Source organism: Ctenopharyngodon idella, chromosome 19 (genome assembly GCF_019924925.1).
Source record: "Ctenopharyngodon idella isolate HZGC_01 chromosome 19, HZGC01, whole genome shotgun sequence".
Taxonomy (NCBI): Eukaryota; Metazoa; Chordata; class Actinopteri; order Cypriniformes; family Xenocyprididae; genus Ctenopharyngodon; species Ctenopharyngodon idella.
The window spans coordinates 24,947,509-25,091,687 of record NC_067238.1 but is presented as its reverse complement, the minus strand read 5'-3'; the positions used below and the strand labels follow the sequence as shown (position 1 = coordinate 25,091,687).

The 144,179-nt window shown below is 36.4% G+C and overlaps 5 protein-coding genes and 1 long non-coding RNA gene across 7 annotated transcripts in view; 2 read left to right on the top strand and 4 right to left on the bottom strand.

Annotated features, from left to right (window-relative positions):
- The window catches only part of gabbr2 (gamma-aminobutyric acid (GABA) B receptor, 2), a 208,568-nt gene extending 189,188 nt beyond the window's left edge, over nt 1–19,380 (bottom strand). The window contains exon 1 of the mRNA XM_051871938.1: nt 18,276–19,380. Within this exon, the coding sequence (XP_051727898.1) occupies nt 18,276–18,587 (312 nt within the window). The 5' untranslated portion in view covers nt 18,588–19,380. The remainder of the gene's footprint in view (nt 1–18,275) is intronic.
- Nucleotides 19,381–45,068: 25,688 nt separating this feature from the next.
- Nucleotides 45,069–62,174, bottom strand: galnt12 (UDP-N-acetyl-alpha-D-galactosamine:polypeptide N-acetylgalactosaminyltransferase 12). Its single transcript, XM_051872196.1, has 10 exons — nt 61,555–62,174; nt 59,853–60,022; nt 58,560–58,749; nt 58,179–58,364; nt 57,637–57,754; nt 55,895–56,071; nt 53,599–53,730; nt 53,125–53,238; nt 50,469–50,624; nt 45,069–49,282 (listed from the first exon to the last, which is right to left on the bottom strand). Exons 1-10 carry the CDS (start codon nt 61,911–61,913, stop codon nt 49,145–49,147), a joined length of 1,740 nt encoding a protein of 579 aa, XP_051728156.1. The 5' UTR covers nt 61,914–62,174; the 3' UTR covers nt 45,069–49,144.
- Nucleotides 62,175–68,436: 6,262 nt separating this feature from the next.
- On the bottom strand, nt 68,437–97,034 carry poc1bl (POC1 centriolar protein homolog B (Chlamydomonas), like). 2 transcript variants are annotated; one of them, XM_051872195.1, is made up of 11 exons: nt 97,016–97,034; nt 84,864–85,301; nt 79,098–79,267; nt 77,399–77,588; nt 77,099–77,284; nt 76,479–76,596; nt 75,365–75,541; nt 74,106–74,237; nt 73,886–73,996; nt 70,056–70,208; nt 68,437–69,887 (listed from the first exon to the last, which is right to left on the bottom strand). In XM_051872195.1, the coding sequence occupies exons 2-11, from the start codon at nt 85,241–85,243 to the stop codon at nt 69,759–69,761; spliced, it is 1,746 nt and encodes a 581-aa protein (XP_051728155.1). In that variant the 5' UTR covers nt 85,244–85,301; nt 97,016–97,034; the 3' UTR covers nt 68,437–69,758. The 2 variants fall into 2 exon arrangements, with proteins under 2 accessions (XP_051728155.1, XP_051728154.1); XM_051872194.1 differs by lacking the exon at nt 97,016–97,034 and adding an exon at nt 89,178–89,445.
- A 10,067-nt stretch (nt 97,035–107,101) lies between these two features.
- On the bottom strand, nt 107,102–115,397 carry LOC127501130 (uncharacterized). Its single transcript, XR_007926527.1, has 3 exons — nt 114,251–115,397; nt 113,640–113,719; nt 107,102–108,230 (listed from the first exon to the last, which is right to left on the bottom strand). It is a non-coding gene; the product is annotated as an uncharacterized LOC127501130 (long non-coding RNA).
- A 121-nt stretch (nt 115,398–115,518) lies between these two features.
- Nucleotides 115,519–133,291, top strand: c19h18orf21 (chromosome 19 C18orf21 homolog). Its single transcript, XM_051872911.1, has 5 exons — nt 115,519–115,764; nt 120,777–120,802; nt 121,175–121,374; nt 132,327–132,505; nt 132,596–133,291. Exons 1-5 carry the CDS (start codon nt 115,670–115,672, stop codon nt 132,738–132,740), a joined length of 645 nt encoding a protein of 214 aa, XP_051728871.1. The 5' UTR covers nt 115,519–115,669; the 3' UTR covers nt 132,741–133,291.
- A 512-nt stretch (nt 133,292–133,803) lies between these two features.
- Nucleotides 133,804–140,904, top strand: rp9 (RP9 pre-mRNA splicing factor). The gene is made up of 6 exons (XM_051872910.1): nt 133,804–134,085; nt 134,221–134,251; nt 134,560–134,689; nt 135,522–135,613; nt 137,614–137,675; nt 139,732–140,904. Exons 1-6 carry the CDS (start codon nt 133,937–133,939, stop codon nt 139,925–139,927), a joined length of 660 nt encoding a protein of 219 aa, XP_051728870.1. The 5' UTR covers nt 133,804–133,936; the 3' UTR covers nt 139,928–140,904.
- The last annotated feature ends 3,275 nt before the right edge of the window (nt 140,905–144,179 follow it).

Below are 144,179 nucleotides of genomic sequence, written 5' to 3'. Positions count from 1 at the left end.
GTGCTCATCAAGGCTGCATTTACTTGATTAAAAAAAAAAAAAAAAAAAACAGTAAAAACTGTAATTGTTAAGGGCCAGATTTACTAAAGGCTTGCGCCAGCACAAACCCTCTTTTGGTGTTAAAAAACTGCTGTAGGGATTTACTAAAGACACGCTGTGCAAAATTAGCACTGAAAAGGCGTGGACTGAGTTGTTTTTGTGGCTGACCTTATAGCATATGCATTTGTAGGAGTTTCCAGCAAAATTTATGGGAGGAGAGTATATAAATGAATCATGCAACATGATTTACTAATGTTTGCGCTAGTCAATTTACTGGTGTTTGCACCATTATTTAACGCCCAAAAAAGGCATGTCTTAACCCGTTTTGTGACATGGCTACAATTGTTGCTGCTAGGAGGAGACACCGCAGAGAATAGAGAGCGCGTGGTAGAAGGGAGAAAATGTTTTCCACTCGTATTAATTTCTTTGGAATGCCAGAAGAAGACGTTATCCGTATATTATATGTAACAAGTTGCGCCTGTTTCGACCCGCACCTGATGAGCATCAGCTCTGCTTATTTGCGACCCAGGGCTAATTTGCACTGCTCTTGGTAGATTGCATTGGTCATTATGTAAATGATTTGACTGCGTCTGTTCTTTAATTTGTACGTTAGCAGTTAGCAGCAAAACTTGCCACTCCCATCGGCGCATTTGTGGAATTGCGCTCTTACGCTAATTTGCCCTGTTTAGTAAATCTGGCCCGTCTTTAATAATAATTCCAAAGGTTAATCACACACTGTAAAAAATATTTTCATGATTTGTTATCACAACATTTTTTCTTTTGTTAAATCAACTTAGATAATTAATGTAGTTCAGATAACATAACATTTGGAGTTTCTGTTGATTAAACCAATCACCTTCATTGTATCAACTCAAATTTTTAATTTCAATGAACTCAAAATTTTAAGGCAACCAGGTAACATACTTTAAGTTAAACCAACAATTCTTTTTTACAGTGTAATAATATACACAACCACATAAACTGAAACAAGACCGGACAATAGAACACAGGAAACTGAGGGCTTAAATACACAGGGAAAGATTAATTGAAACTGAACAGGTGTTCCCTAATTAAGAACCATGGAAACTAACTTGCAAAACCAAGAACAGAACACAGAGAAAATGAAACCAAAACAGGCTACACATGACAATAGTATTACAAATATTATTACAATTTAAAATAACTGTCTTCTATGTTAATATATTTTAAAATTGTATTTATTCCTGTGATGCAAAGCTGAATTTTCAGCATCATTACTCCAGTCTTCAGTGTCACATGATCCTTCAGAAATCATTCTAATTTTAGTATTCTTTGATGAATACAAAGTTCAAAAGAACAGCATTTACTTTAAATAGAAATTATAACATTATAAATGTCTTTATTGTCACTTAAATGCATACAATAAAAAAGTATTTATTTCTTTAAAAAAAAAAAAAAAAAATAAAAAAACATACTGACTTATTGAACGCTAGTGTATGTTGGCCTTAAATGTCAATAGGCAGCTCACTAGGTTTTGGAACAGATTTAATAACTGAGCATAAAAGCTGAACTGCCGAACACTTTTGGGGTGCACATGATGTTCTTGTGTATTTGCGTTCCTTGTCTGAATTTTCAGGCCCTCCTCTGCTGTCAGAACTCATTTAGCAGTTTCTCCCAGGCTTCTAGACCTTTCCGCTGCCTGACATAACTGACATTTACATTTGCCCTCTATCAAAGAAAGAGAAACAAGGGTTTAGATCTCTCCACTCCCATAACAATCTCTCTCAAAAGGGCAGCAGAAAAATGACCATCCTCACAGCAATCTTATCAAGCGCTATTTAATCACGGCGGTAAGAGCGAGAGAATCCATTTTCCAGGTTGTCAGCGTCACAATAGGCCAAACTGTCCATTCTCAGTGGAAGAAATGACACAGCACTGGTTTGAATGAACTCTACATTTCACTCGTCACAGCTTTTCCTTCATTGTCGTCGCATAATTGTTTTCTTTGTGCGCACCTTAACGGAATAACACAAAACGTGACCATTTATTGATGTTGCATTTATTGGTGCTTCTTGTCCTTGGGGTATTTCCACTTCAAAGCGGTGTGTGCAGATAAAACAGAGAGTGGAGGAGAAATGCTAATTCATACAGTTCAAAATGCAGGAATAAAGGACAGGCAGAAATCAATAGAGCTCCCCTGCGCGAGGGAAAGTCAACAGAGCAGAAGAGTCCAGTGCCCGAGCACATAAATAATATTTATGTAGACGGCAGATCCAAACAACCACAGGGGAGCATGTATAATTCTGATTCATACATCTGAGAAGCAATGATCTAGGAAATTTGAGACTCGCTCATTTATTTCACACGAAGAGGCTCAGGGGCAACAGGTCGCCACCAGTGATTGTTAAGCCTTATCTGCGTGATAACCGTGGTTAAACGTAAAAGCACTGTTGTGATGTTTGCGGACAAAAAGGGGCTCTGAACACAGTTTGTTTGTGTCTGTGGGACAAGGGCAGAATCTGTAATAATGCTGAGGTGAAAGAGAGCTCATTTGTTAGACATTCCAGTGTTATTCTAGCTTACTAATTGCTGCTCTCTCACCTATTGTCTTCAGTCTACCTGATAGGACACGGAGTACATTTTGCAAACTGAGGGAGAAACTACAGAGCCCAACTAACTGCTGCAGTTTCTGAGAAAAAGGATTTATCAATATAGTAATCTCGTTAGTGATTTAAAATGTGAACGTATTAATATTCCAGGTTCAACACAATTTTATCTTTTGCCAATCTACCTAGAAAAGTATTCCAATCTCAAAGGGTGATTTAGACAACAGTTTAAAGCTTAAATAACACAGTTTTTGTCCAATCAAATGCTTTTAGAACCAGAACGACCAGTAACACTTTATATTGATAGTCAACTTTAGACATTCTACTAACTTTAAGTAACTTTGCAACTACCAGTCATTAGAGGATTAGTAGTTAATGTTTAATTACTTCAGTACTAATTTCTCACTAGAAATGAAATCAAAAGTTGAAAAAATGGTTCAAAAACATTTACACACAAACTGACCACCAACCTCAACTTTCAGATGTCATTTTTACTTTTTAGCTTAACTGTCAACGAATCAAATGCACAGAATGGCCACATACACATTGCAGCTAAATTCGGTTGTCAGTTCACCTTTTAGTGCTTAATCGCATTCTGTACACACACAGTTCAGTAAAATACGGGAGTGACAACCGCTTTCTACAACCGCATTTACAGAAATTCTGTCATTTTTACATGTCTAACACTGTACATTTAACTTAAAATATTTAATTTTGTACAAGAAAACAGCCCTTATTAATGAATTATTAGTAGCCTATTGTAGTGTCTCGGGAGATTGTGCTCATTGTTACATAGCTCTGTGGCTATACTGCACTGAAGCAGCAGTTTAAGATTTAAACCCAGAATTCAGCGTCAACGTCAATTAACTTTTGTCTGGTTAATAAATACCTTTAAAGACAATTTTCCTTGGCCATAATGAAAATAAAGTAACTACACTCCCCGCTGTGCTGAAGACCCGCTCTGATGGAGTACTGGTAGCACATATGCACAGATATTTCCATGCTAATCTAATACGTGCAACCTATTTGAAAGCCCGGATGAGCCATTAGTTGGGAAATAAATTAATAAGGTAATAAAGTAAAATAACGAATAATAATTATATAATAACGAAAAATTTGTCTTAAAGCATATTAAAAACAACACACAGACATATAAACAACATTAAAAACTTGATTTTCACCACACGGGGACATTAAAGATGACATGAAATGGAATGTTACCCTTTTTCTAAACGAATGTTAATGATCTTATTGTGCATTATTCATTCATGCCTTTTTTAATTTTTAAAATTTGTTTTGACCATACCTTTAAGTCAAAATATCATAACTTGAAAATGACAGACATCTCTTTGGTGACATGTGCAGGATTTCTCCAATCCTTTAGTCACCTTAAACCCTGCTCCTTTCTTACAATCGGCTACAAGCTTGCATTTAGATCTGCCTCCATCCAATCAACAACCGATGGATAGAACCAAGTCCCACCCTTCTTTTTTTCTTTTTTCACAATCCAGTTCACCTGAAGGTACGTCACAATACAGAAGAAAGTTCTGCTGCTACTTTCGTTTCAATGCAACACAGAATATGCTTTCTCATGGAGACCAACTATCAATGTAATACTTTGTTTCTTTGATCAGATGAAGATTATTGTATTATAATTGCTTTAGATACTGCAGTAACCTTGAATAGAACATGCATAGAGCAAAATATGCTCTGCAATTGTTCTAATGGGTCACTGATGGCTCCAGGAAGTTGCCATTACAGTTAATCTTATCTAAAGTGTTCTCACTGATGAAGAAAACAAGGCAAACCATAACACCATATAATTGCCATGCAGGCATCTGGAATATGAAGGAGAATTAATATGAAGTATGCACCCAATTTCTTTGTGAAGCATCTTACGGTCTGGAATGATCCAGCACACATAGAGTAATGAAATAACAATCACTTCTATTAGATTACAGAAACTGACAACCTTCATCCTCCATCTACCAGCAGAACCACAGTCTGTTTCATTTCAGATATCAATCATGCTAAACTGAAGAAAATCTGTTCATGTGGGGCAAAATCTGGCCAAAAACTTGATCCATGTCAGTAATAATAAAGGGTAAGAGGTTCTCAGCCTCGAACGCACCCTCGGGACTTTACTCCTCCGTTTAATACAGCCTGTTCACATAAGGACTACATTGAACCAGCCTGTCCGCCCTTTTCAGGACTTTGTTAAATGTTGTCAGAAGCCCATCTACAAGGCGTCTCTGCAATTATTCATCCCACCATTTTGTGTAATTATAGACTGTGAGACAGGCGATATGTTTAGCTTATGGTTCAGTGCTTTTGCTCAGAACTTCTCCCTCCCAGTTGTGCGATGCAGTATGCCGAGAGCTTTGTGATGATGAACTTGCCAAAACTGTTGGTGTTCTGTGTCCTTGGCCAAAGCCCAAGAAACTGCAGGCATACTGCCATTACTTTATCTGTAGTCATCAAATCAATATGAGCAGAAGGGGCATTTGAATGGCAGACCATTTCTCAAGGCAGAAGAGGAGGAGACGTTAAGACTAACATCAGAATTCACCTGAATCTAATCCCAGTGGTCTCTAATCTCATTTGTACTATGAGGGTGACTGAAAAAAGTGGAAAATGAAAAGTCTGACCCACAAGACATACTTAATGTCTCTGAAAAGAATTATAACTTGCAATTAATTAAGTGATTCAGTGAGTTCATTCAGTGAAGGATTCTGCAACTTGCTAGTTTGTGTTTCTTTTTGAATGATTCATTAGAAGATTCAGTTCTTAAGGGTCATTTGTTCTTGAAACGGAGTACACTGGTCAAGTTGTATGTTTTTGAATCACCAAAAAGAACTGGCTCAAAAGAGTCATGAATGTTCATGAATTGAATGCTGGCCACGCTGTTTGTTCTGACTAAAAATATCCGGCTCAAAAGAGTCATTAGTTTGTGAATCAGACTTCACCGGTCACTCTGTATGTTTTTGACTGACTAAAAAGAATTATTATTATTATTATTATTATAGCTCATAAGAGTCATTCTTTCAGGAGTCAGACTACACTGGTCAAACTGTATGTTTGGATTTACATGCTGCTTGTGAGGATAACTGAATAGAAAGACGTGTTTTCTAGACATTATTTTGCAGTAAACTGACTTTTTATCCCATTGCATTCAATTCAGACTATAAGCTCACAGCATTTCTTTTGCTGTGCTGCTGTAGATTCAGCAGCAGTGGAGCATCACTGACTGAAGTGCAGGAAACACTGAGGACCTAAACTGTAGAGGACCTAAATTTGGATTCAAGTTGCCCTTTCGAGTGTATGTGAACAACACACACATGATTCAATCTCAAAATTTAAGAGGCACAAATAAAATTGCATGTAACTCTACCAGTTGAGTTTGCCCTGCACTAAACAGTACAACTTACTAAATTAGCTCAGCTATCCACTGCAGCCATACCTGGGTATGGAGGGTTGACATGTTAAGCCCTTGAGTAATTTTAGGCAAGAGAATTTTGGGGTTTAATAAATGAGCAAACTGCACCATTACCACTGAGGCCTGTGGATAGCAGCTTTCCAGTAATACTTCATTAGATAGAGACTGGCCTTCTTTTTCTCTAGAAGCCACCCCCATCCATCAGGCACCACACACCGCTCTGTGCTCAATGGCCTATGAGATTGTCCATTTAAGGATGAACCCACTAAAGACATACTATGGCTGGAGAAAAAGACCGCGGCAACTTACACTCAGACTTTGCATTTCTTTGCAATAATATAATGTGAATGGATGTGATAATGAAAGATATAAAAAAAAAAAAAAACGATACTACAAAACTAGTCAGTAGATTCAAAATCAACTAGTCACCTGAACAACTAGTCAACTAATGAGGTCTTAAGTACAAATAAGATGGTTTTGGTAGGACTGGGTTAAAAATATTGAATTCTCAATTTTAATTGATTTTCATTTTGAAGAACCAATATCTATTCTTAAATCCCAAGAATCAATCTTTCAGTCTATGCTGCTTTCAGTTGATGAATTAACAGAACATTGTAGCATACCTCCCATCCATTAAATCGAAATACGCTTTGTGCTTTGTTACTTCTGATATGAAACAAAGTCTCAGCTTTCAAATTCTGTCAATTTTATTAAGAAATTTAAATAATAAATACTGGCGCTCTTTAATGTGGCATGACAGATCGCTGGCGCCTCAGTTCAAACAGAACACTTCCACTTTACTACTAGTTACAGCACGAAATAAACATGAATGAATATTAGAAGGTATGTTGAAAGATACAGTACAACTACTGAAATCCATATCATGTCACATGTAAGTGCTAAATCAGTGTTTCCACCGAAAGATGTTGAAAAACAGCCTGTAAACAATGTCACATTACATTTACCTCAGAAAAACCATTTAAAACTCATTAGACAGTGAGAAAAATTAACTAATGAGGAGAGTTTTGCTAAATATATGCACTATATTGCATATTCATTGTATTTTTACTTGACCCATCATGTTTTCAACAGCCACCACCATTTAAATGTTGTTTTTTTTTTAAAGTAGAAACATAATTATGTAATGAGTTAAAAAGGTATTATTATAACGTTTATATTTTAAAAACTTACAATTTAAATGTAAGCAGCCTACAAAATCGGTTCATTTTAACCTTTAACCTTTTGAGCAGTACGGTCCCACATATGGGATTTTTATTTCTGTGCCCCTGGGCGTACAGTCCCACATATGGGATTTAGAACATTCAGTGACGTCACATAACTGCCAGATTTAAACTGTGCTTTCACGCTTTGGCTGCAAGACGGATGCGCTCAGCGCTTGTCATATATCACAACTATGCAGTGTTTTCAGCCACATAATGTTTTTTTTAAGGTTTCAGATATTTAAATACACATAAACACCAGTAAAACAATACATTTAGAGTTTGTAAAATACATACTGATGTCAGACATTAGCGGAAACAGCAATAACAATCCATTCAAATATAATTTACCGACGTTTATTCATATCAGACACACATAGTGGGCTTAAGTAACTATAAAGTTTACTCTATTATTCTTCCAGTTCACCAGCCACTTACTTGCATGTATTTTGGAAGAAACTGATGTACTCACGTGCTGTGAATCTGACTGACAGGTCTCTGCGAACTGCTTGGCAAACTAACATGGCGACAATATCACATTAAAAAGCTTATATAAGTAACTGTATACAAATTTTGTCAAATTATAGTTTAAATGTATAAATAAATAAAATATTATTATATTGTACTGTATTTAGAGAATAAATATATATATATATAATTATTAATAAATATTTCTAACATAAAAATTATATATATAATATAAATTATAATACTTTTTAATTTACATTTTTAAAATCGCTCTTTGAGGAAAAACTTGAGGAATCAGCACAGTTCACAGTGTACTAAAAGTGTGAGTAAGAGTGACTGGATGAATGTGTGAGCAGTGGATTTGTAGTGGTACTTGCCAGCATCTGCCTGTGGACCACCACATTGCACAGCTGTGACCAGACCATCCGCCCATCCCAAGAGACACACATCCCATGGGCTTGCTTACACCATTTATGCACATACACAGACAGACACACATTTTGTCTGTGCATCAGTGGCTCCTTCTTTGCTGTCCAGGAATTACACAGGATTTAATGTAATTAGAGGACTGACAAGGGCAAACTTTACGCTTATTACTCAGCGCTCGCCCCTGGAGAAAGACAGCATTCACATGGCATTTGGCCAATCTCTAAAGACAAAACCTAAATCCTCTCTTTCAGTTTGTTTACAGTTAGAAACATACATTATGTGTCAAATTAATATAGAGGTGTTTTTCATACTATCCATTTATTTGCATGTAATATCGTTATGAAAAAACACAGATCAATGCTTGTATCTATCATGAAATCACAGAAACACACAAACGCTAGTATACAGTTTATAGTCTACAAATAATAAAATGAAGAACGCTCACTAATCAGGTTTCCTAATATGAATCTCATCCGTTCAGACGTGCTCTTAGACAAACCACACTCAAAATAACTGTGTGGGAGGGTCGAGGTCTGACGTTCATCAGTTCAGTTTCAACCAGAAGCCAGACTCAAGCTGTGTCCATTTTTCCCACAGCGTTTTGGAGGGCACTGAGAGAAATCAGCTTGGAAACGTCCCCACCCCCAGTTCTCCTCTTCTGGCATCCAATCAGTCCCTCTCCTCACTGCCTTCAGCAGCAGAAACAATCACTGGGCAAACATTTGTTTTGCATTTTTGGTACAAGCCAGTCCAGTACCTTTTGAAACGCTTGCAAATTTAGCCAGCCAGATAATCAAAGAAACGGATGCCACCTCTAAAAACAGCTGCGGAATGTGTTGGATGAGCATGTCCATGTGTACCGATACTAAATACTGGTGCATTTTGTACTTTTCTAACCAAAAATAAAGCATCTGTCAAACACAACACAACTCAGGTAATCTCCATCACTAAAATATGTCATTTAGCAAAAACACAGTCAATAATGCTAGGATTACAGCTCCAAAATAATCCATAACACCTGCCAACATGCTACAGTTAGAGAAACCATAAAATATGCTTTGACATTTACAGTTAAACATAGTTTTTGCATTATTTACACTTGCATTATTTATTCCCATTCAAGAAAGTTAGCATAAAGTCAATATCTGATGCATTCACAAGCCATTTACTTTTGGAATACATCACTTCTGAGCAAAACGGGATATTCATCGTGGAAAAAAACGTAGGTTGGGACTTTTATCCATCAGAAATTGACTGTTGAGAAGGCTTTTTGACTGGAACATGTAAAGATGAAGGTCAAGTTCACTCACACGAGCATCTTGATGCATCTTAATAGTAATTTGTCTTTTTACATTTTAAATAAAAGAGTGGTTAATGGGCTTGAAACGAACCTGGCTGCCTGACCTGCCTACTTGGACAGCAAATAACATGTTATTGTGCTTAAAAACCTTTTCAGCATCATACTGCATGATGACCTGAGTCCTTGAAATGTGACCGATTAGGTCAAGGAGCAGCAGAAAAGAATAAGACTAGAATAACTGCTGGCTATGAGTGTGACTCACTAAAAGGTCAGCAATTAGAGACCCGTTTCACAATCCAACAACAAACATTGACTATTAGTTAAACAACAAAAAATGACACTTTATAAGTGAAGTAAGCCTAAATGCATTAAATTATACAGCAGGTCAACCCACACGAGTCAACAGACACATGGCCTCCTGACCTCTGAAGTATAAAGCCCTCTGTTTATCAGAATGCAAAAAAAAAAAAAAAAAAAACACAGCTGCAGCAGTTTTAACCCATATAATCACAGCACGAGCTTCACAAAATACTGAATTCAGCCTCCAAAGTCTCTGTTATTCTCCCTCACTGTCTGATAAATGAAGGCCTCTATAGGGATATGATCACTTTAAACCTGTTAGTGCTCATTTTCTACACTGTACTTCATAAAAGTCAGTAGAGCAGTCGCAGGGACCCAGTTGATGTCCACATAGTCTCATTACACACAAACGGTGACAAAGAGTGCAGGATGACAGGACTACAGGGCTCATAAATGCTGTAATGTATCCCTGAATGGAATGAAATCACAGCAGGATCCAATGGAAGTCTTTTAGGTGTGAAAATAAATAAATAAATATTATTATGTCATATTTAGAATTTTATATATATATATATATATATATATATATATATATATATATATATATATATATATACACTAACTAAATTACAATCCAGTAATATTATGGTTGTGATGGTTATCAAAGCAGCTCTAAACTTGAAATATCATTGATCATCTCCTAACAAGGTCACATAGGCCACGTACACACTATAAGTTTCAGGAGTGACAACCGCATTTAAATGCGGAAGTGAATCCCCTAAATTATCGTTACATGTGTGTACGGAACACGACTCACTCAGCTTGGAAACCATAGCGACGTTCTGGCGTCTCTCGTGTTTTGTAACCAAAGTAATATTACAGTGACAAAACACTCGTTATTTTCAGCAATTTAACTAAACACATTAACACAGTCGACGGAGGCGTCGTGTTGTGTTTATGCTTGTACAGCCTGTTTCACACAGAACGTGCTCTTTCTGTGTTGCCATGGTCACTCATTATAAGCGTTTTGGGCTTGTTGTTTAAGCTCATCTCATATAAAGCGAACGGGTTTATGGAGTTATTAAAGTGAGCAGACATGAATCGCGATATTTGGTCTTATTTTAGCATAAAGCATTTGGATTTATTTCAGTTTATTATGGGCTTATTCTTGCTGATTTTTCTAGCAAGATCTGGCAACACGAATGAGTCAAGGCTCGTGCGTTCCCTGTGATTCACCGTGCATACAGAAGAGAAACAAGTGTCCGATGAACGTTAAAAAACGTCATTAACAACTAGTTGTTCAGTTCACTTCCGTACACACTGCACAAAATTTCTGTAAATGCGGTTGTCACTACCTGTATTTTTCTGGAGTTAATTCGGTTGTAGAAAGCGGTTGTCACTCCCGTATTTTACTGAACTGTGTGTGTACAGAATGCAATTAAGCACTAAAAGGTGAACTGACAACCGAATTTAGCTGCAGTGTGTACATGGCCATATTAAGGTCTGGGTTGGTTCGATAGTAAGCAAACAATCAGTTCTCGTTAATCAGTGTGTTGGATGCAGGAGAAATGGGCAGGAATAAAGATCTGAATGACTTTGACAAGGGAAAAATTGTTATGGCAGGGTGACTGGGTCAGAGTATCTCTGAAATGGTAATTCTTGTGGGTTGCTCCTGGTCAGCATGGTGAGAATTTACCAACAGTGGTCCGAGAAGGAACAAACCACAAACCAGAGACAGATGAGTACCGTTGGTCTGATAAGTACTGTTTTCTTTTACATCAAGCAGACGACTGTGTACGTGTATGCCATTTACCTGGGCAAGTGATGGCACCAGGATGCACTGTGGGACAAAAACAAGCCAGTGGAGGGAGTGTGATGCTCTAGGCAATGTTCTGCTGGGAAACCCTGGGTCCGGCCATTCATGTGGACATAAATTTGACATATGTCACCATTTTAGACCAGGTACACCCTTTCAGTGGTATTCCCTGGTGGAAGTGGCCTATTTCAGCAGTGTAATGCGCCCTGCCACACTGCACACATTGTTCAGGAATGGTTTGAGGAACAAGATGAAGAGTTCAAGGTGTTGCTCTGTGAGATGTTGAGCAACTGTGAGATGCTGGACCAACAAGTTCGATCCACGATGACTCCAACTCGCAACCTTCAGGACTTGAAAACTCTGCTGCTTACATCTTGATGCCAGATACCACAGGACACCTTCAGAAGTCTTATAGAGTCCATGCCTCGGCAGGTCAGCGCTGTTTTGGCAGCATACGGAGGACCAACAGCGTATTAGGCAGGTGGTCATAATGTTTTGGCTCATTGGTGTATAATTTAACCAAATTTCAAATAATTACTCCCTTTAACCAATGTTATTTTGCTAGATAAATTGAGGTATAGATGTTCAAACACACATATACTATGTCATCTTAAGACACATTATAGTTTAATTGAATTTGAGCTATTATGGCAATGCTTTTTAGAAAAAGTGTAACTCGTTGCGACAACACGACAAGATGCTTTACATAAGCTTGAGGCTCTTGGTATTTTGAGAATAACAGAAATGTATGGCAAGGGCTCAGAGCTCTGCAAGGGTCCCTGCACTCTGTGTGCAAATCTGACAAGATGCATTTGCTCCTCCGTGAGGCGTAAGCTCCAGTGATATCTGAACGCATGACACCAGGGTGGTAGTATGAGCTGGGCTCAAGGAGGTCAAGAGTATCACTTCAATAGAGTCAAGCCCACTTGTCAAGCCCATATCAAAGCCCGTGCCTAATCCATATGAATCGAGCGGTTCAGTCCAAATTTTTTGAAAAGGCTTGTTCGCTTTATATGATGAGCAGATTTTAGGCTTTTATGAACATATAAATATGTCACCTGACTTTTGCAACTATTCTTACATTGAACAGGCTTAGAAGCCTGTATTAGCTTTTGCCTATGCTGGCAAGTTCATACAGTTTTTATAGCAAGTTTTTACTTGCTGGGACCCCTGGAAGAGTAGCCACTATCTAGGTAATGGCTAATGGGGATCCAAATAAACAAATAAACAAATACATAGATTTTTTTCCTTGAAGTCAGGTGGTGCAACTGCAATGAATGTCCCTATATGAATTAAAAAAAAAAAAAAAAAAAAAAAAAAAAAACATTATTTAAGCTAAATAAATAAATAAAAAAGCTACAGTTGTCCATTATTGTTCTATTTTTTTAATTATTGTTATAAAATGTTAGTTAAGTTAAAGATGCTTTATACCTTCAATTATTTTCATGATAATTCTTAAATAATCTTAGATGCCACTATCATATCAAGTAAAGAAAAATCAGTCACACTTTCTATTAGGTGTCTTTAACTACTGTGTACTCACATGAAAAAAAAATTGTTAGGTGCGATATACTTGATCATGTTGTTTTGCAAAACACTTGTGCTGCTATTAAGGTGGGATACGGGTAAGGTTAGGGACAGGTGGTATGAGTAGGTTAAAGGGTGGGTTAAGGGATTAAAGGGGTAAGGGAAAGGTCAACAGTGTAATTATGGATGTCATTACAGAAATTAAATATAGATATAATATGCAGGCATATTTTTTAAAAAAAAATACAAATGTAAAACATGTATATGTACACAAAAAGTACATTGTATTAAATTATTCATTTAAACTTTTAGTATGTTTAAGACACAAAGTGGGAACTCAGCACAACACAGGGAGCACATTAAAATTATACTGTTCCATTCCAGTTGCTATGTATTTAATGTTTAAACATTTTGATGAATACATTTTTGATATTTTAATTTAAAATTCTCAACTGACTTAAGCTGATGATTATTTTTGTATCAATATAAAACATGACTTTGAATCACAATCGAATACAATGAATCTAACCAATCTTTTGCACTGTAGCCTATTCCAGTTTATACATTCCAAATGTGATGTCATGTGATTTATTCGGTTTTTGATCAATTTACTACTTTTACTACAATAGACACTATTAACTAAAACACTTGTATGCATTTTATTTTTATATGTAATTGAAATGGGGGGGGGGATCCAGTATTCAGCATATTCCCTGTTATTATTAATGTTGTCAGGTGGCACAACTTAGGTGGCACAGTTGGTGCAACCATGTCAATTCTTGATTTTAACCAACAAATAATAGGTCAAAGTGAACAAATGGCTGAAAACTATAGATTGTGAATAGTTAATGTACTGAATGCATTTGCTGGTATACTTTAAAAGTAAAATTAAATGTTAAAGATACTAAATACCTAGCCATTAGAATGCACTAATTATAAATTAATATGAATAAAATACACAACCACAAAATAATAATGTGTTATGTCCTGTAGACACTCTAAGCATTACTTTGCTAAGATTTCACAATAAAATTAGGAATATATATATATATATATACACACGCAAATATTTGGTTGTACCACCTGACCAAAAAAAAAAAAAAAAAAAAAGAGTAAAAGAAAAAAAAGAATTTAAACACTTTGAAATATTATTTAACAATTGAAACTTGTTTAAAAATATGCATTGCATCAATTTGAAAAGTTTTTTTTTTTTAAATACCTTTTTTGAAGCTTTATTTGTCATTGACCCAGGGACAGAAATCCCTCAGATTTCATTAAAATATTATTATTTGTGTTTCAAAGATGAATGAAAGTCTTACAGGTTTGGAACGACATGAAGGAGAGTAAATTATGACAGAAGTTTCATTTTTTTGGGTGAACTAACCCTTTAACAAATGTATAGTCACTGAGCTTTAGAACGGGCACTAGAAAGGTTGGGGGTCTTTTTTCTCTTTTCTTTTGCTGAAACACTTTGAGGGGCAATTGTTCAATTAAGAGCCACTCATACCTCCATCAGAGCAATAAAGAACATAGCGGTTTAGTCTGAAGCAAATTCATTTCTCTAAATGTGAAGTATTGAATCCACATTGATATCAATTATATACCACAAAGGAAAAAAAAAAAAAAAAAATCACTTCGATAAAGGAGAAACTACAGAGTCTACAGATCTGAAAGATATATGACTATGCAGGTAAATAACCACTACAACAGACAAGAGTTGAACCCTTTTCAGGATAATTGCACAATAAAAGTACATCAATGCATTTTTCCATTTCTCTTTGTGGCCCGCTCACTATTTAAGTGGATCACAACTATTTAAGGCAAACAATATCATTTACCACAGATGAAAGTGGACCCCTACAAAAACGATGGGCATCCCTGCTGTCAGGATGATCTAAGACCAAACCGTGACCTTTAATACAATTAATGATCTCCAGTCCACTGAAGATACTGAGGGGGTCCTTCGCAGTGCAAATGTTACGTGGGCTTCTCTCTTTAATTTCTTTCCAGATCTTTCAAGTGGATCTGTGAAAGGCTAAGCGCTGTGGGCACGGCCAGCAGCACCCAGGCGCAGGCGAACGGATGGGTTCTGCCTGTCTGGGGATGCGTTGAGAGGGGATAAAGGGATAAAGAGCCTCTGCTCTGGGACTGATTACTTACATCTGCCCTGTTAAATCCTTGCATGCATACGCACTGCTACTACTGTTTGCTTTGTTTACAGTTTGCGAGCATCGTGTCAGTGTGTGTATACACAGGTTGGCTATACTTGTGATGGCCAAATGTTTGAAAATGATGCTACAAACACAACAAAACATGTGATAAACTATCTTGTGAGGACATCTAAAGTGGTCAACACTATTAAAGGCACACTATGTAAATTTTCACCGCTAGAGGTCGCTTATTCAAAACAAAGGCGTAGGTTGATGATGCCTTGATTACGCGGAATCACGGGAGGTGTCTACATCTACAGCGGTGGAAAAGAATTGGGATGGGACACAGGCAGAAATCATGTTTATGGATGAGATTATTAACGTTACTGTAGTATGAAGCAGAGCAGGAGCGATTGCTAATGAGAGACGAACGCGACACACAGCAGCGGAACTTTTATTATGCCGCAGTCGCCACTTCCGCTTCTTCCAGTCAAGCGTATGTGAGGTAAAGCAGCGCTGTTTTATCATATTAGATACATTTGTGTGTTGAAAGTTGTTATAGTGCTACTCTGAGTTTGCTCGACGGATAGTATGAGACACACACTGCAGTAAGCTAGATCGATATTAGGCATGGTAAAACATGGTACTCGCTGTAAATCAAGAAAGCGAGATTTAAACAACAAGACTTACTGTGTTGAGCTATATAATATAATTTGTTTTCTGTCAATGAATGTATCCATCCAAACAGCTGCTCACCTGTCTAATAAAACACATAATATATTAAAACCAGAAACCAAGGGTAACGCAGGTATGATGTCATTGATAGGCGACGCATGGACCGTGTCCTTTTTAAAATTACTTATTTCTCTGGATTTAAACATTCTTGGAAACATTTGGGATAATGTAAGTACACAAGTCAACAAAATATATAACATTGTTCTAGTGGTTTTTGGATATTTTAATCAAAAATATACATATTGTGCCTTTAAGAGGTTCATAAATCAGCCAAAATCAGCCAAATCATTTTAGTTTTCTTGATTCAAACAGTTTTAAGTGAGGGTTATGATTTAGACCTTTAAGCCTTAAGTTAAAGTTATATGTATAAAATTCGATTTTCTATATAGCCTGGCTTTCCTGGAGTTGGCACATTTTTTATTGGACAAACGCCAGTAATAAGTCTGTCATTCACCCTTCCCTTGCATATACAAAGTGTTCTAGTGGCCTATTCTCATTTACATAAATACATTAATGCATGCAAGCATGGTTACTTCTTAGATCTTGTTAGATTACATGTTAGATCTAAGAATGTCTGAACTGAAATCTGTTCATCTTGCTGCTGTAAGCTTCAAATATTGATATATTCAGCTCATTATTACAGAGAGTGTAAAAGAATATTACTTACAGACTTTCAGATGCATAAATTCATCATGTCCAAAAATCAAAGCAAAGACAGCAACAATGAAAGACAGCAACAATTCAAAGAAACAGTTTTGTTTAACAAAATGCTGGTAAATCAATATGACAATCAATGCACAATAGATTGCTAAAGATTCACTGGACATCAGAGGTCATGGACCTTCATCTCAAATGCTTCAGCTTAAAGCATGCATGGGAGCATGTAGCGACAGTCTGTTTTAAATCTAGTGAGATAGCTTCCACGGATATTTTAACGCCTTGGTAATTTACACTTTGATAATTACGCAAACGTTGTGCTACCCGTTTTCCCGCGCTTTCTCATTTCCCTGTTGTAACACATATGAAAATATGGTGATAAATACTGATTGATTAGCTTAGCTTCTCTTCTCCCCGGGTTATCACACCACCACAAATAGTAGATAGTGAGATGCCAAAAAGTGCCTTGTGCACAAAGGAGTAATTTTCACATTTCCTCAGTTGTTACTGTCACACAAAAAAAAAACCAAAAAAAAAACAATAAGAGCATGAAATTTAATATACACTTTATTAAAAGAATTACCTGTGGGCCTACCCTTTGCCCACTGTCTTATTTAGGCTAAATACCTTTTTTAATCAGTTAACAAGTTAGTCACTTAGATTTATTAAGATTTCATTAACTTAGACAATATATGTTATTAGTGCTGCAGAACTATAAACTATCATGTCATATTAAATGACCTTTGTTATAGGTTGGATTTACATCGATATGACAACATCATGGGCAACGAGTAACAAAAGGTTCAATGATCCATTTACTACGTTTGTTCCATTTGGTATTACTGATACTTAAAATTTGTATTAAGTACTCAAAATTTGTATTCATCCTTGGGTCATGTAGAGAAAAAAGACGGTTAAATTAATTACTGCCATCTTCAGGTATAAGGAAAACCAACACTACCTTGCTGAAAACACACACACACACACATCTTAAGCCAGCCTAAAATACTTTGTTGGTTTTAGCTGGTCTCTTCAGGCCAGATTTTTTCCTCCTAGGCACTTTCAATAGCTAGAAGACCAGCCTAAACCAGCTAAGACCAACAAACCATCTTAGGCTGGTTTATGCTGTTTTTTTTTTGTTTGTTTGTTTGTTTGTTTGTTTTTTCAGCAGGGTTTAAAACAGAACTTTAATAATAGCAAGGAAAATATTACTTTTGTTACGTATACCAGTCTACATGTATTAACAGGTTTGTGTACTAGCTTTCAGATGTAGAACTGAGAGTGCTGAATAAAACAGCCACAAACCACAGACAAAATGAAGAGGAATACTAATCTATCAAGAGAATTGATTTTCTGTAGGTAACTGACCAACGATGTAAGAACGGCACGAGCCACTGGCACGTGCGCAGCTCATCAAGACTATGCAACACCTGTACACTTCTCTAACACCAACTTGATAGGTTTTGCCTCCTCCAAACATCTGACAGAAAACAATCGCTCGACATTGCACAAACCCCAGAAAAATCGCGTTTTCCACATGAGCGCGCGCCGAACGCACACTGCCCGCAGTTTACCCCCGCAACATGCACGTACACGTTAACGGACTCATTTACCTCAGTGTCGTAGATTTTGGTGATGAGTGAGAAGGAGTACTGCCTGGACTCGCGGATGTGCTGGATGGCCAGCTGAACGGCCGGCTCGATGCCTTGACTGATGCTGCTCATCAGCGCTGATTCATTCATCGGCATCAGGACCATGATGGGCAACTTCTCACCATCCCTCATGTACCAGTTGTTGTCCAGGCCGTGCCTTGTGTAATCGTTGCAAACCTTCGCCAATGCAGGTTGAAATCCCCAGACGGACAGGAGTAGGCATCCCGACAGAAAGATCATGTCACATCTGCAGTCCCTCCGGGACGGAGCCATGCTACCGAACAACTGAGATCCACCTTCTCACTGTCCTGGCATCGCAGTCTTTAGGTTCCTCTTGGATGTTGCGATCAGTCAAAGAGAAAAGACATGATATGCAATTGTAGAGGCTCACGCGCACTCGATCTCGAGAGTAGAAATGATGCGTAAAACCAGAGGGTGTCCAGTCGCAGGGGTTATAAACTGAGCTGCTTCCCCTGTTAGTGTTCCGCACAGGTCCTTATCAAATCCTATCCGACCCAATCCTTCCTTTCACCTCCAATAGACCACCAAATGCGCACACAACAATCAACCGCCTGTGCGTTACGCAGAGGTGCGCGCGCTCTGATTTGAGTCAACCGCTATTGCGAATGTAACAGCCGAATATATTCCAGGCAGTTGAGGAGTTGCATCCCTATGTGGAAAGCGCATAGGTGAGGTGGCGGTATGTAAAAGCAATCCGAGTGAGGATATCCGTGCAACTCCGATGCTGCTGCTTCGGCGGATGCGCTTCACTTCTTTCGCGCGCTTGCTGCGCTGTGCATGTATGCGTGCGCGCGTGTGTGAGCGCGCGCGACACAGGCAGAAAACATTCTCCACAGCGAGCGATGTTCACTCAAAAACAACCGACCGACAGACCGACAAGGGAGCTGTTCACTCGTAACGCATTCAATACTGTCCCCTCTGAGGTAATGTGTAAGGTAAATTGCCCACCTGAGCCCAACAGAGTGCTTTATATAAAAATATGTATTCAGAACATAAACAAAACAGGAGCGGCGTCGAGTGTCATGTAAGCTAGTTTTAAAGATTCATCCGCGAGCAAAGAGTTGACACCTTACAATTAAGTCAAATCATATTACACATTGTTTTTTGGCCATCGACAGAAGCCTACAGCAAAATAAACACTGCCACCTAGCTATAACAGCCCCGTATGTGAATAAAGTTCACTTTTCTCTCAAGTTACTGTGCATCAGTTCTAACTGAGCTTAAAATATGCGCCTCTCGGGCAATTAGAGTTTAGCTAGATTTGTTTTGCTATGGAAATATGATATTCTACTCACCGGAAGTCACATCTGGCTGAAGACTTCTTCTTTGACCTTTTTATGACGGTTGGCAAACCAGCTTTTGGCGCATATTCCGCCTCTGGCTGAAGACACGCGAGATTAGGCCAATTTCAACGTTTCTGTCCGTGGTGCTGAAAAACACCAACTCTGCGTGGCTTTGCTTACTGTCAGCACCTCGTTTCATATTTCAGGCTAACCTAAGCTTGAATTAACATATGTTAATATTAACAACATTGTTGAAATGGATATCTAAATATGTTTTACACATAATTACCAAGCAAGGAAACAGAAAAGCAACGTACTACTTGCATTTAAATGATTGTAAATGGGAAGTTTTTGTGTACTGTTTTCAATGAGAATTTGCTTGAACTCGACCATAGATGAAGTAAGGTATGTAGTAGAATAAATATATTCCTGGATGTAGCCTGATACATTCATCATATTGTGTTTTTGCATACTGTATTAAGGAGGTTCACATATTCAAATGTGCCCTGCAGTATGACATGCTGTACTTAATCTAATACTATTTTAAACATCATTTTCTGATTCTCTTTAATCGTACATGCCGTTTTTCATGAGAAAATATTAATTATGAGACTACATGGAATATTAATATTTATAAAATTTGAATTTTCACACCAGCAGGACTATTTCAGTGAACTGCAAAAAAGCTAAAAGGTGACTAAGAATAGTGAAAACAGATTAGATAGATAGATAGATGCAATTCACTGCATCATAGTAGAGCTCTGACACCATTAAACAAGTATGATACAAATGATAAGAGCGCTATAAATATGAGTACCATAGAGTCCTAATACAATAAATCATAAAAACAGCCCAGCACCGGAGTGCACCGTCAGCGTATTGGTAAACTGAGGGCTCTTATCTCACTGGTTCAAGCACTATACTTAGCCTTACTGGCTTCGTTCACCACTGTTTGTGTATTATTTTCTGTTGTGTGATTTCTAGATGAAGAAATAGGTCAAGTTGTTGTCCCATCTGTTTGCTTTATGCGAGACACCTCCCTCTTTTCTGCTAGAGAATATGATAAGAAACTCAAGCACAAATGTGGTGGATTAAAATACAGGGACACAGAAAGTGGGAAGATCAAGCTAAACGATTATAGAAACATTAACTGTTTTATATTTAAATATATTTAAAAATGTAATTTATTCATGTGATAGCAAAGCTAAATTTTTTTAGTCTTCAGTGTCTCATGATCCTTCAGAAATCATTCTAATATGCTGATTTGGTGCTCAAAAAGCATTTCTCATTATTATCAATGTCAAAAACAGTTGTGCTCCTTCATATTTTTGTGAAAACCAATACATTTTTATCGATATTAAAGTCTTTACTGTCACGTTTGAACAATTTAATGTATCCTTGCTAAATAAAAGTATTAATTTCTTTAAAAATTAAAAATAAAAAATGACCCCCCGCTTTTGATACTATATTTTGTGAGATAGATTGACAAATATATATTGTGAGATAGAATGAACATATATAGACAATATAGTCTAAAAGTACAGTATTTATTATATAGAAGGAAAACAAATTATCCTTTATTATCTCAACTTATACATCTTATGCTTTTTTTTTCTTTTGTGGTGACGTCTTAAAGAACCTGGATTCATTTATGCCCTGAAGATCCTGGGAAGTCCACACTTGATGCAGGTGAACACACAGCTATCTGCCGACTTGCCACACACACACACACACAGTCCTGTCTGACATGTCTCCACTTAATAGAGATTAATGGGACAGCCTGAGGACATTCTTCAGTGCAGCACTGACAATGCATTCCTGCTGGATGCATCCTGAATTTTGAATGTCAGATATTTAAAACAGCGTGAATGAAAAATGAAGCCTTATGAAGTAGCCATGCCACAAGATCTCTCCAGGTCCAGCCATTTGTTTAGGAAATTATATCATAAAATGTTATCAGATTATCTGTAAGTGATATTTCAGCAAATATTCATTAAAACATTTGATTTATGGCATGTAATTTCTACAGGATAACAGAATTTGGAATCAGGAAAATGTAAAGTTTAAAAAGTTTGGGGTCAGTAAGATTTTTTTTAAAGAAATTAATGCTTTTATTTAGCATGGATGCATTAAATTAATCAAAAGTGTCAGTAAACGCATTGGCATAAGATTTCTATTTCAAATAAATGCTGTTCTTTTGAACATTCTATTGATCAAAGAATCCTAAAAAAAATGTATCACAGTTTCCAAAAAAATATGAAGCAGTTCAACTGTTTTCGGCATTGATATTAATATGTTTCTTGAGCAGCAAATCAGCATATTAGAATGATTTCTGAAGGATCATGTGACACTGAAGACTGGCGTAATGCTGAAAATTCAGCTTTGCCATAAAAGGAATAATTTGCATATTTAAAATTATTTAAAAAGGAAACTTTTATTTTATATTGTAATATTTCACAATATTACTGTTTTTACTGTATTTAAAAAGCAACATTGGTGGGCAGAAAAGACTGACTTATTGAAGTTTCTGTACTGAATCAAATTTAAAGGTACACTATGTAACTTTTGGCCCTCTAGTGGTTAAAAAACAAAACTGCATGCATTTTGAGGAAGAACATTGTTTTGGCTGTGCTTCTGCTCTGCATGACTGTGTGGATGAAAATGATTCTTTATCATAACTAAAAAAAGAAAGAAAGATTATCCTACTGCTCATAAAACACGACTTAAGAGATATAACCAGTTTAGATGGAAAGGATCAAGATGACTAGCTGTTGCTATAACCATTTATAGACATGGTATATCCTTGAAAATAAATTCCAGCACAGTGCTATAACAACCATATTAAAAAGACTCTATACAATAGATAATGCTTTACAATGAACTCTGTTAGTGAGCAACATATGGAAATTTATCTGTTCAATAATATACTTTACTCACCTGTTGAGTAATGTTGATTCTTGTTTTATTACGAGCTCACATTCTCATTTTGCCAGCAGACTCTCCTCTGTTCTGCGTTTTTTTTTAAACAGGTGATGGTTTGAGATTTAGCATTCTTCATGTCAACCTGTCTTGCTCGTTGTGATAACTAACCAATGCCACTGCCACACCATACACACGTCAAAGTAGCCAGAGCAACTTTTCTCTATTTATGGATATGACGAGACATGCACACGAGTGACGTATGTATGCAATTTCCCACAAAAACCATCTCATCAGGTCTAAAACATAAACACTTTTAGCAGGCTCACTATAGTGAATCAGGGTAAGACAAAAACACGTTTTGGAAGAAGGATTGATGATGTATTGACATTTTTTTATATTTTGAACCAAAAAAAAGTTACATAGTGTACCATTAACATGATGTCCCTTTTTAGCACTACAGCTCTTTTTTACACACTCAAGTGTCACCTGAGCAGTGTCATTCTGGGTGGAAAAACAGAAATTTTGCTCATAAGTGGAGCACTGGCAAAGTCATCGCAGCTAAGCACAGGCTCAAATTTCAGTGGTCGTGCTCTGGTGAATACTCTATGAGCTGCTAAAGCCATTCTGTAGGCCTCATACCTTTTCTCTGTGATTCCACCGGTAAGACAGCTTCCATCTCTGGGGAAGGTCCCTCAAGTCTCTCACCAAAATTGGAAATGAAATTGCAGTGATTAACTTCTATGCTCTCAGAGCTTTCAAACCTTTTTGAGCTCGGAGACTGCAGCTTTTGCACTTCCAGAGCAGGCCTGTGCCCAAAAGAGTAGTTTCAGGAGGACAAATAATACACACTTTTAGGAACACTATTAGAAAGCAGAACATGAATGCTGTTGACCTTGAAAAATACCAGCACAAGACTAATCACAGTGTAATCACAGCCTCTTGAGTCTTGGTGGTCTGTTGAAAAAGGGGCCATAAGCTGTGATGTATTTCCATATGTAAAAAGATGCAATTGTTCTTATTTGTTTCTGGCACGCATATGGAGTTGGGAAGGTTTCAGGGCTGTTGAAGAATTGCTTGCTTTGTCAGAAGTCCCAGTTTTGTGAATCCCATGCATACCAACTATTGTATGATTGATTATCACCCCATTTACAGCAGGCTGTATAAAATGTATATTCTATATGGAGGTAAACTCAATTCATACAGCACATGAATTCAGTTGTGTTGTCAATAGATTTAAGAGAAAATGTGTATTATTGATCCAATGTACATCCACAGAACAGTCCTTTACACTAGCTAGCCGAGGCAAAGAGTTTATGAAATTAATTCTGGCATGGAAATTACCTTAAAATATAAAGAAGTCAGATGGGTGGACTTTTTTGTGTATCTTGACATAAATAAACCTATTTCTATTGACAACTATGTGTCAAATCTGTGATGGACCAACCCTAAAATAATGACACTTCTTGACCTCTCTTAGCTGTTTCATTTATCCTGCTTAGAGATTCTTTCCCTATACCGTCCTCTAGATTACATACAGATTAAGGATTAAATTGTTGGGAAGACAAGAGAGTGGCCTATAACAAATAGGTCAGAATTGAGATTTAGAAGAATTCTTAGTTTCAGATCACTACATTTATAGCCACAGTTTCAGGGCAAAAATTTCCTAGCATGTTAATATTCCAAGATTTTTGCAGGACTGCAAAGATTATGTGTTCACCGCTGAGAGATGTTGTTATACTGATCTCAGAAACATGGCTAATAGAACTGTGCATAACTTACTTTTTTCAAGTTTTTCACCATGTTAATTGCTGTTTAGCTTTTTTGCACTTTTTGCTTAGTCCTGCCTTGTGACAAATTAATTTATAATCAAAAAACTTAATATTGTGAAATATTATTAAAATTGTTCTATTTCATTGTATTATGCACACACACACATATATATAATGAAAATATTTATATAATAAATATAACATTTATAATTATATATATATATATATATATATATATATACTGTATAATATATAGGATATCAAATGTTTAATTTATGTGTGTATATATATATATATATATAATTTATGTATATATACTATTGTAATATATTAGATTTTTTCTATTTCATTGTATTTTACACACAAACATATACTGTATGTACTGTATATATATATACAATTATTATATTTATATTAATATATTAATATTATATATATATATACTGTATATCAAATGTTTAATTTATGTTACATTAATTTGATCAAAACTGCAGTCAAAAACATTACTATTGTAAAATATTATTAGAATTTTTCTATTTCATTGTATTTTAGACATACAAACATGTGTGTGTGTATATATATATATATATATATTAAAATGTTTATATAACAAATATGTCATTTATAATTATTATATTTATATTAATATATCATATTTATATTATTTATTTATATATACTGTATATCAAATGTTACATTTATATATATATATATATATATATATATATATATATAATACAAATTTTGTATAATAAAAAAATGTTACATTAATTTGATAAAAATTGCAGTCAAAAATAGTACTATTTTGAAATAAGTGAATAATTTATTATATTTTACATTATTTATTGTTTCTGTAATGACAAAGCTCCGTTTTTAGAGGCCATACTCTAGTCTTCGGTGTTAATTATATTAATATTTAATATGATGATTTGAAACCTTTCTTCTTCTTCTGCTTCTTCTTATTATTATTAGTTAAAAATGGTTCTGCTGTTTAATGAAGTGTGGATTCTATGATGAATAGAAAGCTCAAAAGAACAGTATTACAGTCCCTATATCATCCTATTTAGCTCTTTTGTCAAGCAAAATAAAAGCTCTCAAATTTCTGGCCCCACCTTCATCTTGTCGGAGGCAGATTGACTACCTCCTGAGGCCTGCTTCCCTACTGACTGTACAGCAACAACCCCCAACAAACAACCTGATCAATATGGTTAAGTGTCTGTGGAGAGTTCCAGCAGAGTCCAACTCCCTGTCACATCCATCACCTGCAAGGTTCACCATCAGTAAGAGACTTCCACTCTTCCACTGCACTCAGACAGATGCTTGGCTGTCTTTAATGTGAGCAAAATATTGTCCAAACTCAAGACTTCAGGTTGAAGCTGATGAATTCGCAGACAACTCATTTTCCCAGCAACTCTTGCACAGAGGGAGCCAGAGGATGTTGTAAATGTGTCTCAGTGCTGTTTCAGCATACTGAGCCTTCGACCTGTATGTGTTTGAGCAAACAGATGCTCTGTTCATTAGTGAATGTGCTGAAGGCTCACCCTGTTTCATGCTGCTTAAAATAGAAGAGAACAGCACTCATTTCGTCGCTAACACTACCATATTTTTGCATTCTGCTGTTTATAGATATATGCTGTTTATAGATTTATTTTCTTGCTTGTTCTGACCGAGAGGCATATAACATTTTTAATAAAAATAGTTAGCAAATAATAAAATAAAATAAAATAAAAATTAGAGAAAAACAAAGTATAATAAAAATCTATATTTTTTAACTGGAAATAATTAAAATTTCTGTCCAGCAGTTGGCGGAGATGTTCACTTCTATTAGTGTTAATGGTGGTTGGCAAACCAACATAAAAGGTGCTTTTCTGCCACCTACTGAATTGGAGTTTGAAGCGCTAGATGGTGTACAGGAAAGCATTAGAGCTTATTTTTTTCAAATCAGGAAGTTAGCATCACCCTGATTCCCTTGACAAAAAAACAAATAGGATTTTGCATTGGCTTTTGGATTATTGCAGAAAAAAAGCATTGTGACCAAGTTTATGATTCTTACATGTTTTGTTCATCGTGATAATCTTCACAAATGAACACAACTTATGAATTTTGAAATGAAAGCAGGTTATCGGCTAATGAATTTTAATGTCTCCGACAACCTCTATACCCATTTAGCCACTTGTTAGCAATTGCCTTTTTCAAGAAAAATAAAAGCTTTAAAAAATCACGGGGGTATTACTGATGTATTTTATATCATAGAATAAAACGTAAAATATTTTGAGATTGTGTTCCCCACAGACCTTATTTCAGGCATTTAACCAAAAACCCACTGAAAAAAATACAGAACCGAAAGTGCTAAAATGCTAGTTTCCAGGTTTTGACCTATAAAAATATGTCATCCCTGCAGAACTCTATGGGGGGACATTTGTGTTGTACAGTTGCTTAAATATTGTTTTTCACCAAAACTGATCGGTAAAAAAAATTAGCAAGCTGTATTTTTTTGCTAACTTTCTTTATTGCTTTATTAAAGGGATAGTTCACCCAAAAATTAAAATTTTGTCATCATTTACTCACCCTCATGTTGTTCCAAACCTGTATGAGTTTCTTTCTTCTTTGAAAAACACACACAAAAAAAGATATTTTAAAGAATGTTGCTGGTAACCAGACAGTTGACGGTAGTCATTGACTTCCATAGTATTTCCCCCCCCCCCATAAATCGAGAGAATGAAATAGTAGCCTAAATCGTGCGCACGTTTTAGTAAATCGAGGAAACGAAATAGTAAATCGTGCGCATGATTTAATTTTTTTTCTTGCATGTCATGTGCGGGGCTCCGTACAATTGCAAGTGACAGTGGAATTGTAAAACTACGGCAAAGGGGAAGATTTTTAGCAATTACCCATCTCTCACATTTCTCTTGCACAAAGTAATCAAATGGCTTTCAAAAGAATGAGTAAATAATGACTATTTTATTTCTACTTTTTATAGTTTTAGTTTCAGTTAACTATGCTAACCCTGACCAGGATATTTCCAACCCTTTGGCTTCAAGAGTTTTCCAGCCAGCTGAATGATGACAGTTCTGAGCTGGTTTGTTGGGACTCAGATCCAGCCATGATGTGACTAGCCTGAAGGCTCCTGAAATACCCCACGGATGTCACAAGCCTCAGAAGCTTCACATGACATGTTGAAGTGAGTCGTGTGGTCCTCAGTCACTCACGGTGGCTGTCGGTTCTGGAAAATTAACCCTGCATCCATCCAGCCCACACCACACATCTCTCCATCAGTCCTCCAGACATCAGGTCATCCTCCTTGAGTCATCCTGCTCCAACTCCTCATGGGCTCCAGATCTGGCAGTTCTCTCTTTCTATTCAGAATCAGTCAGGGGCTAAGAAAAAAAACAATCTACGATGGCTTGAAACAAAAAGGAGCTGAAATCCCCTCGGGGCCACGGCCACACAAGCAAAGACATCGAATTAATATTGAATGAGCATGAAATTATTATAGTGTGGAATACTGTTCTATGCATTGCTTTCATTGCGAGCCGAGTATTCGGACCCTATCTGCTGCTAATCATATCTCACTTTTACAGCACACATGACCGTATCTCACCTCAAAATGCTGAATAAATAGATGTTTTCCATCTATTTTTTATTTAAGTTACATCTGTGACCTTCAACCAAATACATTGTTTGTTTACCTTACAGCTCTCAAATCGAGCAGATTTAGCTTCTGCCGTCTCTGCAAACAAGGTGCTATTGAAGCAAGCCATGTGTAGAATCAACAAAGGCTGAAACACAAGGGGGAGTTGCAGTGAAGGAAAGCAGGTAAATAACTCTTAGGCCTCTGGTAAAGTACGGCTTGTTTGGAACAGCTCAACATCAGGAGAAGACCGATAAAGAGCACTACCTTTGTGTGGATAAGCAAAAGGATCTCATTAATAATTTTATGTACTTGTATGGTACATAAAGTTTGATTCTTGCAAACTTTCATTTTTGTATGATTGCAAAGATTCTGAAAGATACATTGTTAATGTACTGACATCTAAAACGTATAGTATTTGGCATATGAGATGTAAAACTGTGCAAATACATATATTCTACATGGTATTTCCAAACATTTACTTTAGCAGAAAAATAGGGTAGGATGGTATGTTTCTATAGCTGCATCCTGATTCAAAGTCCGCGAAGGTCGAACCGAACTTTGTTAAATGTGATGGTCTAGCCAACGGGGATTGCTCTTTTGTCGCCTAGCAACTGTGACTGCTGCAGTTGGCGAGCCACAGTAACTTTTGTACTGGACTTTTTTGAAAGTGATAATCAACTGTTTGAAAACAAAACAAGGCTCACAGCCTGTCTAAATATTGTGACCTTGGTCTATTTATGTACATAATGGCCCTGTCTCAAATGGAACCCTAAGCCCTCACAATCTTCCTCTGAGTTCACAATTTTTTGACGTAATGTTGTCGGCTAGACGCCTGCTGTGAAAAGTGCGCATCAAGGGCGCATATCGGCCATAAAGGGCTCGCAGACACCGTTACAAAACCTAAAATGACAAATGAGACACCCATACGGTCTTGTAGACTTAATGGACATGCACACACAGTGGCTATTGTAAGTTCACAAGACTGCAAGTGCACATAATAATAATAACTTTATTTTCTATAGCACTATAAAAGAGCACAGGAGGATAAAAATAAACAAGAACCAGCAATGATTATCACAATCAACAATAAGCTAACTTAATGCATTTTAAAAATGCCAAGAGATGTGCTTCCCGAATTTGGTCAGCCCTACTGAGCTGTTGAGGAGAACCAATAAGCGTGACCTCAGTCTTAACCCCCTTTTAAGCACAGAAAATTATTAGCCATCCATGAACTCAGAGATACATTTAGTGAGCAATGAGACAGCCTCACTCTGACCATGTTTACAGTGAATATAGATTTGTGTGTCATTGCCATAAAAGTGACACTTGATACCCAAAATTCATAAGAGCTGACCAAGCGGGAATAAATAAAGACTAAAACGTAAGGGTCCTAAAATTGAGCCCTGAGGGATGCCAGCAGAAACTGACCCAATATCAGACATGAAGGGCCCTATCATACACCCGGCGCAATGCAGTGCCAGGTGCAACGCAAGTGATTTTTGCTAGTTTCAGCCCTATGCAGTTATCATTTTCACATCCTGCACTACATTGTTTAAATAGCAAATGCATTTGCGCCCATTTGTGCGCCCATGGGCGTGCTGGTCTGAAAATGAGGTGTGTTCAGGTGCATTGTTAGCGTGTTACAATTTTGAGGCAACTGAAATAGACTGTGCCATTGACCAACTGAAACCTGGGGCCTCATTTATAACATGTTGCACAGAAACCGTCCTAAATTTGATCTTACGATCATTTCTCTGATGTGTGTACGTGTGATTCATAGAATGAACGTACACACAGAAAACGAGCGTACGCCTTTCTTTCAGATGTGAAATCTATAAATCGCAAATGATCTTGAACTTGCGCGCAGATGAATGGTTTCAGTTCTCCGCGTTTTAAACGACACTAAATTAATGTCATTTACATATAAAAGATCACCAGTCATCGTCCAAATCCTTGGCGAACTGCAAGAATAGCTTAGATTTCCAAAAACCTGCAGTAATCCGACCAGGAAAAGTGTGTACGTCTGCCCAGACCCTGATGTGACTCTAAGCACTTTTTCACGTCAAAGACCGTTTTTATAAATATGAGCGTTGGCGTGGATTTAACCGTACGCACACTCTAAGATCAAATCTGTGCGTATGCACGCTTTATAAATGAGCCCCCCTGTCTAAAGTCAATGGCACAATATTTCTTTTATTATTTAAAGAGTGCGTTAGTAACTGGCTTTTAAAGGGAATGGGAGATGAGACTCTGATTGGTTTATTGCACGTTATGCCCAAAACACACCCATTACTCATTAAGAGAATAGGGACAACCCTTCTAGACCATGCGGCGGGTGCACCAACCATTTTTCCCGTCCTTAAACCAGCAAAAGTGGATTCAGACATGCCCTAAGCGCACTTGCGCCGTGTGCATGCGCTTAGATCGTTAAAATAGGGCCTGAATAGGGCCTGTTCCTGGATTGCCACTGTCCTGCAGAGTTTCGCTCAAACCCCAATTAAACACACCTGAACCAGCTGATCAAGGTCTTTCTAGACATACTAGAAACTTCCAGGCAGGTGTGTTGAGGCAAGTTGGAGCTAAACTTTCCAGGACAGTGGCCCTCCAGGAGCAGGTTTGGACACCCTTAGTATAAACTATCTGTAAAATCGCATCTATATCTATAAAGTCAACATTTGAACTGCTTTAACCCTTAAATGCATGAATGTTTTCCCAATCATTATTACATATTCGGGTCTTTAGCGACCCGGTTCTATATCTAACATGGATGGATCTCTGTCTGTCGTGATAATATAAAACTCTATTGATATTTTAATAACAAGTACAAAAGAATAAAATAAAGCACATTTCTTTACCTTTTGGATCTTGGAAGGACTCAATTTGAGCAGATGCTTTTTACCATAATCACTGTCATCGTCAGAGCTCATTCCCCAGTACATTCAGCATCTGGCTCATATTCACAATCTCAACTGTTTCATTGCCTTCAAAATCAATATTTTGATAGCTTACAGCTTCTTCACCAGATCCACCATCAAGTTACAGTAACACTAATATTTGATTGCATACAGTCAAGTTTTGCTGATGATACTTGTGTATTATTTTGTTTTATGTCTGCGGTAACATCACATCTCATCATCATTGTGTATCAGACATTGCAACCTTGAGAAATAAAAGTGAATTACACTTATTGAGTCATCAGAGATTCAATTATTATTGCGCAGAAAAAGATATATACCTACTACACTATTACATACCTCAGGTTGCTAACGACCCTATAGACTTTTTGCCAAAAATTAATTAGAAAACAGACATTCTTTTATAATTTTATGTTTTTTGTTGTTGTTGTTATATTGTTTAACGAATAGATTGAGGAATACTAAGAAGGTTGATGTCTAATTTTAAAAAATGAATGAGGGGCAGGGTAGTGAATGACGTCCCGGGTCGATAAACACCTGAAGCATGCGTTCAAGGGTTAAAGTTTTTTTTTAAACATTTGTATCGTTAGATATTTGTGTTAAAAAAAAAAAAAAAAAGTGAAATCTGGCATTTTCTATCATAAAAATCCAGACGTCACTGGTGCCCAATGAATTTTGAGATAGGCTAGGCTGCAAAAAAATCCATTCATTCTATCCTTTGCGGCTCAGGGAAAGGAGGACGCATTTGCTCAAATTGGGACAACCCTCGTCACGCCGCTGTGACGCATTCTCCCTTCAAATGCAGCCTATGAAGTGGGATGCAGCTTATATTTAGTTCTATGCATTAGTGCATTCTTTTCGCTCCAGGAGCACTTGAACAGTTGTTTCTCCAATAAACATGCATTCCCCACACACTAATGAAGCCTACCACACATGCATCATGGATCTCCTTCCCCTTACACTGGAATTTTGCTCCAGAACCAGGGTTATGGAATGAGTTGAATCCAAGGAGAAGGAATGTTTGTTCCAGAAAGGGCATCTGACTTAAATGGCTGGAATAAAATTACATAGACAAGGTTAATGACAATTTGAAACACTTAGCAGTATGGATTGGTGATGGAGTCCTGATGGGTTTGCTCTCTGAGGAGAGTGGAGCAGACCCAGACAGAAAGTGCATTAAGATCTCCTTTTCTGTTTTACATTAATAGAAATCCTGGAATACCTAATGGCATGCATTATAGATAAAGTAATCAGAAATAATTTAGCGTTGACGAAAATACATTTAACTTGGTTGGTGATAAAGTTCATATATAATAATAATAAAATATATATAATTTTTTACATGTTTTTGAAAGAAGTCTCTTATGCTCAACAAGGCTGCATTTATTTGATCAAAAATACAGTAAAACAGAAATATTGTGAAATATTGTTACAATTTAAAATAACTGTTTTATATGTGAATATATGTTAAAAAGTAATTTATTCCTGTGATGGCAAAGCTGAATTTTCACCAGCCATTACTCCAGTCTTCAGTGTCACATGATCTTCAAAAATCATTTTAATATGATGCTTTGCTGGTAAAGAAACATTACAAACAGTTGTGCACATATTTTTTGTGAAAACAGTAATGAATAGAGAGTAAAAAACTGCATTTTTATTAGAAATAAAAATCTTTTGTAACATTAATGTCTTAAAATGTATTATAAATGTACTTTTTGATTAATTCAATACATCCTTGCTGAATAAAAGCATTAATTTCTTAAAAAAAAAAAAAAAAAAAAAGTCTTACTGACCCCAAACACACACACACACGAAAATCATGTTTAATGATCTGTCCAGAAAAGCACTGTCCAACAAAGGTAACCAACCCAACTGCAAAAGGACTATATTAACCTGTAATCTTTTACCTGAAACCAGATTTGTATAGAAAATCTCTTGTCCCCAGAGAGAAAAACACTGTCCCATCCACACAATTTTACTCACTTCCACTCTCCTGTTGCCCACACACACAATTCAGCGTTTGCCTGCTGCTGGCGCGTTCTTTCTTTTCTCAGCACGCCGTCCCATCATCCCATTAAGAGTCTGAGACACGCATCCAGTGACCAGGTCAATCGATAATGATGCAGACTTCTCTCATTAGGAGAAGAAGCCCAACTGCCAGGCAAACTGCCACTATCCTTCTCACCTCATCACAGATACAGTAATACAGATTCACAAGCCCAGAAGCCTACAGTAATATGGAAATACGTGACAGATGGAGTCTAGTATTCACATGGCTCAGAACTGTGAATCACAGAAGTATGTGGTGGTTGGCACTCTGAGTTATTCAGGAAAAATAAATTATGTAGCTATTTCAAATCAAGGATATTGAATGCATTTTTTTTTTATTTATTTATTTTTTTTAATAAAGTATGTTTTAGCCCAAGGGAAGCTAGCTGTATAGCGTATACTGCATATATATAATGAATATTCAATGAATTCTCAATATAAACATATTACAGACTATAGATAATGGCTGTCTTGATTCCAGTGACTCCCTCCATTTCCTCAAATGGAGACCCACATCACCACTTAGGGCTTGAATGAAGAAAGCCGCAGAAGATTCATTTACATACCAAAGAGGACCATGGCACAAGAGCAACAGTACAGTGTTTGATCTGAGAGCATCGACCACTAAAGCAGATGCCCCCCTTTCCCATATATTCACAGATTTATTCTATTCTATTTATTTATTTTTGCAAAAAAAAAAAAAACTATAAACTTTCCTGGAAGAAATGAAAAGATGTCATGAATAATAACTACAGTACAGCTGAATCTAGTTAGTGGTGCTTGCTAAACTTCACTATTACTATTTCTCATTCTTAACCCTCTGGGCCTCTTTGATCAAAAAACGTATACGTTTTGAAATTTAAATTTTTTTCAGAATGGGGTGAAACTTAGTCAGTTTTGTCATATTAGCTATGTGAACACAAAAAAAAAATCATGGACATGATTCGGATATGTTAAAGGGTTGTAAAAAAAAAAAAAAAATAGTGACACTTGGCTTCTTCGCAGTCAAAAAGACTGACATAGGAAATGAATGGGAAATACGAAAAAATACCAAAACTCAGAGAAACTTTTGATGGTGCAAACTACATTTCAACCACTGTGCAGAAAAAAGTGCAGAGCAATGAAGGGGTGACACTAAAATGTCATGAGTGCAAAATAGACACTTTATTTTTATTGAATTTTTTGTTCAGGTTTGAATGTAGTAAAATTAATGCACAAACTGACACTTGAAATCAACATTTAAAAAAAACAAAATTCTAAACCTTGACAAAAAGTAGTCTTTGAGAATGTCTAAGTATAAATCCAAATCCACGACTTAATAAAAATAAGTATTTATGTCTAAAAACACTAGAGAATTTATAAGCCACTATATATAGAACTGGAATCTAGTTGTTACAACATGGCATTATAAAAGTTTTTCTTTTTTTACTCCCACCAGATGGCACTAATCTACCTTCAAAAAATTTGATTTTAAATGTCTTGTCTCTATTTTAATTACATTTAAGGCTTCTGTCACTTTTGACCGTGAAGAAGCCAAGTGTGACCCCTAAACGAAGAGGCCCAGAGAAGGGAAAAATGAATAGTATGTCCCAATTCACAGTACTCATAAAAGAGTAGGCGAAAGTACCTGGATGACTTACTTCTAGTGAGATTCTGAAGTGCACATCCAACGGACACTTTACTATCCCATGAGGCCACGGCAGAGTAGTTGTGAATGGCAGTAAAGCAACACAACTGACGCTGTAGGTCACACGACAGTGACAACATGGCAAATGTAGTATGTACGGATTATATTCATATTTGCAAAGTAATTACTTAGTCAAAAGAAGTACTTACTCAAAGAGACTTTAGGGTGTGGCTTTTTTTTTTTTTTTTGACTTGTGTTAGTAAGCTGATTAGCAGCCACCTAGCAACTAAATATCAACGCCCTGGCAACCACCCACAAAACTCCAGTACAGCGACAGTGTGTTTTCCACTCAAATCATATTTAATCTACAGTCTAAGCTTCTGATCATGGTTGCACAATGGCTACGCTGCTAATAGAGTGTCAGTTGTAGGTGTGGCCTTATATGGAGATAAGCATGCTTTGCAAGACTTCAGTATGAAACTGTAGCCCTCCTAAGGCTAGTGTGGACACCACAGGGACACAGACCCTCACCATCTGCACCAAAACAGTAGGGGTGCCAACAACCCGAGCAATTAGCACACCACCGCTGTCTGTATGAACTTCCTCCCACCCACCTGACAGGCGTGAATGTTCCGGAGCCCCGGTGCTGGGCCTCATCGATTGCCTCTTTGAAAAGGTCGGTTTCTTGGCAAGACACCGGCACCCCCTGCACACAATCTCTTCACAGCCCACTCACCTACTGCAGAGACAGCCGACCAATCTATTGTGGCAGGAAACACCAGCCGTCCTGTCAGAGAAAGACAGGACGCCCTGTAGCGGCAGTACCTAAACATTTGGTTTAGCGCACATGCAAATGTCTCAGCAGTATCTCCCTTGGAATTTGAGGAATACTTGACATTCTCAAAAGAGAGAATACGTAATCTATGCTATCCGACAACAAAAAGATTGTACTCCTGACAGAAAAATAGATGAGGGCTTTACAGTGATGCCACCATGCCTGTCAGCAGTGGATCTCTTCAAATCTTTTAAGGTGGCTGTCATGTGCGAGCTATGAGTGACACATGAATGCTTTGTAAAACAGCTTTCAAAGCACTCGTGCTTCAGTCTCCCACCACAAAATAAAAATTGTCAGAGGACACTCCTCTTTCTTCTCCTGACACATCATAAATGTCTTTTATCTCACGTGTCTTGCTTTCTACAAGCAACTGTCTCTCTTACAAAACACACCTAAAAGACTGGATGGGAAAATTATGATGGATGGATGGATGGATGGAAAAATTTGATATAATGATGGATGGATGGATTAAAGGAAGGATGAATGGATGGATGGATGGATGGGAAACTTGGATGGATGGATGGATGAATGGATGGATGGGAAACTTGGATGGATGGATGGATGGATGGATGGGAAAATTAGATATAATGATGGATGGATGATGGATGGATGGATTAAAGGAAGGATGGATGGATGAAAAAAATAGATATAATGATGGATAGATGGATTAAAGGATTGATGGATGATGATGAATGGATGGGAAAATTAGATATAATGATGGATGGATGGATTAAAGGATGGATGGAAAAATTAGATATAATGATGGATGGATTGATTAAAGGATGGATGGATGGATGGAAAAATTAGATATAATGATGGATGGATTGATTAAAGGATGGATGGATGGATGGATGGATGGGGAAATGAGATATAATGATGGATGGATGGATTAAAGGATGGATGGATGGATGGGGAAATGAGATATAATGATGGATGGATGGATTAAAGGATGGATGGATGGAAAAATGAGATACAATGATGGATGGATGGACTAAAGGATGGATGGATGGATGGATGGATGGATGGGAAAATGAGATATAATGATGGATGGATGGATTAAAGAATGGATGGATGGAAAAATGAGATATGATGGATGGATGGATTAAAGGATGGATGGATGATGGATGGGAAAATGAGATATAATGATGGATGGATTGATGGATGGATGGATGGATGCAAAAATGAGATATAATGATGGATGGATGGAAAATTAGATATGATGATGGATGGATTAAAGGATGGATGGATGGATGGGAAAATGAGATATAATGATGGATGGATGGAAAAAGATATAACGATGGATGGATGGATTAAAGGATGGATGGATGGATGGGAAAATTAGATAGATATAATGATGGATGGATGGATTAAAGGATGGATGGAAAACAGACAGATAGACAGACAGACAGATAGATAGATAGATAATTAACAGACCTCAGCTGTTTCAAACGTGTCGACTGGATTTTTCCCCTTCCCAGAATGAAACGTGCTTGTTTTGACAGGAAATGCCATGAACATTCGTTTTGGGATGGAAAGATGAACAGATTCCATACTTTGCCATGCAAGTGTGATATGTGTTCTGACTGTGCTCATCACCGTGTCATCATGGAAAGATTTACTCCACTTCTCAGACAGATGCAATATTGATGCACCACAATACATAAAGCTGTGATGGATATTTTTAGGTTCTGATGCAACTTAAGTATTTCATTCAGAAGGCAAAAAAAAAAAAAAACGTTTCAGATTCTGAAGAGTCCTATGCATATTATTATAAACTGTAAATAAAAGAGGCAGTTAAATTAAAGGCACAAAATGCAAACAATTCACCCAAAAATGTAAATTCTGTCATCATTTACTCACCCCCGTTTGGTGTCATGGCAGCTCTTTACCGCACAAAGAAGACTGGACTAATGGCTGCTGAAAATTCAGCAATACCAGACAGTTGACCCATTGACTTCCATAGTGTTTATTTTTCCTATGGAAGTCAATGGGGTCCATCAACTGTTTGATTACTGACATTCTTCAAAATATCTTCTTTTGTGTTCAGCAGAAGAAAGAAACTCATACAGGTTTGGAACAACTTGAGGGTGAAGTAAGTGATGACAAAATTTAAATTTTTGGGTGAACTATCCCTTTAATCATCCATATTTGTATGTAATAAAGTGCAAACGAGATTTAACTGTAAAAGTTTAGATTATCAGTGAATAATGACAAATTTTGTTCTCTTCCTCACATAAAGATATCGTGAAATATAGTGAACAAGCCATATGGACCAATTTTATGATACTTTCATGGTTCTTTTTGAAGGCTTGGCAGCCTCTGTTCCCATTCACTGTCATTGTATGGGAAAAAGCAACCAGGACATTCAGCAAAACTTCTCCAGAAAATCTAAATTGCAACAAATGCAGCCATAAGTGTTTTAATTAAATCCTTGCCAACAACTTGACATGACTTCAGACAATCAATCTATCTCCTTCATTCACTGTAGTTATATTGTTATGTCCTGCAGCCACCTGAGGACCATGTCCAGCTTCTCGTCTTTGGTGCTCTGCCTCAGACTCGAGGAGGCACTAAGCCGAGGGTTGCTTTCAGAAGCAGCTTCTTCTTCATATATGGTCAGTAACTCCCTGCAGTCCTGCATGTCCTTCAGCTTACGGTAGAACGCTTTGCAGCTGTAGCCTTCTATCCAGCCCTGCTTTATGTGTGCCATCAGCTGCTCCAGCTCATTGTAGTAGCACAGACATCCTGAGCACTTATACCTTTTAATCCCACAAACCACTTCTGTTGCCGTTACAGTTTGGATAAAACAAGCGTTTAGTCCTGAGTTTTGAAGGTCTCTGGAAAAGTGGTTGAGCCTGAGGTCAGTTGTTCCGGTGATGGCATGAAGGTGACCAAAAGGTCCACGTTTTATGGTGCATAGCCTTGGGAGAAACTTAGAGCGGCTGGGCTTAACATCAGGTCTCTCCATGCTTTTGGATGGCACCCTTGCAAAGTTTGCAAGGCTCTTCTGACCTCAACAGTTTTTTAAATAAACTTTAGCGTTTATTCTTGTCCTTGAACACTAACAGCCGTTGACAAATATTCTGTGACAAGAAGAAAAAAAGATCAGCATTTAAACTGAAAGGTCAAACATTTTTGAAAGAACACAAAAATGCTGAAAAATGGGTTTAATTCCTTTTGACCTTTAACAAGTCGGTAAATACATCTAAGATATATGCTTTTCCCCAAGACTGATCGCCCCTCAGTCACTGTGATTACATGCTATAGACAATTTCCTTTCTACATGTTTAACTGGTATGAGAGGATATGAGTTCCACTGTAAATCAATAAATCTGATGAAATACAAAGAAAGACTCCAACAACAACATAACTATCAAATTGAAATCCCATAAAGTATCACCATAACAAACCTGTTTGTTCTTGCTTAAAGGGGTCAAATCACTGAATTTTTTCAGAAATAAAACTTTTAGAACAGAAAACTTCTTCTTCAGTCCAAAAAGAGCATTTACTAACACGAAGAGACATAAACTCTGCAAAAGACTGCAATTCTGACTTTTTTTCTTGCAATTCTGACTTTGTAACTCGCAATTGCGTAAACTATTGCGAAAATAAGTCAGAATTGCGAGATATAAACTCGTAATTGTGAGTTTATATCCCGCAATTCTGACTTTATAACACACAATTGTATGGAAGCTTGTTTCCATCACTGAATAAAAAATAAAAAGAGTATTTGTGACTTTTTATCTCACAATTCTGACTTTTTTTCTCACAATTGCGAGTTTACATCTAGCAATTCTGACCTTTTTTTCTCAGAATTACGTGATATAAACTCGTAATTGGTAGTTATAAAGTCAGAATTGTGTGATATAAACTCGCAATTGCGAGTCAATTCAGAATTGTGTGATATAAACTCAAAATTGCAAGTTATAAAGTCAGAATTGCGGGTTATAAACTCAATTGCGAGTAATAAAGTCAGAATTGCGAGTTATAAACTCACAATTGTGAGTTATAAAGTCAGAATGGCGAGTTATAAACTCAAAATTGCGAGTTATAAACTCAAAATTGCGAGTTATAAACAATTGCGAGTTATAAAGTCAGAATTGTGTGATATAAACTCGCAATTGCGAGTTAATTCAGAATTGTGTGATATAAACTCAAAATTGCGAGTTATAAAGTCAGAATTGCGAGTTATAAACTCAATTGCGAGTAATAAAGTCAGAATTGCGAGTTATAAAGTCAGAATTGCGAGTTATAAACTCACAATTGCGAGTTATAAACACAATTGCGAGTAATAAAGTCAGAATTGCGAGTTATAAAGTCAGAATTGCGAGTTATAAACTCACAATTGCGAGTTATAAAGTCAGAATTGCGAGTTATAAACTCAAAATTGCGAGTTATAAACAATTGCGAGTTATAAAGTCAGAATTGTGTGATATAAACTCGCAATTGCGAGTTAATTCAGAATTGTGTGATATAAACTCAAAATTGCGAGTTATAAAGTCAGAATTGCGAGTTATAAACTCAATTGCGAGTAATAAAGTAAGAATTGCGAGTTATAAAGTCAGAATTGCGAGTTATAAACTCACAATTGCGAGTTATAAACACAATTGCGAGTAATAAAGTCAGAATTGTGATTTATAAACTCACAATTGCGAGTTATAAAGTCAGAATTGCAAGTTATAAAGTCAGAATTGCGAGTAATAACGTCAGAATTGCGAGTTATAAACACAATTGCGAGTTATAGTCAGAATTGCGTGATATTCAGTCAGAAAAAACTCGCAATTCAGACATTTTTCTCAGAATTGTGTTTATATCTCACAATTCTGACTTTATAACACGCAATTGTGAGTTATAAAGTCAGAATTGTGAGATTTAAACTAGCAATCTGAGAAAAAAAAGTCAGTCTTTTTTTCCATCAGAATTCGACTTTATAACTCGCAATTGCAAGTTGATATCTCACAATTCAGAATTTAGAAGTCAGAATTGCGAGTTTTTTTTCTGACTTTATATCTCACAATTCTGACTTTATAACTCAATTGTGAGATTTAAAAGGGTCAGAATTGTGAGATAAAAAGTCACAATTACCTTTTTTATTAATTTTTTTATTTAGTGGCAGAAACAAGCTTCCATACATTTGCGACTTTATATCACACCATTCTGAGAAAAAAAAAAAGAATTGCAAGAAGTAAACTTGCAATTGCGAGAAAAAAAGTCAGAATTGTGAGATAAAAGGTTGCAATTACCTTTTTTATTTTTTATTTCATGGCAGAAACAAGCTTCCATAGCTTTGCGTCGGGGTCCTAAACACCCTGTCAGAGTTTATTTTGTTGCTGCATCATATTTTTGTGGAAAGAGAGTGTTTACATTCAAGTCTTACATGGATAGTTTATTAATTTAATTATAATGATCAAAAACTAACATTATAAAGGAAAAAAAAATTAAATCCTGGTGAAGAAAGAAAACATGATATGCCTTTAAATTTTCAACTGAAAATAACCTCAATACTTCAATGACAAACAAAAAACAAAGGACAAAACAAATGGTACTCAATTCTCGGCTGTGCTTCTGTGACTTTGTGAAGAACAGCAGGCACCTTCCATACTGATGTGCTCAAAGCTTTAGTGAAGGTAATCTAATCAATTCACTCTCACAGTCTGTACGTCTAGTATGGGCAACATTCTCTGTCACCTCAAATCATAAAGGAACAGACAAGGATGACAAAGTTACCTTCCCTTGTAGATTTTCTGGCATCAGTGTCCGCAATGGCAGTGTTTCGGAGGCTGGTTATTGCACATGGATCCTTTAAAAGATGACTTGAGAGGAGAAACAAACAGCTGAGACGGGTAAATGCAATTGTCCATAAATAAATCAAATAAGGTAATTGTCTGTGGTATCCAAGTGTTTAAGAGACAAATGCCACTGTGAGTATATGAAAATATTAGCTTAGACACAAATGGTTTAAATGACTCTAATTCAGGGGAATTTTGAAAGAAATACACAAGTACAATAAACAGATTTAAAATGGATACAGTGCATAGCAAATGAAAAGAAGCCCTCCATTCAAGAAAGTGGCAGGAGAGAGGCGGAAAGAGAAGAAGTGGGGCATGAATGTACAGAACGCAACTCCATTGGGAGTTAAATTATACATAATAACCCAAATAGTCATTTTCAAAAAGCTTGGAGAGGAGGCATAACCTCTTACTGCAGGCCACAACAAAGCAAACCTGGATCTAAACATGTAATAGCTGCAACACTCTTACCTTTAATGTCCTTCAAAACATCTCCATCATGTTTTTCAAGTTCACAATTCAACAACTGTCTAATCTGTTACAGCGTCTACTTTAGAAAAGCAACACTGTTACTTTTTAAATTATTGTTTAGTGTTACCGAGGAAACCAGAATAAGGTTCTAACTATGATTACAGCAAATGTTTACAAGTGCTGACTGTAAGTGATTTTTAATGTAACAGCACTTAAAAATATCCCTATACCTGAGAGAGATCGCTGAATTCGGTATCCTGAAATATCACGTCTGTCTCTGCTTCAGTGAAAACATAATAGGACAGCAGGCCGCGGTCAGAGTGGATATAGTGAATGAAAAGGCTTTGAGGTGCACTCAGCCTGTCAATCATTTTGTAAGCGTTCACAGGATGGCTCATGTAGCAGAGAACGTGGATCATTTTAAGCACTATATTCAGTTTAATTAGCAGTAGACGGTTCGTTTGTTGTTGGATAATGCTGTTGTGCTGCTGCTTTTGTTTTTTTGTTGTTGTTTTTTTGCACCAAATAACATTTCAAGGACAAAGACAAACAAAATATTTTCAATAGAGGGTAACATTACATGAAATTCTTAAATGAACTAAAGCTTATTTTATATCACTTTCAAAGAGTCTTTAATGCCATTGAATTTTTAGATTTTTATTATTTGAATCTTTTTTTGAAAATAACAAATGCATTTTCTTTGAGAATTTTCATTTATAAACTTAGTAATAATTATAAATGTAGTATGAAAAGGGTCTATTTTCAAAAGACATTTTTTGGCTAATACAGTAGTTTGGGGATAAATTACTTTTTGTACACACAAAATGGGGGGGGGGGGGGTATCTATATTCTATTCAGCGTGATTTTTTTTAAGGTGACTGTTATTTTAGAACATTATTTTAGAACGGCTATTAATTCCTTGGCGACATGCATGAAGCCACACTATGATAGGTGTATATTGCGTTTATTTCGTTTTTCACTTTTTATTTTAAATTATAAAACAGTTAGTTCCTGTCCTTGATTCTGATTGGTCAATAGCTGTGTTTTATTCATGATAAAACACGGCTATGACCGCTTTACCCAACAGTTCTGTGTATAACTACACAACACCCTTAGCAAGCACTCTTAGCAACGTAAACTGTTTGTTCTCAATTGATATTGTTCATTGAAGCTTACTGTATTATGTAGAAGAGTATTGTGAGAAAGAGATAAAGTGAGCGAGTTTATTACCTGCATTCAGATTTAGCATTTTCCTTCAGGTCAGTCCTATGTTCATAATAAAAAATCTGTTTAAATGTCCGATGTTTTATCTTGTCCTTTTAACACTTAAGGGGTTTTCCCGTGACTGACAGCGCTAGTCAAAGCATTTGTCAGTTGCGACTTGTTCCATGTTCACAACAATTCAGTCTTTTCAATGTAAAAGTCTTCGCTACTGACTGACACACTCATAAAGACAGTCTTTGCCGCCATCTAATGGTATAATAATGTAACTTCTGTTGCTATTCACGGTCAGGGACTATTTTTTTCTGGCAAAAGGAAGGCTTTAGTAAAAGTTTACTTCATTGAAGTTGCATTGATAAATATTTTTGGCTTTAATATTTGTATTGTGTGGTAACCGTTTTATAAAAGCAATAAGGTACTCGAGGCTAGTGCTGTATCGTGAATAAGTCACGGCTGAAGGGGTTGCAGGCACTTCAGGCTCTTATTGCTTACATATTCACAAACTATATCATGAATTATATGATATATCCTGATTGTAAAATAGACAGTGAATGTGTTTTGTCATTTAAACACCTTTATAATGATCATGTTAGTTGATAACGCATGATGAGTTTGCACTGGAATTCAGAGGATCTGTCGGATTTATCATGTAAATTCATCCATTTTTTCCCTAAATACATAAAAATAAGTGGCCGCTGAACTGGGAGAAGAATACAGTAAACTATTGTTTCATACGCAATGTATCTGATATGAATAAAACACTTCGTCAAATTATAATTATTGCAGCTTCAGTGTATGGAATTCAAATTTAACAAACTATGAATGTCTTTTTTTATATATAGCCTTCATTTATATGTCTATTTAAATGTCTGAAACCTCAAATAAACATTATGTGGCTGAAAACACTGAATAGTTGTGAAATACAAAATGCGTTGAGCACATCTATTTCTGGCGCAGCACCAGCTTTAGTAGCTGAACGCTTTAATCACGCTAGTGTGATTGTACGCGTCAAAGGGTTAAAATCGATCGCGTTTCGGGGGTGGAGGGGGGACAAATTGAAACTGAGGGGGCACAAATCAGATCTGATGCCGGGCCTGGTTGTGGTTTGCTATTGCTGTGATGTCATGTGATTGACAGGTTGCCTCACCCTCGCGCCAGTAAGCGCATAATTACAGAAGAGAATGCAAGAGATCAACTCTAACCCCGTTGAAAATCTGAAGTACTGTAATGCGAATGGGCTGAAATCAGTCTATCTAGTCATTTGTTCAGCAACACAAGCCAGTTGAACAGACAGTGTAGAGAATGATACTGTGTATCAGTCAGTGTCTTTCTCATCTCGCTTTGCCAAATCAAGCTTATTTCCATCTCTGAAAAGAGAAGCTCGGGTATATAGAGAGCCTCTGTCGAGCAACACATGGGATGTAGGCGAGCAAGCTGCCTTCATATCAAAGATCCCAAACGCATCACAAGGAGGTGAGAGCCGTTTTCAACATAGAGATCATTTCAATATTTAATGCCCTTTTCTAAAGCGAAAAAGTGACGTGGTCGTAATCCCATTTGCCGATCACTACAGTGCACCAACACGAAGAAAAAGAAGTTGTGCAGCTTCAGCGAGACGAAAATAAGGTTCTCCACACTGATTCACAGGGAAGCCACATCTAACACCTCTCTGGCAGAGGTGCTGGTGTGATCTGACGGTTTCCAAAGCTTCATTCCATGACCCTGTTTTTCCTAAAGCCTGCCGGAGTGTTCCAAACTAATCCCATCCTGCACCCGGAGAGCGAGGCAGATGACACCATACAAAAGAAGCCCACAAACAGTGTGAAATATCAAACAGACGCACATCATGAATGAGTAATTGAGAATGACTGCGGGGCAGAGCGCATAGTGAGGAGCATCTTGGCATGAGCGCTTCCTCATACTCAGCTGCACATCTTCAAGCCAGTCAGATAGGCTGCCAATGACACCTCCATCGTCTCTCTGCAACTGCCACTCCAACATAAACGGAAAGAACAAACACGCATTTGCAGGGGGAACGAGATTAGTGCTTTATAAAAGGAAAAAGTTTGCCATTTATTATTTTCCACAGTAACACGAGTGAAGTGCCAGAATACAAAATCAAACGCTTGCTGGAGAGACAGAAGTGTGTAATACCGCGGAAAAAAAGATTGCCAGGGGTTGTCGGTTGTTGGTGAAGAAAGATAGGCACACATTGGGATGTTATTCAATGGCTTTAATGTGTAAAAATTCAAACATGAAATCAATTTGAAGTTAGAGCAACTTTCATTGTTCAGGTCTAGAAAAATTTTCATTACATTTAAAAGATGCACTCAATCATTTTTTTCCTCATGAAACCGTTTTGCACAACTCTCATGAGATGAAGACTGCAATCGTATCATTGGGTCAGCTCATGTTGAGATCACATGACCAATAAATACTACTTTGCAGAATAAATTAATCATTGCTGACTGCAAATAACATAAATAGTGTAGCGTAACAAAACAAACTTAGTGCACCTTTAGTTAGAAATAAGACATTTTATTAACCATAATTAATGCATTTTCAAAAGAAAAGAAAGAATTCCTTCATTCCTGATGTTAAGGTCACTTACATAACAGCATAAAGTTACCTGAATTTTCCTTCCAGCATAGATACATTTTCAAAACATTCTGCCTTCAGCAAAATTAAATGGAAAGTAAAATTAAATTATAAATCATTCATTATTCCAAGAAAAGTGCATACTCACTGCCGCTGTAACCAACTTTAATTTTTTTGGGTTGGTACTATGCATCAGTGAAGATCAAACTGCATAAAATAAAATTTAAACCACATTTATCTAGAGAAGGTATCATTGTTTGTGCCATATAGACAAAATGGTGTAATAGGACTTATGGTCATCCATACAGAAGATCCTCTTTTTTGACCTCCTCAAACAAACCCATTGTCAATTCTGAGGCAAAAATCCTACTGCTTCAAACATAATGGGTTCTCATTTTATAATAATCATATAATCAATCTCTCAATCACCTTCTTATCTATTGAGTTCCTGGAAACATCTGTCCAGTATTGAGCTCATGTCACATGCTCTCAGAGAATCATATCAGTAAACCAATTCTCTCCATGACAATGATAAGTTAGCCCATCACCTTATAGATTAATGTAAAAAATATGTTCCATAAACTTCACCAAAGTAAACTTTCCTCTCACCTGTATTTTAGAAAAATTGTCCTCCTTTGTACAATCTGTAAGTCACTTAAAACATTTTAAATGTCTTAAAAATAAAACATTTGTCTTCATTTACTCACCTTTTAGTCTTTCAAAAACACCACAAAAAAAGATACTATTAGCAGAATGCCACAGCTGTTTTTTCCCCCCATTAAATGAAAATGAATAGTGATTTTCAATCAATAACTACTTTAATTTTTGACCATTCTTCACACAAAACTTTCATATGACTTAAGAGGAATATAGTGTATGACTTGACTGCTTTTATGATACTTTTAAAGTGCCTTTTTTGAGGGAAAATAGCAGCGTGTACATTCTTCAAAATATCTTCTTTTGTGTTCCAAAAAAGAAATTCATACAGATTTGGAACGACGTGACGGTGAGTAAATGATGACTAAATTTTTTGACTAATCTAATTATTTAAATTTTTTTTTTTTAAATCCTATTTTCAACATACCAGCAATTTCAAGCACACCAGCAGTAGAGTGCTGCAGGAATTGTGTATTTTTGTAGGCCAAAACCCAGAAACAAGTTCACATTTTACCACTTTTGGTTCCATCGTTCTGAAGTCAATGAATTTTTTGAATGGGTGTTTTGGTTAAATGCTTGTATTAAGGTCTGTGGTGAACACAAGCTCAAGATATTTTCACGTTTTATTCTACAGTATAAATATAACAGTAATACCCTCTTGTGATTTTTTTAAAAAATGTACTTGTCTTGTAAAAGGCGGTTGCTAACAATTGGCTAAATGGGACTACAGGGACATTAAACGTCATCAGCCGAACAGATCAACTCATCTACTCACTAGTCCGCTTTCAAACCTTCATTGTGTTTATAATCGCGTTCTTGCAAACTTGCAATCTCACGCTCTTGACTTTCAGGGAAAATGTTTTTAAGCAGACTGAAAGAGTTGTTGAAGCTTAATGATGGTGATGTTGAAGTCATGCGACCATGTAGTTAGTTTATAGCTTTTGACTTATGCCAATTGTATTTACTCTTCAAAATTCATAAAAGTTGTCTTCATTTGTGAAGATTATCATGATGAACAAAACGTGTAAGCTTTTGTTAGTCTCAGATCTTATTTTCTGCAATAATCCATAAGCCAATGGAAAAATTCTACTGGGTTTTAATCAAGGAAATCAGGGTGATGCTAACTTCGGGGTTGGCCTGCAAAAATATGTCATCCCTGAACCACACTTTTACTTAAGTAATAAATAACTGAAAAAGTTAGTCAAACAAATTCATTACGGATGACATTAGCCTGACAGAAACGATCATTCACCATTGGAAACTGACCCACAGATGGCCAGAATTTAAAGACATTTTTATCCACATACTCTAAACTGACCAGCATTGTTTCTCTACAAGCTTAGGGAAATATGAAAAATAACAGCACTTTGGCCACTACAATCTAGTATTTGCTGTGACATCCAACTCTGTTTTATCCCCTTCAAATGTCCAACAATAACATACAGCAGGTAAATGACTAGAGGTAGGCTGCCATACGATTTCAGATAAAACTAACAATAATTGTACATTAACCGTATTTGTGTATAAAAAGTGTAATCTAGCATCTCACTCACCGCATAGTGGGCTACTGAAATTACAGGCATGTAAATACGAGCTGATGTTACAACATGGAGGACATTGAGTAAAATGGAAAATTTGGCACCATCTAGTGGTTGGACAGAGAATGGCAGCAGTGTTGCTGGCAGCACTGCTGCTTATCCGAGTCTAACCTCAATACTCAGCCAAAAAAAAAAAAAAAACACACACACGACGAAGCTGCCAAGAGGCTCTAAGTGCGGCCTAAGCGAGATCTGACTTACACCAGGTACCAGATCATATTTTAAAAATTCTAGTCACTAGAAAAAAATGTCAAGTCAAAAAACTGTAATAGAAGCTACTTTGCAGAATAGCAGGGGAGAATAAGACACCAGCAGATGGAGCTGGCAGCACTGACTGATTAAAATAACTCAAATTACCTTCCTGCAAAATGATATGATAAATAGTTTATATCTTGCAGAGAAATAGATGTGTTCAGAGATTATGTCTATTTGCAGGCCAATCTGGAAGATTAATTCACCATGGGTTCCCTCAGGAACTTCCTGTGTCCTTTAAGAAAGGAAGTTTTGGATTTATGATAAAAATAAAGTCTGTGGTTTTTGAGACTTTCACATTTTATTATATAACATATATTAGGGTTCAAAAGTTTGGGGTCTGTAAGATGTTTTTAATATTTTTGAAGTCTCTTATGCTCACCAAGGCTGCATTTATTTGATCTAAAATGCAGTAAACATAGTAATGTGAAATATTATTACAATTTAAAATAATTGTTTTCTATTTATATATTTAAAAAATAATAATAATTTATTCCTGTGATGGCAAAGCTGAATTTTCAGCATCATTACTCCAGTCTTCAGTGTCACAAGATCCTTCAGAAATCATTCTAATATGCTGATTTGCTGCTCAAGAAACATTTCTTATTATTATCAATGTTGAAAACACTTGTGCTGCTTCATATTTTTGTGGAAACCGTAATACATTTTTTTCAGGATTCTTTAATGAATAAAAAATTCAAAAGAACAGCATTTATTTTATAACATTATAAAATAATTTGTCAATTTTAATAAATTTAATGCATCCTTACTGAAAAAAAGTATTCATTTCTTTTAAAATTAAATCTTACTGACCCCAAACTTTTGAATGGTAGTGAATGTTACATTATTTTACTCATACGTTTTACTCAACGTACGTTTACACGTTATTTTACTCATAAGTCCAAAACTCATTTGAGAACACTCGTTGGCACGAAAATAGTCATTCTCTTCAGATATCAGGATAACAAACTGAACGACTCTATTATAAGTGATGAATTTTAATACACTGCAAAAATGTTAAAATCTAATACATTACTCAGTCTGTACTGTGGACATGTGTAACATGAAGGCACTATCGATCCTAAGCGTAGGAACTGGAATGCTCAATAAACTGGTGTGGAGTTGGAACAGCTGATATAAAATGCCCTTTTAACTGTAGCGCAGGTGAAAGGTGCAGAGAGAACCTTTGCTATGTTCTCTCTTCAAAGAACCACTTCTGGTGGGCCGAGTCCGAGCAGGAGCGGAGAGCGGGGCCAGGGTTCCCGTTGTCAGCCCGGTCCACTGCCTCAACGCATTTCTGCGTCTGAACGTGGTAGAGAGTGCCATCCTGCAAATGCAAAGAAGTGTTAGATGCCTGAGTTTAATACTTGCAGTCAGGGGTTTGTTCAAATACTATAAAGGCTTTTGGCCCACTAGAACATGAAGCTCAGCCAACCCCAGCATTTCATTTGCTCCCAGTACCTCCTCCCTGCTTTAATTCCCCACAGTCTAGTGAGAAACCTGCTGTCGTCACGCTGCTCTTCAGGTGCTCACTGTACTGGCAAAGAGTTCACACTAAGGCTTGCTTCTGAAATTACACTGCAAGCCACACTGAAACCTCTTGCTGTCCATGACTTTCTCAAGTAACGCTTTAATGTGACATTTACTTGGCCCGTTATTTGCTTTGAAGAACACTTGAAGTGCATGCATGTTAGTGTGTACAGTTCTGACTAACTGCCAAACAACATGATGACACCTGTCAATTTAAAGCTAATGAATGAAAATTATAAAGCAACCATTATGCATTGTATGTGAATTACTGATTACAAAAGGCCAGTGATATAGTGTTGTGTTGATTTTTATGGATATAAATAATATATTTCTAATGATGTCTATTTATTGATTTAATCAAATGCAACGAAAATGTCTTAAAAGTATCTGTATGTGCCGCATTTCTCAGCAAATACAATACTGTTTAAAAGTTTGGGGTTGGTAAGATGTTTTTAATGTTTTTGAAAGAAGTCTCTTATGCTGCATTTAAGCCTGCATTTATTAGATTAAAATACAATAGAAACAGCAAAATTATAAAATATTATTACAATTTAAAATTACTGTCTTCTTTTTTATTAGATTTTAAAATATAATATATTCCAGTGATGAAAAAGCTGAATTTTCGGCATCATTATTCCAGTCTTCAATGTCACATAATCATTCAGAAATCATTCTAATATACAGATTCTGTGCTCAGGAAACATTTATTATTATTATTATCAGAATTCTATGATGAACAGAAAGTTCAAAATGACAGCCTTTATTTAAAATAGAATCTTTTGTAACATTATAAATGTCCTTTTCTGTCACTTTCGATCAATTTAGTGCATCCTTGATGAATAAAAATATTAATTTCTTTCAAAAAAAAAATCTTACTGAGCCCAAACTTTTAAACAGTAGTGTATATGTGATTATTTGCGATTAATGTAATTAATTTTAATAAAATTACATTTGCATACTGTTTGTACTGATGATGATCTCACCTCTCTGAATATAAACTTCTGGTCTTCAGGCACAGGTTCCCTGGGTTTACTGCAGAGATGCATGGTAAGGAATGTGGAGATGGGATCAGCTACGATACAGCATGCAGGATCCCTCGTGTTATAACGGATCTCTTGGAACGTGGAGTACTCGAAGAACTGTCACAAAACGAGAAAGGAAAATATTCACACACAGAAGCTCAACACATCAACACTTTAAATCAAAGACAAATCCAAAAACTCTGATAAAGAGGCACATACAGTCAATCACGTTATGTAGTACATTTCGTCCCCATCATATAGTATCTTAATGTATTAGATAAAATATTAAATCACATTTTTTTAAAGATGGAAAACATTAGGTGTCCTGTGTCCTCAATATCTTCATTTACTAACATCCTGTCAGTTTTTTTTTTTGTAATATCCAAAATCCAGTTTCTCAAAGACATCATCCTCCCAGAAGTAACATGAAGTAACAAAAGTGTATTAGTAATGGATTTGATGAATTCTGTCTTTCTCTAAAACATGTCATCCTGTAAAATTACTGAAAATTCATAAATTACAGAAAAATCATAAATAGTGTATTTAATGTAAATAATAAAGGTACAATTCAATAAAGTTGCATAATCTTAACCAGTTTAGCAATGTCCATTGTGACCAGTCTGGTGTCATTCAACCAGTCTGTGTTCCTTCACCAGGCCGCGTGTGCTGTTTGCTGCAACCAACGCTGCCTTCACGTGCTATCGATTGTCGTAAATACGAGTTTCCTAGTAGGAATTTGGACATGATCTCCCTCTGAAGTCGTATTTACTACTGGGAAACTCTGAGATAATTTTGATACCCGAGTTTCCAATTTGGGCATGCCATAAACTTGGCGGAGGGGAGAACGATTGCTGCTGTGACTGGTATTCTTTATTAGTTTTTTCCCCAACAGCTGCATCGCCTGAAGTAGTGCATATTTACATATATACATAGCCATTTTAAGCATATGGTACGTTTCATACAAAGCGAAAATAGCCTGTATTTGACCAAAATTCCAGATTCGTCAGCAAGCTGACTATCTAGATAGCGCAACGAATGGTTATATAGTTGAATGGGTTGCTAAATATAATTTTGGCTTTAATAAGATTTCCCCAATAAATAGCAAAGAATAAACCTGGTTTATAAACCTGGTTATAAAACATGATTCTTGTTCTTTTCGACAACAAAGCACTTGAACACGACGAGCTCGTAATCACAACTTCAGAATTGTGAAGTAGGACATTTCCGATTGGACGTGAAGGCAGCATAAATCTGCAAGCAAACCTTCTCCGACTGTGATGAACTGTAATAAATCCAAACATAAATCTCGACCATATTGTTTGCACCTAATGGCCTCATTACGTTACCCCTTTTGATAACTGTGCAATAAAAGTAAATATAATATTATATAATAAGCGTGTATATATGTATATTCATCACATATGTATGCTGTCAATCGATTAATAAAAATTAAATTAACTGTAATTCTGTAATTAATCGCAATTAATCACACCTAACGTTAAGGTTTTTAATATATTTTTATATTGTAATAATTTCACATTAAATCTCTAAATTATTTTAGTAACAACAAAGACTATAATTTAAATATCTGAGTAAAGTTATCAAACACTTCACAGCCTTCATAAAATATAAATTAAATATAGATTAATCCTTATTAAAGCTACAAAAGTTATGTGCGTCAGATCTTAAAGTGACAGTAGCCTAATAAAACTGCTGCTGTGGTGTCTGTCTTTAATGTTAATCAAAGAACAAAAGACAAGAAAATCACTGCTCTTGACTGAATGACACGGATCTGACACACATCCGATGTCCTCACAACTCTTTATGTTCATTTAAGAGTTTATTTAACTCATTTAAGGCTTACGAGGATACTTGACAAAGCGGGCATTTTGGCATACTTTTGTGTGTTTTTGTCCATTTAAGCGTGAAATACAAATTTAAGTTATTTTTTGCGCCTTATCGGGCTTGAAAGGTTTTATAGCACTTGAATGAATGATAGCGTGATCATATAATGTAACCCTAGCTAAAGGATGACGGAAACAAACGGATGCTGCATTAATTGCGTTAAATATTTTTAACACGTTAAACTGAAAAAATTAATTGCATGCTTTAACGTGTTACGTTTGACTGCCCTATTACAAATTAAAAGAACAAATTCAAAACTTTGAAAAAGGGGTCCCCCTTGACAGGTCCCCTTTAAGTCTCAAAAGGCACTGCTTAACAGGATTGACCCATATGCACTAAACCAGAAACAGAAGAACATTTCTCTTGTATTCACAGAGAGAATCCATTAGAACGGTGTTGTTGTGCTGTATGTGGCAGATATTGTGCACTGATAAGTCTCCAGGGCTCATCTACCTCCCCACAGAGAGGGAGGAGACAAATGAAGTCACGCTGCTGTGCCAGGCGGCTAAAGTCACTTTAAAAACAAGTGTGCTGTGAGGTACACAACACATTATTTTAGGATGCCATTTTAATAATACATCACAGCTGCGAGACACACTTTCATGTATATTCCTGAGGACGCATTACAATCTCTGTGTATTGTGTATATGTGCCAGTGAACGCTAATTGGAGCAGCACTGTCTGTTGTTACATTTGAGAGAACGAAAGTTACCTGGTTTTGTCCCATGCCATGACACGGGTAAAGAATGACCCGGTGACCAACCGTGTTATGTTCATCAGGTGGATTGTAGTCAAAGCAGTAGTTGGCCATTCCTTTACTCTTCAGCTACAATTAAGAAGAAACAGAAATATTCCAACAATAGGGTTCAAAAATCTTTTTTTTTTTTTTCATGTCTAATAAAACATTTTTAACAGAAATTATATAGATATATATTTTTTTCTAAAAATCAGAAAAAGTTCTATTTATTTAAACTTTTAAATGGAAAAAGTCCCACATTTTGAATGTAGTCTACACTTGATGATTGTAAAGGAAGTGAACTCGTTTCATCATGTCACACTAGGCTTGCATTGTAAACTTTGAACCAAACCAACCAGCAAACAGCTGCGGATAATGGCATTTTCACTTCTGGAGCTCTGCTGTTACAAAGCTGTGCTTGTAAATAGAAAAACGTTTGCCTCTTCTCACCATGCCAAACATTCCAGGCCTGTCCTCTGGGATTTGAATGTCAGGGTAGATGTTCTCCAAGAACCACTTAAAATCTTTACACTTGAGACGCATTCGGAGTTTCCGTCTGTCCGTCACATCACCATATGCTTCCTGAAAACAAGCATTAAAAATTAAGGTTTTTGTATTTTTTCATACCCACATTCTTCAAAATATCTTCTTCTGTGTTCAAAAGAACAAAGATTTTTTTTTTACTTTTGGGTGAACTATCCCTTTAAGTGTTAAGATAAGTTATTCAATTATTTAAATAGTGCAGATTTGCATTTCCTATGCGCTTTGATGCAATTTGAGATCTATATTTGTGCACATTTATTATATATGCACAAATAGCTTATTATTTGCACACTTTCAAAAGAGAATGAGTTTTTACCTGTAGGACAAAAGGTTTCGGAGGTATGAATGGACAACAGCAGCTCTACATCCAATACCAGAAGCTTTAGCAATATTAACATGCTTAATTATACAGCAACAGCGATTAAAGGGATAGTTCACCCAAAAATAAAAATTCTGTCATCATTTACTCACCCTCCTGTTGTTCCAAAGCTGTACAAATTTCTTTGTTCTATTGAACACAAAGGAAGATATTTTGAAGAATGTGGGAAACTAAACAGCTCTGGGGCACCATTGACTTCCATAGAATTTTTTTTTTCCCTACTATGGAAGTCAATGGTGCCCCAAAGCAGCCTGGTTACAAACTTTCTTCAAAATATCTTCCTTTGTGTTCAGCGGAAAAAGAAATTTATACAGGTTTGGAACAACTTGAGGGCGAGTAAATTATGACATCATTTTTGGGTGAACTATCCCTTTAACACCTAGACGTTTCACACATATTGCATCGGATTTTCACTTTGTTCTATGACAGAGTTACAGCTCTGCGTAAATTAAAGTTATTTCTGGAATACTAACAGCCAATATTTTCTTTTAATAATAACCATAAATATCTATTACGTCATCGCCATGGACCAATGGTAGTTCGAAGATGCTTACCAGCCGGAGCAAACTTTTCCAGTAAGTTCACTTTTGGCTAGCCATTTCAAACTCCTGAAACAAACTTCGTTTAGGCCTGATTTTTTTAAAATGACATCACACCAGTTTTCACAAAATGATCACATAAAACTAAACATCTAATCAAAGTCTGTCATCTTATTTTTTAAGCAATACCCCGCCGCGGTAAACCACAAAATGCTACATGCTGCAACATCCTCTTGAAAAATAGTTGCAAACTCGCCTCAGCAAAAGAGACTGATAAAGGCCAAGTTGTATGTTTGTGGATGTGGTATCCCCTCATAACCTCCTGTCAGGGAAGAATTACTGGTGAGTGATGGTCCACATACAGTAGTGGTGCCAGTGATATGATCCCTTATGAGGAACATCTGTTGGAAGTAGAGCTCTGTCAAAGAGATTCAGCAGCTCTGCGTAAAGATGAATGAAAGGAAATGCACTTCTAATTAACAAACTTGATAGTGATTCATCAATAACATACGGCCCTGCTATGAGTGCCAGCCGGGTGGCACAACATCACACCCATTGATGATCGGTCTGTGATCAGGCTTCAGTCTCAACAAAGTCCTGAGGCAGGCACGTACCGTCCAGCTACACGGTCAATCAAGCAGCTGTCAAATGAAGCGTTCTGATCATCGAGATCCATCACAGAGCCTCATTTTGTTGATCTTTAGGACTCTGTGGCACAATCGACAGAGATTTTGGCTATGAATAAAATATGCTGTGAGACTCGGAGGGTGAAAGAGAGAGCGATCCGCTTACGAATTTTCGTGGAAGCGGAGTATGAAGGATGTCAAACCTGATCCACGCTGGCAAGGCCAGTGTTTGTCTGTGGTTTATACCTGAAGAGATAGAGAGCCTTATCTGTTGGCATCACATCAGATAGCTTTCGAGTTGGCGGTGCCAACCTGGCAGCATCTCCAAGGTTCAGAGAGAAAAGGGTCACCTGATCTGTCACCGAGAGCACCTCTCTGTTTAACTACAGGGCTCAGTGAGGACCGTGAATGACAAACACGGACTGAAAGAGGTGCCACTTCTCAGCGAGTTTCAGCCCACCTGCTAAATGTCATTCATTCAGAGGATTTCGACAGATTGTGTGGATATATCTAGGTTTGTGCCAAAGAAAATGTGCATCGTTCACAAAGGCTACGTGAGTCTATTTCCACGAATCTCAAAGATAGATGTGATAAACACGCTCTTTGAAAATGAGCAGACAAAAGCAGAGTTATGCAACAGACCACACAAGTAGGCGTACCAGACGTGCATGAGGGCTCCGGTGGTAATATACTTCTTTGTATTCATCCATCCAGACTTCTGCCGCCCGCACGCTGTTGGCCAAGGCCTTGTTTCTTGAATATGGCGCTTTCTTTGGAAACACGTGACCCACGTGAGAGCAAGGATGGATTTCCAGACTCCCTCCACACTGCCAGATCTGTAAAACACCATCAAGATAGGAAACAGATTACCCATCCGTAATAATCAACAAGCAGCATTTTAGGCATCATAGGCACATTTGGCTCTTACAATAAGTAGGCAATTTAATTATGCTGCCTCCTAAGATAGTGGTTTTCAACATTTTGATGTCAAGGACCCCCAAATGTGATCGTATTCTTTTACAGACCCTTTTATACTGTGTGAGAAAAAAATATATTATGTGTGATATTATAAAGACAACATATTGTTTAACATAATTGCATTGTGATTATACTAAACCCAAAGCAAACTATTCTTAAGGGGGACCTATTATGCCACATCTCAGGTGTCCCCAGAATCTGTCTGTGAAGTTTCAGCTCAAAATACCTTACAGATCATTTATTATAGCATGTTGTGAAATGCCGATTTTTGAGTGCATGTCTCTTTAAATGCAAATGAGCTGCTGCCCGCTTTCCAGAAGAGGGCGGAGCCTGTAGAACCTCTGTTTGGTTCTGACTATCATCTCTATCGCGGCCACGCTCATGTGACATTGCAGTTCTTTGTCATCATGAAAGTAATTAAATAAATAATTTAAATTAAATAAATTAAATTAAATAATTTAAACTTCTGATATATTTTTTAGGTTATAAATTTATATCTTGCAATTGTGAAGAATATTGTCAGAATTGTGAGATAAAAGTCACAATTGTCTTTTACATTTTTTTTTTCCTTGGAATAAAACATTTATTACATTTATTACATTACATTTATTTAGTCCGTGGAAATGAGAGTTGAGAGAAGCTCTTTAGATAGAAATATTTTTCAATATATGCAGATTTGATTTTGATTCCTTGCTGTTAAAACTATGAAAAATCTTGGATTAATTCAACCAGTTTTTAGAAAGCGATTTGAAACAGTAATTATCCCAAATTTGTTTATGGTGCTAAATTATTACAATTCACACTTTTTCAATTATTACAATTAACTTTCACTGCTTAAAAACACATTTTGTAAAATCGTTCTCTCTCAGGTTTTTTTTTTTGCGAACCCCTAAGGCTCCACTTAAAAAACCTGTCCTAAGATACCTTTGGCCAAATTGGCCAGCTGGGATGCTGCAGCTGCCTGTGCAGTCAGATCACTAGGTTTTGGAAAAGATCTACTGATCAAGAGAATAAACAGGCTGGTCTGTCATACTGCATTGACAGAGCAGCTGTCTGGTCTTTGTGACATTCCCTGCTAGAATCTGGTTAAAACGCAGCCCCTGGTGTTCAAGGCACTCAAAACACAAATGAACCATTACTGCCTATGTAACAGTGTTGAATCCTTCAGGGGATGAGCTGAGTAATCAGAGGAATTATGAGTAAGTAAATGCTGCATAAACAGTGAAGGTCGCTTTAGTCATCATACTAGCTGGCAGACACTTAATAAAGGTGCTGACTGACCTCCTAACCTTGTTTGACTCATCACACAGTTTTCAAACTAGGATTGTGACCATCTGCCCAAAAGCTTTCTCCCCTCAGGAAACCAAAACTTGGAGAGAAACTAGAGGAAAATGTTACAGAAAAAGCAACAAAATGCACTTACTCTGAATGAGAACTCCAGGTTCTCTCCACCCCACACCTCCATTCCTGTGTCATATGTACCCAGGTAAAGGAAGTACTTCTTATTGACTGCAAACAAACCCCCAGCCATTGTAGGAGACCTGGATCAAAGATATAATATTTCTGTGCATCTACTAGTAAAATTAAAGTAACTTCCAGGAAAAGCATAAAGGTAGGGTTTAATGGTGATTGATTTTTAATTAGTAGAAAACACGTTCAAATATGTTCACCTAAACAGTTCTGGTGCCTGAAATATAGCCATAAAAATCCCAAAAAACTTCTGAAATCTACTTAAAATCTCCAGATATGGAAAATGGACTGCTCTGCTGAGCGTATTTGAACCCTCATGAATCAGGCTATGCATAATAAAGCTCAAAACCTAATGACATTCCAACCAAAATTTAAGACTGAGCATATCGACGCCATGGATTGTTTTTGAATTGGAACGGGACCAAAAATTAAACGTTTCCTTTAGTATTTTATTACAAATTGTTATCCAATCAGGTGTAACCATGAAGTACAAACCTGACAACATCAGTGGCAGAACTTCTGCGTTTCTGCTCATATTCTGGGATAGCGTGCCACGTGAACACCAAACGCCAATCAAATCCCCCGATCTGAGGTTCTCCAGGGTTCCCCAGGTACTGGAAAGTGTTCCAGTCAATGACGTCAATTACTGGACACACCACAGCCGAAGGCTCGTCCTTTATTCTACAGGATTTAGAGATTAAAAAAGGGGGGATAAATATTAATTCTCATAAAACAAACTGTGATATGATATATAGCTTATGCTTGACTTGAAAAAGCATGCTAATGTTGTTATGCAAGTTAAAGAGCAAATTTATACACAAATTTTGAAAATAATGCATGTTTTGGGTTTGCAGAGAAGGGGTTTATCTGTCTCACCTCTGGAGAATAGGCTCCAACCAGCCTTCATGGCACTCACAGTGGCAATCGAGGAAGGTCAGCACTTCTCCGGTGGCAATGGAAGCTCCCAGAAGCCGTGCTCGCACCAAACCCTCTCTCTTCCTTGCTCGGATCAGACGCACCTTTTTGATATCGGCGATGTAGTTTTCTAGAGGCTCCTTTAAATGATCTGTGGGTCAAAAAATATGAGAAGTGCTCAGTAAAAGCTGCAGGTCTAAAGGGAAAAGGGACAGAAATATGCTAATTGGCTTTTTCATTAGGAAACAACTTGCTGTTTCACCACAGGGTGGAGCTGAGATGATGTTGTTGCTGTGGTATTTCATTTTCAAAACCTTGATTTATAATTCTAAAAAAGATTTTTGTGATCAGGGAAGTGTGTCCTCTGGGTACTTTGAGTAGAGCGAACTTAAATAAGGGCTGTTGAATACTTAAATATGTACACTATTATATAAACATCCAATGTCATTTTACTCAGGATTTTTTCTTGTTTATGTTCTTTGTAATGTTATAACCATGAAACATGAATATTATTAGCCTAGGAGACAGTATAAGTTGGTTAAGCCATCATTTATATTTTTATTTTTATTCATTTATTTATGTTTATTTTGTTTTATTTATTATTATTATTATTATTATTACTGTTTATTTATATATTTGCATTTTTTGTATACATCTATATATGTGTGTATATATATATATATATATATATATATATATATATATATATATATATATAACCATTCTTTGGTTAGAACTTAGCAAACAGATTTTACTAAGAAAAAAAAAAGATTTTACTAAAGAAAAAATATTACAATATTTTAACTTTTTCTGAAGAAAATATGAGTGGTATTTGAGCATGCAAAACTTTATGGTAGCAATGTTAGCTATAGTTATGGCAGTTATTTTAGCTGTTTGCTATCAGTGTTGCCAACTGCTTTCAGTTGAAAGTAGCTAAAACTGGTCACTAAATGAGATGACGTCATACTGGCAAGTCCACTGATCTATATTAATATAATAGGCTTTTGAAAAAAGTCTCAAAAGGGTCGAGGAAGTCGCTAAATCTAGCAACAAAATCGCTAAATTGGCAGCACTGTTTGCTATGCGGTTGCTACTAGGATGTTGTTTGTGTGTTGTTCTTGGTGGTTCCTCCTTCCTGGCTGTCCCAAATCAAAAATGCTCCAAGTTCATCATAATATGATTAACTTTTAATACATAAGATCTTATGACAATCATGTGCTCAACTGCATGAGAAGTTTTCATTCAGACTGATACCTCGGTCACTGTAGTCATCCACCAGTATGATTTCAGTCAGCAGCAGGTCAGGCGAGGTCTCCAGGACACTGTGTACTGTCCGCAGTAGCGTGGACCAAGCTTCATTGTAGAAGGCTATCACTACCGATGTCGTGGGCAGGCTCAGGTAGTCATATTTCAGGTTTCGACATCTGAATAGACAGATCACGTTAGTTAATGTCTTGCTCGCTACTGTACATAGTCAGACTGCATTCATGTTTACAGTAGCATTATAATAAATAAATATGCACAGTAACTATGCAGGATTATTTGATCTTAATACCCAAGGAGAAATTACAAAATAGGGACACATACAGCACATCACAAAACAAGGCACAATATCAAATCAAAATCAAACTAAAATTTAATTATAAAACTACAGAGTGTACCAAAGTGCTGTACAGTTACAGTTACACTAGGGGGCCTCAACAAACTTCCAGGGGGCCCCAGCAAGTTTTAAAATTCTTTAAATTGAGTTATATTAACAATCTTAATTAAAATGTACAAAAACACTAAAAAATAAAGATTTACAACATTAAACTGATTTTAGTTAATTTGTTTTATTACAACAAAAGTGCCAGAAGTAAATATCAGCTCAGTAGCCATTTACAGGACACCAGCTTCAACTAAAAACATAAGACTTTTTATGCGTTTTGGCCATTCATTTACACGACAACAGCGTTTTGAGGGCCTAAAACACAAACATTTGAAAACAGGTTTTAAAGTGCAAGTTTTTGAACACAATACTGTTATCATCTCCGTGTAAACTACAAAAACACAAATTTAAGAAAAATGGTGACGTCATGCGCATGTGTTTCTTTACAAAGTGACATCGTCAACTACTGGCCTGGCATATATAATGCAACATTTTAAGTCATTTTCGCCGATCCGTGTGAAGGGGGATCATTTTGACAAATTTGTTGTCTGTATGTGAAAAATGCAAGGTAAAAACTTTCCCATTTTGACTTTCCAGAACATCGTTGTCGTGTAAACGTACCCTTAGATAGGAGGCCTTCGAATATTGTCCCAGACAAAGGAAGGCCTTGGAGTCAAAACGATTGAGAACCACTGCTCCAGCTGGCTATAATAATGCACACCCTTTGGATTTGGGATGGGCCACCAGTTTATTGTTTAACTTCAAACTATTTTTTATTTTATTTTTCTATTCATTTTGTAATTAGGGGTTCACAAATGGGTCCTTGTTCTGACAAAAAAAAAAAAAAAAAGACTGCTGTGCATTTCAATAGCATTTTTTTAGTAAAAACCAACTAAAAATAACACATCCCCTTTGGATTTTGGATATGTTTTTGCTTTTTTGTTTGATTCTGCATAATTTACATGACAGTAAGGACAACTGCAAACTGCACCTCTAGATGTGACAGAGCAACGTTTTTCTCCTCCTCTGGTACTTTGTAGACGTTCTCTATATGTAATCGCACATTAAACACTGGGGCAAGATAGGGACTGTTTACAAAACATTTACAACTTCCCTGTTTTGCATTTAATCGATACGGATTTAAACAATAAACTACGATCTGTATCCTCTTCTACATTCTAATGCTATTCAAAAAATAAACCAATTTAATATAATTATACCAATGTGTTAATGATCTGTTGAGGCTGAATATCAGACATATATATCGAACAAACTAACTTCAAACATGTTCATAGCACGGCCACTTACAGTGGGTTCCATCTTTCAGGCAGTCTGCGGTGTAGTGATATCCTATCACTCAAATAAGTGTTTATTTGATGTTTTTTGATGCTCTCCTCCTCCTCTCGCTTCTCTTCTTCTGTCAGGTCTAGTTTAACAGCTCTACCCATCTCTCCCAAAGCATTTACATCTAGAGGAGGCTTCTCGTAAACAGGTTTCTTCAGAAAATCTTCGTCCAAATTTTTGCCCTGCTCGACTGGCACTTCTCTTCGACTCGCCACCCCGACATCACTCTGCGTGTTCCTATGAAATACTAAATATCCCACTACAAAAGCCCCGAGAATGTACAGAATTAACTTGGACCGACTCCGTCTGCCACATATTGCCATAATGTGTCCTTCTAGTCCGCCCTGGTTTCCTCAAAGTCTTTATCATCCAAAGTTCAATCTCATGAAAAGTTCGAAAAGAGTTCGCCCTTGTCAGAAGATATAGTTTTCAACGTGCCAGATTTCATTTTAAAGTCCACTACAGTGAAGGGGAAACTATCCAAGCAAAGCGAAAGTTGGTCATTTCATTCTGTGGCTAAAACCAACTGTTAAAGTGTGTGTGTGAACGACATGAAGGGCGAGCAGAGCCGGTTGCAGGGGGAGGAGTTCAAAACAAGAGTTGTTACATTCTATGGAAGCCCATTTCCGCCACATAAGGGGAAAAAAATCACGCTTTTGTTTATCATAATGAGATAAAAAGTTGAAATTATGATCGAGATGAAAAGTCAAAATTATGACTTAAAACGTCATATATATATAACATACAAAGTTGAAATTATGACATTAAAAAGTCAAAATTGACAAATTTATAGCAGAAAGTCATAATTTAGACTTTTTTTCTCATTACTTCAACTTTTTAATCTTGACTCAGTCATAATAATGAATTAGTAGGCCTATGTCATAATTTCAATTTCTCATATTGGTGACTGTCATAATTTTGACTTCTCATGTCATCATTTCAACTTTTTATTCTCATATGACTTAGTATGTCATAATTATGACTTTGTATGCCATAGTGTCGACTATTTATCTCATAATTTAAACTTTTTTAATCTTGGCTCAGTCATAATTATGACTTGGTTTGTCATCATTTCAACTTCACATATTCATGACTTAGTATGTCATCATTTCGACTTTTTATTCTCATATGACTTAGTATGTCATAATTATGACTTAATATGCCATAGTGTCGACTTTTTATCTCATAATTTAAACTTTTTAATCTTGAATCTTGAATCAGTCATAATTATGACATAAGTATGTCAGAATTTTGACTTCTCATATTCATGACTTACCATTCTCAGGGTATAAATACTGGGTTTAGGTCAGTAATCCCAACAGCAGTCATGAGGAAGTCTGCTGACTTGACAGTTGTCCAGAAGACGATCATCAAGACCCTCTACAATGAGGGTAAGTCACAGAGGGTCATTGCTGAAAGAGCTGGCTGTTCACAGAGTGCTGTGCCAAAGCATATTCATGGAAAGTTGACTGGAAGGAAAAAGTGTGGTAGGAAAAGGTGTACAAGTGAAAGGAATGACCGCAGTCTTGAGAAGATTGTAAGGCGAAACCGATTTACGAACTTAGGAGAGCTTCAAAAGGAGTGGACTGAAGCTGGAGTCAGTGCATCAAGAGCCACCGCACACAGACGTCTTCAGGAAATGGGCTACAACTGTCACATTCCACGTACCAAACCACTTCTAAACCAAAGACAACGTCAGAAGCGTCTTACCTGGGCTAAGGAGAAGAAGAACTGGATTGTTGCCCAGTGGTCCAAAGTCTTCTTTTCAGATGAAAGTAAATTTTGCATTTCATTTGGAAATCAAGGTCCCAGAGTCTGGAGGAAGAGTGGAGAGGCACAGAAACCATGTTGCTTGAAGTCCAGTGTGAAGTTTCCACAGTCAGTGATGATTTGGGCTGCCATGTCATCTGCTGGTGTTGGTCCACTGTGTTTTCTGAAGTCCACAGTTAACGCAGCCATCTGCCAGGAAATTTTAGAACACTTCATGCTTCCTTCTGCTGACAAGCTTTATGGAGATGCTGATTTCATTTTCCAGCAGGATTTGGCACCTGCCCACACTGCCAAAGGTACCAAAAGCTGGTTCAATCACCATGGTGTTACTGTGCTTAATTGGCCAGCAAACTCGCCTGACCTGAACCCCATAGAGAATCTATGGGGTATTGTCAAGAGGAAGATGAGAGACACCAGACCCAACAATGCAGATGACCTGAAGGCCGCTATCAAAGCAACCTGGGCTTCCATTACACCTGAGCAGTGACACAGGCTGATCGTCTCCATGCCACGCCGCACTGATGCAGTAATTCATGCAAAAGGAGGCCCTTTTTTTTATTGATCTTATGAAGTATTCTAATTTATTGAGATAGTGAATTGGTGGGTTTTGTTAAATGTGAGCCAAAATCATAACAATTAAAAGAACCAAAGACTTAAAGTACTTCAGTCTGTGTGCACTGAATTTATTTAATACACGAGTTCCACAATTTGAGTTGAATTACTGAAATAAATTAACTTTTCCATGACATTCTAATTTATTGAGATGCACCTGTAGTATACCATAGTGTCGACTTTTTATCTCATAATTTAAACTTTTTAAACTTGGCTCAGTCATAATTATGATTTGGTTTGTCATCATTTCAATTTCACATATTCATGACTTAGTATGTCATCATTTCGACTTTTTATCTCATAATTTAAACTTTTTAATCTTGAATCAGTCATAATGACTTAGTATGTCAGAATTTCAACTTCTCATGACTTAGTATGTCATAATTTTGTCTTTTCATGTTATCATTTCAGCTTTTTATTCTGATATGACTTAGTAGGCTATGTCATAATTATGACCTTTTATGTCATAATTAGTCACCATGAAATCAAAATTAACCATTCTAATTTTTATGGAATATTGCAATAGCCTACTTATTAATGATTTATCTGTGAACATCCTTATTTATTTTTATTTTTTTATTTTTTTTAGATCATTACACTTCCAATATTCCTCTAAATTAGGAAATTAGTAAATTAGAGAAGTTACTGATTAAATATTACAAGAGCAATAGCACAAATCATTAATAATAAATACTGCAATATTTAAAAAGAATTGTCTTTTTTGATTTCATGGTGACTTTAATTATTGATTTACTATAAATATAACTTTAAAATAACAGTAAAATTGTTTCTTACAGAAAGAACATAACGAAAACCCTTCCTTGAACTTATAATAAAGTCATTGAAGGGATAATACTGATTTATTATTTTTAATTGAGTTGTTTGGAATTACACATTTATTGACAACTAACCACAATGTCTTGGAGAAAAAAACAAAGGGGTACTTCCACTTCAAAACAGCAATAGGGAAAACTTTTTTCTTTGGTTAAGATCTTTCTAAAATATGTTATTAATTTTTTATCCCTGATGTCAATGTCCCCATAGTAGGACCTGAAGAGAACCAATTACAGTCTTTTTAATAAGTAGCCTAGTAGTTTTGGGAAAATACAATGAACACATTTGAAAAACATTTTTAGATACATTTATCCCAACATCAATGGTTTTGAGACACAGCCGTACAGTGGCACGTCCTACAGGTCTGAGCACTGCAAGGGCTGTAGGTTGATGGAGAGAGGGATTTGTGTGATCACATTAGCAGGCTTGTTTGTCAGATAAGGCCAGCAGAACTGGAGGAGGCATAAAGAAAGAAATCCAGGTCAAATCACAGAGAGTCTTAGGGGTCACAAACTGTGACAGAGCGCTAATCCAAATCCAGTTAGTGCACGTCCGCTCTATATACACTGTTATGCCAAGATATGCACACAAGCCTGTGAAAGTGCACACATATCATTACTAAATACATGAAAAAATGTATGATTTAAATAATGACTCATTTACATTTTGCAAACAGCCTAACTCTTTGTGTTGTTTACTTCGACAATTTAGAGCAACACACTTCATTTTCATTAAGCCAATGATTTTGCATTAAGATATTTATTGAAACTTTAATTGAAATAACCTTAAATCCATATGTTCACTGCATGTTGCTAGTGTCGGAACCAGTGTTCATTGTACTTTTACATTAAATGAGTTTTGAACTGTTTTTTGTTTTCATGAAATGAAGCATGTTCATATTTTTAGTGGCCCTGGAACATAATTTGGGCCTGAAAGGGTTAATATTATGATACAATTATAAACTTTTTAAAGTGACCTGACTGAAATTCTTATCTAACTAAATATTACCAAATTATTAAAGTCTTTTTTTTTCTTCTTTTTTTTTTAAATCATTTTGACACTATAACTAAACTAAGATTGTAATTGTAGAAAAAAATGTAGAAAAATCCAGAATTCTGTGAACTTTATGTATTAAAGTTTTCCTGTTAGTCTGCATATTTGTGAGTTGTCTAGCAGCTAAAAAATGTAATGTGAAAGTAAGTGAATTATACTTAAATTCCCATTTAAACATGCTGTTTAAGAAAGCTCTTTTATTGGGCTCCTCTTCTTGATTCCATGAAATGATAAATTATTAATAAATTAATTAAAAAGTTAAAAGAAACTTTAATTATTTCATTAAAAATCCAGGTTCTTGTACAGCTCTTTTTTATTTCATACAAAATAAAATTAAACACATTTTTAATAAGTATTATGCAGATTAAAATCAAAATTTAGGAATGAAAATATGACACTATACAGTCATTACAATTGCTAGAAATATTGGTAGGAATTAGTCTGTAGTTCATTTTCTTTAACTTCCTATTTTACATCAATAGAAATGCTGTTATATTTTTACCATGAATTTCAACATCCATACACTTTGTACAAGCAATATTTTATAATAAATATGTAAGATGATCCATGTAGCAAGCAAAATATGTTTATCCAAATTAATGTGTTAAATTATTGATTAAACCATCAGAGAGGTGAGATGGTAATATGAGTGCCACACTTTTTTGATTGAACACTCTTATTGTAGAAGTTCCAAAGAGTGTCGTAATAATCTATGGTACACTGCACACAATGTTGCACAGTCATTTACCACATATGAAAACAGAGCCGTGTAAAATATCTTTCCTAACATGTCCAATCAGCCATCAATGTAAAATATAGGCTGATATATTCATAACACCCAATATAAGCCGGGACACATATTATCAGGGTTGTGTAATCGACTGAGTCAGCATGAAACTGAAGCTTTGATAGTCTTTTCTTTCCTATTGTAACGTGTAACCGAGTGAAACAGCTTCTCGAACAAGAAAAAAATGTAGGGCGGGACATGGTTTGTCATTGCTGTGATCTCATGTGATTGACAGGTTGCCCCGCCCTCACGCCAGTAAACATATCATCAGAGAAAAGAAAAGATGTCACTAGCTGTTTCCATACAAAGTTGCCAGTTTAACTTGTGCGCAAATATCGCTTAAAACATTTGTTTCCATCCAGTGACTCAACGAGAACAAAATCATCACTTCCTTTTAAACTAGCGCTAAATTTGACTAAGAAAAATAGAAGTTGCTGCAGTAGAAGCCACTGTATATAATAATTTCCGTATATAATAAATAGGGCTAGGACAATACATCGATTCTCGATACAAATCTGGAGCGATTCTCTCTCGAATCGATTCTGAACTTAGTTTTTATCAGCAGATGGCACTACGTACTTTAGTTTAGAACACCCGTACTCTGCTTGCTTCCGGTTCCACACACCACTTGAACCTAAAATAATCATTCATAAGGTTCGAAAAGGTTGAAGCGAATTACAAGGGTGTTTGCAGTGGGCTGTGTTTACATTAATCTCGCGTCATAAAAGCATTCTGAGCCGAGGTGCAAGTACATTTATTTAACCACTTACATGACTCAGCCAAACGCACGAGCGCTCTCCAGCATTCTTCTTCGTGAGCATTTGAGTGTGCGGTTAAAAACGAACCTAGCGCCATCTACTGTTAGAACTAAGCTCAAAATCGATTCGAGAGAGAACATATCAAAAATCCAATTTTGTTTGTGAACACAATCGTGTGAAACGCTTCAGGGAGGGAATTATACCGAACCACTTTAACGACAGACTTTGCTCAGACATTACAGAATGACCAAAACAGCATTGCAGATGCCGTGCAACGAGCTCTGTCCGCTGGTGAGTCCAGTTATGTCGTCCCATCTCAGTCACGTCTTTTTTTAATGCTTCCATCGTAGTGCATGCGCACGTTTTCGTATTTTCGACTCATTTGAGCGCACAAGTTTTTTTATGCGCATCTTGGCGTTTGTTACTTGGTGACTTTAATACAGCTTTTGGCAGAGAAATCGAGTTGTTTGGACTACCACTGCATGACCTTAAGGGAAATGTGATGAGTAAGATGGCAATTAGGTATGAAGGACTCACTGCTACAATATTCTAAGAGGTCCAATAAGACGATAGCATTAGCATCAGTTTAAGAGGATTCACCATGCACCGACTGCTCACAATCCAACCATGATTCATAGGGGAAAAATACAGCTTAATTTATGCGTTCTGTAGACATAAGCATCATGATGACAATGTTCAGTGACCTCCAGCTTCATTTATGCAATTGCGTGGCATACCTGGAAAATGTGCCATTAAACGTTTTAGCCTGACTTGGCAGAACCTCCCGTGTGGTTTTCTCGTGATCTGGTTTGTATAAGACGCTCAGGTCGCAAATGTAAAACTGTGCAGGGTCCACCTTATTTTAAGGAGATGTGAAACTTTGGGTAAAACTTTACCGGATTGCATGCATTTCAATGATATAATATATGCAATATTTTGCGTCTAATCCCACAGCACATTTTCCCACCACTAGATGGCACAGCAACAGAAAGGCAAGGAAAAGTCAAGACAAACAAACCATCACAACAAATGTAACATTTATAACTTTAATTTAACTTACACAGACAAAAATTTTCACTTTTTTCCATGTTCCAAAAATACTTCATTACAGTCGATAAGCAAAACACGTGATCACAACAAACTGTGCTTTATCAGTAGTAATTTCATGATCACGTTCCCAAAATCCCTATTAAATTGACAATTACAAATGAGACCTAAAAAATTGTTGCCATTTTAAATCCTTTTTAGTGCAAAAATAAAGGCGTTATCCATGTACAGTCATTTGCGATATAGCATTTAAGATATTTACCAATAATCCTGTGAGAAACTTATTCTTAATTTTCTAGTTTTGAATGTTTAAAAGCTGGAAGACCCTTGATAAAAGCACTTAGTCGATTTTCTAAATGTTTTACTTTGGCCAATATGGTAAAGTACTGTAATACTCTGATTTGTGAAAATAAATGAATCTGAAGAGGCACTTTCTGTTGAGTCAATAAATTACATACAATACATTTTCTTAGGAAAACAATTTACAGGTAAAGTGGATAATTCCCAAATGTTTTGTAGAGAAAATCTTGGTTCTTAAATGCAAGGTAAAATTGGTTTAGGACAATAAAAAAAAACAAAAAACATGTACGATCTGAAAAGTTTGGTCCATATATTGCTTTATATTTTGTGCCAACTCTGAAGTGTAGTTCCTGTAATCTACTTCAAACTGAAGTATACATATACTATTTGAACACTGATGTTAGTTTAGTGAGACTTTAAATGCTGGTAAAGTTCCATTAACACCAGAGTGCCAAAATCATCCATGGAGCTTGCACAAAATAAGGTGAAAAGACCCTAAATACCCTAGCAATACAAAAAAAAGGAAAAACAGTCACAAAATGACACAAAAAAATATCTTAGGAGACCAATAGGCAACAAACCCATTCACAACATCTTCAAATCAGTCACTTCTGGTACAATTAAATAAATCGCTGTGCAGTAGATTTAAAGATGAGCTACCGCTGAGTCTAAAAATGATTCACTAAAAGCATATAGTGCATCAGTGTAAACAAAAACGCTGCTCCAAAACAACACTATGTTCGTTGGATGGTTGAATTTGCTACAATGTGTTATTATTAACAGTTCTAATATGCACTTCAGACTTGTAATAGCACACTGAACGTCTCTAGCAAGATAACACAAGAATTGGCACTACAAATATATGTTCATTTTGGTTTGCAAAGGCACTTTATGGAGAATGGGTCCCATTTTTATGCCTGTTCTTAGTTCCTTTGTTTAATGCCAACCCGGAAAAGACGTTCCTTTTGATAATTGCACTTACATTTATGTTCACATGAGGTTTAAAGTCACTCGAATTTCCAGCGCTGGTGTTTGTCTCCGAGAGAGCAACTTTTCATCTGGATATCAGTGCGGCCATCTTCTGTGCGGTAGGACGTGATACACATGTTTGAATGAGGATGATATATGCTGCCATCCTGAAAAGACACAATTGCCAGATAATGATCGTTTTAGGCATGGAAATGCAACAGGAGAGCATATCTGATATACAATAACATGCCAAACAAACAAGTTTTTTTTCTTATCTCCTTCTTTTTTCTGATGGCACTTCAGTGATAAACTGAGCTACAGGTGAACAGACTCACGTCTCTGAACTCCCACATGATGCCGGGGGGTGTGGGAGCACCGTCTTGTGGACAATGCTTCATCCCTATGTGTGTCATTCCATCCTGAACTTCAGCACACAGCTCAGTCACAGAGTTAAACCGAATCTCCTTATGAGATGTGTACTCGAAGTACTGAGAGAAATAGAGAGAGGAAAATGACATTTTGTTTGAAATACAGGTTGGTGATTGTAAGTTCAATTCATTTCCATTAATGAGTCCAAACAGCCAATTTCAATTAATTTTCATGATATACATATAATGTTGTCATTGTTTTCCTCAAAAACCATCATTTCTTTTCAAATGAAGAAAGAAAGACAAACATCTTGGATGACATGGGGGTGAGTAAATTAAAAGGAAATTTTAATTCTGAAGTGAAATAAAGCCAAGATTTTATAAAAAACGGTAAAAAAAGTAATATTGTGAAATATTCCTAAAGATTTTAGTGTCACATGATCCTTCAGAAATCACTCTAATATTCTGATTTGTGATTTATTATATGTCTGATATTATTGAAAAGAAATTAAATAAGCCATTCAAATGCATAAATATTGAAACACAAAAGGCTGAAAAATATTAAGAAAATATTTGTTGCATTTGAAAATCACTAAAAACATGCCTCTAGAACAACTAAAAATATTCTGCAACAAATGTCATTTAAGCAACAAATACGGATGTTTGCACAGATATTTTTAACAAAGTCGGGTTAATAATTCATAAGCAAGCAATTTCTTGAGGCAGGATCAGAAGTAGATCCTTTGAGGGTAAAGCTTAGAACACTGGAATGGAAGGAACTAAAAGGTGCAGCTATTCAGTGAAATAATCCTCCAGTGTTTATCAGACAGACAGATGTGACCTCTGTGAAGAGAAGGTCTCTGTCTGGTTCAAACTTCAGTCACCATTAGTGTCATTAGCCACATGTATATTTCATACAGACATCTATCTTTGAGGAGAAGTGGCTAAGGTTTCCTTTTCAGTCCAGGCTGTGGAAACATTGATTTTCACTCACACATGGTGCTACTTCAGAGTCCTTTGATGAAAAGCGGTGACATAAGCCACCGGACACATTTGCAGGTTGCCCTTTCCATTAAATATACATCCCCAGCAAGTCATTCATTTCTTCAACTGTGATACTAGATAAATAACAAACCTCAGAAGGGCAGCACATCTCAGGATGGATTATGTTTCAGCACAAATAAAGCTAGCTTTGTTTCGCTGCAAACTGATGGATCTCCTGCATCTGCTGTCGTAGGTGTTATATAACTGGACATGAAATGCACCTCATGCTCATTTTTAAAGTTACTCGATAGCTCTGGCATTAATAAAAAGCCCCCTTTAATTCATTTCGAAGATGTCAGGCTGTGGGGTAAGACAGCGGCTTTCAAAGTGTGGGGTAAACTCCCTGCAGGAGACTACTCTCAAATCTCGTTCTCTTCCTCAAATTCAAATTTGCCATATTAACGATACATGTGAGAACTCTTTCTCCTCCACCATCTTCTGCTTATATGGCTTTAAAGGGTTAGTTTATCTAAAAATTAAAAATCTGTCATTAATTACTCCACCCTCATGTCATTCAAACCCGTAAGACACACAAATGAAGATCTTTTTAATGAAATCTGAGAGGTTTCTGTCCCTCCATTGACAGTCCACGCAACTACCACTTTCAAGCCCCAAAGTAGTAAAGACATCATTAAAGTAATCCATGTGACTCCAGTGGTTTAACCTCAATTTTATGAAGTGACGTGAGTGCTTTGTTTGTGCCAAAAAACATAATTTACCACTTTATTTACAAAATATTAATCTCCAACATGCGTTCACTAGAGCACCACGACGCATGCCTGTTGTGTTGACGCGAGAATAGACGTTGTAGCGAGAGATTAATATTTTAGTGTAGGGATAGAAAGCTCTCATATTTCATCAAAAAGATCTTCATTTGTGTTCCTAAGATGAAGATGATAATTAATGATAGAATTTTCATTTTGGGCTAAACTAAAAGTAGTAGTTTAGCCCAAACTACTAAACCCTTAAAGTAGTGATGCAACGAAATGAAAATTCTAGGCCGAAACCAAAAATTCAGGATACACTTGGCCAAAAATGCCAAGTGAAATAATTTTTTTATATAAATGTATTAACATCTACTGCACACATGTTGATGGCACATGGAAAAAAAAAATATTTCACATCATTTTTTGGTTCATTTGGGAACATTTTATTGATTAAAAAAAAAAAAAGTTTGACCCCCACCCCAAAATATTTTTTCGTGCCTCAGGGCAACGTTGTGCAACAATGGTACAGAATCATAGAGAAAATTATCATCAAAATCAAAAAATTCTTCAAAAAATGTCAAGAAATCATTAGGTAAAAAGGGAAAAACACTTGATAGACATTGATATATTGAATTTGATACATGCATAGGTCTGTATCATGTAGTGTGTCATGCCATATAATGTACTTCATGTAATAAGATTTCACTCCGTACGAAACTTCAAAAAGCAGATCTTCTCTGCTGTGAAATAGGTGTAAGTTACAATTTTTTCACATCACTTTGGGTGTTCCTGCACACCCAGGAACCCTGCATCTTCCCTTCATATAACACATTATGGCCAATGTGAGGTATTGTCCAAAACATCCTCGAAAAGTACCCCTTATCGCACAACGTTGCCCTGAGGCAACGAAAAGAAAAACTGAATTTCTGAACATGCAAAATAAAAATAAAAAAACTTCATAAAACCTGACAAAAGGCTTCTCCACACCTTCATACACACACACATATTTTTTATGTACAGTTCATGTCATTTAAAATAAGATTACTAAAGCAAATAATCTTGCCGCCTTCTCACACCATGTGCTCCTGTGACCATGTGTCAGAACAGGATGTCCCACCTTTAAATGGTGCTTGATAGTGACTCCAGCACCTTATTTCACTGTTCTTTGGTACTTTCTCGAACTTTCTAATTGTAATCATTTAAAGAAAAATTTACTAAACATAGGGCTTAAGAAAATGCTGTGCTATAGAGGGTTAATATTAGACTATTTAATTAATTGGATATATTTTACCTAAACACTGAATTTTACCTTACAATTTTTGGAAACGAAAATAAAGTTAATTAATCAAATTTATTTAATAATCAACACTCAAAACTGAGTTTAATAAATTTAGATTGCACATAAGACCATTTTTAATAATTATGTTTCTATTTCAAATTGGTGGTGAAATATAAACATTTAAACGTTGGCTGTAATAATCTGTTTTCAAGACAAATAATGAATACATCACTTAACAGTAAAACAGTACAACAGAATTTTCCGTGCACAGAGACTCCGGCAGCAGCAGAAACAGAAACAATGTCAGCCTCAGAGGTGTGGAAATACTTCAAAATTAATGACGACAACCCACACATTGCGAACTGCATGCTATCAATCACAATTCATTATCGATTAGTGAAGGCGGGACAGGCGGAATCGCACTGAATGACACAGACCAGAAGCGCTGTCTTTTGCGTGCGCACTCTCTCTCTCTCTTTCTTGCGCGCGATCAGTTCTCCTCGCGCCTGAATGGTCAAATGCACACATAGTTGTCAAAATGTCCATTGTGTGTCCATACGCCTTCCCTATTCAACTTACAGAAAAAACGGAACTGGTCTGATGAATTATCAGGAAATTTTTATTTGAAAGTGGACTAATCCTTTAATTTTTTTTCATTATTCAATTGTAAGCACTAAAACATTTGGCAAAATTACTAATCAAATTTTTTTCTAGCTTCAAAAGGTGGGAATGGCAAAAAAAAATATATATATATTGATGTTAGTCACCTGATTACCACCCTGACCATGGCAGCCGAACAAGGACAGGTGAGCTCCTGTGGGATTGTGGTCCGGGGCGTTGTAGTCCAGACATTCAGAGTGGATTCCGGCACTACGCACCTACACCAGAAACCAGGATGTAAGTAAAACCAGTGAAAAATAGCGAGAATGACATTAAAAAGGAACTCCAGAGGGAATTAGATTAGACTAGATTAGATTAGTCACTTACCGCTCCATGCCATCCAGGCCTGTCCTCTGGCACATGCAGGCCGGGATAGATATTCTGCAGGTACCATTCAAAGCTCTTACACTGAAGCCGCTTTCTAAGTACAATCCTTTCAGATATATCCCCATAAGATTCCTACAAGAGCAAATCAAAATCAGGCCTCAAGACAAAGCTGACAGATTACTGACTGGAATCTATGTAGGACCACCTTGACCACAGCTTTTCTGCATTAAAGGGATAGTTCACCCAAAAATTAAAAATCTGTCATCATTTACACACCGTCAAGTTGTTCCAAACCTGTACGAATTTCTTTCTTCTGCTGAACACAAAAGCAAACAGTTGATGGGCCCCATTCACTTCCATAGTATGGAAAAAAATACTATGGAAGTGATTGGGGTCCATCAACTGTTTGGTTACCAACATTCTTCAAAATATCTTCTTTTGTGTTCAGCAGAAGAAAAATTCATACATGTTTGGAACAACTTGAGGGTGAGTAAATGACTTTTTTTGATTTTATTTTTTAATCACCTTTACTGATAATAATTCACTTTTTTACATCTTTCCTCTAGTTCCAACTTAAAAGATATCAAACAAGAGCGCCACGCAACTACTTCCTCTATGCCATCCTCTAATGTTGACACAAGAACTGCCACGACACACTTCCAACAAACCAAAAGTCAAAGAAACCCAACCAGGTAAACAAGATAATATTAATTTAGGTAACACCTCACACAGGTATGAAAAAGGTGTGTTTGCATTCAGACCTGATATGCAGGAACAGCAAAATGGCAGTTAAACAGAGAGGACAAATATTCTTACTCGTGGCATCTAGTGTCGTGGCTACAAGAGAATGATTTATGATTTGATCACAGATCCACGTCATTAATAATGTAATTTCTCTGTGAAGCAATATGGAGTTACATGCCACATTCATGTCAGTCATGGTGATATAATATATGTTTGGCCTAGTTTTATTATCTTTGTCAGCTAATAAGCTTTTCAAAGATAGCCAAAGGAAAAACAAATACCGTAAGCCGATAGAACAAGAGCATTCAAGCAAAACCTGAGCATCATTTATCTCTTTCACAGTTTTTTCCCTTCAGGAGCATGTATGCAATTTTAAGCACACCACTTTTCTAGATAAATGCTGAAGGAAGTAAAAGAGAGAATAACACAACATCTGTACACTGATTATGCAACAGCACATGATGTTAAAGAGGTGCCGCCTACTGGCAGGTTGTGGTGGGTGGATGGAGGTGTACCTTGCGTGCCGGAGGGTTTCGGTTATAGAAGTGCTGTTTGTAAGAGTCCATCCAAACCTCCGCAGCACGGACAGTGTTCTGAAGGAAGTTGGATCGGGAGTATGGCGCTTTCTTGGGGAACACATGACCCACATGAGAGCATGGGTGAATTTCTAAAGACCCTCCACACTGCCACACCTGCAAGAAACAAAATATGTTTAAAATGAAGCAAAACATTTTTTATTTCAAATAGCTGATGAAACTGAATATTATTTATATAGTTTTATTAATAAAATAAAAAATTAAAAGTGAATAAAAATAAATAAATAAAATGAATAAAACAAATTAAATCGAAGTATATAATGTGTAGAACTAGAGTTACAACATTAATAAATATTAACAAAAATAAATGACTAAATATAAAAATAATTCATTTTTTAAATTAAATGATTAAATAAATAATTATTAATAATTGTAAATTATTGTTTTAAATATGGCTAGGATGCTCAAACAGAGCAAAGTTTATGCTTTTTGGGGAAAATCAACCTATTATTGACTTATTTATAGTTCTGCATATTAAAATACGATACGAGAAAGTGTTTTAACATTAAAAAAATGTCACTTCAGTTTTAAAATGAAAGCTAATAACCCAAAAGCATTTATCTAGAGCATCATTATTTATTTACTGAGATTTGACTCATCTTGCATACAAACTCATTTTCAGTGAACAAAGTTAGATTATCGTATGTTAATGCAATGTACTGCCTGTCAGAAATAAAACATGACATGACAACAGCGCTTTAGCTCCGTTGAGACATTCCTATTTTAGGCATTTTCCAGCTTTATTTCCCACATGCTTTTGTATACCAATTCACAGCACATCAATTATACATGAACATCGTACAGCCCTAGAAGATACAGCGTTGTATTCGGTTTCCATATGCATAAAAGATTACTCCATGGTATACACCATCAATCTTCTTTTCTAAGTATAGGCTGAAAAAAGAAATCTAATATGAGAGATGTGTCTAATTATAAATGCTCAGTCTCTCATGCTATCAAGAGCCCGTCGACACGCTCTGATGGGAATTACCAGTACAATAGGTAGCCTGAATACAGAATACAGAAGTCTTACCCGGAAAGAAAGTTCCAGATTCTCTCCTCCCCAGACCTCCATGCCCATGTCGTAAGTGCCCAGATACTCAAAGTAGGCCTTGCTGACGGCAAATAGGCCCCCTGCCATAGTGGGAGACCTGTGAAGCGAGAAGCAACAGAGCATTGGCAATTCATCAAAGATATTCCCTAGCACCAATTTTCTAGCAGGTAAGTGCTTCTTAGTTTCTGTTGAGTGCCTCTGGGTCTGCCCTCAGATGAGCCTGGAGAGAAATCTAGCACAGAACTGGACAGTATTTTAATGTACCCCTGGGTCTGAACATTAAATTCAGTCTATTCACTGCACTGCATCTGAATTTAATCAACACAATACACCTTTCCTTGTGAACTTTCAAAAAGTTTTTACTGGAATCCTGAATGTCTTAAAGGGATAGTTAAATTAAAAAAGTCTCATGTCATTGCAAACTGTTGTGACTTTCATTTAGGAATAGGAATGCACCAAAATTAAAATTCTGGTTAATAATTATTATACAGGATACAGGTGAGGGTGACTATCCCTTTAAACATTTCTAATTAGTTTCTAAAACTGCCAAGAAAACCACACAGCAAAGCTGGATTTGGAAAAGTTTACTAGAAACCAACCTAATGGGGTCAATTCTGGATTTGCGTATCTTGCGATCGATTTCAGGCACGGCATGCCACTGGAATGTCAGCCTCCAGTCAAAGCCGCCCACCATCGGCTCATCTGTCTGCATGTAGAACTCAAATGTGTTCCAGTCAATGGTGTCAATCACCGGACATATGATGGTAGTCTCATTCTCACCAATTCTGAGGCAAAAGACGATAAAAAAAATTAGCATCTCACTGGCATTGTAATACGCTTCATAAACCTTTTACTTTGAGTGTTTCTATGCTACATTTGAATTTAATTTTAAGTCCCACCTCTCCAGCAGTGGCTCGATCCAGCCAGGCACACACTCACAGTGGCAGTCTAGGAAGGTGAGCACGTGTCCTGTAGCGTAGGTGGCGCCAATGAGCCGTGCCCGTACCAGACCTTCTCTTTTTTTGGTGCGAATGAGACGAACACGCTCCAGGTTACTGACATACTGAGCCAGCTGTGACTTCAGATAGACTGTAATTCAAGCAAAGAGAATTAGAATCTTTTTATCAGGATCCAACAGATACTGGCCAAATCACAGGAAAACAACTGATTTACTAGTAGACACATTTGGATCTCAGCTAATATTAAAACTCATATGGAATGATAACTATGGCTACCTTACTATCCAGAACTTTGTAGAGGAAGCATGAAATATGCAATCGTGGGCAAATGTGTGAGTACATTTCAATGAAAATACTGACAAATGTTTAAGTTTGTAAGGCAAGTTGAAAATTCTTCATTTTTAAATGTAATAAACATTACATAAAAGTAATATGAAACACAATAAGGTTTAGTTAAAGCCAGTTTACACCAAGGATTATAAATGTAATGATAACTAAAACGTTTTATTATTCATTCTAATTCTATGAGAATAGGGCAGTCCACATTACGACTTTAATGAATACGATATGTGGGAATCATTTTCGGAACGATTTTTTCCTGACAATAAAAACACTGACAGACAATCAGAATCCACCTGGCTTGAGCATTTAAAGCAATAGACAACATAACTGCACAGCGCACATAGAATAAACAGAATGTTATTTTCTGTTGGTGTGGATGGTAAAATATTATTCAAATATTATTCAATAATGAATTAATGAAATAAATATCCAATATGGATCAATAAACTAACAAAAATAGCAATAATAATATTGTATAAAATATAGTAAACTTGAAAATTTGAAAATTTAAACACAATCGGAGTTATATTAATAAATATCCTGAGGCATCCTGAAGCTCAAAAAAGTGCATCCATCCATCATAAACGTACTCCACAAGGCTCCGGAGGGTTAATAAAGGCCTTCTGAAGTGAAGCGATGGATTGTGTAAAAAAAATATCCATATTTGACAAGTTATAAAGTAAAATATCTAGCTTCTGCCAGCCCAGCTCTCGTATTTGTCCCATCAGTTACGCTTTTTTCTTAAGTTTAATACGGAAGGCGTAGGACGTAGCGTAAGCGTTTTGAACTGCGAGAGGTGTTACACTTTCTTCCTAAGTTGAATAAGGAAGGCGGTCTGGCGGAAGCTTGATATTTTACTTTGATATTTTTCTTACAAAAACACATCGCTTCGCTTCAGAAGGCCTTTATTAACCCCCCGGAGCCGTGTGGAGTACGTTTATGATGGATGGATGCACTTTCTTGAGCTTCAAACTCGTTGGTCCTGTTCACTGCCTTTATAAAGCTTGGATGCCTCAGGATATTTATTAATTGTGTTCATCAGAAAGAAGAAAGTCATATACACCTAGGATGGCTTGAGGGTGAGTAAATCTTGCGGTAAGTTTAATTTTAAAGTGAACTAATACTTTAATTCATCAAAAGCAGTGTAGCACCTAATAGGTTCAAAATTTTTCATTCCAACATATTAATTGGTTGTGGAAGGGCTGACCAATCAGGATAATTGGAAAGTACTGTAGTTTTAAACTAGTGGAATTTTACATTTAAAAATGCGAAGTCTGTCTAGAAAGTGTCCCTTTACCTCTGTCGCTGAAGTCATCCACAAGTATGATCTCCTTCAGTAGGATGGCTGGCGTGGTCTCCAGCACACTATGGATGGTTCTGAGTAAAGTGGACCAGGCCTCATTGTAAAATGCTATGACCACCGATGTTGTAGGCAGATGGCGGATGTTGTACTTCTTTGCTTTGCATCTGGCATTGCAAAAAAAGAGAGAGTGTTAAGATGGTTAAGCAAACTGGCATTTATTCAAATCAAGTGGTTTAGGCAAACGGTTTCCCCTGTGAGTTACACCAGTAACCCATACTTGGACTTTGTCCTCTGCATTTAACCCATCCAGTTAGTGCACACACATTAGGAGTAGTGAATAGAGAACACACACTTATCACATACACCCACACTGCAAACTGTGGACACACACCCAGAGCAGTGGGCAGCCATTTCAGGTTACCAGTCTGACTCTCTAACCATTAGGCCACGACTGCCCCACTACATATTATAATGTGCAAATGTGAACATCTAAAAACATAGAGGATCCTGACAACTCCATATGCTCATCCTGCAGTATGAATGCCAACTTACAATGTTGCACATGACAATTATGGTATGAAGAAGGAATCTCACTTAAAGGAGCATTTGGAATCTATCAATAAATGTCACTTTCAATTCATTAAACAATCAATTCTTTTCTTTGTGTTTGACTTCATTCCTCAAATTCAAAATCTGTAAGCAACCATTTCTGGTTCAGAGACAGAGTCTCAGTAAACAGAGTTGAAGGAGAGGTGGGAGTTAAACAGACATGCCAGAGACATTTTTACTGCATTCTGAGAAACAATTTGGACCCTTTAAAAAAAGTTTCTAGCTACACAGCATCTTCACTGGCCACAATTTTGACATTGATACCACGGGGAAAAACTGCCATATAGATATTTTAATATTATCTCATAATTTGGCAACAGGTATATTAGGCTGCTGTCACTTTAAGACCTGACACTTGGATCCATTATACTGTTATACATGCGTTTTCTTTCTCAAGTGTTTACGTTCACTTTAAAGGTGGGATATCACACACAGTTTCTGCCAATGAGTACCTATAGAGTAGTAGTGCATCCTTCATATCTCCGAAAAGTCTTTAGTTTTGTCATATTTATAAAAGATATATACGCTGTACCGAGTCTTTCCGAAAACAGCCGAGCGCCTGGAGGCGTGCCGTGTGAGCGGAGCTAAAGAGTGACGAGCACACGCAGCTTTTGCGTAGCGATCATCTGCAAGCTATCAATGGTCAGCTACACAAATGTATTTAAACACACACAATACACCATCGCATTATCCCTGGATAACTTTTGAATCACTATAATGAATATAGCGTATAGTGAATGATGAATAATGAATTTATGAATTCACTACGTTCGTGTTGTTTACATTATATGCACTTAGACGCCTATTGCCAACAAAAAAGACATTTGAAGAGGTTTTCTCACCACCAGCAGTTCCGACTCATGACCGGGATCATTACCGCTGTGACCGCTCCATCTTTCAGTTTCAAACGATCTGTAAATCCAGCATAGAACTGGGCCTTGTTTATGAAACCTTAAGCGCCGATCCTGAGGGCTCGAGCAGCCACGGAAAAACACGAGATATTCTCCATTCATTTTAATCAATAAAAAAGTGATTGCAACTATCAGTTTCTATTGTTATTTTAATAACAAATATTGAGAGCGCATCAATGTAATGTGTGAGCACAAAACTCTCAGCTCCACTTAACGCTGGGTTCTTTGGGAAGCAAGGTTATCATTCCCTCAACCAAAAACACACTTCTTTGGTGACATTGTTGATTTCGTGAAGTCTTGTGACCTGTGCAGTGCTGCCGACGACTTCCGTAAAGCCGAACACGCACTGATGGGCGTGCTCTTGCTCTCTTACTCTGATCGACGTGGGCGTGCACGCTCTTCCGGGAGAAGTGCCCGTACAAGGAATTCCGACCTTTATGACGTTACAAAGGCCCATACTCGAAAAAAAGATTGCAAAGTTTATAAGGATTTGGAAGAGTACTTTTGGCACAGAAATACTCCGTCATACGTCCAACTCGTGTTTAACAGTGTAAATAAGTCAGAATACATGAAATGGCATTACACCCCCCCTTAAACATAACTGACTGTTTACGTGAATACTTGCCAAGACCGGCATTTTGACATTATTTTGTGTATCTGACTGTTTAAGCGCCAAAAGCAGCGAAAAAGAACTCAGTTTAGTACTGAGAGGCAGCTTAATTTGCGCACACTTTGGGTGTGAGCACAAAATCTGCAGGAATGAGTAAAATTATGCGCAATACGCACAATCCCATGTCAACTCGCTGTCGGAGAGATGAGAGAGCAAGAAAGCGCAGCTGGTATCGTGTATCTATTCTGCAGAAAATGAGTATTGGAAGGATTTCAGTATCGAAAAATCGATATTTTTGACAACACTAAATTGCACTTAGTTTATCATTTCAGATGCCTTTGTAAAAGACAACAATTATAAAATGTATATATTATATATATAAAATTCAACCCGCCAAAGTGGCTAGTAGAAGTGACTGTGTTACATGGCACTGCTGAAATCGGGTATTGGGAAATGACGGGTATTAATGTCAAGCCCTGTTGATAATAATAAATGTTTCTTGAGCACCAAATCTGTATATTAGAATGATTTCTAAAGGATCATGTGACACTGAAGACTGAAGTAATAATGCTGAAAATTCAAAAACAAAATTGAAAAATATTAATTTTATACTGTATTTTTGACCAAATAAATGTGCATTTCATTAGGACTTTATTATGTTCTTGAACTTTTCAAACTCTAGAGACTCTACATTCACTGACGGCAACTACATTCGTGCAGATTTTACAATAAATTTTCCCTACAAAGAGAAATGCACAAGAAAAAAACCCACCACAACATTTCTGGCAGTAATGCTTAAGTCTTTGACAAGAGCTAACTTGCCTAAAAGTTATTTCAGAAAGCAAGCAAAAGAACTTCACATTAACAGATAAAAATCCCTGCTGATGCCAAGAAATGTGCTCCTGCCGTGTGTGATCTCCAGGAGAGCCTGTGATGTGGCAACCGGAGCGCAGTTGAAAGACTGAAGGCGAAAAAAACGCATCCAATTTGTCTCACTTCTCGTCTTTCTCTTTTCAGAGCGGCAGCTTGAACCCTACTCATTATTGTGTGACAAGAGCCATGAAACAATTATTCTCACACAAAAGCGTTGCTGTTCTGAGAAAACATCCCAGCCCTTTTTTCTATTGTTGTTTCATTTTTAATCATGTTGTCTGGCTGAAGGCGATGGATTCATTTCAGACAACAAACAACATCTGTAAACCGGTGAGGTGGACTGAAGTGTATAAATCACTTGAGGAATCACAATTCAGGACGTGATTTCAATTCCTTTGGAAGTGAAAACAAGCACATTTCCTATTTATTTTTCATGCTTATTTGTAATGCAATATAATAGCATTTATTTGAAACAGGCCTCTATAAACAAAATTGCAATGGCAAGTAAAGAGGATTTTGATGGTGTTTGATTTTGATTTCAGATGGTGTTTGCCTGAGCAAAAGTCACCAACATGATCCTAGGTTGTTCTTGGTGGTTACAAGGGCTTTTCTATACAGTTATTAAAGGGTTAGTTAGGGATCAGAAACCTCTCAGATTTTATTAAAAATATCTTAATTTGTGTTCCGAAGATGAACGAATATCTTACGCATTTGGAACGACATGAGGGTGAGTAAATAATGACAGAATTTTCATTTTTGGGTGAACTAATGCATTTTTGGGTGCATGTTGCTATGCAGTTGCTAGGTGTTTTGGGTGGTTGCCATGGCGTTGCTTGGTGGTTGCCATTGCTTTTCTATATAGTTACTAAGGTGTCCTGAGTGTTTTTATCATGTTGCTATAAAGTTGTTAGGATGTACTGGATGGTCGCTAAGGTGTTGCTAGGTGGTTGCCAGGGTTTTGCTATACAGTTACTTTAGTGCATGTTGCTGTGCAGGTACTAGGGTGTTCTGGATGTTTACTAAGGTGTTTCTAGGGGGTTCCCTTACGAAAAAGAAGTTTATTCAAGTGTGCTATTATACTACTTCTTTTAACTAAAAATAAGAAAGTATACTTTCAGTCTACTTTTTATATACTTCTCAGAAATATACTTAAAATTGCACTTAAGTATACTTGACTTATACTGACAGAAAAATCTAAGTATATTTGGCCTTACTTGGACTCAGTCTTTTGATCGAGATATACTTAAAAGTATATTTATAAAAGTATAGTATAAAAGTACATTGTTTGAAAATATAGATTTATAAAGAAAACAGATATATTCCTAATTCTGAGTATCTGAATTTTTGTGTAGGCTAGTCCACTGGTAGTGTACATAGGAATTTACTTCAAATCTACTTCACTCTTTCCTCACCATTGACTGAATTTTCAGGCTACACGGTAGGGGGCGCTGTTACGCATCTTCTGAAAGAGTACAGAATCTCCAAATCAAAATGCAGGAGAAGAAGCTGAAACAACTACGAAGCTTTGGGGGTGTTTATGGACTTGATCTACTTCACCTGTGTGTGATCATCGTTCTGAATTCCAGGTCTTTGCTACACAGTTACCAAAGTGCATGTTGCTATGCAGTTGCTAGGTGGGTGGTTGACACTGTGTTGCTAGGTAGTTACCAAGGCTTTGCTCTACAGTTACCAAGGAGGTCTGAGCGTTTTTAGCATGTAACAATGCAGTTGTTAGGTGGTCTGGATGGTTGCTAAGGGGTTTCTAGGTGGTTCCCAGGGCTTTGCTATACGGTCACTAAGGTGTTCTGAAGGTGATGATTCACAGGGCAAATTTTTGAGCAACGCTGCCAGGCACTGTTGCCGAGCGAGGTTGCTTGAGCACGCTCCCATTGAAAATGGGTAACAGATTTCTATCTGGATACTTTAGATCGAAATTTGTTGCCCATTCTCAATGGGAAAGTTCCCAAGCAACATCACTCGGCAACAGTGCCTGGCAACATTGCTCAAAAAGATGCCCCGTGTTGCTATGAAGTTGTAAGGATGTACCTGTATAGTCGCTAAGGTGTTGCTAGGTGGTTGCCACGGCTTTGCTATACAGTTACTAAGTGCATTTTGCTGTGCAGTTACTAAGGTGTTCTTAGTGTTTTTAACATGTTGTTATGCAGTTGTTAGGATGCACTGGATGGTCGCTAGGGTGTTGCTAGGTGGTTTCTAGGGCTTTTCCTTACAGTTATTATGGTGCATTTTGTTGTTTGGGTGTTCTGGATGGTTGCTACTGTGTTGCTAGGTGGTTGCCAGGGCTTTGCTATACAGTTAATAAGGTGTTTAGAGTGTTTTTAGCACGTTGCTTTGTTGCTGCTAAGGCACTCTCTGTGCTTGCTAAACCATAGTTACTATAGTGTTTTCAGCATGTTGCTATTTGGTTTCTAAAGGCACCCACATACTACAAGATAATCTGCCCAATTTTGGGCCCAATTCTAACCTTCTGATAATAGGTAAAGTCCCGATTATCTTGATGGTTCTACAGATGATCTTATCAGATTTTCCTGTGGTGTGATTGAATCTGCAGTTAGGCTTAGATTTCTGAGATTTCCCATGTTTACAGTTGGGTTGTTTGTGAATGTGGTGTGCCGTCTTGGTTCAATCGCAGCACTCCACACACTATATGAACAAAACTGTTAAAACTATGAATTAAGGGCCAACCTTTAGGCATTGCTAACGAGCCCATTGCTGTGATGTAAGGTGTGGCAGACATACTCGTGCATCCTATTGTCTTGAATATGGCGATGGAGGGATATCTTGTCGCTGATGAATATGTTGATGGCATAGCGCTCAATGCTGGCCTCCTCCTCTTTCTTCTCCTCAGTGCTGAGGGTCAGTCGAGTGGCTCGGCCATATTCTCCAGGAGCGTTGGAGTCCGGTGCTAGCTTCTCGTAAACGGGCCGCAGGAGGCTGTCGGAGTCCTCCTCCTCCTCATTTGATGGAAGGTCACGGACCAGGATGTTGCGATGACCATCATTATCAGCCAGAGATGGGGGGGAAGAACGGACTACAAGGAGATAGAAGAGCCACAGCAGAGAAAAGAGGAAGCCGACCTTGGCCAGGAGAGCCACCTTCCTTGACCAGCGGATCTTCATGACGTGGCAGCCAGCACCACTAACAGCACCAGTCAAAGAGCCCCAGACTCCCAACTTTCTGAAGGGTGACAGAGGAAAGAGAAGGTGCAGATTAGTGATAGACTGATACATTGGCCAGACTGATCAACTGAAAGCCAACAAGTAAGTAAAAATTGAGTAAATTTACCTTTGTAATTGAAAAATATACATTTACAATGATTTCAGGATCAAATAGCAGATACATTACCAAGAAAAGCAACAACAACAAAGCGTCAGAACATATTATTATTCACACACATTGTTTCTACTTTTTAATCCCAGGCTGTTTGACTAAAGCTATCCGCTAACCGCCAACTCCAATCACTGAAGCTGAATTTGAGGGGTTGAATACAGACAATCCATCATCAACTGAGGGTAACGGAGTAATCACATAATTGAGCTGAATTAATATTTCAGCAGGCAGGGATTTAGCTGAACAGTGGTCGTGACAGACAGACAGTCTGAAACAGTAATCCCATTCCTCAATCACAACACTTCAACCTTTTAACCTCATTTAATGATGAATGTTGCCGCCGTACACACACATTTATATGCAACAAAAGCGTACACTACATAATGTAAATGGACCATCAATGCACTTCAAATATTTGGGAGTCTGTGGTTAAAATGTTTAGCAGTAACAGTTGATGGCAGATACAGGCTTAACTACTGTATGAATGTGTGCAAGAAGCGAGCGAAAAGAGGGGAAGATATTTATGAAAACAAACTCAGAACATTCTCAGAAGATCCAACTAGATGCTATAAATACCTATTGGCTTATTGGCTTGTTTTAAATTGCTTCCACTTCTGAGTGCTCTTTAAAAATAGTAACACACGTATAGGTTTAACTGTACATCTTATGTTGAAACCATATGCCTGTTATGAAACATTTACTCATAGTAATGTTCCAAAACTTTGTCATAAATATAACCATTAAATTATAAATATATAAAATGAATCCAGTGCATTTCTCAAGCCGCGTTTAAACCGAAATTACCTGGAACAATTTGTACCAGGAACTTTTTTTCCCCCAGACCTGTTGCTGTCTGCGTTTCCATCGCTGTCTTAAGTACTGTGAAGATTAGGCAAATTAGTCTGATGACGTAGGACTGTGCGCGACTTTGCAGTTCCCGCTGGATTTCGTCCTCCGCATATGAGCTTATTAAAGCCTGAACCTCGGTTCATCGGTTGTATTTTTTAAACTCCATTGTTGATTCGAATAGAAAACAACTCTTACTGCACGCACCGCAACAGACTTTTAAAAATGGTGGTTGAAATAAAATGCTGCGTGGAGTCAACCAATCAAAATGCTGTGTGAACTTAACCAATCAGCATGTTCAGCGCCCAAGTCCCACCCCTAAAAGTTCCTGAATTTGAAAAAGTACTAACTCGAGAGCAGTGACTTTCTGAGGGGGAATTTTTTACATGGAACTTAATTTAGACCCTGGTTCCTGCGGTCGAAACACACCAAGTACCACCCCAAAGTCCCTAGTTCCTGGGGAAAGTTCCTGAGGTGGAAACGCAGCTTTATACACATTTTTAGCCCTCAAAAAAAAAAAAAAAAAAAAAACAGTAAAGTGGGCCCAAAAAGCGTTTCAACACTTAAAGGGATAGTTCACCCAAAATTAAAAATTCCATCAAAATCGTTTGTATGAGTTTCTTTCTTCTGTTGGACACAAAATAAGATATTCTGAAGATTGTTTGCAAGCAAAACTTCTGATCCCCATTGACTTCCATAGTATTTCTTTTTTTTTTTTCATACTATGGAAGTCAATGGGGAACAGCATCTGTTTGGTTACCAACATTCTTCAAATATCTTCTTTGGTGTTCAGTAGAACAAAGAAACTCATACAGGTTTAGAACAACTTGAGGGTGAGTAAATGATGACAGAATTTTTCCATTTTTGGGTGAACTATCCTTTTAAGTCACTCATAAAAATGTATTCATTTTTTACAAAATTTATTAAAAATTATAAAAAGAGCTTTATTACAGAGTGTTTTCTTCTGCTGCTCAGATCTATTGAAGATGTAGCTGCCACTTTCCAACAGACTGGTCACCAGCCAAGGGACAAAAGCTTTCTGGGATTACAAAATAGAGAGCTCTCTGAAAGCAACCCTTGACTGGGCACCCATAAAAACTTCCGTACTAAACCTGATAGGTTGGATGGATGTGGGAAAGCTGGGGAACTGCAGCTCTTTAGGGTTGAGAAGCTTGAGTATCACCTTTGTGGCATTATTACCTTTAAATTATAAGGTTCAAAAACTGGTTTTGTGCACAAAGGCGTTTGTCTTTTGAAACCCGTTTTACTTCTTCTGTGATACACTAAAGGAAAAATTCACAGCAGAATGTCCAACCTGTTGTTTTCCATATAATGAAAGTGAATGGTGGACACAGCTGTCCAAGCAAAATTTTTAGTGAATAACAACTTAATTTTCAAAACTATCATATGACTTCAGAAGACTTTGTTTATAATGTCTGGGTAATACAGGCAACCTTAAAGCTTTTTTTTTTGTCCATTTTGAAGCTGGTCACCATTCACTTTCATTGTGTGGAAGAGAGAAGCTCAGACATTCTACTAAACTTCTCCCTTTGTGTTCCACAAAAAAAAAAAAAAAGTTATACAAGTTTTGAACAACATGAAGGTGAGTAATTATGATGTATTATGACCATCTGTGTTGTATTAATAAGCAGGGGAAAATGAGACAACCAGGACTGTTAGTACAGCCAACTAGGGTTTAGTCAGAACATTGTCATTATAGTGTTTACAGTAATATGGATGTTGCTGCTACTACTTGTGGATCAGAAGCCAGAACATCTGTGTTATAGACTACAGCTGTGTTACAGTTCCTGCTGAAAGCAATATGCTTATATATTGTACAAAATAGGCCTTCGATGACTCTCTATTTAAATTTATGTGAGTTAGTACCAGCCCAAACTGATTGACATATCCAGATTTACTTGTCAGACAAGAGCTCTCCATTTGCAGCTTGTTCCTGTTCATTTGTCAGATTTTTTTCAAAACATGTCTCACAACTTTAACTGCCATTATTTTTTTAAATACAGATAATCACTTAATTGTTCTGTAAATAAATTATTTGGACATTTTTAAATAATATATTATAAAATTTACAATATACATTCTTTAGGATTTTAGATAACCCTGATGAAAAAAAATATGGTTTCCTGGTTTTAGCTGGTCACCCAGCCTGGTAGAACTACTACTCAACTGGTTTAGCTGGTTTAGGCAAGGAAACACACATTTTGTAAGAAAATGGAAGAAGATTAATAGTGGAAAATTCCAATTTCCACTTTCATTCACATAATCAGATCAGACACTAACAAAAACATACCAAAGTACAAAGAAGTACATGGTAGAATTGAAAACATGGTGGTACCATGATGCATGTACCATGGTAGTGTAATACAATTCTTTAGGAGCTTGAATTACTATGTATACACCATTTTATATGAATATGGTCATCATTCAAAAGCATGGTATACATCAAAGCGTTATGGTATTATTATCAATGTACCATGGTACCACCAGAGTATTTTTTTAAGAAGACACACACACATACACACACAACACAAAGTAATCTGAGATCACTTCGTAAAGATGCAGCAGAAGCACATGACATCATCAAACTATTAATATAAGTAGGAGGCTAACACATAACATATGAACTGTATATAAAATAATGTCAAATTTCATCCAAAATACAATGATAAAACCGAGCAGTGACTTCCCGTGTAAAAACATGAATGTAAATGGATCATTAACCATCCAAACAACAATCATCATCGAAGGTATCAGTGTTCTGACTGAAGGCTCGTTAACATGCAAAACATATTCATATTGCGCACACACACACATACATAGACGACACTCATGTAACTCAATAGCTGATGATTTTACCTGATCTCTTCATGCCGTGCTCTTAGACAGATATAAAGAGCTGCTCGTTTGCCGCTCGTGTCACTGTCAGCACACACACATCCTCCTCAAACAACAAACCCGCTCTACTCCACACAACTGCGCTAATCGCTTTAAGTAGCTGGACTCTTTACAAACGCGCGATCTCTTGACGAGTTACATTGCTGAGGTAAATGTCATAGTCTTGCATGTACTGCATCGCACCCCAGGAAGTTTCAGATTTGACAGTCTGGCTTCATAAAGTGAGCCACGTGACCGGAGCATTATGGGAAGTCCAGAGTTCACACTGTGCGTGCATTAGCTGCACACTCAAGAGCCCTTGTGCGTCATTTAATATTCACACTGACGAATGTTTTTAAAAGATTTTCCTAGTATAATCTATCTATCTATCTATCTATCTATCTATCTATCTATCTATCTATCTATATCAACCATTGTTTGTTTGTTTTTTGTTTCTTTGTCTAATCATGCAGTTTTATAACTTTTTTTAGAATCAACCATTATAGGCTATAGCTGTTTGCTTGTTTTTGTTTGTCCAATTGTGCAGTTGTGTTGTTTTTTGAGAATCAATCATTTGTTTGTTTGTTTGTTTGTCCGTCCAATTAAGCAATTTCATTTTTGAGAATCAACCATTTTATCTATCTATCTATCTATCTATATATCTATCTATCTATCAACCATTGTTTGTTTGTTTTTTTTAGTCTAATCATGCAGCTTTATAACTTTTTTTAGAATCCACCATTATGCTAGCTGTTTGTTTGTCTTTGTTTGTCCAATCGTGCAGTTGTGTTGTTTTTTGAGAATCAACCATTATTTGTTTGTTTGTTTGTTTGTCCAATCTATCTATCTATCCATCTATCTATCTATCTATCAACCATTGTTTGTTTGTTTGTTTTTTGTTTTTTTAGTCGAATTATGCAGCTTTATAACTTTTCTTTAGAATCCACCATTATGCTAGCTGTTTGTTTGTCTTTGTTTGTCCAATCGTGCAGTTGTGTTGTTTTTTAAGAATCAACCATTATTTGTTTGTTTGTTTGTTTGTTTGTCCAATCTATCTATCTATCCATCTATCTATCTATCAACCATTGTTTGTTTGTTTGTTTTTTGTTTTTTAGTCGAATCATGCAGCTTTATAACTTTTTTTTAGAATCCACCATTATGCTAGCTGTTTGTTTGTCTTTGTTTGTCCAATCGTGCAGTTGTGTTGTTTTTTGAGAATCAACCATTATTTGTTTGTTTGTTTGTTTGTCCAATCTATCTATCTATCCATCTATCTATCTATCTATCAACCATTGTTTGTTTGTTTGTTTTTTGTTTTTTTAGTCGAATCATGCAGCTTTATAACTTTTCTTTAGAATCCACCATTATGCTAGCTGTTTGTTTGTCTTTGTTTGTCCAATCGTGCAGTTGTGTTGTTTTTTAAGAATCAACCATTATTTGTTTGTTTGTTTGTCCAATCTATCTATCTATCCATCTATCTATCTATCAACCATTGTTTGTTTGTTTGTTTTTTGTTTTTTAGTCGAATCATGCAGCTTTATAACTTTTTTTTAGAATCCACCATTATGCTAGCTGTTTGTTTGTCTTTGTTTGTCCAATCGTGCAGTTGTGTTGTTTTTTGAGAATCAACCATTATTTGTTTGTTTGTTTGTTTGTTTGTTTGTCCAATCTATCTATCTATCCATCTATCTATCTATCTATCAACCATTGTTTGTTTGTTTGTTTTTTGTTTTTTTAGTCGAATCATGCAGCTTTATAACTTTTCTTTAGAATCCACCATTATGCTAGCTGTTTGTTTGTCTTTGTTTGTCCAATCGTGCAGTTGTGTTGTTTTTTAAGAATCAACCATTATTTGTTTGTTTGTTTGTTTGTTTGTTTGTCCAATCTATCTATCTATCCATCTATCTATCTATCAACCATTGTTTGTTTGTTTGTTTTTTGTTTTTTAGTCGAATCATGCAGCTTTATAACTTTTTTTTAGAATCCACCATTATGCTAGCTGTTTGTTTGTCTTTGTTTGTCCAATCGTGCAGTTGTGTTGTTTTTTGAGAATCAACCATTATTTGTTTGTTTGTTTGTTTGTTTGTTTGTCCAATCTATCTATCTATCCATCTATCTATCTATCTATCAACCATTGTTTGTTTGTTTGTTTTTTGTTTTTTTAGTCGAATCATGCAGCTTTATAACTTTTCTTTAGAATCCACCATTATGCTAGCTGTTTGTTTGTCTTTGTTTGTCCAATCGTGCAGTTGTGTTGTTTTTTAAGAATCAACCATTATTTGTTTGTTTGTTTGTTTGTTTGTTTGTCCAATCTATCTATCTATCCATCTATCTATCTATCAACCATTGTTTGTTTGTTTGTTTTTTGTTTTTTAGTCGAATCATGCAGCTTTATAACTTTTTTTTAGAATCCACCATTATGCTAGCTGTTTGTTTGTCTTTGTTTGTCCAATCGTGCAGTTGTGTTGTTTTTTGAGAATCAACCATTATTTGTTTGTTTGTTTGTTTGTTTGTTTGTCCAATCTATCTATCTATCCATCTATCTATCTATCTATCAACCATTGTTTGTTTGTTTGTTTTTTGTTTTTTTAGTCGAATCATGCAGCTTTATAACTTTTCTTTAGAATCCACCATTATGCTAGCTGTTTGTTTGTCTTTGTTTGTCCAATCGTGCAGTTGTGTTGTTTTTTGAGAATCAACCATTATTTGTTTGTTTGTTTGTTTGTTTGTCCAATCTATCTATCTATCTATCTATCTATCTATCGTCTGTCTGTTAACCTTTGTTTGTTTGTTTATGTCTAATCATGCAGTTTTATAACTTTTTTAGAATCAACCATTATAGGCTATAGCTGTTTGTTTGTTTTTGTTTTTCCAATCGTGCAGCAGTTTTTGAGAATGAACCATTATTTGTTTGTCCAATTATACAATTTCATATCAGCCATTTTATCTATCTGTCAACCATTGTTTGTTTGTTTTTGTTTCTTGTCTAATTTTATAAGTTTTTTAGAATCAACCATTATAGGCTATAGGTGTTTGTTTGTTTGTTTGTTTTTGTTTGTCCAATCATGCAACTGGACAAATAAACCATTATTTGTTTGTCCAATTAAGCAATTTCATTATATATTTTTTGAGAATCAACTATCTATCTATCTATCTGTTTGTTTGTTTTTGTTTTTTTTGTCTAATTATGCAATTATCTGATAATATTTTTTATGCTGTGAAGCTCCAACATCTAATTGATTTGAGTGAACACATGAAAAAATCCACAAATGAAAATGCTCTTATTAAATCAGCCTCGAATAATACAAATGTAATTGACAACAAGTATCTATACAAATATGAACCAGTTGGGTAATAAAGAATTTGAACACAGTGCTTGCTAAAGGAAAACAGCAGTTAGAGGGTTTTTAATTTAATTAAAAAATCCTTTTAAATGACACAAAAGTGTAATCAATCAAAATCTTGCCATTGAAGCCTTACTCATGTGTTGTTGAAGGATGCTCAACTTTCAAATGTTGACTCAACAACGCCCACTCTGCAACACCCATTCTGCAACGTGGCGAGACTTTTATGTTCAAGGTTAAACTGTTAACGACCCTCTGTATCTGGACACAATAGGGTTAACTGTGCTTCAGTATTACCTTTCTATTGTACAGGTGAAACAGGTATATCTGGGCCCTGAAGTAAATCATTTCCAGCTCAGCACACAAACCACAATCCTATTAGTATTGTTACTACCAACAAATGTAAATATAATAAATACAATACACTGAACAGCTAATGTAAGCAGATATTTTTAGTAGTTTTTTTCCATGACACAGCACATTGTGTGGATACCATGAAATAACCACCAAAGCCTGATTTTCTTTGCTTATGATCACTACTGTTATTATATCATCTAGATCAGAAGTAATTATTGACAAGGGCGGAACATGAACCGTATGCTGGCTAGTGTAGAGCTGCATGTTGAACAGAAAGCTGAGCTGCTACCCTGCCAGTGCACTGTATAACTCTTGTCTGAAACATTTATGCTCATTCTCATCTGTCCCAAGGCAGCCATCAAACTAAGAACCATGTCTAAGATAGTTTTATATGCTACATAATTCAAATGGAGACTGAGACACTGTATTTATAGCCAAGATGTTACCATTATAATTTATTTAAACAACAATGTATAATGTTTTCATAACTTTACACTGTAAAAAATAATCTTCTCAATCAGAATTTTGTCTCGTTTTTTTCAACTGATTAATATGTTTACGAGCTGATTAATTCATTAAAAAATATTAAAATTAAAAATGAATTAAAACAAAATGAACGAATTAAAAACTAAATCCATTAAGTTATCCCATGATGGGAACATTTAAAAGGTTCTCTATCTGAAGTGCTTGAACCCGAAGAGCTGTGTGTAAAGAGAACTTTGGTGACTCTCATGTACGGCGATGGACTTACAGTGACAAAAGACGATTGTAAGATCCTTAACTGTAATGAACCGTGATGTTTCTGTACACTGTCCACACCCAGTTTGTTTTCTTTGGAAAGAACTGGTGTGCCCTTCCCACCATGTCCTGCTAGTGCCGGACTCCATCTGGTGCTTGTGAAGAATGTCAGCTTTTAAAGGCACAACCACCCTTAATATCAGAGCTGCTGTATGATAGAGCACTAATGGCTATAGAGCCTATAAAATAATGAAAACACCACATGTAATAAGTTCTAAGTAAGGAAATCACACTCACAAAAAATTCACAAGTTCACACTTACAGATAATCAGATCAGAGTAAAAGAGTATGCATATGTGCCAAGCTGTCTGAGGAGAGGGCTCCGAGCTCGGAATTTGGCCCGAACACAGAGTACTCCTCCCGTATCCCTGGCTGGGATAGTAATCAGCCGAAAGTGAGGAGTTGGGGTGGTGGAGGGATGCAGAAAACTGTCGAGGAACATAGATGAGCTGGCTATTTATATATAGGCTAGGCTTCCCCTGGTGCTGATTGGATAGATCATTTGAACGTGTTCCTCTTGAACTTTGTTAATAAAACTTCTTTAGGTGAGTCCAATTAACAGCATGCATCAATTCTAAATTTGAACGTTTTCAGAAGTCTTTTGAACGTTTTCAAGCCCCCAAAACGTTTTCAATTAAAAATGGAAAACTTTTTATGTGTTTTGGCCATCCGGAAACGTTTCAAAGGGTACATTTACACGACAACGATGCACTAAAAACAGAAACGTTTTTCCTTTGCGTTTTTCACTTACACACTACAACATTGTCAAAACGTTCCCCGTTCACACAGATCCGCGAAAATGATTGAAAAAGCTGCATTATGCTGCCAGGCCAGTAGTTGGCGAAGTCACTTTGTAAAGAAAAACTACGCGCCTATAGACATGTAATATGCATGCGCATGACATCACCGTTTTCACAAATTTGCATTTTTGTTTACATAGAGATGATAACGGTCTCATTTTCAAAAACTTGTACTTTGAAACCTGTTTTCAAAAGTTTGTGTTTTCAGGCCCCCAAAACGCCGTCGTCCTGTAAATGAACGGCCAAAACACATAAAACGTTTTTCAGTCTATCGGTACGTAGTGTTTCTTTAGAAAAGAAAGTAGTACTTGTTGTCATGTAAACATACCCTAAAAATCACATACTGTCTTATCTTATGTTTTTAACCCATTTCAACTCAAAATACAAAAATAATGTACATATGTGTTTCGTAAATATTATTATTGAGGTTTTTGTCTGCAGATGTACTGCATGTTCAGTAATACCAGCATTGTTTAGAACAGCCCCTTTTCTGTTTTCATTTCAGGATTTTGGATTGCACCTTGAGGTTTAATGTTTGCCAAGAACCTGTAGCGCTTGATATTTTGCCAGTTGTGCTGCTGTCTTTTCCATGCCAAAACCAATTGATTTTCCTTTTTTGTCTCAGGGGAATTTGAGGAGTTCTATTTCCATGATAAGATCTCTAGCAACCTTTTCTAGATAGGCGCACACATTGTATGTGTCTTACATTACTGACTTTCTTCAGTGCACAAACTTAATAAGCCTGTCCAGAGTTGTGCTAGACCTTGAGGTGCACTGTTTTCTGAACATAAAAGGGCAACAACAATGAATTAGACCTGTAATCATCTATATCAAATGTTGTGTATGCATTTCTGTGCTTTGGCAAATAGACTTTTAGACACTAAAGTTCATTCACAACTGAGTACTATATGAATGTCACCTTATATCTTTAATAGAAACAGAACTGACTAGATTCTCAAAACTATTTTTTATTAGTAAGTCACCATCAATTTATAGTTTAAATTTGTCGTCATACTGTATGTCTGCAGAAAGAGGCTATCTCCCACAATAGCTTGATGAAGTGAAGGCTGTCACCTAGTGGTTATTGTATGAAACTCATCATATTTATCAGATTTATACAGGCTGTGTTCTTTTGACTAAACCTGCCATTTGCAGAACTGATCTTTGGGAGATCCACGAGAATCTTTTTAACAAAACAGGGTAATAGGAAAATTTTATGCTCCAGAAATCACCGTAGTGCATTTACTCTACAGATCTGCAAAATAATGTCATATCAGAATCAGGTTTGATGGTATATCATTTACATCTGTTACATTTATTCATTCATTTATCCAAAGCAACTTGAGGAATATAACAAGCGATTCATATCAAGGAGGCAATAACATGAGAAGTGATAGCAATACAAAGTTTCAAACATGGCAGTACAAACTAGAACAAGGATGATGATAATGATACTTTATCTGTCCCAGCTGAGGAAATTTTAATAAAATTATAATAATACTAAAATAACACTGATATGAAGCTGCGTAACAACATTAATAACAATCACACAGTCATGTCATTCACGCTAGAATTCAACAATTTTATATGGAGGGATAAAGAAATAGTGAAAGCATCAAAGTAGATTTTTTCTTTTAAAAAAGTCAGTTACATGCTGACGGAAGAGATGAGTTTTCAGCTGTTTCTTGAATTTTCTCAGGCATGGTTAGGAGTCAAGGAACAGAGAAGGAGAACGTTCTGGAAAGTGATTTTGTACCTCTCTGTGCTGGTATCTTGAGGCACACTATCACTCGAGATATTCCGCTTTATCTGCCTAAGCTCTCAACTTTAGCGCTGATCTATTGATACCATCAGATATGCTGGGAAATGTAGGTGACGCAAGCATTTAACAGCGTAATAAATCATAGCCAGACTTCAAAACAATGTCTGCAGCTAATGAACTTATTGAAGATTTACTCTGTTCGTTTGAACTCATATGGGGTTTGGAAATGAGGTTTGGCTCATTCTCCCAAAGAATAACAATACAAGTTGTGACTTTGCAGAGCCTGGAAAGATTTATAAACAAGAAAGTCCTGGCGACTCGGATCGTCACAGTTATTTGGTGAAGGACACAGTCAGGGTGAATGCTTGTGATATGAATTTCCCAGGGGAGCAGACATTCACACACTCATGCATTTGCATATTAATAGTTAACAATTTCATTGTATGATTTTTAAAATAGAAACAGAACGAGTGTTCTGTGTTCCGCTTCTAAAGGAAGAGTCATTGAGGTCGCTGTGGCGTCCTTAATCTCAAACAGGCATAGCAGCTCCAGGGTTACAGGAGGCAGTGTGCCATGCCGTTATTCTGCGGCCAGGATCCCAGCTAACAGGGAACGTTCTCAGAACTTTGGCAAGGATCTCTCAAAGTTAATAACAAATGTTCTTCCAGTAACGTTAAAGGCACAATATGTACGATTTTTGGATTGAAATATCCAAAAAATACTAGAACAATGTTATATTTTGTTGATTTGTGTACTTACATTATCCCAAATGTTTCCGACAATGTTTAAATCCAGAGAAATCTGCAATTTTGACCAGTGTTACGGCCCGTGTCATTGCGTCACCTGTCAATGACGTCATATCCGCGATTTCTGTAGAAACCATAGAAACACCAAAGACTTTAATATATTATGTGTTTTGTTAGACAGGTGATTAACTGTTTGGATACCTTTATCAACAGAAAACTAATCATTGTTATATAGCTTAACACGGTTAGTCTTAGTTTGAATCTCTTGTTTTCTTGATTTAACATGTTTGTGGCTCAGAGACAACTCTATTTTGTCAAGTGGCTAACATAGCATAATCAGAAAGAGCTTTATTTGTGGTAGCAGTAATACAGAATTTTCTCTACCATAAAATGTATTTTAAAATCAATTGCATGCCATTGTCACGATCACCAGCTGAAGTACCCTTGATATCCAACAGAGGGCACTTCACATCAGACTGTTGTCATTCCCTCACAAACTACATTTCCCATAATTCTCTGCCTGGACTCATCAGCATTCATTACATTCAGCTGTTGCTCATTAGCTCTGCCTATATAAGCCTGGTTTTCTCAGTCATTCTTTGCAAAGTCTTGTATGTGTCTCAACTGCATTTCTGAGCACTATCCGGGTTTCCCGTGTTCATGGTTTTGATTTTCTGCCAGTTGTTCTGGTTTACTCTTTGCATGTGTTTCTTGGGCTGTGTTATATGTTTGGATTGATTGCCCGTGTGTATGACCTTTGCCTGGATTTGGGTTATGATTGCGGATGACCCTTTTAATAAATACTGCATTTGGATCCTCAGAATTAAGTTCCTACAACTACCCAGTGCGAAAGCCTCTATAAACAACAAAGCAAAAGGAGCTGCAGCAGCCGACTGTGGCATAAGCATAATAATAGCTTCGGAGCTCTTTCATGGGACTTGAGACCGGTGCGCTGCGCAGGTGTCTCTCATTAGCATTCGCACCACCAGCTTCGTTACTGTCCCACGGCTTTCGGCCTCAACCTGCTTCATACCACAGTAATGTTAATAAAACTTTAATACATTAGATCATCTATGAACATTATTTCTGCCCGAGTCCCGTCGGATTGCTTTTCATGTGGAGGTGAAAACGACAACTCCCATGACTCCACACTCATTCACGGCGTCATCAAGCTACGCCCTTTGTTATTGTTTTGAATAAGCGGCCTCTAGCAGCGAAACTTACATACTGTGCCTTTAATAGAACATTTGTTCAAAGTTATCTGGTCTTTTAATAATGTTCTCAAAACATTAGCACAAAAACATCAGGCCTATTAATACATTGTTCATGGAAGATTTTTTTCTGAAATGTTTTAGTTGGACATTAGTCTAACATTTTTAAATGTTACTACTTGTTTCAGAATGTTCAGGACATTCATAAGTAACATTCCCATAACGTTTGCGAAATGGAACGATCCCCTTAGCATTTGCATAATCAAGAAAAATTTTTTAAAAAATTGAACATTTTGAACCTTCAGAGAACATTCAGAAATTATGTTTTATTAACAATGTTCGAGAGGTGCACATTCAGATAAATCTACCCAAACATATATCAGCTTGAGGAGGCCTATATATAATTAGCCGACTCTTCTGTCCCATGATAGATTTCCAGCATCCCTCCTCCACCCCAACACCTCAATCTTATCTGTTCTTATTCCAGCCAGGGATACGGGGGAGTAGTTTGGGTTCAGACCACATCCGAGCCCGGAACCCTCCCTCCAGACAGCAAGCCAAATACACATACTCTATTAGATTATATGCAAGTGTGAACTCTTGAAATAACGTTTTCATAACTTAATGGGAACGTTAGCAAAACATTCTTGAAGAATGTATTTGTTAGCTGGGAGAATAGTAATGCAGAATCTTATGCAATGTTGTGAGCAAGCTTGTGCGCATTTGTCAGCACTGGTTATTGTGTTTCAGAGTATTGCACATTGGTTCAGCATACTTTACCCCATTTTTACTTTTTTCTTGTTAAAGAAACCACAGAAGGGGTCTTAGATGGAAACAAAAGCAGCTCTCTCAGTGTGTTTGCCTCAACCATTGACACCCCTAAACCCCTATCAAATACCCCAGAAACCTGAACTCGGCATCCTGGCAACAGTTTGTTTGTGCTGAATTATAGACAAAGGGTGAAAATGTAGATGGAATGAAGCATGACACTAAAAGGAAGCCTTGCTAGGTGTCCTTTGTGAATGAAGGAGGCCATCTTGTTCTACTGAGAGTCTATAAAGGGCTCCTGAGTTGCCCAACTGTCACATTCATTTCATTAATAATGATCATGATGCCAGAAATAATAATAATAAAAAAGCTGTTGAGTGAAATGGGTAGTTGATTAATATTAGAAGCAGTGACAGCAACATAACATGCTACACTTCTAACAACTTTTTATATGCATAATTTTTTATATAAAATTATTACATATATCTTATATAACCTATATATATATATATATATATATATATATATATAGGGACCAAATGTCCCCACAAGGATAGTAATACCATACATTTGGAAAAAATGGGGACATTTTTTGGTTTCCATGAGGAAAACAGCTTATAAATCATACTAAATTAAGTGTTTGGAAAATATAAAAATGCAGAATGTTTTCTGTGATGGGTAGGTTTAGGGGTAGGGTTAGTGTAAGGGGATAGAATATACAGTTTGTACAGTATAAAAATCATCATGTTTATGGCAAGTCCCTTTAAAACATGGAAACCAGTGTGTGTGTGTATTAATTTTAATCAACTACCATATATAAAATGGCATAAACAGCCATTAGATTTATGGGATGATGATAAGGAAAGAGCAGATGTGGTGCGGTTAAATAGTGTCACTTGTCTTTATCAATAATAAGATGGCAGTCTAGGAGATGCTCTGGTGAATCGCCATCCCTCTGCCAGCTGAATGAGTCACGGCCTGTCCACGCTCGTGAAGGAAGGCGAGCAACACGGCTGTGATCTCGTTCCTGCAGATGGGGCCCCATGACTCTGCCTGTTTGCTCCTGATAACACTGCTGGAATTGTTCCTTGCTTCAATCCCCCTCACATTTATCAAAAGCGAGCACAATGACATCCTTCAGTGCTGCTGCATGCTGAGGTGCTTTCATGGCTGTTGGCCATCAAACGAACATCCTCAGCACTCACACAAATACATCAGTCTGAAAAATGTAATGGGTTTACATGAGACAAAAAAACGGTTGTTTCGTGATCATCACTAGCAAAATGATTGTAACACATTTTCATCTAAGTGTTTGCCATAGCTTTGTTTTGTGGTTGCTAAAGTATTCTGAGTGGTAGGCATGATGGAAAATCCTGCATTGCTGGTCACCAGCAGGTATGTTTTCCATGCTGAGACAAACATGGGATGCTGGTTTGCTGGTTCCCAGCATGGGAAGCTGGAGTGCTGGTGGACCAACTACACCAGCTCAGATTTGCTTGAAAACAGCATGCTGAGAACACCAGCTAGACCAGCAATAAACCAGCATTAACCAGCTTGGACCAACATGGAATTCATGCTGGATTCTTCAGCAGGGGGTGTTGCTACATCCAGATGCTAAAGCATTCCCAGCTAACAAAAATATGTTCTAAGAATGTTTTGCTAATGTTCGTGTTAAGTTATGAAAACGTTATTATGTTCCCGGTAACACTTAAACATTAGTTAATGTAACTAACATGAACTAACCATGAGCAATATATTTGTTACTGTATTTACTAATCTTATTAACGTTAGTTAATGAAAATACAGTTGTTCATTGTTTGTTCATGTTAGTTCAGAGTGCATTAACTAATGTTAACAATATTTTAATGATGTATTAGTAATAAATGCTGTAAGTGCAGTTCATTATTAGTTCATGTTAACTAATGTAGTTAACTAATGTTAACTAATGAACCTTATTGTAAAGTGTTACCATGTTCCCTTTATTAGTTTAAAATGTCAATTTTTAAAGATGTTTTTCTTGATTATACGAACATTAGAAACATTCCATTTTATTATTCTGCAAGCATTTTGGGAATGATACTTTTGAATGTTCTCTGAACATTCTGAAACAAGTGGTAACATTTAAAAAATGTTAGACGAATATCAAGCTAAAACACTTCAGAAAAAAATTTCTCTATGAAAGATGAGTCTTGCCAGAAAGTTAGCCAAAGTTCTGAGTTCCCTGTTAGCTGGGTTGTTATTTGATTGCTAAGTCCAAAGAGCCTACTTCCAAGTCTCTAAGAATTTCTTCACTGCATCCGAATATGCCTACTTCCATACTATATAGCAGGCGAAAAACAGTATGTGAACCGAATAGTATGTCCGAACTCACCCTCATGTTGTTTCACAACCGTAAGACCTTCATTCATCTTCTGAACACAAATTAAGATCTTTTTGATGAAGTCTAAGAGGTTTCTGTCTCTCCATAGAGATCCAACGCAACTACCACTCCAAGGTCCAGAAATGTAGGAAAGACATTAATAAAGTACTCCATGTGACTCCAGTGGCTAATTTATGAAGCGACGTGAGTGCGTTTGTGGGGGAAAAAAACATAATTTACCAAACAAAGCACTCGCGTTGTTTCATAAAATTGAGGTTAAACCACTGGAGTCACATGGAGTACTTTAATAATGACTTTACTACCTTTCTGGACCTTGAAAGTGGTAGTTGCGCTGGATCTCTATAGTGTGACAGAAAGCTCTTCATCAAAAAGATCTTAATTTGTGTTCCGAAGATGAACGAAGGTCTTACGGGTGTGGAACGACACGAGGGTGAGTAATTAATGACAGAATTTTCATTTTTGGGTGAACTAACCCTTTAATAAAACATTAGGAGAAAAATACCCGGATGATCTACTAGTTCCGGACAGATTTTGAAGTGCTCATTCAATGGACACTTTATTATCCCATGAGGCCACAGGGGATTTGTTAATGGAAGTGAAGTAATGCAACTGACAGTGATGACAATATAAACATGGTGAATGTAGTACATCCGAATTTCATTCACCTACACACATTCATACTATATTAAATATAGACCTACTTTTTTAAAGGTCACAGAAAGTAAGTTTCAAACCAAATATAGTACCTAGTATATAGTATGTAGTATGTGGCAGCACTAGTCTCTACAAGTAGTGTTTAATTTATGAATGAACTAGTGGTTTAGAATGAATCTTTCAGAATCTTACCAGTGAACTGTTTTCGTTCACTTGAGTAAATTCCAAAGCTCAGAGCCCTTGATGCACACTAAATCTCATAAGATCTATAGAAGAGTATTAAAATAAAGAAGAGCTGTAGTAATAGTAGTGAGATTCAAGCTAATTAAAAACAAGATGCAGTCTTTCATCTTCATGCTTGTTACTTTCAGTGATAGGAGAAAGATACTGTAGCAACATATTCTACAATTTATTTATCAATCAGCGCAACTAACTTTACAAACAGAATCAATAAATATACCCAAACTTTTGCCGCTAAGCTGTTAGCAGAAGTGTTTCCTGCCCTGGGGTGAGAAATGAATAAACCATGATGGAGAAGAGAGAGATCAAGTCAGCAGTCTGAAAGAGACTGGCACAGATAGAGTCACCTTGTCTGGTTTCCCTGTCCTCCATTTCACCTCCCCATGTTTCCGCTGCACCTCCCACCTGCGTCTTCCCACTCCGAGTATGTTTAATATTTTATGATGACAACTGGGATGATCAGTCGATATGAAAGTCTGTTTTGTATATGTTTAGGACAACAAAGTCATTTCATCACACCTCACTTTATTGCAGTTTTTCTCACACAGACATCCAGAGTTTTACTGCCTACATTTCTTTGTATTGGTGACCGTTAATGGCCTTGCTGTTATGAGTGAGACAGTCCTTGTCTGTCCTTTATAAACTCAGAGCATCTGGCTTTTATAATAGAATTTGTGTGCCAAAATTATACTGTTCAATAGCGTGTTGTTTTGCTAAATCAATGCCCATTATTTCTCCCATCATGGGCATTAGCCCCACAGAGGAGACCGCAGGGCGATTTTTGTGTTATCAAAGGCTGACTCAAGCGCTCTGCTTCAGCGTGCAGAGGTAGCAATAAAACTCTCAGTCTGTGCGCTGTGTCACAGCTGAATGCTTTAAACGAGACTCACCCACACATCTGAAATGCTCAGCGCTTTGTCAAGGGCATCCAGTCATTCTTCCCATTTTCTCTCATGCTTTAGTCTTTTTTAGTGCACCAGAAGGTCTTAACACTCTGACAACAGATAGCTATCATGGAAACAAATGGAGTAGAGATCTTTTTTTAATAGCCCTCATCAACTGTTCCTTTAAGAAACATGTTCTACTCTTAGGCCCCGTTTCACTAGTGCGTTTTAAAATGAAAACGATCCTCGTCTACATCCGCAGCGTTTCAGAAACGATCTCCGTCTGCACTACACGCTTTAAAACGCATGTCACATGACCGTTCATGTACACTGGATTTGCTGCAGGAAGCTGCAGTATTAAAAAAATGCAGAGTTTAACTGCACAATGGCTGCTAAAAATTACAACAAAGCCGGCAAAGATTGCATTTCAGTCTCCATGTTATTGTTTACACGGTCGTCAAGGATACGCATAGCGAACGTGGTCAGCCACGCTATCGTTTTCAGAAGTCTCAGTTTTGGTCGGTCTGTCCTGAAACGCAACCCCGGTGTTTTCAAGCTAAAACGGGGTCTGCAGCGTTTTCAAAAGTCTCTGTTTTTGAGGTTCGAAAACGTCGGCGTAGTGTAAACGACAGGCGTAACCGTAGCAAAACTTATGCGTTTTAAAGCGAACGTGGGCTTTTAAAAAACCCTGCAGGTCCGTTTGTGCTGAAACGCAACCCCGGCGTTTTCAAACTAATTGGGGTCTGCAGCGTTTTTAAAAGTCTCTGTTTTTGAGGTTCAAAACCGCCGGCGTAGTGTAAACGACAGTAGTAAAACTTATGCGTTTTAAAACAAAAACGCACTAGTGTAAACTGTGTAACTCACCCTTATATTTAAGACCGTTTAAAAATATGAAAAAGATAATTGCGCCATTTTATCTCATAATTCGGGATTTATTTTGCGCAATTCTGAATTTTTGACTTTCTTGACTGTTTCCCTTAGAAGTGTGAGTTTCTAACACAATTAGGCGCCATTAAGAGATAGAAACTCAGAATTCAATGAAAAACTGTCAGAATTGCAAGATATAAACTTGTAATTCCTAAATAAATCAATCAGAATTTAGAGATTAAGAACTCCAAACCTGTATGACTTTCCTTCTTCTGGGGTTCATTTCTGAAAATATCTTTTGTGTTCTGCAGAAGAAAGTCATACAGGTTTGGAGTGAGTAAATGATGATAGAATTTTAATATTTTGGGAGAATTATGCCTTTAAAAATGACTAATTAGTGTAACAATGTAGTCAGGTGGATTAAAAATTTTTACTCGAATAAACCAGTTAGTTTAGATGTTAACACATAAAGCACATTTTTTGGTTACTTAATATATCACAAAGCAGAGATACATTGAGAAATCAGAGCTCCTCCTTAAGGTCCCTAACTTAACATGCAACATTGACCTTGAATGTGTAAATAGATACGAATGAATATCGCTGATAAAGAGCTTGATTTATAGATGTGCTGCGGAGACTGTGTTTTGTGCATTCACACCAGCACCAGGACACAGTTTGATGAAATGCAGCTACAGACTCAGGTTAAGTACAAATCTAAAGGGCATGGCATCGAGCCAGCTACCTGACTCTACCAATCAGAGCGCTTCGTTTTCTAGTCCATGCTGCAAGGGTAATCAAGAGAGCGGGCATAACAAAACCAACCGTTGTTCCCATTACTTACACGATCTGTCACAGTAAAGCATTCTGACTCGATGTACTGTCAACTGCCAGGTGCAAAGATGCGCATTCACAATTCACACTGAGCAGAAAAGTCTTTGATATGCAGATCACTGCTTGTCACATGTGGCTTTTGTCTTGGCTGTGGCTGATGGCTTGTCTTGCGCTAAATATCTGACGTTCTCTGAGCTGAGTGCCTGATGCAAACGTTAGAAAGTATAAAGTATTTTCTCTAAATAAATAAATGCAGACAAAAATGACAGTAAAAGCAAGCATGAATATATATAAGATGTTTTGTATATATTATAAAACGGTTAATTCCATGTCCTTGATTCTGATTGGTCAATAGCTGTGTTTTATTCACGATAAAACACGGCTATGACCGCTTCACCCAACGGTTCTGTGTATCACCCTTAGCAAGCACTCTTAGCAGCGTAAACTATATGTTCTCAATTTATATTGTTCATTGAAGCTTACTGTATTATGTAGAAGAGTGTTGTGAGAAAGAGATCGAGTGAGCGAGTTTATTACCTGCATTCAGATTTAGCATTTTGCTTCAGGTCAGTCCTGTGTTCATAATAAAAAATCTGTTTAAATGTCTGATGTATTATCTTGTTCTTTTAAGGGGTTTTCCGTGACTGACAGCGCTAGTCAAAGCATTTGTCAGTTGCGTCTTGTTCCGTGTTCACAACAATTCAGTCTTTTCAATATAAAAGTCTTCGCTACTGACTGACTCAACGCTAAGACAGTCTTTGCCGCCATCTAATGGCGTAATAATGTAACTTCTGTTGCTTATGGAAGTCAATGGGGGCCATCACTTTGAGATTAAAAAAACATATGCAGATAAAACAAAATTAATATCCATGGCTCCTGACGTGACATTGAGTTCTTAAGAAGCAAAACGATTGGTCTATGAGTGGTAAGAGCTGTGTATGTAAGAACCTCACTCCCCTGATCTCAAGATCTCTGACACTAGAGACTGCGGTCTTTAGCCTCCTTGTTAGAGTGCCCGACTCCCATGCTGGCGGCCCTGGGTTCAAGTCCCACTTAGAGCGGGCGGTTAGAACAGGAGGGGTTACATATGCAAGAAACTGAACATTATTTGCCTGTTCTACCTATTCTTACCGACTGATATTGTGCAAGTAAACGTAATCTTAATTTTTTATATTGGTTGCAGCATCCAGAATCCAGCACAAGTACCACTTTGATGAACAATACAACATACGCATCTCCCCTCTCTGTTGTAAACAAATACAGCGTCGTCTCACGTGCGAGTTTGCTCCTGCGCATACGTCATTATGCAACAGGAAGCTTGCGCTCCACGACCGTTTGCCAAGGCTGTGGACTAGTCATTTGTACATAATGTTCAGTTTCTTGCACAGACCAATTGTTTCACTTCAAAAGACTTGAATGTATTGTCATGGGCAATGGGTATTAATTTTGCCTGTATATGTTTTTTTATTCTCAAAGTGATGGCACCCATTGACTTCCATTATATGAATTACAGAGGACCATGGTTTCAGCTAAAAATCCTCTTTACTGTTAAAAGTCACCTACATCTTGGATGGCCTGACAGCAAATTTTCATTTTTGGGTGAACTATGCCTTTAAGTGTAGCTATAGGTTATAAAGAGAATTGTCTGTTGAAGACTTAAACATAAAAGCACAGTCACTCCTGTCTTGCTGCATTCAGACTTCAGCCCATCACAATGCGTTTGACACAAACAATTCTCTCTAAGCTATACTGCTGGATTTAAATTCCAATCAAGTGGCACCCCTGACAGAAAACTGCTTCATTTCACAAGTTTAAATGGGCAGCACCGCTTGCCTTTTTTCAGCTCTGGCGGGTCTCAGTTGGCAGAGCGGCAACATGATCCGAATATTTACACATGGCAGCAAATGGATCATCTGAGGCTGCTTTTTCCTCCTGTGTTTATGTGTGTATATATATCTGTATGTGTGTGGAGTATAGCCAAGCTTCTTCATCTGTGTTATTCATGCATAACCTTGAGGGAGATAAAAGGCCATTAATAGAGCACCAGACAGCCAGAGTGTGCATTTTATGCCTTCCTAAACTAAACACAGGTGCATTAGTGTTGACATGGTCTCGCTCTGTCAATCTGAAATGTTTGCACTTATTAAAGGGGATGAAATTGCTATTTCAACTTGGGTCAATAAGATTGTCCAAGATGATGAAAAGGAATTAGTTAAGTGTTAGTTGAATACATCATTATTTAAAAAAAAAAAAGTTAAAAAGTATAGTTTTTTTCTCCAAACTTTACTTTACAATCATGAATATATGACATGATGGCTTTCTTGTGACATGACAACAAAATGGCTTCCTGCATGCTGGTTACACCAAACTGATTATTAGTTTAAAAAAAAAGTCTCTTGGGCTCACCAAGGCTGCATTTATTTTATCAAAAAATAAATAAATAAAAAAGTACAGTAACATTGTGAAATATTATTACAATTTAAAATAACCAACAATTTTTTTTTTGTGGAAACCGTGATACATTTATTTTCAGGATTCTTGATGAATAGAAAGTTCAAAAGAACAGCATTTATTTGAAACTGAAATCTTTTGTAACATTTTTTTAAACATTAACTGTCACATGTGATCAATTTAATGCATCCTTATTGAATAAAAGTATTAATTTTTTTAAAGAAAAAATCTTACTGACCCCAAACAATAGTGAATAGTGTATATAATATATATATAATAATATATAAATATATATATAAGAGCTATATAATAGAATATACTGTATATAATATTTAAAATATTACTACTAATATTTTACAAAACTGCAACTTTTTTCAAGAAATAATAAAAAAATATTGGTACTTACAAAGTACTTTTCACTCTATGATTTTTGGCCTATTTATACAGTTTTTTCTCAGGAGAGATATTATTTTTGACATTATGCCCCTATCTGCATGATTTTTTTTAATTTCAGAAATTGAAAACACGTTGATCATAGAAGAGATGTATTCAAGTCATTGTCTATATAAATTGCATTTTTAATGTTTCTTAGAATAAATAAATAGATCCAGCCACAATTAAGTGTTATATTCTGCCTTTCCTTTGTACATAATCGTTTATTTGCACATAAGCGTCTTTTAATCAGGAACTTACACATCATTATTGGCTCTGTGTTTTCCTTACAGAAGAAGCTGAGAAGAGAAATTACTTCACAGGAAGGCACTGTAAGATGATGTAATGTTCCCCGAGTGTGATGGTTCCGTCTCTTATGTGGAAAGTGCAGCAGTTCCACTGGCTGCAACACAAGACACGAGCGGGAGTGAGAGGCAGCTCCCATGTCCTGTGTTGCAGCCCCTGGCCCAGCCACAGGTCACCTTCATCTCTCCCGCTTCTGCTGCCTTACTGCGAAAGAGATAAAGAGGCACAGACTGAGTATAAAAGAGAGAAAATGAGGGGGAGAGATATAGAATGGTGTGTATGTGAGAAAGAGAGAAAAAACACTTCCATGTCTTGAATACCACATCCATCACAAACACTGAAAATAACTTTCCTGTTTCATCTCGTATCGGACTAGCCCTACCCCTCACGCGTGACCACGCCAGGGGAACGCAGACACTCTGGCCTAAATTGCTTAAAGTGAGGTTAATGACATCGTAAGGCACCTTCCAGCAAAGACAGAGAATCTCTCGAGAGCCTTCCTCAGATATCAAGCAAAGTCAGAGCAAAGCATTTCCATTTTTATCACAGGTATGTAAATCCCAGAGGAAGATGAAACAGGAGGGCTGGTGACAATTTTATAATTCACAACATACAGATTATGCATTGAGTGCTTTGAAAAAGTGATCAAAAAATAAAAATTTCATGTTAATACCATGTTTTTTTATATGTACCATGGTATTCTTTGAAGTAAATTAATAAAAAAATCAGTTTCTTAAAGCGCCCCTATGATGCTATTATGGTCTCCATTGGCTGCCTGTGAACAACGTCTACTTTGACCCGCCCTCAAACACTGTTGTAGCTGATGCCTGGAAGAGTTTGTTTCGTGTTGTCGACATGTTGAGAAGACGCTGTTTTCAGCGCTGCGAATCCACTTTGCATACACTTCAAAAGGATGAGGACTCTGGATTGAATTGATATGGGAAAAAACGATGCCATTGTTACTGTTCGTATCACTGTGTATACAAGGAAGCCTCCGGAGCTGAAATTCAGTTATGGTAATGGATGTTTTGTTTCCGACACACGTTGTAAGCGGTTGACCAATCACAACAGACCAGGCCATCTGATCAATTAAAGCAGAGTAGGCTCATGGAAAGGAGGCCCATATAAGTCGTTTGTCACTTCCTTGAAATACAGCCCATAGGAGCGTTTACTAAAGTTGCGCCCCTATTGACAATGGGACACTTTCATTTTAATGCACAAAATACGACCCATAGGAGCGTTTTCTAAAGTTGCGCCACTATCAACAACGGGACACTTTCATTTTAACTTTTATCTGCGTCAAATTTCAGGGTTTCGCGTAGCTCAATTGGAAGAGCATTGCAATGTACAAGAATATGCAATCATGTGATCATGCAATCATGGGTTCAGTCCCAGGGAACGCATGTGCTCATAAAGTGTATATGCACTATAAATCACTAAGGGTAGGTTTAGTTGTTAATAAAAAAAAGAGTTTTGCTAAATGGAAATAGGACAAATGGCGGATAAGGGATTGTGTAAAAAGTCTACACATTGCATTTAAAGGAACACGCATTTTGATTGAAAACGACGATTATACGTCATTTCATGACTACAGACGTAACACGACACTGTCATTATTTTTACGCCAGCTAGAGGGCGCGTGACTTTAAAACGTAAATATAGGTCGTAATAAGGTGCTTGAAAAAAATGCCTATAGTGTTGTTTTTTGGAGGAGGACAGTCTCTGTGATCTGCCATGGAAGCCAGCGAATTTAATTTATGCGCAAAAAATATAAAAAACAAAGATGAGGATGCGAAAAAAAGAGCTGAATTTTTAAACATTTATGATATGAGCCTTCATGTTTTGCTTGTATAAAGAATTGTCACTGTAATACTTATGAGTTCTGATAAATCACTGTCCTTCACTGACTACCTTTTACAACTCTCTTGATAACTTCAGGTATGTAAAATCTGACTCCTTTGAGCACAGAATTGTGATGAATGTTGATCTAGAGTGATTTAAAAGTCACATGAATTCCAATTTAACTGTTCAGACTGAGGTCACATTGCAAAACATCTGACTTGTATCAGAATATGGAATGTGTCCCAAATCGGAATTGAAAAGATCAGATCCCATGTGGTTTGTGCTGTTCACACTGTCATGAGGAAAACAGATCTGAGTCACATAGGAGCAAAAAAATTGGATTTGGGCCACATTTACCTGTAGTCTAAATGTAACCTTTGAGAAATGAGGTATTATGAGAAAATTAAAATAAAAGTGTTAAAAAGTGTTTTTTGATATTTGATGCATGTGAATCTATTGTAGGATACATCCAAAATAGGAATTAGCATAATAGGGGCACTTTAAATGAACAGTTTACCTAAAAAATTACTTCTGTCATATTTGCTATATGGAAAACAGCTGCATGAACATGCAAAAATTATATATATATATATATAGAGAGAGAGAGAGAGACAGAGAAAGAGAGACAAAAAAAGAAAAACTAAAAAATATATATATTAATTATATAAAATAAAAATAATGATCATCTTGTAAGTATTCTGTATTTTTTTCACATGACAACAAAGCTTTAATGGGTTTGAAGTGAATAGATAATAACAGAACATTCATTTTTGGGTGAACCATTCATTTAATTCTCTCACCTTTATATTCCAAATTACAACATCCCTCCTATTAAGGTAAAAGATGGCAATCGGTGAAATCTCGCAGCTCCTATTGTGAAAATGGGTCCAACCTACTTCTGAAACTGCTGGGAGACGCACTACATGATGCTTTAGCAGTCAGTCCAAGGACGACCCGACAAGGTGAACTGAAAGAAGAGCTGGTAGGAAAAACTTGCGTGCTGACAAAATGGTGAAATTCAGTCTGGACCTGATCAGATAATACGGACCTGAGAGTTCGGATGTGTTCTGTGAAATGCGGTCTGACGTTGTAGCGGAAAAAGGACTCTAAAATGAAAAACATACTCTATCTAATGGGGGAAAAAAATTAGTTTATCTGAGTGTGGATTATGGCACATGGGAAATATGAAATGTCAAAAAGTGAAGTAAATCATACATTTGTCACACAATAAAGCAGAGTTATTTTAAGAAAAAGTAGGCCATCTATTTAAGCATTTATTCCTTTGCTTACCTGAATTGCTTATTATCAGTGCCTCAATGAAATGGATTTAAATGGGTCTTCATGGTTTGCTGAGGGAGCTGCAGGCGATTAATGAAAATTGTAATTAAAGAATTGATGTAAGCTAATGAGAACCACTTACACAATGATGGCACAGAATGAAACATATACGTGTTCAGCTTTGTAAGTGCCTATTGCCTCCTTCAAACACCACAATGGTGTACTGTACGCGCCAAAACAATAGCCAAATCCCACAGGGAACGTTTAGGACGATGTCAATGTGAATGACTGTGCATCAAAGACCCTTTCCTGCATTATAAAGCCGAGTGGAGCTGTGCCCGAAAGTGTAGGCAATGACCTTAGGGTCAGTATGAGGGTCCATTGTGCTTGGTCTCACAACAAATGGTCCTACAGTTCTTCCTGTGTGCGAAACAATGGATGTCCAGTTTTCAGCAAGCCCACTGCAATCCACAGCCCAACAAACATCCTTCTTCTGTACCAGGCTCAGCCATCCTGCAATGTCTAGTGACAGGAACTGTACTTCAATCAAATCTATGAACAATCGGGATAGGGGAAGCATAGAGGAGAACACTGGGGATCCACACTGGACGAATTCGGTTTTAATCAGTAAACAGGGTGTTATTAAATCGATTCGATCACAGAAGCTCAATGAAACGCTGTTAAATAACACACTGCATGACAATGTGTCGGAACGCTTTGTCAGATCTTGCTTTGCTTGTTTAGCTGGTATTGTGTATTACGATCAAATTTAGATTTGAAAATAAGCGTATTAGAAGATGGCACCATAGTTTTTTCTTTTTACTTACACTAGACTATCTCTTTAGATAGTCAACATCTCTTTGAAAAAAAGAGATACAAACTGATCATGCTGGGCAACCTGCAACACTGCATCTCATGGTTCGAGAAGTTGAAACCAATTTTGAGGCGTTTTATTATGTTTCGCTTGCTGAGGCATATACCGTACAATTAATTTCCTTCTTCAGCAATATTCTAGTGGTTTTGAAGAGTCTACTTGAGTGCATGAAAAATAACAACAATATCGTGAGTGTTGTTTCCCATTACACCCCTCATAACAACAATAGAGCTGCTAGAATGTTTCTCACTGCAGTTTTCTCTTCACTATCACAATAGCACTGTTGTCCCTTGAGATACACATTAGAAGAACTTCTTTTCCACTTCACAAACAATTTGGTTCAAAGGTCAGGGCAATATCAACATTTTGGTGAATGGTTAAGCAGGCACAATTGTTTGAGCATGCAAAACCCCTAGGAATGTTTGATGATATTTAAAAAAACGATGAAATAAAGGATAAATCTTCTCATAAACTAAGGTTATTCAGAAGAGAAGGTTTAAAAGTTGTGCTCCAGAGTTCAAGTCCCAGTTGGTGGTTCTTTTTGATTCTCTCTCTCATTTTGCTTCCTGTCTGCTTTCTGTACTGTAAGTGAATTTCGGTTGATTGGGGCACTTTTTTTTCCAGTCATCCCAATGGCAAAAAATGTCCCAATCAACCTGAATTCACCTCTAAATTAACAACAACACAAAAAATCTAAACATTTTTATTTTAACAGTTATAGAAAAAAAATAGTTTATGGAATAACTAAGTTATATTTACAGTAAAAATAAAATATTAGATTTAATCAGACAGCACTGTAAAATGCTGAAAAAATATGATTTTTTGAAAAGTCAAATTTATATTATATTCATCAAGACAATATATGTACTTTTACAGTAAAATATTATTAAAAAGTACTTTTAAATTTGCAGTGAAAATCACTAAGAGAATGTTAACAGATTTCAATATTAAATATTAATGCTATTTTTCTTATAAGTTATGAGTTTCTTACATTTTATATTTAGCTGTTTAATGCATAATTTTAGTGTTGTGTATTAACCTGATTATGTGTTTGTCTTTGTGTACAGCCAGAAGCATTTTTTTTCTGGCAACCACATCTTTTTTACAGTCTTGTAATCTTTTTCTTCAGAAAAACTTTTTTTTAAAGTGTTCCACACTCAGCTTTAATGCTGACTTCTATTTTTGTCCTGCTGACAGATTGGAGGATTGAATAGAGCAAGGAAACATGTTTTGATTTCAATACAGATGAAAAGCTGGGTCTTCAATTAACTGTTTACACTATTTTTGTCATTGTCAAAAGTAAATGAGGAAAGAAAATCGCTGTAAAAAAATTCAACTATCTAGATGCTTTTTAAATTGTTTCTGCATGACATGACAAGTAAAAGAGGGATGTATATACGGTGCCAATTCACTCCCTGCTCTCATATCCATCAGTCATTTCAGCAGCAAATGTGTGCCTGCGCTTTACATCTACATTTGAGCGCAGTGACAGAACTATAAGAGGACTGCAAGTTTTAACAGAGTGGCTCACACCGACCTCTGCACCTCCTGAGCCTTCATTCGCAGGTCTCAGCAGAATCAGAGTTGGTGTTGCATTACATATTCGTTGAGAGACTCACTCAGCTCTCTGCCTCCTACAAGCCGGTTTTGCGTTTCCAGTATGCTGACAGCACACTTCATCCCCCTCAAGACTTTGGACCTGTGAAAGGGGAAAGGCTTTATTCGCCAAGCGGATTCCTTCACTTAAAAAGGCACGGTTGATCGAGCCAGAACAACATTAGGGGGGCACAAACGTAATGCATATAGTTTCGCATTCAGTGGCACTGACACCAGTGAAATGCAACATTTTGAGCTCCAATAAGCAGTCAAGAATATCCCTGCTAAATGTCTGCATCATATGCAGATAACATGTTCAAAGACTGCAGGATAATCAAGAAGTAAATAGCTAAATAAATAAATCTAATGCCTATCTGAAGTGAGGAATTAAGCTACAAAAGGAACCATTTTGCTGCAAATGAATGGAAAACGTTTGCTGTTTACAGCCAAAATCTACATAAATAACAGCCATCGCCTATTACAAACATTAAGAAAGAATAATGTAAGAAATGGTGGTGGTGATAATAACATACGGCTATTCGCAAGGGGAAAATAACCAGTTAAGACGCAGTTTGTAGCAGCACAATTAAACGTTTAGTAACAATAAAAAAGTGCGAGTGCTGTATGCACCTACCTGCAGCTGGAGTTCAGTGACACGCGCTCTTCTGAAAGGTGACGCACTGGTAACGCGCGCGCTGAAGTGAGCGCTCGCGGTCATCCACCGTCCTCCTCAAAAAGCCTCCGCGTTCCGTACCTTGTTCTCTTCCCGGTCACGTTATAAGAAGCCTCGTTCACAACACTATAGTCTCATATTATTTGTCAGGCAGTGACAGAGCGCGCGTCTACACCCTCTGCCTCTCTGGCCGCGAGCCCGCTGAGAGTGAACGTGAACTGCTTTCTCCGCTGCCTTAAATATCCAATTTCATCGACGCAGCGCCTCGGGCCATCTGAGTCCGTGTGATGATGATTTCCTCTCTGTGATCTGTGTGAGAAGGGACGCAGCAAACGGTCCAGGAGGAGTCCGTCCTCGTGTAATGTTAAATGGGTTATTAAAGTCCCTCGACAGTAATTGCGGGAAAACAATTTTCTGAAACAATCAATCTTGTTTTCTTTCGCGTGGTTTTTTTTGGCTGCTTGAAATTTCTATCAATTTATTTTTGACAAATGATAATCATATTAACAATGGCAACAAGAATAATATTATATTATATATTATATTAGTAGACTAACTAAAACTTTTTTTTTTTAATTTTTTTTTTTTTTTTTTTACAAATAATAACACCATTACAACAATCATTATTGTTCCACTATTATGTTATTATACGCAGATCTTTAATAATAATAATAATAATAAATTATAATAGGCTACTATTAACAATCAATATATTAATATATATATCATATTAAAATAATTTATTATTAGTAGCCTATTATTATTATTATATATCTTGACCTTGATACGTCCCTGTAATCTCTGCGGATGAAAAAAAATATATACTGTGATTGTATTATATATTCTCAAGTTTTGCAGAACTAAATTACACTATTGCAGCTTTGTGTATTAGCAACAGGCAGACAAATGGCACAAACTGCATAAGGACCCCTCACGCGCTCACCCCGCATTTGTTAATAGTAGAAATATAGTTAGTTGCAGTAGAAAAATAACATCCTGAACATGATGAACACTCACTAAAACGATAGTGTTGTTGATGTCAATTAAATGTATAGCACTAGATAAAATACACTCCCTTAGCAATACCTACAGTGTAAGTAAAGGACATTGTATGTTGTTATTATTATGGCTTTATTGGAGTAGTCAATCACAGATGACTAGCGCACAGAACGCGTCGCTAAAAAAAAAAAAACTCACACTCCCATAATTCCTCGCCCGCATTGCGGCATTGTGGGTAATTTTAAAGTAAAGACTCGGGTGTTTCCTGTAGTCACGCTGGACTGAGAAAACACAAATTTTTCCTACGTTCTTTTACTATACACCACAATTATCTAATAAGATAACATCTGTTGTAGGTTTGAACGCTGGGCTGTTATCAAAATGTTTGACGGTAAAAGCAATCTCGGTTCTAAGTTTTTATTACAGGCTTCTCTTCTTTACAAAGACATTTGCCCTGAACAGTCGCGGTTTTTCATGTAAGTAGTATGTACGTTTCTCATGTAAGTTCAGTTTTCATTAACTGTTCATATTTATACGCCTAATGAGATGTCTGGTCTTTGAACATGCTGTATACTGTACATGCTTCTCGCCATGCTTCTGCTGTAATGTCATGAAGTCACCAGTAGATGGCAGGCTACTCCTCATTAACACTTCATAATGCACTTTGTTACATTTGAAGACATTTAGAGATATTAGTTTTTATGACCATTGCATTAACGATTATTTTCATGTCAGATAACTAATAAGCAGAACCGTTTTTTTGACAATAAATATTGAAGCAATGAAAATATAATATACATAATCAATGTTTCAAAGACAGTAACATAATAGCTATATAAATCATTCTTGCTTTTTAATTAATTATAATAATACTTATTATTATGTATGCAACGTTGTTTTGCTATCTTATTGGTATTTGAAATGTATGTCTAATTGTTAAACCTAAAACGATACACTTTCCTAACTTGAGAATAAATGGTTGCTACTTAAAAGCTCAATTTATGCAGACAGTACATGAAAAAAATTGCAGTACATGTGAGTGTGAACCCGTGATTTAATGTTGAATAGTTGCATGAATGCCGTTGTTGGATGTTGTTCTTTATAGAATAAAAAATGACTCCATATTTATAGTTTTGTATATAGTATACAGAGATTTATAGTTGCTTTCTATGTGATTTTTTTAGTAAATGTTCAGTAAACCTTGTGGTTAGCTCAGATATTTGAAGTGTAAATGTTTAAGTGATATGTTCAAGAGCACAAGTGCAGCCCCAGTCATCTTATTTACATATTTGTGGATATAATAGCAGAAAAATGCACCATCAAGGTGATGAAATAAACACGTGCATTCAAATCTCATCAGCTAAACAGCGTGTAAGTCATTTTAGAGTTTTTGTTCGGTGCGTTAGGTTAATCCCATGTGTAGCATCATTAAACACTTGTTCCTTTAATATTGAAAGTGGATGGATTAACCATCGTATTGATTAACCACCACATATATGAATGGAACCTCGTTTGTGGATCAAATTCTTTTACCTGTTTTAGTCTAACAAATAAACCTTCATCTTGAACAGCATTACCGTTTTAGGTATAATAACTGTGAATAATAGTGTCATCAATATAGATTCCTTTATTTTGAACCTGTTCACTTCCAGAGCAGTTTCTGTGTCACACAGAAAATTTGACACAAGTCAAATAATTCTTGCTTTATTTAAAATTTCTCATGCTGCTATGAATCACTTAGTTTATTGGCTAGTACTGAATGTGTTCTCACAGCAGAGTGATTGAAGATAAATGACGCTTAGCCTTGGGTTGTGGCATGTTTTTCTTAGATTTAATGTGTCCCAAGCCCATGTTCAGGGTCAGCGCATTGCATGTTTTGGGTGTTAGTCAGCTTGTTGTGCTCGGCAAGTTCAGGGTAGATCCGCACTGACTCACAAAGTACATGTACGCAAGTTACTGGAATCTGTTGTCTGAAAGTATGCGTGCCATGAGATATGTTTCTTATTTATAAACCACTCGAGTTAAGCCCTCTTGAATGTTAGGTTCAAGGGTCCACAGGTATCTTCGTAAGGCACGGCCTTTTGCTGCCAGGTTTGTCGATAGGGATAAGCTGTTGTGTCTGCTAGAGTTATCAGTGGACTGTAATGGAGGCATTATTCTCTTTCTTGATTTTTATCACTGGAGATTTAGCTAGAATAGAGTTTAGTCCTTGTGATATAATCGTGCTGAGACAGTACATAGAAAATTAATTGAAAAGGTTGTTTATCTTGGTTCTGAGAGCACTTAAAAGAAGCTGCATTATTAATAGGTAAATTATTTTAATTAAATTACCACAGGGAAGAAGTCATGTGGTGATTTTTTTTTTTTTTTTTCCATCCAAAAAGCATTATATATATATATAAGAATGAAAATAGTAAAATCGAAACTCTGAAATATTATTATTATTATTATTAAAACAAATAAATTAAAGTAGTAGTGCTTTGTGTGTGTGTTTTCAGTCAAAAACAAATAATTAAAATTAAACAAAACCTTTTGGAAATAAACAGGCTTTAATAGAATTAAAATAAATAAAATAAAACAAATAAATAAATATTTTTTTTTCTCAGAAAAGCTTTAAAATTAAACAAAATAATAGAAACAAATAAATGAAATAAAAAAGTCAAACAAACTTTGGAGTCAAAAAAGCAAATAAAGAAATTAAAATAATAAAATGAAACAAATAAACAATGTAACAAACAAACCACAAATGAAACCATTAAGAATCCATTTAGTAAAAAGAAAATCCATTTAAGCCTGGACACAATCGATGGCGAATGTTTGTGACACAAATGAATTTTTCTCTGTTTGTAATGTGTTTAGAGGACATTTATCAGATTTCATGGCAGGCTGGAATTATTTCCCTCACACTTCATCACTACCCAGATAACAGCTCTATGTGCTCTCATTGGGAACAAGAGGTCTGCCCCGGCTCTGTGGCATGCTGTGAAATATCCGCTGTGGCATTAAAACCGTTGCGGATGGGATGGTCACAGTGGATGTTTAGAATTAAAAAACCCTGCCCCCCTTAACATGCACGTGCCACACAATAACAACAGGCAGCTTTTAGCAATGTGAACTAATTTTAGACAGGATTATGGAGCTTAGATATAGTAGGTAGGAAGAACAGCGCCATGCCCAAAAATAGGTTGCATACTCGCAAAGTCTTGAGGGAAATTAAAGTCCCTGTGGAAGTCATGGTCATGAGTTCAGGTCTCTGATAGCCTGTGCGTACAGCACCTTGACCAGTGTTGCCAAGTCTGCTGTTTTCCAGCGGAATTGGGCTACTTCAATACTGTTGCCGTGGGTTGAAACGACCCCAAATAACTTGATATTTAGCCCCTGGAATGTGAATTTTACCAGGGAACCCCACCAAAAATGCAGATTTTACCCCCCGGAACCCGATTTTTACCGAGGGACCCCCCCTGAAACTCGATTGGGCTAGTTTCGAGTAGCAATTGGGCGGGTTTCGTTGTGAAAACCTGGCAACCCTGACCTCAGTATTTGAGTTTTAAGGATTCACATTGTAATTCTTAGTGAGGTTTCCTGAAAATACAAAACAACGTTGCGTACCAGACAGCAACATTGGGTAGCAGGAGAGTATCTTTTTATTCATAATCTGTTGCAGAGATTTTACTCTGCATGTTGGAATCTATAGACCTTATGTAGCCCCGCCCCTTTTCAGCATTATTCAGCATCGTCGTGTTGTCTTGTATTTCCACAGTATGAAGGTAAGATCTTACAGATTTGTGAATGAACCGCTAATTTTAAAATCTTCCCGGTCTACTGACATTTGTTATGACATCCGCTTTAAACATCACAATGCTCATGATAACTTTATAGTAAGGCTGTCCATTTAACGTGTTAATTAGAGTAATTAATTACGATAAAAAATAACATGTTAAAATTTTTAACCCATTTGACGCACTTGCCTGGCCCCATAGGGTTGACAGGTTTTCACAACAAAACCCACCCAACTGCTACTCAAAACTAGCCCAAAGTCCCCCAGTAAAAATTGCGTTCCGGGGGCTAAATATCATGTTATTTGGGGTCGGGGTTCCCCTGGTAAAATTAGCATTCCAGGGGCTAAATATCATGTTATTTGGGGTCGCTTTAACCCACGGACATAAAAAAACAACCCACGGCAACAGTGTTAAAGTAGCCCAATGGCAACGCTGCCGCCCCAGATCTACGTAGGTCATCTGACATTTCATACAGATGACTGATGATTTATATGATGCAGGACAACAACTCACTACATGATGGAGCCTATAGAATGCAGTGAGAAAGTCCCTAAAATTAAAGATATTGAGTTTTTGTCTCATATTTAGATCATATGAGTTAAGCAATATCACACGAGTAACGAGTACAATATTACACAAGTGCTGTTTTTGTCCCAAATATAACGAGTGCAAATGCGATGGGTTACCGATTTTATACAACAGTTCAGTAAATAAGAAGTTAACATTGTGTTATTTTAGACACAATATTGTCTGTTTTGTTCAATTTTGCCAATGAAACCGAACAAACCGAGTGAAACCAATGATTCATCGGACCATTCATAAAAGACTTGTTGGACTTGAAGCGGCGCTACACAGACTGATTGAGCGATTCAAAAGCAAACAGAGTCATCTGATCTCTACTTTGATATACACCGATCATTCTGTGTAGCGCCTGAACCAATTACTTCATTTCTGAATGAATCAGCACTTTAAAATCATGAATGAATGAATGAACGAACAACTTAATCATTTAGACATTTACCGCCACCTACTGTCAATTTTAGTTTCTTATTTCTAATAAGAAACTAAAACTAATAAATTTCTAATTTAATTTAAAAATTAATTTCGTATTTCCATATTAATTTAAAAAAAAAAAAAATTAAAGGTGTAGTTCACCCAAAAATGAAATTTCAGTCATCATTTACTCAACCTCATGGTGCAAAAGTTCATGTTTAATAACAATGTTGACAATGTTGAATCAAATAAAATATTTCTTTCTAAAGCTACTTTTTTGTAAGGACTATTTGATGCTTTACACAATAATGACTTAAAATTACCTTTTAGGGTAATTTTTTTTTTCAAACAAAATTGATGTGCGATTAAATTTTGATTAATTTGATTAATTAATCGCCACATCATGTAATTAATTAGATTAAAAATTTTATTCGCTTGACAGCCCTATTTTATACTCTACAATAATACGTAAATCCACTTCCACCAGCAAAGCCATAGAAATATGCATAGCTTCTGCAAAAACGAAAGTTCAAACACAAAATTTAGATGGCTGCACGCTTCCTTCTCTGCTGAATAAGGTCTATAAGATATAAACAAACTGGACTGGGCACAAGACCTCTGCCAAGCTCATAAATTATTCAGAAGCTGCTATATTCGAGTCTGACTCTTAAAGTCTGAGATTTAAAGACTAACTCTTACTGCTTTTTTTATTACAGGCGAATGCATCAGATTCAGAGCAAGGGTAAGTTATGGCTTTGTTATTTATATTAATAGACTTGTATGTCATTGTAAAGAGCTTTTAATATAGTCACAAAGTCTATATAAGACCTTGTAGGCAACAGAACAGAAAGTTGGTTTTGAAAAGGAACAGTAGCCCAAGTTAAACCCAGTAAGTCCAACCACATTTCCTGATGTAAAACTTGAATCCATTTCTACGGCCTTCACAGACCTCAAAGATGGCCCGACAGTGGGATAGGATGACCGCATATTGGAAAATCTATTTTCCAAAGTCCAAAATGCCAAACTGTCCTCAGAATAGAGCATAGCATCACCTGTTTTATTTTAACCAGTTGCCATGCCAAAAACCTCATCTGTATTTCTCCCACCGTTCCAGCCCCTGTCATTGCGGAGAGTATGATCTGCCCCTTCTGTTTCCAGTGGCAACAACTGGGCAATTATCACGTGCGTCTGCGACCCAAGCGAAAGGCCACGGCGAGGATTAGAAAACTTCTGAAGAAGGAGTCGACAGGAAAGAGACTCAGTGCGGAACAGACTGTAGTCCTCCAAAAGTTTAAAAGGGCCTCCAATGCTCTGGTGAGGTCAAGTCCACCTGTTTTATGTCCTCTTCAGTTTAGTTTATCTGCCTTCACAATTTCTACCTAGCCCTTTCTGCCCTTTCCTGAGTGTCTTAGGAGCAGGTACTTGAGATTAGATTAGATGGATGGATATAAACCAGAAAGAACAAACACCATGTTGCCATATATGTATGTACACCACTGTTCAAAAGATTGGGGTCAGTAAGATTTTTTTTTAAAGAAATTAATACTTTCAGTCAGCAAGGATCCATTAAATTGATCCTTTGATCATGTGACACTGAAGACTGGAGTAATGGCTGCTAAAAATTCAGCTTTGCCATCATAGGAATAAACTACATTTTGAAATGTATTAAAATAGTTATTTTAAATTGTAATATTTTCACAATATTACTGTTTTTTCTGTATTTTTGATCAAAAATCCAAATTTTTTTTTTTGATTTTTCTGTATTTTTGGTCTTGGTGAGCATGAGACATTTTTCAACAACATTAAAAAATCTTACAGACTCTAAATTTTTGAATGGTAGTATATATACTTATATAGTCTAAAAGTAGGTATAAAGTATAAAGTCTAAAAATAGGTTTTTAGGAAAATTCTAAATGGCGGAAAATGTTGGCGAAAATGAAATCGGAGATATACATTTTTTTTTGCACTAGGCCCTGATATACTCACGGCGAAGTTCTTTTTCATTCTTCGTTTAGGGATAAAACATGAGCAGCAATATACTGTTGTTAAACATCTGATGCTGTCTATGTTGGCGTTTAGATGAATATGTGAATATGTGCTGCGCACTTTCCTCTCAGTAACAAAATAAACAACAAAAATGAGAAAACAGCAAGCATTTTTTATAGAAAGCATAAGAAAAGCATCTGATCATAACAACATGGGTATGTTAGCAGGAGCTCTGCAAATTAGCACTCTAGTAAAGTCACGTCACGTTTATTTATATGGAATTTTATTCAATAGATTGCTTAAAAGCAAGCGAACTTTTCCTGAGAGTTCGCTTTGGCAAGCCGTTTCAAACTCCCAAAACGAATTTCATTTTGGCCTGATTTTGTTCGAAATGACGTCACATTGGTTTGCTTTTTGATTTCGCTTGAAGTATATCGGGGCCTTTAGGGTTCCAAAGTTATGATCCAAAATGCAAATTGTCTCATAGGGTCGCCTTTTTTGAGACAGGCGTGTGTCTGTGTGCCTGAGTAGCGGTGCACGATTGGGACCATCCTGCCAATTTTGGGGTCTCTACGATTTACGGTCTCTGACATCCATATACTTTTATGGCAGAAAAATAAGGAAGAAGAAGAAAATCAGTACAGACACAATAGGGTTAAATAGTACACATTTTATTTTATTTTATTTTATTTTTGGGGTTTTTTAAATTTTATAGGATAGAGGCGTAGAGAAAGGGAAGTATAGATGAAAAAGTAGGAATGGGATCAGGACATGACCCAGGTCAGACTTAAAATGGGCTTCCCATGAGACAACAGCTCTTACTTGACCATGACCATGAGCATGAGTTCAGTCCACTGCACAACAACTCTCATCACATTTCTGTTTTTAAACTCTTTGTCCCCATTTCAATTGTAAGTGCATTATTGTAAACTTAGTTTCTTTTCCTTTTAACAAACTGAGGGACAAGATGAAATTATAGTCTGTGGTAATTGAACATTAAATTTGAAAATAAACCTTTTTGTCTGCTCCTTCAGTCGACACTGAGTCACAGACAGGATCATTGATGTGGCCTTAAAAACAGTTCCCGTTGACTTTGGTATATGGCCTATATGAGTGCACTTTACTATTGATGCACTCTCAGAAGGCTGTAGGGCATGATTTTTTATCACTTTAAAATGTTTGGAAGTTTAGCAAGGAGGAGTATGATTTCTATTTTTAAAGTTATGGTTACAGACTATCACATTAATTATCATTCATCTGGCATAAAGACATTAATCAGACACTGAAACGTTCCTTTTATAGTGATTTGTTTAGCTTCGGATGACTTTCATCTGAGAGCCAGGAAGATCCGGTTAAGATGATTTAGAGTGGAAAAGTTCTCATTTTCTGAGGCTCTTCTAAAGTGTGACTGGAGGTGTTTCTTTTTAAATTGTGGTTATTTGTAGAAGTATTTAACCCTCAAAAGCACCGGAGGTGTACGTGCTGGTGTACACGGATGCATGGCTCTCTGCTGCATGAGACTCGTGGTTCTGGGGGTGGAGTGGTACAGGCGTTAGACTGCTAGATTCTGCACACATTGCTGGCATTTGTTTCTTTGCAGGAGAGGAAGATTCTGGCAAGACGAGTAATTTATAGTAACCGTCTCTTATTTTCCCAGCATACAGTAAAGAGGACAGTGTTGGCTGTGAGGGTCAGAGCAGTTAGGGAACATTCAAGGCAATAATCTCTTCTGTGGAGGTCATAGAAGATCATCTTTCTCTGTTTGTCAGCTTTGAATAGATGATGTCAGATTGAATAGAACATAAGGTTAGCATCATATCTATTTTAAGATAAAGAATAATTTGTCATTCTAGATTAATGCCATCAGATGTTTTAAGCATTAAAAAAACTATTAGAAAAGTTGCTGCCTACACAGTTGCCCTTTAAGACAGCATGCTAACAAATCATGAAATATTATTAACGATTGATTTGGAACCCTTTTATGCAGGCAGCAACGGTTAGCACAGCGATTTTTACATCCTGAAAAAAAAGTATAACTAAAATATTAAGATAGAGTAAAGAAATTTATAATGTTACAAAATATTTGTTTGCGTTTTTTTTTTTTTTTTTTAACTTTCAGTTTCAACCAAAATATTAAGCTGTTTTCAACACTTATAATAAGAAATAAAACTTGATCATCAAATCAGCATATAAGCATATTAATGAAATGGCTTCGCCACTGAATCCCTAGATTATATTTCTTAGCAACGAGGTTACATCGCTGTTTTTGAAAGTAATTAAAGGGTTAATTCACACAAAAATTTAATTTCTGTCATTAAGTACTCACCCTCATGTTGTTCCACACCCGTAAGACCTTTGTTCATCTTCAGAACACAAATTAAGATATTTTTGATGAAATCCGAGAGGTTTTTTCATCCCCCATAGAAAGCAACCTAATTACCAAATTCAGGTCCAGAAAGGTACTAAAGACATCATTAAAATAGTCAACATGACTACAGTGGTTCAAACTTAAAGTTATAAAGTGACGAGAATACTTTTTGTGCACAAAATCAAAACAAAAATAACAACTTTATTCAACAATTTCTTCTCTACCCTGTCATTCTCCTACGCTGTTTACGTTATTTAGACGGTGCAGGCTTCCTGGTTCTAAGTCAGGACGCCAACTCAGTATTGGCCGGCTCCTGCGTCAGCATCTCACGCATGCGTCGTGCTGCTCACATGTACAGCGTCGGCCAATACTGAGTCTGCGTTCAGATGCAGAACCTGGAAGCCTGCACCGTCTATTCAACGTATTTCAACAATGTCTTTACTACCTCTCTGGACCTTGAATGTGGTAATTACGTTGCATTCTATGGGGGATTAAAAAAACCCTCAGATTGCATCAAAAATATATTCATTTGTGTTCCGAAGTTGAACGAAGGTCTTACGTGTGTGGAACGACATGGGGGTGAGTAATTAATGACATAAATTTCATTTTTGGGTGAACAAACCCTTTAAACTCAAAGCTTCATTGTTAGTAGAGAGAGATGCTGCACAGACCCAGGTAATTTATGTACACATCACTCATCTCTCTCTCTCTCTCTCTCTCTCTCTCTCTCGATAATTAATGCAAATAAATGCAATGATTCATTCATTCAAATAAATGTAATCTTACCGCACTGCTTCATCTCTGTGTCTGATTTAAAGCAGGCAGAATGCTACATCTAATGAGCTGTAACTGACGAATTACGAACTGACGATTTTTACCATTCCAGTCAAATATTGTGCTGCAAACATCAATAACAGCTTTAACTTGTCAATACCGGTGATGTGCCCAATTTCGACTCCCTGTCAAATTATTACCCCCTCGTACCTGATTGTCTAATCCTAACCCCTCCCCCACACCTAATCCTAAACCTACCTATACTGGGGATTTAGAGGGGTAATAATCTTGCGGGGTTCAGAATTGGGCACAGCACTGGCAAATGACCATGGTGACCAATAGGTTTCCCTTACAAATAAACAGCTTCTTTGATTCTAATCACAAATGGCTTGCATTTACATGTCAAATCTATAATTAACCCTTAAACGTGGACTGAGCAGTCCATGTTCAGAAATACGCAAGGACTCACTTCCTGTACACACAGCACAGCTTGAGAGAGAGAGATGCGCTGTTTGAAACACTGCAGTCTGAATTTCAAATTATTATTATTTACTGCGTTATAAGCACGGAGCTTAGGGTAAAATTATGCATGTCATCAGAGATGAGAAGAGAAAGAGATGTTGCTGGAAGAGGGAGGGATTACGAATGGATTAAAAAACAAAACAAAAAATGATGTACACGGATATCATTTATAATAAATACTGCAATATTCCATAAAAAAAAAATAAGAATTGTCAATTTTGATTTCATGGTGACTTTAATATCAGCTGCTTTTTAGCTTCACACTGATGGATTTTTTTTTTTTTTTTTCTGTGTGGCTTTAACCTTCAGAAGGTTTAAACTTCAGATGCATCAAGAAAAAAAAGTTCATTGTTTTAAAATGCTGATTGAGTGAATCATTGTGGTGGGTGTAAATGAGTTGATTCCAGGTGATGGTGCCTATTGAATTGTGGTATTTGTCGTTGAGTGGGGGCTCTTTGCCTTGAACTTTTAAATCAGTCAGAGCCACACAGTCTCTTGCAGTGAAATGCTTGACATACTGTGGCTTGTGACAGCTCTGCCAGGTCTTTAGCAAGTTATTTTAAGTATCCTTTTATTGTTGGCCTGAGTTGGATTAATGCCTGTTTCATCTTCCCAACATGCAGTATGTGGATTTGGGTAAAATCTGAGTTCACTAGTGATGCAGACAGCAACAGGACTAGGGGGAAAACGTTCCTAGGTCAAATTGTTCTGGGTAATTTTGGTGGAAATGAGGCTTGAAGCTGCAAGACTTATTTTTGTCACATATTATACCATAAAATAGTTTTTGATTCCACAGAAACCCTTGTTGCATACTGTATGCATCTATAGCTAAGTTCATTAAAGAAATCCTATTATGCTTTTTTACATTTTCCACTTTCTTTAGTGTGTAATGTTGCTGTTGGAGCATGAAAAAGGTCAAAAGTTACAAGTCACTCCAAAGGGAGTTGTTCTCTATATCAGACAGTAAGCAAGCACTGTTGTTAAACTCCCTGAAACGCCTCAATTGTAGTTTTGAGTTTTCTTCCGGAAACATAAATGACACAATATTACTAATTTATATTCCCGCCCATGACATACACAAAAAAGGGGGTGGGGCCTGGTTGAGTTGCATTAGTAGTGTGTTGATGCTCATGGTTATAGTAAGGGATGTGACACTTCCGAAACACGCTCGAAGCGGTTGACCAATCACAACACACTGGTCCAGCCGACACACTGGTGCACCACTTGAGCGTCTTTGCCAAATGATTCTTTGGCATAATAATTTAAAAATTCCATGATTTGTGATGCACTAATTAAATGTATGTACTATTTAGGATGGATATTATGCAGATTTGTATGCAGTGCTGCCTCTGCGGTTGCACATGCATTTCCAGTTCCTTTGTTGTCATCTTTGAGTTGGAAAGTTTCCATACCTCCAACAGAAAGCTCAGATGTTGCATGTGCATCTTTCAACATTTTGGGAAGCATCTGTGCCAGCAACCTTGGCTTTTTCCAGCCTGTGTTTGATGCAGGTTATGCTTGATGCGTGTGACATCCTGTTTCCCCTCAGGGAAAGAATCAGTGATGCAGCTTTTCCATGTTTGGTCAAGGGGGATGGGCGTACCACAGATCGATTGCCCTGAAAAGCAGATGGGTATCCACATATCAATAGCTGAACACACACACATATTACTTGGCCAGGCTTGCATATCAAGGGCAGCTGTGGCATCTAGAATCTCAGCGGGAAGGTCAGAGCCGACAGTCTAGCCCGGCTTGTGGCGGGTTGAGGATATTTCAGGAGCCTGGACTATTAATAGAACACAAAAAGCCCATCTGCTGGACTGATGTGTGTGTGAGATAGGCAAAGTGTCAGTAAATGTTTAGAAGTTGAGGGATGGCTTGGTGAAAAGCTCATTTAAACTGCTTGTCTATGGCATTTACAAACATTAACATTTTAGATGTGCTGAAAAGGCTTGTGTATCCTGCATACGTATATATTTTTCAGTTTTAATATTCATTATCTGTTATAGATAAGATATAGGTTATCTATGACTCAAAAGTCTGAGACCACATTCAAAAGCTTATATTAAACCAAAGTAACAAATAGTAACAAATATATAAAGGAATATTATATATATTAATTGTAGGCCAGTAGCTCTTAAGCTATTTGATTTGAAGAACTATGTTCTTTAATAAAACAATAGTTGTTGTTAATAAAAATAAAATAAATTTTTTGAGCTTGTCCACTTTCGACCACTTCCAGAGGTAGTCAAAAACTCATTCGACTGGATTGCGTTCGTGGTGTAGACGCTCATGTGGTCAAAAGTGTTCAAACAGCCACTAAAGACGCCTACTCTCCGTCCACTGACCTAATGCGTAAATATTATGGGAAGCGCGCTAGCCAGACGGAATTTAAACTTTGTTGGCTGAAGATGAAAAATGTACCAAGCACAATGTTCTCTCACCATTCCTGATTTCTAACACACACTCAGTGTTCGGCCGCTCTTGCGGCTGTCAGAGCAGAAACGAAAGTTTATGCTCTCCGCATGTTTTTCATTGTCTCTTTGTGCGTTTGTGTGTAAATTGTGTGATCTTATTTTGTCATTTAGATCGAAATATCCGGAAAAAACCCATACATTTATCCACCCATAGACCCTTCCCTCGAAGAAATCAGGACAGAAGTGGTTGAAAGTGGACAAAAGAGACAGATTAAAATACCAGGTGTAAACGGGTATGTGTCTCCCTCGTCCACTTGTGATCTGATCGACCAAAACGCATCTTAATACCAGGTGGAAACAGGGCCTTTGTAAAGATGATCAGATGTTCTTGCTTCCAATGAAATGAGATGCTCTTTGGATCATTTAAAATGTTGGAGAACATGATCATCAGCTTTTACACAAACTTGAGACATTATGAAATTCACATACTTTTTCAAGTCAAATTTCTGCTATTAAATAGGAAAAGTGATCTCAAACTTTTGGATCTCACTGTACATGTTCATTTTGGCATAGTAGAAGGGTTAGTTGTAAAAGAAACCTCTGGCAGTATTGTTATTCCACACATGAACCTTCACCCTGCATTGGATTAATCTATATTGTCATTCCAGCTCTGTTTTGCTTTCCCTATTTGTTTCCGTTCTTTTGACAGCTGCCGTGGACTGATTGCATCAGTTTCACACAAGGGAGCTGTGGGGTTTTTGCCAACATAAACATGCTTGATAAAGGCTTGTGAATTCTTACTGCCATATATTGATAGGACTCTGTGTTACCATTGTTCTTCAAAATATTTTTCAAATGTTCCTCAGAAAAAAATGACATCATTGACTTGTTTGTGAAAATTACACACTTATGCTAGAAGTCTGTGAGGCATTGTGGGATATCTTGCCTAATAGACTTTGGCTACATTCAGACTGCAGGCAAATGTGTCCCAAATCTGATTTTTCAAATCTGTTTTTCTCATGACAGTGTGAAAGGTACAAACCATATGAAATCTGATCTTTTCAATTCTGATTTATGCCACAGATTTTACATACCTGAAGTTATCAAGACAGTTGTGAAAGTTAGTCAGTGAAGGACAGTGATGTGTCAGAGCTCATAAGTATTACACTGACAGCTCTTTATACAAGCAAAACACGAGGGCTCGTATCATAAATGTTTAAAAACTCTTTTCTCTTTTTATCGTTCTTTTGCGCAAGCAGGTCAGTCCAGGACCATGATCTGTTCACACTGGAATCTGAAATTGGCCACATTTAATGCAACAAAGAGAACAGCTATACAAAAAAGTCTGATCTGGGCAATAAATTGAGAATTAAGGCTCACAGTGTGAATGTAGCCTTATAGTCAATGACTTACGGAATCTTGTTTCCGCCAGAGTAAAAAATAAAAAAGGCAATTGCAACTTTTTGCCCCACAATTCAGATTTTTTTCTCTCAATTGTAAGTTTACGTCTTACAATTTGGACTTAAAGCTTACAATTATGTGTTTAAAGCTCACAATTCTGACTTTTTTCTTCAGAAATTGTGAGTTCATTATCTGGAAATTCGAATTTATAACTCACAATTGTGAGTTTATATCTCACAATTGTGAAAAAGTGAGAATTGTCATACTGTAAATTTGCAATTGTGAGAAAAAAAGGTTTATATCTCACAATTCTGACTTTTTCTTCAGAATTATGAGTTTATATCTCACAATGCGAGTTTGTTTCTAACAATTCGGAGAAAAAAAGTCAGAATTGTGAGATAAAATCGTAATTGCGTCTGGGAAAAAAAAGTCAAAATTATGGGATAAAAAGCTTTCATAATGACTTTCATAATCTCTCATCTGCCTCTGAATCTGTCCTTCTCTTTAACAGTGTTTATCCCAAGGATTCATTCCCAGTCAGGCTATATAGGACATCTTTGATTTGAGCATTGTGTTTATGACCCTGTTTAATGGGCAGATTTTGATCATGGGGAATGGTCTATTTTTGGATTGAGCTCTGTGATGGAGATTAAAAGATGTGACAGAGTCTGCCGTCTTTATATAGAAAACCGCTCAACTTTTAAAGCAGTGGTTAACTAACTTAGTAATGTAATGTTTTCTGTTTTAGCTGTAATCTTGATATCATGTTCTTCTAAAGCTCTTTGGCTCCGTGTTTTTATTTATGTATTTATTTAGCCCCAGAAGATTAAAAAAAAAAATCAGCATTAAAACTCATGCTTATTTTAAGTACAAGTGAAATTTTTTTAATTAATTCTCCTACAAACCATCTGTAGACGTGCAGTACAAAATGTACAAAAGAGTTAAAAGGAGAAGTATTATGTTTTCTTTATTATTTGATGATAATTGTACAACTTTTTAAAGACTTGTTTCAAGTTTCTGAGGAATTCCATAAAGGATTGTTTGGATACTACAGAGCATTCCTTCAGTAACCAATCAGAGTCAAGAGTCACGACCACGCTGCAGCTGATTGGCCCTTCCTGCTCTTTATATCTCCAGACATGAAGGGTGCTGTAGTAAACATAGCTGTTCTCACATACATGCCTGGATCATCTCAAATCATCTACATTTCAGCTTAGCCACCTGTTACATCAACAAACAATGGCAGCCTTTGTGTCGGTGAGTTCAATTTCCACACGGAAGGATGTAAATTAAATAGTTTCGTCATTTGTGCAGTTCCCTCTGATTGATTTATACATTTTAATTACATAATGCAACAATATAATCATTCAGGTTCAGGATTTAGGAATTGAACACTGAAAGGTTTTGCTTGTGTATACTACCGTTCAGAAGTTTGGGGTTTGTAAGATTTTTTTAATGTCTCTTATTTACACCAAACCTGCTTTTATTTGATCAAAAATACAGTAAAACTGAAATATTATTACAATTTTAACAACCGTTTTCTGTTTTAATATATTAAAATTGAATTTATTCCAGTGATGGCAATGTTTTAGTGTCACATGATCCTTCAGAAATCATTCTAATATGTTAATTTGCTGCTCATGAAACATCTCTTATTATCAATGAAAACAGCTGTTCTGCTTAATTTTTCTGTCGGAAACTGTGATAAATTCTTTTCAAGATTCTTTAATGAATAGAAAGTTCAAAAGAACAGCATTTATTTGAAACTGAAATCTTTTGTAACATTATAAATGTCTTTACTGTCACTTTTGATACTTGCTGAATAAAATAAATTGTATGTCAGTATTTAAGAGAGTAGTCAGTAGAGGATTGGAAATGGTAGGGGTTGGTCGGCTTAATTTAGTGCTGTTCTCTGGCAGTTTCTGGCTGTGTGCATGGCCTCCGGGCATGTGTTCAGTGTACTTTTGGCCTGTACCTTGCTGTATGTAGAGCTCACGTTCATATACAATGTGTGAAATACCTGAGATAAGTGATCACAAGTGTCTGCTAAACCTGACTATCCTGGTTAAGCAGAACACTATAACCTCATAAATAAAACTATGTTTATTTTATACATTTGTTTCAGTAACTTATTCATGCTGAAGCAATATATTTTGTTGATCTTGTATTTGATTTTGCAGTTTTATTTGGGGTTCCAGTGAGTGTGTAAAGATTGGGCAATCGACTTGATTGTATCTGTAACCTGAGAGACTGAAATACTTGTTTGTGAGACAACACTATTAATTAATTAATTGTGCATATCAGTATTATTTGTATTCCAATTTTAAGATCCACGAGTACATCTGATGTCAGACATCCTTCATCTTCTCTTCAGATTTTGTTTTGATTGTTATGCTATTTTTGTATTAAAAACATCAGTGTTTTGTGTATGTAGAGCATTTATATTTTAATCTATCCCTAATATGATGATACATTTTATATACTAATTTTGTCATCAGGAAAAAAAAAATGACAGACATTTGCTCAGCTGTAAAATATTTAATTGTCTGCTGTGTGTATATATATATATATATATAAGTATGTGTGTGTATATATATATATATATATATATATATATATTACATATACATACATACATACATACATACATACTTATATATATATATATGTATATATATAAGTATGTATGTTTTTTCAAATCATTGGAATGCATTGGCAATTAATTTGGCATGCTGACTTGGACAAAAACATATTTTATCATTTAACTGTCATTTAACCAAGATGCTTTGTTCTCTTAGATGGCAACGTGTCACACCTGTAATAAGATATCCAGACGACCTGGAATGAACCGTGAGTTTTTGGCTACGCTGTCACAAAAACGAAGTACCCCAGGAAGTGCGGGCAAACCCAGAACTCCACAGTCAGTCAACAGGACTCCAAAATCTGCAGTGGACAGAACATCAAGTGGCACACCAAGGTGAGCTACTCTCAGTGAACATATGTTACAGGTCCCCACAGCATTACATGGAAGTATTTAAACCATTTGCTCAAATCTTTCTTTCTGCAGGTCATTGCCTTCAAACACCAGCTCTGCATCAAAGACCGGCAGTGCGAAGTCATCACCTTTCGCCCGCCTCAAAAAGATCCTTATGCTGGAAAACAAACAGCCGAGTAAGAAAGGTGGTCTGAAGGACTTCCTCTCATCTCTCTGAAGACCTTGGGATCGTTGAAAATGAAAGACTCTGGCCCACTTTGAGAGGAGCTACTGAAGTTCATGATGAGGATGATTATCACTTCTCCACATGTATTACAATGCCACCTAGTGGAGGAGTCATAGGAGAGTGTAACTTGTGATACAGAACAATGCTGTGACTTTTTGTAGTTTTTTTATTTTTTATTTGCTACTATTTTCATGATACCGCATATTGTTATTTTTTCTACAAGAAAGATAACTTTTCTATGTTGTGTGTTTAATGTTAATTTTGTACACTTTGAATTCACACATTTGTATCCACTGTTTGGATCACTGCTATTAAAAGAAGGATTGTCTTTACACTTCGCTTACACACTGATTTTTTTTTTTTTTCTTTTTTTTTTATGCTCAGAAAATTTGTGCTGTGTTTACATTTGATGGCTTATTTGCTTTCAGACTATATAGCAAAGACCAAAAATATTTCACACTGACTTTTTTTTCCTCAATACATTCAAATTGTCTTGTTTGACCTTTGACAGATTTTTTTTCAATAAAAAGTAAGATAATGAAGTTTGTATGTTTATTTATTACTCTTAAAAAACATTAAAAACTAATGTTTTTTTTTTTCTGGCCCCAAACTGAATTATAATCATTTTAAAATTGTATATTTAAAAAAAGAATATTGATGTAGAAACACAATTTGTGTAAAAATACTGTACTTGTAGAAAATTGGAATCATAAAATGAATCATGGTTCATGAAATTCTCATTACTTTGAGATTCCCAGTTTCTGTTAATAAAAACGATCAAAAATAAGCAGTTTAGTCATAATTACAGCATAAATGCCGGAGTCAATATTTTATCTCAATGGACATTGGACATATATCTTCATTTACTATAACAGTACATTGAGCTTATGTTTCCAGATAATTCCAACGAAAAAATATGATTCTAAAATTATATAATTTGTTTTAGATGTATTTGTGTATAATGAAGTTGCTTTTTTCTTCTTTTTTTTTTTAAATCTTTGACGCAATGTAGTTTAGACCTCAATAAACGTTTAAGGGCCTTTTATTTTGATATTGAACTTTTACCCGGAAGTGGTCAAACAGACGCTGAGATGTGCCTTTACAATTATCATTATACTGAAGAGCTAACTTTTTGAACATAAGATGCGGTTATAGATTTAGAAGATATTATCCCCAACGAATGTGCAATGTCAGATCGCAAACGAAGCCGAGAGCATCACGAGGACAGACATGAACGAAAGAAACACAAGGAGTCAAAACAAGATGACGACAAATACAAGAACCAAACCAGAAAATTGATCCAAGAGGTGCAGAAACTCAAGCATGTGGAGACTTTGTGAGTATTTGCATGATATCAGTTTGTTATTGGTAATGCTTGTTGTGTATATAGTTTTTATTATCTTAACTGCTGTAGTTTTCTGTTGCACTTTTGTCTTGTATGTATTACTTTCTTTTTTATTTTTCCTTTCAGCTATGAAAATCCACCTCCTGGGTTCATCAAGGTTTGGCCATGGCTTGCAGTGTTGCCATTAAATGCTACAGATTAATGATGAGCTAGTTGGGTTACACTTTATTTTATGGTGCCACTGTTACAATGTGTACATTGTTTTAGAGTTAGTTGATATGCATAATTTACTGTTATTAGTACAATAAGCAAGCACCTGTAATATATGTAACAAGGACACTGTAAAATAAAGTGTTACCGCTAGTTGTTTTGGCCTTCTTACAATATGTCATCAGAGATCATGTAGGCATTAGAAATAAGTTTTTGAGTGAGCATTTTGCAATACACGCAGAACTGCTTTTGCAGGAAGATGATGACAAACCAGAGGACTGTATTCCTGATGCCCCTGGTAATGAGGACGCCAGGAGCTTCTTGGCTAATGCTCCCACCAAAGGACTGTGGATGCCTCTGGGAAAAGAGGTGAAGGTCATGCAGTGTAAGCAAACTTTCAGATATATTCACTTTGCTCTTAAAATAAAGAAATGTAATACTTCGTAGTTACAAAGAGTTTTTTTGTGATCGAAATTGAACTTCTGAATTGAATCGAGTACGTGTGTCTTTTATGGAAACGTCTTTCTGCTACGTAATAAAAAAAGGTAATTGCGACTTTTTGTCTCACAATTCGTGCTTTTTTCCAAGTTTATAGCTCACAGACTTTTTTTTCCTTATAATTGTGAAATAGAAGGAAAAAAAATCAAGAATTATGAGAGGGGAAATCAAGAATTATGAGAGGAAAAACTTGAAATTTTGAGAAAAAAAGTCAGAATTGTGAGACTTAAAGTCCCAATTAAAAAGTAATTGCGACTTTTTATCTCAGGAATTTGACTTTTTTTTTTTTAATTGTGAGTTAAGTCAAAATTGCAAGATATAAACTTGCAATTGTGAGAAAAAAGTCATAATTGTGAGATAAAAAAACGCAATTACCTTTTTATTAATTGCAACTTTATATCTCACAATTATGGCTTTTTTCTTGCAATTCCGAGTTTATATCTTACAATTCTGAGAAAAAATGTCAGAATAAACGCGGAATTGTGAGAAAAATGTCAGAATTTTGAGTTATAAACTTGCAATTGTGAGAAAATAGTCAGAATTGTGAGATGTAAACTTGCAGTTATGAGGAAAAAAGTCAGAATTGCAAGTTATAAACTCGGAATTGTGAGAAAATAGAATTGCAAGATAACTTGCAATTAGCGACAAATGATATTTTAGATTTTACAGTGTCGATGAAGGTCATTGAGATAACATAAGTGCACAAACTGTGTGTGCAGGCTGGAGATGTAAGAGGTACGGCCACAGAACAGGAGACAGAGAATGTCCCTTCTTCATCAAAGGCAACCAGAAACTGGAGCAGTTCAGAGTAGTAAGTGACACACATGGCCTACTTTTACACTGCTGCATTATGAGGGATTTATTTAAAAGCATGTACAGTAACCTTAACTTAAAGCCTGATTAAAAACTTTGGCCTTATACAGAGTTTGAACATTTTTAAATAACATTTTTTAAAGATTGAGCCATGAAGTAGCAGATTGCTGATTATATAGGGTATTGATATATAATCAATGGCATGTGGTTTTGATATCTCTTTTTTATTAATTAAACATGAACATTATACATGCAGTTTAATTAGAATGCAAATATTAAACATTATACAATTATGCATACAAAAATAAAATGGTAACAAGAACAAGAAAAAAGAGAATATATATATATATATATATATATATATATAATGTCTATGTACAGCTGTAATTTAGTCAACAAAACCATACATTTGAGTTTTTTTAGTAGTAAACTTGCATTTATGTATATGAAATTTGGTCAGTTGCACAGACTATATCATCATGTGAATGTGAAATGTGGTCACTTGCACAGTTCAGTTTTTCCATCCTTTCTCTGACCATTAGAATTAAAAACAAATTGTGTGTCTGTGCCTTTAAAACATGCATTTCTGCAATTAAGCATATGCTGCGGTTTTGCTTTTTTTTTATCCAGTGTAGTTTTTAACTCCCCCAACCTTCAATAATAGCCACTTTGCAAAGCTCTGAAATGTACACTCAGTATTATTTTCCTTATTAAAGGAAGAATATTTCCTTTTATTAAAAGTACACATAAAGAAATGAATAGTACTTACATGACTCCAGTCATATCAGTGGCCTAATAAAAGTTGAATTATTTACATGGAGCGGGTCACCTCATGGGGTCCGACATGTTGAAGTCACATGGCTGGCCTAACACTAATTATCAGATTCTTTCACTCACACACAACTTAAAGGGATAGTTCACCCAAAAATGAAAATCATCCCATTTTACTCACCCTCAAGCCATCCTAGGTGTATATCTTTCAGACAAACACAATCAGAGTTATATATAAAAAAAATTAGCCTTGCTCTTTCAAGCTTTATAATGGTAGTGAATGGGTGGGGGTGAGATTTTGAAGCCCAAAAAAGTGCATCCATTCATCATAAAAGTAATCCATATGACTCCAGGGTGTTAATAAAGGCCTTCTGAAGCAAAGTGATGGGTTTTTGTAAGAAAACTATAATATCTAGCTTCTGGCAGACAGCCGTAAGTATTGATTTATGGCGAAAGAGTAACCTCGGACCTGACACGATGTATTGATTAACACGGAAGTGCAGAGGATAGAGCAAAACAAAACAGTCACAAGTTAGAAGTCTAAAACAAGAATTTATGAAAAGAAATGTCAGAGGATTTTGATATAAGAGAAGAGGAGCTTGAGTTTGTTGCCCAGCCATAATTGTTTGAACCGCGAGAGCTGTTTAAACTCTCAATACTCCTACGTCATATTTCGCGTCAGAGGTTACTCTTTTGCCGTAAATCGCTGTGTATGGGCATCTGGCGGAAGCTAGTCATTATAGTTTATAAAGTTTTAAAATGGATATTTTTCTTGTATAAACCCATCGTTTCAATTCAGAAGGCCATATGGATTATTTTTATGATGGATAGATGCACTTTTTTGGGCTTCAAAATCTTATGCCCCCTTCACTATGATTATAAAGCTTGGAAGAGCCAGGATATATTTTAATATAACTCCGATTGTGTTTGTCTGAAAGAAGAGAGTCATATACACCTAGGATCGCTTTAGGGATGAGTAAACCATAGGATAATTTTCCTTTTTAAGTGAACTATCCCTTTCAACTTTTATTTTTGTGTAATATTGCATCCACACCACTAGGTGTAAGTATAAGTCCACAACGACTGCCATATTGACAGCACAACATAAAAAATGAACTATAACAGAAGCTATAAAATATTTTACTTCCATTGCAAGTTAAATTTTTTTAATATGGTGAACCTGAACTGTTTATGAATGTTCATGTAATTTCTGTGATTCTTTCACAGGCACATGAGGATCCAATGTACGATATCATTCGAGAAAACAAACGCAATGAAAAAGAGACAAGGTACGTCAAGTTGAGACTGTGCCATCATATGTTTTGGAAACTCAAATAAAATTTTGTCAGTCCATGTTGCATTTAAATGACTTTCAAAAGCAATAAGAGATAGACACAATTTACAATCAGTCAATATGATGTACAGTACCGTTCAATAGTTTGGAATCAGATTTTTGAAAGAAGTCTTTAAATGCTCACCAAGGCTGCATTTGTTTGATCAGTACAAACAGTAACATTGTGAAATATTAACTGTTTCCTATGGTATAGTATTTTTTAAAATCTAATTTATTCCTGTGATGGCAAAGCTGAATTTTCAGCATCATTACTCCAGTCTTCAGTGTCACATGATCCTTCAGAAATCATTCTAACATGCTGATTTGCTGCTCAAGAAACATTATTTTTGTGAAAACTGTTAATTTTTTTTCCCCCACAGGATTCTTTTGATGAAAGAACAGCATTTATTTGAAATAGAAATCTTTTGTAACATAACTGTCTTTACTTTTGATCTGCTTACTAAAAAGAAAATCGTACTAACCCGTGTCTATGAGATAGAGCTTTTTAATAATGTTCAGCCTCTGCTGGATCTGCTTATTAATAAAATATTTGGTGTGTTGAGGTCTCTCAGAGGCCAGTGTTGATGAATTGTGTCAGTTTAACAAAAGAACCCTGTTGCAGACGATTACGTAACTCTTTACTCCACTGTGATTATCTTCTGCTATGTGGTGACAAGAGCTCTTGCTACATGGGAGTAATTAGAAACCGTTATGTGGCATGTAAAGCCATTGTGGGCCGTTTTGACAGATTATTTTGTTCGTACATTGCTGAGCTCCACATTTATGCCACAGAACTGTTACTAAACATTCCTCTGGGACTGGCAATTTGAATTTTTCAGCAGGATGCTGTAAAACAAGGAGTAGCTTGTTAAAAAAAGTTAAAAGTCAGAAATCAACCGCTTTAACATTGATGCAGGCTTCACAGCATGTAGTGAATGAAAGCAAAGCTAAAACGGGGTTGTGCGGTTCCCAAGGATACACGCCTCTGTTAGAGGATGTGAACCCTCTGAACAGCAGTGATCTGATGAATTGTTAATAGTTTCAGGTCAGTGTGACACAGACTGTCAGAAGGTGCTAGTGTTTTCTGCTTCCTCTTATGTTGCCAAAAACTATAGCCATCGAATATAGTTAAAAATAGAGTTCTTGAAATAATCTAAATAAATCCAATTGCTCAAAGGTGAAGTGTGTAATTTCTGTGCCACTAGTGCCACCAAAAGGAATTGCAAAGATAATGACTGAAATATATAAATAAGTATAAAATGTAATGTTTTCTATTCATGTTTGTAGGTTCATATATATATATATATATATATATTAAATATTATTATAACAATATTTAAAATGTATACACGCATGTATATAAAGATGAATATTTATATATGTATATAAATATGTTGAATATTATTTATAACAACATTTAATATTTATACACGTGTGTATGTGTATATTTCTATATAAATATATATTAAATATTATAAATGTTAGAAGTATTATTTTTGTATATATAAGATTATATACACATTTATAACATTTATAATAAAATGTATATTTATATACATATACACAAACATATTTGTATGTAAATTAAATATTATAAATGTGTTGTAAATATTATATATATATATATATATACATACATATACATATACATATATATATACATACATACATACATAATATAAATATATAATATTTATATTATGTATATATAGTGTGTGTGTGTATATACACGTATTATATTTATTTGCGTATATATGCACGTGTGTATATATGCATATACATTTTACTTATTATTATTATTATTATAAATATTATTTATAAACAATTTAATTTTACATTTGTATCTGTCTCTACTTATTAATCTGTAATAGGACTATTAAATGAGATGCATTTTTTCATGTTAAATGTTTTTATGAGATCTATTATCTATAGTTTGATTGTCTTTTTTTGTTGACATATTACAATATTGTGCATAGAAATGAATTTTGATGTGTCTTTTCTCCTCACTGTAGGATCGAGCAGTTGAAACAGCTGCTTCAAGACACCACCTCCGACTCTGACTCCACCTCGTCTTCCTCTGCCTCTTCTGATCACAACCGGAAGAAGAAGAAGAAGAAAAAGGAGAAGAGGAAGAAAGAAAAGAAGAAACACAAGAAGAAAAAGAAGAAGCACAAGGCCAAGGCTAGTGATGACTCAGACTCAGACTGAAACAGGGGCCAGTGGTCTTGGTGTCTCAGTGTTCATGAATAGAATCTTATAAGGTCTGCAATAGTGTGTCAGCCTTATCAAATATACACAGGAGGCTTCCCATCAGTTCCCCAGGCCATCTTCAGATCTGCTTAATAATGCATGGATGCATTAAATCCCCTCTGTTGCATGGAATGCTTAAGAGATGTACATATATCCTATAGCTGTTCCTTAGCATGTTTGTTCTTACTGGACTGAAGTTTGAAGTGAACAGAGTTTCTGAATGTAGGTTGATTTACATTTTGAGAATGTGTCATTGTGAAAACAACTGACGAGAGCTTATGATACATGCCATCTGCTGTCGTGAAGTGGCGTCTATAAATGTCATGCAAATAAATCAATGACTTTTCAGCATTTACAGCTGCTTTTTATGTTAATCTGATATTTCCTAAAGCATTTGAGCATTTATAGCATCTTGCAACTCAAATTACAAGTGTGAATTCACATCTATTTCTATTGAAGTGTTTAGGGCTTCTGCATCTGGCTGTGGTACGTAAGCGCAGCCAATTAGCACCTCTCGAATGGGTGACAATGGTTTGCACATCATTCACATCACCAGAGAGGCATATTGAGAGGGGAAAAGATGTTTTTCCTTTGATCTCATCACTCGTCGCTGAAATCCGGAGTCCCATGGTTGTCGTTGGAGTACATGTGCCATTTTGTGTCAAGATAAATAGTGCATCACATCATCAAAGGAGCTTTTCATAATGCTGATTCAAGTAGAGACTATTTAAATGTGTACTTTTAAAAAAAGACAAGAAAACAATAATGAATTATTAGTAAATATTCATATTAATAATATAAACATCAAATCAACTTCAAAATACAGTCTATGACTAACTATCAGGGCTTTAATTAATTTTCAGATTAAGTCATTAGTTTGCTCTCATCTTCAGAATGTGTTTGTACTGGTAATAAAAGCTGGTTTCTCATGTTTCCATTTTAGTTCCTCTCTTTTCATTGTATCTCCCTTTGGTCTGATCTGGCCTGGGCTATTTGAATCGTGTGTGTATGCGACATGTTCCCTTTTTATCTGACAAACCGTGAATCTCACAAATGAGTTCCCACCCTATGCTTTGTCGAATTGCTAAATTTAAATAGATTTTAAATTTTGGTTTACTCTGACAAGTCAAGTGTAATTTAAAGCTCATTTGTGACAGAAAATCCCAGCACAACAGTTCTGCCTAATCACAAATAAAATACAAATATATAAAAAATGGTGTATGGTTTATGTAATTAGTAATTTTATTTTAATTGAGACATATATATATATATATATATATATATATAATGTGTGTGTGTGTGTGTGTATATATATATATATTACACCATTTACAATACAATAAATTACAAATTACATTACATTATCATACACACCATTTACGTAAGGAATAACTGACGACTGGCCGTTGAATTCTTACACCCGAGGTGGTAATGCGGCTACGACCCATAGCGGAGCCGTTAGACCTCGGGTGTGCATTTTCTAAGAATTCAACGGCCCGGAGTCAATTATTCCGCATATACTACAGTTACCACACCTCAAGACACTGTTTTGATGTTGTATTTCAAGACATTTGTCAGGTTTTTGTCCTTAAAAAAACTCTTGTGTGTGGGACTAATTTCTTACGCATCTCATCCCAAGCCTCCGTTGCTAATTCCAAAACGTCATTTCAGAACTAGTAACGGAGGCTTGAGCCTTAATAACAGAATAATACAGTTGATACAGTTATTAATGCAGTTGAGAGAGAGAGAGAATAAGCATATGTGAATTATGCTACCTGAGTCTGTGCTTCTCTCACGGCAGCAGTGTCTCTACTAATAGCGAAACTATATGTTTATCTACCTCAAGAACGCACAGTTAATATCTCGCTGGTGAGTCGTGTATCTTTAAAGTTGCTAAACTATTTTACTGATTACTTCGTCAGAGCAGCGCTGACAAAACGTTTCTGTGCGAGTGTGTGTCCGTACGTTTGAAAGCGAGAGAGTAAGCGCTTTCAGGACACAATAAAACGTATTTTGTGGCAAAACCCATTACAATAATATGTCATTTTAATCCTATTGTGTAGCCTACTATATTTATTTGCTTGGTCGGTGTCGTTGTGGGTTTTGTTTCTTTTGCAGTTGTAGGCTGTAGGACCTTTTGAAATAACTGAAATCATTTGGCGAAGTGATATGGAATTGCAAGACCTGCCTAGAACTACTTTAGCCGTGCTTCCCAGAAAATAATTGCACACCTTAGAACGTTGGTCAACCAATCAGATTTGAGCATTCAACAGCCCCGTAGTATAAATGTATTTATTTATTATGTGAATTTGGGACAAATATACATTTAAAGTATAGCATCAGAATCGTAGATCGCAGAAAGTCCATTTGATTTAATCATCACTGCCGTTTTTGTGATGCAGAGTATGGGTTTGGTTTTCAACAGTTTCATTTGCTGAAGAACTAGAGTTGTTCATCATTTTACACAGTCCAAAAAAAGTATGTCAGAATTCAGAGAAGAGCTGATGTAGAGATTGACCCATGATGTGCATCTAATGGTTTTTATAGAGACAAACTAAAGGTAACGTCACCTCTGCTGATGTGGATATAGACTGGATTTGGTTTAGATAATACTTTACATCATGTGCGCTGCTTAACAGAATTCTAGACATTCTTTAAAGGCTTTTATAGAATTACATCATCTCTCTAATCAGCAAAATGGAGTAGGTAAATGATGCCAACATGGGACGGTTAATACATCACCTTGTTTGGGACAGATAATCTATTGCCTGTGTGTGTGGAGATTGTGAGGATGTTAAGATCTGATGGACAGATATTTACAAAATGCCAAATATGCCCCGAAGACTAATGGCCAGGCAATGATGTTCTGTTTTAATCCTATTATCTTCTTCTTTCAGTAGATAAAGGCTTGCTGGCATTAATTCAAGCTTTTAAAAAATACTTACAAAAAAACTTCTTACTTTTATTAAATGAAAATTATTAAAACCCATTGGTAACTGTAGATATTTAGATCTTAAAGGGTTAGTTCACCCAAAAATGAAATTTCTGTCATTAATTACTCATGTTGTTCCAAAACCACAAAACCTTCGTTCATCTTCAAAACACAAATTAAGATATTTTTGATGAAATCTGAGAGGTTTTATAGCGAAGCAACATAATTACCACATTCAAGGTCCAGAGAAGTAGTAAAGAAATCTTTAAAATAGTCCATGTGACAACAGTGGTTCAACCTTAAAGGATTAGTCCACTTTCAAATAAAAATTTCCTGATAATTTACTCACCCCCATGTTGTCCAAGATGTCCATGTCCTTCTTTCTTCAGTCAAAAAAAAATTAAGGTTTTTGATGAAAACATTCCAGGATTATTCTCCTTATAGTGGACTTCAATTGGCCCCAAACGGTTGAAGGTCAAAATGACAGTTTCAGTGCAGCTTCAAAGGGCTTTAAACGATACCAGACGAGGAACAAGGGTCTTATCTAGTAAAACGATCTGTCATTTTCTAAAAAAAATAAAAAATCATATACGTTTTAACTATAGACGCTCATCTTGAACAAGCTCTCTTCTTTTTCTTCTCTATTAGAATTCCGGGAGTGTAGACAGACGCTGCTAAGTGTATTACTGCCCTCCACAGGTCAAAGTTTGAACTAAATTGTCATATACAATATGCTAGTGCAAGTATATAACAATTAGTTCAAACTTTGACCTGTGGAGGGCAGTAATACACTCAGCAGCGTCTACACTGCCAGAATTCTAATAGAGAAGAAGAAGAAGAGAGCTAGTTCAAGACGAGCGTCTATGGTTAAAACGTATATAATTTTTTATTTTTTTTAGAAAATGACCGATCTTTTTACTAGATAAGACCCTTATTCCTCGTCTGGTATCGTTTAAAGCCCTTTGAAGCTGCACTGAAACTGAAATTTTGACCTTCAGCCGTTTGGGGCCAATTGAAGTCCACTATAAGGAGAATAATCCTGGAATGTTTTCATCAAAAACCTTAATTTCTTTTCGACTGAAGAAAGAAAGACATAAACATCTTGGATGACATGGGGGTGAGTAAATTATCAGGAAATTTTTATTTGAAAGTGGACTAATCCTTTAATGTTATGAAGTGATGAGAATACTTTTTGTGTGCAAAAACAAAGCAAAAATAACGACTTTATTCAGCAAATTCTTTTCTACCCTGTCCGTCTCCTACGCAGTTGACGCAGTG

Coding starts and splice junctions, on each gene's coding strand:
- galnt12 (XM_051872196.1), bottom strand. CDS start 61,913: ATGGCAATATGTGGCAGACGGAGTCGGTCCAAGTTAATTCTGTACATT. Junction 58,750..59,852: donor GGATGACTACAGTGACCGAG/GTATCAGTCTGA, acceptor TTTGACCCACAG/ATCATTTAAAGGAGCCTCTA. Junction 56,072..57,636: donor ACCTGGAGTTCTCATTCAGA/GTAAGTGCATTT, acceptor GGTGTTTTACAG/ATCTGGCAGTGTGGAGGGAG.
- poc1bl (XM_051872195.1), bottom strand. CDS start 85,243: ATGAAGATCCGCTGGTCAAGGAAGGTGGCTCTCCTGGCCAAGGTCGGC. Junction 79,268..84,863: donor CAAGACAATAGGATGCACGA/GTATGTCTGCCA, acceptor TTGCAATGCCAG/ATGCAAAGCAAAGAAGTACA. Junction 77,285..77,398: donor ATCGAGCCACTGCTGGAGAG/GTGGGACTTAAA, acceptor CTTTTGCCTCAG/AATTGGTGAGAATGAGACTA.
- c19h18orf21 (XM_051872911.1), top strand. CDS start 115,670: ATGTTTGACGGTAAAAGCAATCTCGGTTCTAAGTTTTTATTACAGGCT. Junction 120,803..121,174: donor GCATCAGATTCAGAGCAAGG/GTAAGTTATGGC, acceptor CCACCGTTCCAG/CCCCTGTCATTGCGGAGAGT. Junction 132,506..132,595: donor ACATCAAGTGGCACACCAAG/GTGAGCTACTCT, acceptor TTCTTTCTGCAG/GTCATTGCCTTCAAACACCA.
- rp9 (XM_051872910.1), top strand. CDS start 133,937: ATGTCAGATCGCAAACGAAGCCGAGAGCATCACGAGGACAGACATGAA. Junction 135,614..137,613: donor AACTGGAGCAGTTCAGAGTA/GTAAGTGACACA, acceptor ATTCTTTCACAG/GCACATGAGGATCCAATGTA. Junction 137,676..139,731: donor CGCAATGAAAAAGAGACAAG/GTACGTCAAGTT, acceptor TCCTCACTGTAG/GATCGAGCAGTTGAAACAGC.